The sequence below is a fragment of the Rhamphochromis sp. 'chilingali' genome (genome assembly GCF_963969265.1).
Source record: "Rhamphochromis sp. 'chilingali' genome assembly, chromosome: 11".
Lineage (NCBI taxonomy): Eukaryota > Metazoa > Chordata > Actinopteri > Cichliformes > Cichlidae > Rhamphochromis > Rhamphochromis sp. 'chilingali'.
In genome coordinates, this window is record NC_137938.1 from 24,069,419 (window position 1) to 24,206,537 (window position 137,119).

At 41.5% G+C, this 137,119-nt stretch overlaps 8 protein-coding genes across 15 annotated transcripts in view; 4 read left to right on the plus strand and 4 right to left on the minus strand.

The window, feature by feature from the left end:
* grin2db (glutamate receptor, ionotropic, N-methyl D-aspartate 2D, b) overlaps positions 1–21,155 on the plus strand; it is a 72,474-nt gene extending 51,319 nt beyond the window's left edge. The window contains exons 16-17 of one of the 3 annotated variants that reach the window (XR_013973255.1): positions 1–1,701; positions 21,032–21,155. The exon at positions 1–1,701 is cut by the window's left edge and continues 1,951 nt beyond it. Coding sequence is in view for 1 of the 3 variants with exons in the window: in XM_080895421.1 (XP_080751547.1) it covers positions 1–1,262 (1,262 nt within the window). In the remaining 2 variants the exon portion in view is untranslated. Of the gene's footprint in view, positions 11,669–21,031 lie in introns of those variants that run through there. The other 2 variants (XR_013973256.1, XM_080895421.1) reach the window with 2 other exon arrangements.
* On the plus strand, positions 11,694–38,837 carry prkcg (protein kinase C, gamma). 2 transcript variants are annotated; one of them, XM_080895422.1, is made up of 17 exons: positions 11,696–21,150; positions 22,058–22,389; positions 25,907–25,938; positions 26,045–26,127; positions 27,004–27,115; positions 27,640–27,768; positions 27,872–28,028; positions 28,264–28,465; positions 28,983–29,180; positions 31,043–31,216; positions 31,491–31,582; positions 32,035–32,097; positions 32,268–32,406; positions 34,177–34,257; positions 34,440–34,547; positions 35,241–35,381; positions 36,163–38,837. In XM_080895422.1, the coding sequence occupies exons 2-17, from the start codon at positions 22,148–22,150 to the stop codon at positions 36,322–36,324; spliced, it is 2,115 nt and encodes a 704-aa protein (XP_080751548.1). In that variant the 5' UTR covers positions 11,696–21,150; positions 22,058–22,147; the 3' UTR covers positions 36,325–38,837. The 2 variants fall into 2 exon arrangements, with proteins under 2 accessions (XP_080751549.1, XP_080751548.1); XM_080895423.1 differs by lacking the exons at positions 34,177–34,257; positions 34,440–34,547; positions 35,241–35,381 and having other exon boundaries at positions 11,694–21,150.
* A 1,184-nt stretch (positions 38,838–40,021) lies between these two features.
* Positions 40,022–54,324, plus strand: cacng7b (calcium channel, voltage-dependent, gamma subunit 7b). Its single transcript, XM_080895424.1, has 6 exons — positions 40,022–40,250; positions 45,152–45,347; positions 45,648–45,734; positions 46,657–46,797; positions 49,509–49,654; positions 52,396–54,324. Exons 2-6 carry the CDS (start codon positions 45,152–45,154, stop codon positions 52,849–52,851), a joined length of 1,026 nt encoding a protein of 341 aa, XP_080751550.1. The 5' UTR covers positions 40,022–40,250; the 3' UTR covers positions 52,852–54,324.
* Positions 54,325–58,290: 3,966 nt separating this feature from the next.
* cacng8b (calcium channel, voltage-dependent, gamma subunit 8b) lies at positions 58,291–88,225 on the plus strand. Its single transcript, XM_080897009.1, has 6 exons — positions 58,291–58,577; positions 77,649–77,938; positions 78,711–78,935; positions 81,803–81,886; positions 84,288–84,428; positions 85,760–88,225. The coding sequence occupies exons 3-6, from the start codon at positions 78,713–78,715 to the stop codon at positions 86,560–86,562; spliced, it is 1,251 nt and encodes a 416-aa protein (XP_080753135.1). The 5' UTR covers positions 58,291–58,577; positions 77,649–77,938; positions 78,711–78,712; the 3' UTR covers positions 86,563–88,225.
* A 6,147-nt stretch (positions 88,226–94,372) lies between these two features.
* On the minus strand, positions 94,373–101,600 carry cacng6b (calcium channel, voltage-dependent, gamma subunit 6b). Its single transcript, XM_080895420.1, has 5 exons — positions 101,545–101,600; positions 99,248–99,960; positions 96,677–96,751; positions 95,109–95,246; positions 94,373–94,990 (listed from the first exon to the last, which is right to left on the minus strand). The coding sequence occupies exons 2-5, from the start codon at positions 99,603–99,605 to the stop codon at positions 94,770–94,772; spliced, it is 792 nt and encodes a 263-aa protein (XP_080751546.1). The 5' UTR covers positions 99,606–99,960; positions 101,545–101,600; the 3' UTR covers positions 94,373–94,769.
* A 5,068-nt stretch (positions 101,601–106,668) lies between these two features.
* On the minus strand, positions 106,669–115,550 carry u2af2a (U2 small nuclear RNA auxiliary factor 2a). 2 transcript variants are annotated; one of them, XM_080897603.1, is made up of 12 exons: positions 114,983–115,550; positions 113,640–113,781; positions 112,229–112,264; positions 111,849–111,952; positions 111,325–111,476; positions 111,079–111,195; positions 110,818–110,974; positions 110,638–110,717; positions 110,054–110,176; positions 109,881–109,967; positions 108,893–109,141; positions 106,669–108,786 (listed from the first exon to the last, which is right to left on the minus strand). In XM_080897603.1, exons 1-12 carry the CDS (start codon positions 115,029–115,031, stop codon positions 108,652–108,654), a joined length of 1,431 nt encoding a protein of 476 aa, XP_080753729.1. In that variant the 5' UTR covers positions 115,032–115,550; the 3' UTR covers positions 106,669–108,651. The 2 variants fall into 2 exon arrangements, with proteins under 2 accessions (XP_080753729.1, XP_080753730.1); XM_080897604.1 differs by having other exon boundaries at positions 110,836–110,974; positions 114,983–115,549.
* On the minus strand, positions 115,111–121,510 carry LOC308406532 (coiled-coil domain-containing protein 106-like). 3 transcript variants are annotated; one of them, XM_080897605.1, is made up of 8 exons: positions 121,362–121,509; positions 120,851–120,943; positions 120,663–120,761; positions 120,323–120,544; positions 120,058–120,114; positions 119,666–119,944; positions 119,378–119,542; positions 115,111–118,679 (listed from the first exon to the last, which is right to left on the minus strand). In XM_080897605.1, the coding sequence occupies exons 2-8, from the start codon at positions 120,918–120,920 to the stop codon at positions 118,363–118,365; spliced, it is 1,209 nt and encodes a 402-aa protein (XP_080753731.1). In that variant the 5' UTR covers positions 120,921–120,943; positions 121,362–121,509; the 3' UTR covers positions 115,111–118,362. The 3 variants fall into 3 exon arrangements, with proteins under 3 accessions (XP_080753731.1, XP_080753732.1, XP_080753733.1); XM_080897606.1 differs by having other exon boundaries at positions 120,851–120,938; positions 121,362–121,497; XM_080897607.1 differs by lacking the exon at positions 119,378–119,542 and having other exon boundaries at positions 121,362–121,510.
* Positions 121,511–124,171: 2,661 nt separating this feature from the next.
* On the minus strand, positions 124,172–135,617 carry LOC308405096 (C-Jun-amino-terminal kinase-interacting protein 4). 2 transcript variants are annotated; one of them, XM_080895517.1, is made up of 28 exons: positions 135,486–135,617; positions 134,185–134,542; positions 133,888–134,082; positions 133,679–133,799; positions 132,545–132,615; positions 132,368–132,432; positions 131,804–131,876; positions 131,526–131,695; positions 130,952–131,211; positions 130,502–130,559; positions 130,153–130,305; positions 130,017–130,059; positions 129,796–129,923; positions 129,610–129,663; positions 129,054–129,194; positions 128,322–128,454; positions 127,965–128,051; positions 127,418–127,465; positions 127,132–127,273; positions 126,926–126,968; positions 126,711–126,791; positions 126,536–126,603; positions 126,269–126,417; positions 126,000–126,171; positions 125,215–125,328; positions 125,025–125,123; positions 124,816–124,905; positions 124,172–124,709 (listed from the first exon to the last, which is right to left on the minus strand). In XM_080895517.1, exons 2-28 carry the CDS (start codon positions 134,281–134,283, stop codon positions 124,591–124,593), a joined length of 2,976 nt encoding a protein of 991 aa, XP_080751643.1. In that variant the 5' UTR covers positions 134,284–134,542; positions 135,486–135,617; the 3' UTR covers positions 124,172–124,590. The 2 variants fall into 2 exon arrangements, with proteins under 2 accessions (XP_080751643.1, XP_080751642.1); XM_080895516.1 differs by having other exon boundaries at positions 130,502–130,555; positions 130,942–131,211.
* Between the last annotated feature and the right edge of the window lie 1,502 nt (positions 135,618–137,119).

The window sequence follows — 137,119 nt, forward strand, 5'->3', positions numbered from 1 at the left end:
TATCCCTCCATCCGCTTCTTCCGTCCTCTAAGCGGCGAAGAAGTGGGGGGATGGATAGAGATGATAGCGGCAGGCTTGGAGAACGGCGTCCTTTGTTAATGCGTTATGAAAAAGAGAAAGCACACACAAGAGAAGGGCTATCCTTCCATGAGTGGGACTCTGAAGACGACGATGATGATGATGAGGAGGAGGAGGAAGAGGAGGAGAGGGATAGAGTGAGGGAACGGGTGGAGGGCAGGGGAAGGAGGGCAGGTAGGGGGGCCGTCTCTGAGTCAGAGAGGGACAGGGCCAGGGCAGAGGACAGTTACTCAGATGAGGGCTCGTCGGGGGAGTTTGGCCGTTTTGAAAGATACTGGGAGGGAGGTTCAGGGGGAAGTGTCACTGGGATAGGGGGCATAGGAGGAGGAGGCTGGTTCTTTGGTACCTACCCCTCCAGAGAGAAAGGGGGCAGTGTCAACAGTCGAGATGATTCATTACTAGGAACTAGAGCAGAAGGCTGGATTGGAGCTGATTTCTGGGGATCGGGACCAGGTGTTGGTTGGGGTTCTGGGGGAGGGAGTGGGGGTTTGGGTTCGCAGTGGCCACCACCTCCAGCAGCCTTCCCTCCACCTCGACGATACTGGTCTATGGACAAAATTCCTGTGAAGGGTGAGAAAAAGTGGAAGAGTGGAGGAGGGAAGAACAAGGGACGATCTAGGGAAAGGGAGGAAGAAGCGCCACGGGCGACCATGTGTTCCTGTAGCCTTTACCCCCAACCCCATCCTTATCCACATCCCCACAGCCGCTCACACACCTCCCATTCCAAGAGAGGATCCACAGCACTTTCCCATAGCCAGGAAGAGCTTCTCCCCCACTGCCACAGCTTCAGCGGTGTCTCTCGTCCTAAGCCGCTGCCCTCCAAACCCGATTCCAGCCAGGCCAAATCAGGCAGCCAATCTAACCTCAGCCTTAGCACACAGCCCACAGACCATCCGCCTCAGCCCTCACCGTCACCACCACAGCAGCCGTCCATGTCTCCCACGTCCCTCCCGATGCCCATCCCACCTCCACCCTCCTCATCCTCTGTCTCGCCACCAGCAGGGGTAGGGATGGAAGGCCAGGCCCAGGCTCCGGCTTCAGCCAGTGCCAAACTCCAATATCAGAGACTGCGCTCTGTGCCACAGCCACGGAGGTTCTACTCTCCCCACCTGCCACTCAAAGCCAAGAGCCTGTGCTCACGTCGAGGGTCGGCCCACTTCTCTAGCCTGGAGAGCGAGGTATGACAGGGGGAGAGGAGAGAGGGAGACGTGAGAGCGAGCACCACTGCTGTTGAGAACCGTGGTGCCATGGCAGCTGGAGCCAGGGATGACGTCGGAGATATGGCTGCCCAGGTGACCACAGGTAATCAATTAGCAACTACCAATGCTGGAGCTGATACGGACAGTAGCTCTATTGTTAACACGAGCCAGTGTGAGAGCAACACTGCTGCCACCCGCTCCATCGTACGCGTTCTAGTGAGGGCGACAGTGAGACGCCATACCAGGGTGAGCTATGCGCGCCTGGATGGTTCCCACGATGATGATGAGAGTGAAGGCGAGGCTGCATCTCCGGGGACAGCAGCCCCAGAACTTCTTCTCTGCTCAGAAATGAGCTTTGTGATGTCATCTTCGGTTCTCCTCCCCTCCCCGAGTCACAACTGTGGATAACAGTAGTCTCCAACCTGTGAGTAATGATGTCATGTTTGTACACACACACACACACGCACGAACACACACACATACACAGATAAAATGCTCAAAACGTCTCCCTCCCTCTGGCTTTGAGAACACACCTCGGTGGGATGAGGAAAGACCCACCTTCTCCAAAAAGATGCCAGAATAGTTGTTGTGTCTGGCTTCCTCTCCTGTCTGGCTTTTGGCTTTTGAACTGGACTGGAGGACTGCTTGTCATGTGTTGGAGAGACCACTCCTTCCTCTTCCCTTTTGTAAATCAGATGATATGAAAAGCAATGCAGTCACCTCTCTCATGCACTGTCTGCCTGATCACCTTTCACTGGGCAGTGAGGACAGTGCTACTTATTTGCCCTTTGACCTCATGACACCATCAGACCCATCTAGCTCTACCCCAGGACCATCTACGTGATGTCATGTTTTACTAGAAACCCTTTTAACCAATCAGAGAGAAAAGGAACAACTTCTCCTCTTCCCTGTTGGAGCTTGTAATGCTTGAACACAGTTGAGTATCAGCATATTTGAATAACAAACTGGAGATCAAAAAGAGAAATAACAATAAGAACAAAAAAGACATGTAGCAGATTTTCTTTCACGTCTGTCTTTTCTTTTCTTATTCAGACTTTTCTCCCCATGCCCTCTTTTTTATTCTATCAATATCTGATTGTGTTAGTGTTTTAATAAAGAGGAGGCTGGATGTGGCTAGTGTTGGAAGTGGGAATGATTCAACAGCTGTGCCAAATTTAAGTGAAGAGCTTTTAAGTAAAATTGGTTTGCAAGTTATCCGTCTTCACAGATGAAATCCCATTTTTTTATTTCCACATGCAAACTGCGCATAATTCACCCTCATGGAAGTGGATCAAGAGGATGATTGGTGCAATATCTGTAATTGGCACTAGATGGCTGCATAATATTCAAATAAGCTTATGAGACAATTGTGCAGGAGGCAGGAGTTGGAAGCAGGAGTTGTAAGTACATGATACGGAGGAAGGGTTGTTTAGCTATAAACTTTATTACTTTTATGAAAGTGGCCAGTCAGGATTTATTCTGAGGAGCCGAGGAGAGTTAAAAAAAAAAAGTGCAGTGCATTGGAAAAAGCTCTCTTAGGATGTGATTTTATGTTGCTACTCTATTGTACCTTGGCAGAGTTTGTAGGTGATGGACTATAAGAAGCACAATTCCTCATTATATATTTTTTTCAAACACGTGTGCCACACTTGTGCATGCACAATCTCCAGGTACCATATTTTGTTGGTGTAACTATTCACTTAATGTTGAAGTCATGTTGCTATAACGGAGAATAAAATCCACTGTAACCAGTGTTTAAGTACCACGACACTTGTGCTGAGGAAACTGCCCGCTGTGGCTGTTTCCTTTTGGCAAATAAGACTGAACGATATATATACTGTGAACGTTTTGAGGTGCACCTACACTAGCTGACACTTCACTGAATGCAGTCAGTGATAACTCGCGTTATCAAGATTATCAGATGACTGTTTGACTCTGAGCAATATTCCCACCTCCAATGTGACATGGATGCAATAGCACATCTTTTTGCATCGGACACATTCAAGTTTTAACTCTATTTTAAAATGTAAAAAAATCAGAGGTGTTCCATTCGTTCAATTATTTTCTTATCGGTAGGACAAATTTCATCTAACCTGGTCAGATACGATTGTGATCAGGTCTGTACATCCAAAGCACCAGGCTGTAGCTGACAAGTATGACTATTTAAAAAATGTGTTTCAGAGAGGGTAGTGTTGTGTAGCATTGCACCTTCTGTGAGCTGTGCAAAAAGCCATCTACTGTGTAAACTGTGCCAATAATGCAGTGCATAGACTCTGTATTTTCATAATCCACCTCATCTCTCACGCTAAGACCAGCCACAGCCCAGCTCTTCTTCTGTCGTAGTTGAATGTAGCTTTGACATGATGTAGCAAAAGAACACCTACTTTTAGACTTTGTAGCTTTTCGTTTTGTTTTTCTTTTTTTGGATGCTGTTGATAAGGGTTAGAAGGAGGGAGGGGGTTGACCTGCTATGTCATGGGCTGTGCGTTGTGTTTGTGCATGTCGTCACAGATCGAAGGGTTAGTCGACCTTCTTGTATCCCCCTTTTTAACTCCTTTGCCTTGCAGTGAGGCCAGACTGTACCTTTTATCTGCACATGGATTGCTTTTTTTCTAAGTCTGCGTGGGGCAATTTTTAAAAACAATCTGTCGCTGTTTTTAGAGAAATGCTTTTGCCGTTTCCCATTCTTTGGAAAGCCCCGGAATCATTGCATGTTTAGCTGAATGAAACCTCAAAGATTTGTGGTGGGAGGGTTGTGTAGTTCAGTTTTAGCTAATGCTTAGGACCCAGGACAGCCACCTTTCAGTGAGATAGCAAGCTCGCTCTACTCTGCACCCCAACAGTGGAAAACACGTCAACAGTGCGACTGCTTCCTGCACACTAGAACAAGGTTCTTTCCAACCAATCAACAGGGTTTAAACCTGGTATGTCATTGAGCATTATTGATTTCTATTGAGGCGCTAATACTTAAGTCTGTGACTGCATGAACAGAAGTGACTCTTAAAAACCCTCTGGCTTATTTTGTTTTACTTATTTTATTTTATGCTGAGAAAAAAAAGAATATATTAAAAATATACTATGTTTTTGAGAATGTACCATGTTATACTGTGATTTAACTGAGATATTTTATTGTATTCAATTATCATTTGAATTCTATCATTTATCTATAAAGAAATATATATGTACAAATAAATATATACATATATATACATACAGGTATATATATATATTAGTTAAGTTTGGTATATTTGGAGGAAGTGTTAGATGAAATAGTTTTAAATGTTTTAGCTTTGTAGCGATCCTAGACACTGAAATCATTTTTGAATTTTGATTCCTCCTATATGACTGTGAAGACATTAGTGCCTGTGACAAAAAAGACAAGTAAAAGTCGAAACTCTCTATTCATCTGTATCTACTATAGCTATCAGTCTGTCACTCCTCTACAGTACTACCTAACATGACTTTTTTGGCATTCGCTGCTTTTACACATCAGTATGTTTCTCCCACACAGTCTGCTGTCTCTTTTGCTTTTTACTGCTCTCCTCTGCAGTTCCTTCTCCTGTTTTTTATTAACAAGCTATGAACACTCTCCACCTCTCCTCTTTTAAAGCCGCATCTCATGGTGATCACATCTCTTTGTTAATTAACCCATCCATTGACCTTTGTTTTTGTTTCCTTTCATCACTTTCTTGTTTTTTTTTTTTGTTAAATCAGCTCATTACTCTGTCTCTCACTTAGCAAAAAACAGAGACCAGTAGATACTGTGTTCTTGCTCCTTTTGACTGATTGTTGATGATGATGATCAATTAATTGATTGATAAAAAATAATTAATGAACAATGTTGCTATTACTGATGTGACTGAAGTGTGTATCTGACGACCACACCACTGTAGTGAGTCTGGGCTGTACCACACCACCAGGGAGCAAATGGGGCCACAGTTGCTATGGTGTTGCCATGGCATTTTCATGGCGTTGCCATGGTGTCCTCTGCACCGCCACCACCTGGTGCCTGCTGGGTAATATAGCATAATGTCCTTCACTTTCCCCAAAGTAATGGTCATAGTTCCGCTGTGCTTCCCTCTGCATAGCTTAAGACCTTAAGATATAGGACTTGGAATATTTAAAAAGGGGCAGCATGGTGGTGACATGTCTGCTGTTAATGCTGATCTAGACTGGACTGGTTTGGCTCGAAATGGCTATGAGTGTCAATACTGAGTTGATCACCTAATCTTTAAATCATCTGTGTGTGCTGCTCAGCATGTTCTCCCTTCACCTTCATATCACTTATAGCCTGAAACCAGTCGGGATCCAGATGTGGCTCCACACTGCAAGCCTCGGTGCTCAGTTTGAATTTCTTGTTCACATCTGCCATTTCTTCTTCTTTTTTTTCTTCTTTTTTTGCTTGTTTAAATTAGTTTTTGACCCCTGTATGAATAACCTGCATGGTAGAAAGAACAAATCCAAGGGCATTACAAGCAGAATGTTGCTGTAAATATAGAGACCACTGAACACAGCGATTAGAGCATCGTTAATAGGCTGATGAGCAGTGGAAGCTAGCAAATTTGTGAGCAGATGTTAACAAGGGCTAGGATGAGAAGAAAGAGACTTCTCAGTTCTGACATTTTTGATGCAGCGCCACTTCTGTAAAAAGAAGTGTGTGGAAGCTAGAAAAATGCACCATGCCAAGAAGGGGCAGGTGCTAGGTTGAAAACAGGCATACAGCAAAGGAAAAAAATCAACAGCTTGCACACTGCAGGGCTCCAGTTTTACCTATTTATTGCACCACAAAGAATGCCACATTTCCAACCACTGCTTTTCATCAGAACTCTTCAGCAGTGGTGCTTAAATGTCACATTCTTTGTGATGCAATAAATAGGTAAAAATGGAGCCCTGCCGTGTTTCTTTTCTTGCAAGTGCAGTTGAAGCCAGCAATGGTGGGATTATGAGGTGAATAGCCTCAGTGAAACAGATTTGGTCAAAAAAAAATTAAGGATATTTTTTTTTGATAAACTATATAGCAGTGTACCTCCATCCCAACACAGTGAAGTAGAAAAGTGTGTCATTTCAAATTCACTGTTCAGACTGAGTAAAAGTAAAAATCAGATTTGTATCCAATTTAGCAAAACGCGGAGTGGTCAAAATTAGAATTGAAAAGATAGGACTGCATGCAAGTTGTGCAGACACACACGCACACACGCACACGCAAGCACACACACACACATATACACAAATCCACACACAAATCAGATCTAAATCTGAGCAGAAAAACAACAAAGATCAGAACACCTTTGCCTGCAGTCTGAATGTAGCCTTTGTCTGCAATTTCATATTCCTGATTTAAAAGGTTTTTGTGTTATGGTGACATATATGCACGTGTATCATGTGCATAAATGATCAAAAGCATTATTTCGAAATTTTCCTGTTCCCGCTTCACTCAAGCAACAATCTTCATCTTCTCCTAACCCTCACTGCAAATGAATCATTGCCTCAAGTAGTCTGATGATGTCACACAGGTAGATGTCTGGCTTTGAAAACGCTCAACACACACTAACACACCCTGTAACTTATTTCTTAAAAGTGTCTTTTTTGCAAATTTAGCTACCCTGTGGAGGTTAAGTACATTCACAATGACTGTTCTGCTTGTTTTAAGCTGTCGGTCTCTTGAGTTTTCTGTATAGCCCTGCACTCTGCTTTGCTCTCTAATCCTTCAATTCTTGTGTTGAATAGCCAAGTTCAATTTGTTTTACTTGCTCTTCCTTTGATTTACCCCGCTGGCTTAATCTGCTTTGATTCATCAGATTTTCCGTTTGTTCAAAATGCATGCATTCAACAGTCCAGTCCAGCCTAGTACAGTGTGCTGTAGTGCCTGAGTTTGTAAGAGATCTTGGTGCAGCCTCAAGCTTATTCCCTCTGTCTATTGGCCCGTGACCTGGGAACTAATACGTGTGGCGCTCCAGAATTCAAACAGGGTCCTCATTGGCTGAATCGGCCATGAATTATATCACGGAAATACCGGAGTGTCACACGTTAACACTCGTCAGGTCTAGGGTCTGCATGTCGCTCTGTGAAAAGCTTATCCTACCACAGTGACAGGGCACATATACCCACAGCAGCCAGTGCGTGTGTGTGTGTGTGCATGTGTGTGTTTTCGACATTGTACAAGGCCCAGTTTTGCTCTAGTAACCTTGCCAACACTACAGGCCTACTTATGGGTTGCTAAGGCGGGTTGCTAGTTGGGTGATGTCGCTCCTAGCCCAGACTGGTCTGGTCTATGCCCTAATTTAAATGTGTTAGTTTATTTGACATTGTCTGTCTGGGGTGGGGCTGGAGGGTCAGTGCTGCACTTACTTCCTGAGAATTGCTTCATAAAATATGATTCTCTTTAATTAATGCCAGTGGTGCTGTGTTTCCTTCCAATTCTGTTGTCTCGAATGCGCTCATAAATAAGGGCCGCTGAGATTGTGTTTGTGGAGCGTGGCATGTCTGTGTGAGTGTGTTTTAGCTTGTGACAGTATTTTCCATACAAGCTATTACTCAGTCAGAACTCCTTCAAAGTAAATTTATGGAGAGCTCAAAGAGTAGTTTCTTTGGCATTCTATCAGGCTGTCCTGCCAGAGTGTGCGTGCGTGTGTTTGTATATATGTGTGTGTGTGTGTGTGTGTGTGTGTGTGTGTGTGTGTGTGTGTGTGTGTGTGTGTGTGTGTGTGTGTGTGCATGCTCTGTAGCATATTTTTCCTCAGAGTTTTCTCAGCTCCTGTCAGACTTCTGCTTTGATCTGGCCAGAGTTGACCTAACATAATCCACTTCTTTTGCCCTCAAAAAGAGGAACACACCTAACACACTGCCTTAACCCACAACTTCAGGCTACAGAGTACAAATCAGAGCCGCCTGACCAGCTCAGGACCTGCTAAAACACACAAACAAATGTGTTTTCGATGATCAGAATAGAATTTCACACACAACAGACCTTTTCCCTAATGTAAATTTCTAGGATGTCAGCTGTAGACTCTTGTAGCATGTTTGTATTGGAAGACCACTGTTTAAACTGCATGGACTGAAGTCATTATCACGAATAGTGAATATAGAAAACACAAAGTTATATGAAACTGACTTTGAAATTGTCATCATCACCATTTCTTAAAAATCTCTTATCTAGTTGCCACTGCTGAAAATATATTAAAAGATATGGCACAGCCAAGCGAGAAAAAAACATCTAAATATTACCTGACACATGATATTCGATAAGAGCATTGAGGGGGTCTTAAATATGTTTTGTTCAGCTCCCCGTGCGCCTGTGATCTCCTAATTAGCCGTGCTTTGTTAGTGTGATGGGCTAATGGCTAATTGCATTGTGAGGCCTCTGTGTGTACATGCAGTAATGACTTAACGCTCTAATAAGATTGAGTTACAGGCAGTTGGATCATTGTGTCCCCAAGCACTGATCTGAGGTCAGTGTTATGCTTTTCTCTCTAATGACTATGATGGGAGAGTAGATGGGGATAAACTGTTCCATGATCTCCCATGTGATACTTCTATCAATTGCATTGTGTCTCATCATTTATCTTAGAGTCGTGTGCAGTTGGATGCCAGCAGTGATGTAGTTTCCCACTGAGCGCTTTTGTGAATGTCAAATACGGGAATACAAATTTTATTTGATTAAGTATACATTATATTAAGTGCATGCTGCTCAACTCTGCTTTTCTCTGGAAGTTTTATAGTAAAAACAGTAGTGTGCAAAAGTCTTGAGCCACTCCTAATCTCTTTATATTTGCCTTCCAAGGAGCCAGATTTTCTTGTAATTTTTAAAAGTGCAAGGGTTCAAGTCTTTCTGGAGTTCTGTCAAAGTTTTTCTTTTGACATTGGCTGCTTTTTTTTTCTTCTTAATTTCAGTCCAGTCTTTCTGTCTGACCATTTTCATTGGAATGTTTTTTGGTTAAACCACGACACTGACCTATGAACAGTGTTGGGGAGTAACAGAATACATGCACCGGCGTTACGTATTTAAAATACAGAATATGAGTAACTGTATTCTGTTACAGTTACCGTTTAAAAAGGTGGTATTCAGAATACAGTTACTTTGTTGAAATAAATGGATTACACGGCGGTTTATTCCTGTTTCATATGTTAGGCTGTGCCCTCTCTATTTTTGGTAATTTCACGCCTTTGGAAACCCAAGTAAAACACGCACTAAGAGGCTCTAATGTCTGTGTCTCAATCTCGCGGCCCATGTCACCTCTACTTGCGGCCTGCATAATGATGTGACGAAATATTTGTAAAAATTATTATTCAAAAAATGATTTAATATGAAGGCAATAGGCAGAGTCTTACAGGCATAGCCCTAAAGAATGTAGCTTCATGGGCAGTGTAGCCCAGTTGTAAGTGAGCTATTAAGACTCGACTGTATACACTTTGTTCGTGTTTTTCTCCGAAACAGTAAATTTCGTTGGAGCAGCCTTTCAACGCCTCTCTCTGTCTCTCACTAGCAAAGTTGACCCAGACAGCAGAGCAAAGCTAGTTTTCGGCTACGAGCCCAACACCAACCCAACGTATTAGTCAGAGGTCCCTTTACTACAGTTCGGAGCCAGGGACCTGTTTTCTATACGAGATCACTGCAAAAATTGCAGCCTTACCTAATGTCCACCCTACTGTTACTCATTTTATATTAAGAATTAAAAATCTAGTTGGTATTGGTATCCGGTTGTTCAGTCTGACGTCACTAGCCGTGTCTGGACCTAAACTCCGCTGCAGGTCCATATATCAAACGATCACTATGGCATTACTGAGAGTTGAAAAACTGTCTAAAGTCTTTCATCTTTAATAAAATGATCAGCGTTCTGCTCTACCAGGTGTAACAATTGAATTTAACATCCAGGCATCCATGAAAACGGAATTTATGACATTTAACGGAGTTAGAAGTTAGCAGGGAGTTAGCTCGCTAATTTTCTATCTAAATACAATATAGCATGTCCTGACTGCTGGGTTTTGGAAACAAATTAAAACGTACAGCTCTGTTATCATTTCCAACATAAATGAAGACAGAAAACTAAACAGCAGTGACGTTTGTAGGGTTACTGAAGTTGGGCTAGCTGGTATTTAATGATGTGCTACGTGACCGCTAGCGACACAGCTATGTTAGCATAATATAAACAAGCTAACTTTTTTTCCACTCGATAAAAGTTAACGTGAGTATTCTCGGTGGTCAGGAACAAATGTAATCGCATGGCAGGATGCTGTAAAAGGACCAAACTTCAGCCAGGAGAACAACTGAGATAATCCATCCATAATACGAGGTTAGTCATTCATATACTGCTGCATGGGCTGGGCTGTAGTTACATCCTAAGATTTTAAAAACTGAGCTTAAATAAATGATTAGCGGTAATAAAAGCCGAGGGAGGTCAACAGTGATCACTGACTGTTTTAGGAGCTTTTTGAGATTAAATAAAAGAAAATACATAACATTAAACATGTTAACAACACAAAAGCCATATTAAACGCAGACTACTTTAGGCCCGGAAGTAGGATTCGTCACGTCATCACTTAACAATCGGATGGCAAGTATTCTTCAGTAATCACACAGCAATAGTACATTCATGTAGTTGTAAAAAAGTAAACCAAAATATTCAGAATACGTTACTGTCATTGAGTAACGTAAAGGAATACATTACAAAATACATTTGAGGGCATGTCTTCTGTAATCTGTAGTGGAATACATTTTAAAAGTTCCCAACACTGCGTATGAATTATTCAAGCCTGTAAAAGGCACCTAACTCAAGGATGTGTTGTGTCTACACATAAGAGACAACACCTAATTTGTTCCCATTTCTTTCGTTAAATCAATGAACACTGAAAAGATAGCAGAGTTAAACAGGCAGAAAAATAGTAATTTTGTATCAGCAAGGTGATTTCCAGAGAGAAAAAACTGAAAAAACTGAGGAAAATGTAAAAGGAAACTGAAAAGTAGAGTACAAAAGATGTGGCAGGCCTAAGACTATCTACAGTAGATGAACAGTGTCTGAACGTCATGTCTGCAAGAAAGGAAAATAATAAAGAAGTGGACTGAAAATGTGTGACAACAAGTCTTATGGAGCGATGAATCCAAATGAGAAATTTCTGGTTTCCTTATCGTCTGTATATAGGAGGTACAACTGTGAGTATCTACAGACATCTGTAAAACAGTGGTGTTGGAGATCTTGTCAAAATTGATGGGATGATGAACGCAGAAAAGTACCATCAGATTTTGATCCACCATGCAATACCATTTATAAAGCTTCTGATTGGCAGCGTCTTCATTTTTCAGTAGGACAGTGATCCTAAAGACACGGCCAATGCTTTACGAGCATAGCTGGATAGAAAAACACACAGTGGAACTATCAGTCATGGATTGGTCTCCCTAGAGCACCCCCCCCCCCCCCCCCCCCACACACACACACACACCCTTAAAATTATTGAAGCAGTGCGAAATCAATTTGACAGGGAACCAAACAAAAGGCAGCCAAGTTTCGAAGAACAGTTTTTAATTTTGTTTAAGAATCCTGGAGAACTATTCCTGAAGACTGCTTAAAGAAATTACAAGAAAGATGCCTAAGACAGTTCAGGCTGTGATGAAGAATAAAGGTAATAATTTGAAGTACTTGCTTTCAAGCTTGTTGGGCTCCATTTTTAAAAAGCATAATGTCTCCTTTCATTGCTTTGCAGATGACCTAAAGATATATTTGCCTATAAAACCAACAGCCATGTTTCTATTCAGACACTAGTAAACAGTCGCAGAGATGTACAATCCTGGTTGGAGATAAACTTCTTTAATCTGAACAAAAGAAAAACAGAAATTGTATTTGGGTAACCCGACCTCTTAGATGGATATGACAGCGCCATCGGTCTTTTAGCTTTTTTGCAAAGAAACTTGGTGTGAGTTGACAGTGCTTTAAAATTTGATGTTAAGACAAGTTTCTTTCAACTAAGGCTTCTCAGTAAGGTGAAGGTCTGCCTCCTGCCACATGACTTTGAGAGATCACACTATAATTTACTTTTTGTCTAAACTATTGTAACACTTTATATGTTGGCTCTGATATGTCCTTACTTTGTCGCCTGCAAGCTGTTCAAAATACAACAGCTGGCCTTTCGACTGGAAAGACATGGTGTGATCACATCACACGTATACTGGGCTCCTTACACTGGCTTCCAGTCCATTCCAGTTTTATTACTTGTTTTTAAGAGTCTTAATGGTTTGGAGCCACCTTACTTAACAGAACTTTTGAAATCCTACCAGAGTACCAGAGTACCAAGGTTAAACTAGCTGCTCCCAGTCTCTCAGTCATTTTAAAACTCTTTTAAAAACGTATTTGTTGCTTTCAGGTCTAGTTGAGCATAATACCCTGGCTTTGATTATCCAATCAGTCTTATTTACTTGTTTTATTTGGTTTTTTAGTTTATTTTTATTTTTAATTTAGTAACTGTTTTCTATGGTGTACGTTTTGTATATTTTGCACTTTGGTCAACGAAGGTTGTTTAAAACATGCTATATAAATAAAGTTTCTTTGACTTGACTTATAAACTCTGTTTTTGCCTTATATACTGCTTATGTTTCAATAGATAATCGGACCTATTTCACGTTTTCCTCGCAAAATATAAAGAAATGAGAAGTGGCTCAAGAATTTTGCGCAGTACTGTAGTTTGGGTTAATCTGCTGAAGAATAACTAAACCCAACCCAACCCCCAATTTTCCCATCTTCTCCTCCACACACCACCACCCTAGCGCACCCAACCTCAGGTATTCAAACACATACAGTATGATGACACACACATTGATGAAGGGTGTGCGGGAATTGAAGGAGTGTTCTGCGTCCCTGCTGAGGTGCAGCAGATTGATCCTGTACTGATCTGCCACCGGCTCCCTGGGGATTTGTAACGCATGTCTGCAGCGCAGGGCTTAACACTCGCTCGCTCTCTTTCTGTCTTTGTCGCTATCATTCTGCCTCTGTCTAGCGTTGTGTCTTGCTAAGCAGTGCAGTGGCTCCATGCTCCTACACCTCTCCAATCTCCATCTTTCTCACTATTCTGCCAGTAACAGGTTTCCTTCATCTTGTGTTTTGATCTTCTTTTGATTCTGTTTCCTCCGACTGACTCCGTCATTTCATTTATATTCTGCTTTCTCTAGTTTATCCCTTCCTTAAAATATTTCTAACCAGTGTGTTCCTGCACTATTTGATTGAATTCCTACATTGTTTCTTCTAATCTTTTATTGTCTGTTGCACATGCCATATGCATTTTTGTATAATTATACATATTGATATGTATACATTATTATATAATTTCTTATCTTCTTTCTGTCTTTATATCTATATCCATGCGTATCTCACACACTTCACTCAGACACGCAGTACAGCATATGTGGAAAGTGCTCTGTTTCTTTTTTATCATGTATGCTCCGCCACAGGGTTCTACAACTCATCAGCTTGATCTCTGAAGTTGAAAAAACATCCAAGCATCCTTTCATCTTGCTCTTTTTTTCCCCAGCTACACAGCCAATTTCTCGCTTCTTCCACACGAGCCACACCGAGCTACATCTGGGGACAAATGGGCTAACTGACCCACAGCTAAAACCAATGTTTGTTTATGTGTGTGACAGAGAGTAAGAGAGAGACAACATGTGCACAAATGTGTGTTTGTATGTTTGCACTTCCTTTATTTTGGCCATCCCAAGCAGTGTTTGTTGCAATCTGTGGCTATTTGATTAGTTTTAATGGTAATGAGCACAGAGGGTGTTTACACAATAATGCACATGCAATTTTTTATGCAAATTTTCTCATTTATTCGCATCTCTGCGGATAGTCCGTCTCAAACCATTAGAGTAAACCACAGCAACGTGTATTTTCTGTTGTTCTGCATTGTGCTCATGCTGACACAGATTACCCAAGATGATGTTTTTTGTTTGTTTTTTTTCTCAATGAAGTGCTTGTTCTAAGAATAGTCCAAAAAAACGGCCATCACAATGGCAGATTGCTGGAGGTGATGTGTTAAAAGCCTCTTTTTAGTTCAGCCTACTATCCCGAAGTTATAGATATTATATTTACATAAAGATAAAACAGAGGAGAGCAGGGTAGTACATTTGAGTAGCCTTAAGAGAATATGAGGCTTTAAAAAAAACACTGAATGAATCATCTTGTTTAAAAAAAGTAATTTTCTATGAATGAACTGAACAATTAATAGAATAATCATTTCAGCTCTAATCTGAGCGCCGGCGCTGTTCACCCTATTTAAATTGTATTTTCTTGATTCGTCTCTAAAGTCAGTGTTTCAGTGCTGACAGTCCTTAAGAGGGAGCATTCACATCAACAGCAATGCAAGTTTGCTGTCTTGTGCAGCTAGTATGTGTGCAACAACATTAACACCGCATCTAGGACACAATAATTATTCGTATTACATCCTTATTTGCCACTGCTTGTGTGTGTGTGTGTGTGTGTGTGTGTGTGTGTGTGTGTGTGTGTGTGTGTGTGTGTGTGTGTGTGTGTGTGTGCGCGCGCGTAGTGCCGCCTGCCCAAAGGGAATTCATCCTAGAAAACTGGGATGAAGATTAAGATATCCTCAGACTTTACCTTGTTCTCCACATGCCTCATTATCCAATCGCCCCTCTTACCCTGAAACCCCTGCCCTCCTGCTTTCATCCTTCCCCTTGAGCGCATTTTGTTCACAACCTTCTTTTCCTCCTTGTAGCAGTAAGGAAGGTTTTGCAGCCCAAAAGCTGAGGCTTTGAGTTCTTGTTAGTTTTTTTTTCTTTTGCACATACCCAGTGGAGACAAGGTCTGCCAATGGTGAATGTTTTATATATCAAAATTAAAAAATGGTCAAGGTAGAAAGAAGTTTAAAGTTCACAAAGTCCTTATTTTAAAGTAATGGTATAATACATAACTACAGGTATATGAAAGAAGTTCATCATACAGATGTCTGTACCGCTCAGTATTCCCAACAAAACAGCTACAAGAAAAGTGAACTTACATTTACGCGAATGCTCATGTTCCTCTGTTGCTGTTGGATGTGTAAATAAAAAACTATTAGTTAACACAATCAGACATCAGGGTCAAGCTCACTGCCTGAGTGTTTCTAAAAGTTTCTAAAACATTTGTAAATCATATGCATTTATACAATCATTCAAGTTAAGCAAGAGCCATTACATATGGTTTCCCTCTGCATATGGTAATGCACAGTTACACATCAGTGGAAAGCATTATGCTGAAGCAGCATGCTAGAATGTGCTAAAACAAAATAGGAAAGCAGTTTGTTGCGCTACAGGCATACAAAGGAAAAACAGTGGTTGGTTGGAGATTAAAAAATCTAGTTACCTTTAAAAATGGCTTCTGCAAAGATGTGGACCAGGTCGGCCACCACTCAAGTCTTCAGAAGTGATTTTAGTGCATCAGGACAGATTAAATTGGCAATGAGATTATTAACTATTTTATAAACTATGATTATAAATTAGATGGCAATTTTTTTGCAAAGCAGTGGTTGCAGTCAGTTTTGTAAATATTTAGAGACAGGTTGGATCCCATCAGGCAGCCTCTGCACACACCTTGCAATTGAGAATAATCACCCAGAAGTTAAGGGTCTTGCACGTTCAGTCTCCGGGCAACTGCTGCAAATACTTGCAAACAGTCACTGAATGTCAAAAGATTCTGTGCAATCATCAGGCAACCACATTTTTCTCAGTCATAAGGAGGTCCTGTCCCATTTTTACTCTAGTGGGCCCGAGACAATTAGTGTTGTATTTAAATCGATGGATAGATTCTTTGTATCTGAGAAATGAAGCCAGTGTGCAAAAGCCAACCTTGCATTCTTTTTAGCTTCCTAGCTGAGGACTTGTAGGTGGTCTGGATACTCCTTTGAGCATCATTTTTTGTATATGCAGTTGTAGTAGTCTGAGAGTCAGTAGGACGTACTCAGCATTTGAAATTGGTCCAGTGAGAACAGGAACAGTGCTCTGGTGGTGTCGCCTCAGTGTAACCGTGGTGACCAAGGAGCTGTCAGACAAGACTCAAACTTCTGGTTTAAGGCTGTGCAGTTGTGCCATCCACCACCCCCTTCTAACGTGGGCATAGACTGTAGGTTTTCTTTCTTCCTCACATGTAAAAAGGAAACTACAGGGAAAATGACACTAAGTGGAAATATGACTAGAAGCATTCCCTGACCACACATCAGCTTGTGATAAGATGGAAGAGAGCATGTGGTAGCAGATGGCAACTCCTGTGATTTCTAAAAAGTCTAATTGTATAGAAGTCTATGGCTCACTTGATTTAATAGGTCAGTAAACACGTTCCTATTACAGTTATGGTTTCAGATGCTAGTTTAAAGTCTTTTTTAATACACCATGAGGTTCATTTTCTAAGTTATGGCCGTATTTAGAGGAAAATAAAAAAGAAGGATTTGCTTTAGGGCAAGGCATACTTTATGAGTGTGCAGTCTTCTCAGCTCCTTGGTCATATCCACCCCACACTTGCTTATTTGGTTTCAAAACACCAAGATGGTGAACGCCTGAAATTCAATATTTCAAAATGGGATCCCACAGCTTGAGTCCATCTTTAATCAAGCTATGACAGAGACAGACTTCCTGGAACTACACCGGTTCAGCAGAGTTGTAATGAAAATCATAACTTGTAAACGACTGCACAAAGTGATGTAATATTAAAGACATTAATACCTGACACCTCTTACACGCTTAGATGTTTGATTTGCTCAAATGCCTCTGTTTAGGCGTGCGGTTTTCCACTTTGCAGCATTTCACATTGCACTGAGAGTCAGGTCAGGAGTAAAACAAATATGGAGAGCAGGCTTATTTGTTTCAGGACTGAGAGTTTTGTAGGCCATGTTGACAGACCCTAATCGCCTGCCAAATGTCTCATCTGACTGGCGTGGAGGTTTGTTGCTCTCTTTGAAAAACACAGCGGACCACACTTCATTAAAAAAGCAAATAGAAGCCAATACTGGCAAACAGAGCCAATTTGATTCTGAAGAGACAAATTTAACAGGCAGATATGATTACCTCAGACACCACTTCTCCCCTGATTCCACAAACAACAGTTAGGCAAGTCAATTTACCTTAATTTCATTGGAGAAAGCCAGCCAGCCAGCAAGGTTGAAGTCGGTGCTTGATACGACTGAGCACTCGTTAGATGATAATGGATGCATGTAATTGGTAAAGTGCTGATTGCTCCCCCCTCAAAAAGATTCTATCGGAGGAGAATTTTCTGTTTCATTAAGCCATGGTCAGAAATAATGAGATGGCCATCTGTAGACTGTGAGAGAAAAAGAGTGAGTAGGGACTAGTGGTTGGTCATAACTGAGACAGGTTTTTTGTGGTGTCTTCAGCCTTCTGTTTTTTTCCATTGTCAGATATATATTTCCTTTTGGCTTCAGTTCTTTCTGTGTCTATAGCATTTCCCTTTGCTGTTAATCATGCAGGCCGAATCAGTGTGTTTTGCACACTTCCACGTGTATATGTCTTTTTGGTTTACAGCCTTAATGCATCATTGGCTGGCTGCACACCAGCTCACTTTTATGGCCCGGGATCAAACACGCACACATGCTTCAATGGGCATGCAAAAGCACACTGATACAGACACTTTTAGAGCCATAAGTGCTTACTCATCATGCCGCATGGAGAGAACGCATTGGGAGCCATTTATGTTTTGTTTTCCAATGCATTTATTACTGAAGAGTGCATGGTCTGCTGCTTATATTTTTGTGCCCCTGTGTCTTTCTCTCACTGCGCAAGGACATCTTTCTCATTTAGTTGTGACAACAGAACAAGAACATGACTCATCTAAGATAAGACCAATGAAGACTGGGAGTCTTATGGGCCAGAAAATGAAGACAGCAAAGGCAGTTCTATAGAGAAAAAGCAAAGGAAAGCCCCCTCCCTATCATTTCCAATCAGCTGCTGGTTCTGCATGACTAATGCTGAAATGACATATATCATTGTCAGATAGGGCATGTTCACACAGCTGTTATTTTTTTTCACCAAAAATGACTGACTCTAACACACACGCACACCTTATGCACGCTAGCTCACTATTATCTTGCTGGCTGACACCATTTTGCTCTCTAACAATCTTGCTAATTATAATTGTTAATTAATTCTCTGCCAGTGTCCTCATCAGGAGACTAATAACCTACATTTCCATTAATTAGACCTTCAACCCTTCGCTCCCTCTCTCAGTCTCTCTGTCCCACTCCAATCCACCCCTCCATCCTCTGCCTCTGATCCTGCCTGCTGCTCTCTTCTCCCAGGATCATCCGTGGACCACACATGGCCTGCACACATACATGCACACATAAACTGTGATTAATTGTGTCTGTGTGCGCTTGCATTAGTAGCATTGTGATGACAAACGTTTGTTCTTGCTGTCGCTTCATGAGCTTTCAACCTGTGAAAGGGATTGTGATTTTAAAGTTAAACTAATGAATTATGAAAATGTGTTTATTTACTTCTGAGTGACAGTCAGGTGTAAAGATCATTGCAATCTCTCATGAATGACTTCTAAATATAGCCTGGCTCTTGTTGACATCTCAGCACATCCAAAGATCATAATGAGCATTGCACTGCTAACCATGGCACGTAGTCTCCAAAAACAGCGGCATCATTCTTACACTATGATTGCTGCATGAATGCTATTTACAAAGACTTGCTGAGAGCTCAGTAGTGCAGATTGGTAGCTTTTGTTACTGTCTAAGCCACAGGTGTCGAACTCCAGGCCTCAAGGGCCGGTGTCCTGGAGGTTTTAGATGTGTCCTTGATCTAACACAGCTGATTTAAATGGCTAAATTACCTCTTCAACATGTCTTGATGTTCTCCAGAGGCCTGGTAATGAACTAATCATGTGATTCAGGTGTGTTAACCCAGGGTGAGATCTAAAACCTGCAGGACACCGGCCCTCGAGGCCTGGAGTTCGACACCCCTGGTCTAAGCACAGTAAGAAGGTCCTGGGTTTAAATCCAGTCTGGGTCTTAGTCTTGATCCCTGACTTTGTGTGGGTTCTCTCTGGTTACTCTGCCCTTCTCCCACTGTCTGAGCGTGGCTGGTGGTTACCCACTGTTTTGTCTTTTTGGAAAGCTAACCAGCTCTTTGTTCCAGCTCCATATTTGCTAAACGGACATGAGATGTCATTGTTCTCATCTGGCAAGAAAGTGAAAAGGCACATTTGCAAATATCTTATATTCTAGTCTTACTTTTATAAGTAGAGGCCATTTATCTGAATTTGACGTGCTGGAGCACACCCTGGCCCTTCTGGGCTGTGGTATAGACAAATCACCCCCTCTGGTCATTTGTCTATAAATTTGTTCCCCTTCTTTTTGAGGTTATAAAGCTCTCTCAAAGGTATCAGGGGATCTACCAGGCCCATAGCAGCCACCGCCAATCCATAATGATCTCTGGCCTAGGTTGTTTATTCATTATCAAGAAATTTGTATATGAAGCTCTTGGAGGGGCAGGAGCGTGTGTGGTGCAGTGATCAGCCTAGCAAGAAAGTCCTGTGTTCAAATCTTGATTGAATGTGAGTGTGAATGGTTGTCTGTCTCTATGTGTTAGCGCGTCTACCGTTTGGCACAGGGCAAACACTCCTTTTTCCTTATGACATCTGGGATAGGCTCCAGCCCAACTGCAACCCTAAATTGGATAAGCAGAAGAAAATGGATGGATGCTTCTACTACAAATCTGGAAGCATTTAGTTCTTTGGACTCTTACCGGGTCTCAATAAATATGTGTCCCTATAGAAAAGGTAAGAAGCTACTGCTCGGCTGTGTATGCAGCAATAGGTTGCATCTGCTGTTGTAGTTTGGACTGTAAGGCTTTGTGTTTTTATGGGCCATGTGTGTCTCACTATCTGCCTGTCCTTTGAATGCCCACAAACTGTAGAGGCGGCAGACAAAAAGTCCCACTCTCATGGAGACTACTCTTCCCATCAGGCTTAGCTGACCTGGTTTCAGTGCAGAGCGGAGCAGTGTTACTATATCGCCACTCTACTCCTGATCTCAGAACGCTGATGTGAAAAGCCCGAAACTGAGCCGTAGCAGCATGGACTAACAGGGTTGTTTGTTTTGCAGGCCTGTTGATCCTTCAGTCAGCTGGATCGGCAGCAAACTTGAGTTTGTTTCCACTTTTAGCTACGCTCAGCCATTTCTCAGAAGCTCTGCGTTTTTCTTTCAGACTGAATCCTCTCTCTCCATCTGGCACAAGAGGAAGTGAGAGACAGTTGGCACTTGCTTGTCCATACTGTATTTGTGGTGCTAAAATGGCATGTTCTACCTCATCCGTCCTCCTTCCTCTACCTCCCTCACCCTCTCCTGAGAGAAGTAACCCAGATTTCAAAATGAATCGCCGCCTATTCCCCTCAATCTTTCTCCTCTCTCTCTCTCTCTCTCTCTCTCTCTCTCTCTCTCTCTCTCCGTATTTCTGTTTTTACTTCCACTCTCTCTCCTTTTCTCTTTCTCTCGTCCTCCTCCTAGTAAAAACCGAATCAATCTTGGAAAGAGAATACCACCTCTCTATCTCGTCCTCCTCCTCACCCTGCCTCTGGGTTAACGGATATATATCACTTCACTTCTCTATATTTGGTTCCTAGAAAGCTTGAGTCTCTCAAAACGCTTGTTGCTTACCCATTTTTCATTTTTACATTTTTCTTTTCATTTTTTTCTTTTTTTGGGGCTGTTTTTCCCCTGCTAGCCACTGCTTTTTCTTCCCCCTGTTCTCTTTTTCCTGAGGTGACCAGCTACAGGTGTGACACCTTAGCCTTTCATTTGAAGTGAGCCAGACAGAGAGGAGGAGGAGAACACGAGGAGAAAGACATCTTCAGCTCAAAACTTTCCTCCAAAATTGTCCCAAATTCAGGTATTAAGTCTTTATTATCTTTTCCGTGTGAGTCTGTACAACATTTATTTCTTCTTGTCATTATTCTACTCATTACTGAGCCCTGTGCCATTTTTCTTACCGTCCACTTTCACGCCTTTGATTGATTTGCTCCTGCTTCTTTGCTGAGACACAAATATTTCATCACATTTCTTTTATGGTATGGGTTTTCGCTGTGGGCTTATTTATTTATTCATTAAATCTCTGTTGGTGTTTCATTTATCATTTAGTAGCGTGCAACTCTTGCACCACAATCTCTCCAGCTAATATTGCCGTTTTGCACTTTTTCCAGCGCATCTCATTCCCTATAGACATGTACATATTATTCTGGTCCAAACTTTTCTTCAGAAATGGGACTAATTGCTAAAAAAGGCAGGCAGGAAGATGAGGAGAAACCAGACTCTAATATTGGAGCAGCTGGTGGGGGTGTTGTTGACATGGCAACAGAAGTACAGTTGACATAACGACCAGGGGGTAGGAAGGGAAGGGGGGTAGTCATAGCTGCGAGGGACATGGATATGCATGGGTAGCATGGGCAGGCAGTATGTGGGACGCAGCGAGTTGCACTAATCGTTTAGCGTCTCTTAAGAGACTCCTGTCTCAGCATGTGAATTAACCTCCCTGTCTCCTTCATTATATCTCTTCTTTCTCTTTCAATCTCTACCTGCCACTTTCCCTGTGCTCCCTCTTTCGCGCTGCACTTCCGGCCCATTCATCCCTTCTCGATCTTTCTCCTCATCGCGTCACTCTTTCACCGCTCCCTACCCTACATCCCATGTGCCATTAATACAACTTCTGACCCATTACACTTTTCATCCATCGTCCTCCTCCCGCTCCTCCTCCTTGTCCTTGCTTCCTCCTCTCCGCCCTCTCCTCTGTTCTATTCAAGGTCTTCTGCTCAAAGCAAAGCCTTCGTTACTAACACTCATCATCCAATCCCCCTTACCTTTTCATCTTTTTACCGCATCCTCCAGGCATCATGTCTACCCCAGTCTCCCCGTCCCCCTCGCTCTCCCCACTGACACTGGCCTCCCCTACATCTGCAACCTCCCCCAGTGCCTCCCCTCTGCCCTCGCCTCTCTCCCCTCCACCCAGGGTGCCCGTGTTTCAGAGGAAGGGAGCGCTCAAACACAAAAGGATTGTCGAAGTGAAAGACCACCAGTTTACAGCACGCTTCTTCAAACAGCCCACCTTCTGCAGTCATTGCACCGACTTCATATGGTAACACACGTACACACAGACTCACACACAGCTACACAGAAACCACCCCAACTGTTCAAACACCACCTCCTCAGGCATCCCACCACTCCACGTAGTGCTGACTTTCACTGCTTTTTTTTCTTTTCTCTTTCTTTCACCCTTTCCAGCTGCCTGCTGGAGAGACTGCCCACACTGACCTGCTCTGATCACATAACCTCACCTCCACACTGCCGCCCACATAATCCAGACGTTACTTTAGGAACTCACACACGCCGATGCATTGATTTATATACTGAAAAAACACACACAAACAAGAACTTAATTAGAATATGAACTTTAGCCTGACTGCATTAAAACAGACAGGCACCAACCCTGAAGTAATTTAATTTTTTAGTAATAATTAACTTTCTTTTTTTAAAGGGGTACTCTTTAGTTTCATAAATCTGAAGGACTCATAAGGGATGGACTGAAGAATCTGAGATATCCACAATAATAATGCAGGAGTAGAAAACATTCAGTCTGAAATTCAGACTGAGACTTCAAAAGGGTTAATGTTTCAGACTTCTGCAGTCTCCTCCTGAGAGGCAAAACACATCATAGGATTGTTTTCACAGAGTTAGTAGTATGCTTTTTAATGAGTAAACTAAACCAAGCAGTAAAATACAGTAAAAAGCAGTAAAATACAGTAAAAAGCAGTAAAAATTCTAAAATGCAGTCGGTTTGGCACTGATAGAGTTTTACCATGTTTACTATCTGCTGTAATTGCTCCAGATGGTGCTGGACTGCATTTGGAGATTTGAGATTAATGTTACAGAAACTCTGACATTAATCTCAGAAACACCTAAATCCCAAACTGGGATTTGGTGTAAGAATTTAAGGTTTTAAGTATCTAGAAGTACATATAAGTATTTACAGGTGACTTTAATAACTTAAAATATTAGATTACCTTTAAAAAAAACCCTGAGAGTAAAATAACATACCAGTGCTTATCATCATTTATAACATTTATGCGCGTATACATGAATTTAGAATCAGATTTGACTTCTTTATGATCAGACGACACCCTGTGAGCGCGACCACTGAAGGCGCAGTAGTCTGTGTTTATCGTTGTGAGTGTAAGGGGCTGTGTGTTTGAACATATGGTGGGAGTGTATGTTGGATGCAGGGCGCTGTACGTGCCAGCAGCCTCTGGGTATCTTTCAGGACATTTCTCCAACTGGCTGCTGTCTTGGCAGTGGTAGCAGCTCTTAGATGAGGTTGAAAACTCTCTTATTTTGCACAAGATGTCAGAGCAGACGCTTTCAATCACGGTGTTAGAGGCCCCGGGGAGATTGTTAGATTAATTAAAGACTAAGGCAAGATTGTTCTAATTTGTAAATGTAAATATCTTGTTTATTAAGTCAAGGTCTTAAAGAGGAGTGGGTTGTACCTGTTTTGGCTCCTTTGGGTAATAACTAAGCTAAACTGTCTGAAAACATTAAAAAAGTGAAATTGCTTCGTGTCACAGTCCAGTCTTAGCATACTAACAAGGATCATAGTTTTTAAAATATTTGTTATGATACTTAAACCTTTTAACATCTACCAAGCTGCTGGTCACCTGCTTACTGTTAGGGTCAGATGGTATTATCCATATACTAAACAAGTGGATTATTTAAGGAAACATTGCATATATAGTGTCATTTTGGTCCTGTGTTTATTTTTTGTTTTGTTTTTTATTCTTTTACAAGCTTTTCCACTTGTGTGTGCCAAGTGGGACAAAAAAACCCTATCTATAAATAGACTGGATCCTAACCTAATCCTTATCCTAACCAGAGCACCTGGTGGATGTTAGGAGGCTGAAGAAGGCTGAATTGTGATTTGGCATAGATGGAGATCAGATTTGCTGGTCATAACATCACCATCAAGTGTCTCAATAAGCCATAATAGTGAGCCACATCAGAATGGTCTGAAATTAAAGCATCCGTATTGTCAAGGTAGAGACAAGTCTCCAGTGTGTCACAGAGCTAACAACAGGACACACAATTTCATGCTCACATTAGCATCTGGAGCCAAATTAGAATCACCGGTTAACCTAACATGCATGTCTTTGGGCTGTGGGAGGAAGCCAGCAAACTTGGAAAGAATCCACACAGGCACATGCATCCTCACAGAAAGGCCCCAGCCAGTCATCGGGTTCAATCTCGGGCACTTCTTGCTGTGAGATAACAGTGCTAACCACTGCACCGCTGTGCCACCAACTGCAGCATCCATCCATCTAGTTATCCAATAAGGGATTGCAGTTGGGCTGGAGCCTATCCAAGCTGTCATAGGGCGGGAGTTGGGGGGGGGGGGGTACACCCTGGACAGCTCGCCAATCTATTGCCAGGCTCACACAGAGAGGCAGACAACCATTCACGCTCACAGTCACACCTATGGCCAATTTAGAATTACCAGTTAACACCTAACAAGCATGTCTTTGGACTGTGCCAGAGTACCCGAAGGGAACCCATGCGAGCACGGGGAGAACATGCAAACTCCACCCATAAAGGCCCCAGCCGGCTGATGGATTCGAATCCAGGACCTGCTCGCTGTGAGGGGACGGTGCTAATTACCATCAGAGAGAGTGTCATAGATTCTCTATCTGCAGCAGCAAAATTCATTTGTTTATTATGTGTTTGTTCTATTGTCACATGTCAAAGTGTGTTTTTTGATAAAGAGCTTTCTCAAAAAAAAGCTCCAAGAGGGGTTAGTCTGATTTTTTTATAGAAGCATTTTATTCAATTGCATGTGTTTGGTAGATTTTTTTCACATCATTAATTCAAAATGCAGTTATCCCCTACATTAAATTCTCTGTGATATCTGGCCAGAAAGCAGCTCTGTGAATCCTCACCATATCTGGTTCTCTAATGCTCTCTGCTGGTCAAAAAGCAGAACTGGTCGGATGCATTTGGTGCTGCAGACACGGACTTCTGTTGAGTGCCTATCAAGGATCAGATTACCCTCAGCAACCCTTTCTTTAATTATTACTCAGCCAGATGGTGAACTGATTGTAGATCAGTGATTATGGTCAGTTTCCTATGAACCCCTGAGCCTCTCCGGTATGACTGTAGAGGAGCTGTCGAGGTCTCTCGTTTGCCTGCCTTTCTAAGTCTTCTAATCAAAACTTGATCCACAACAGGCAAGCTGCTGAGTGGACTGTTTAGTCAATCAATGACTTAATTATTCAATTAAAGCTTTAAGGAGACCATGGAAGCTAGCCAACATTGCAGAAGCATTGTATTGGTGTGTGTGCGTGTAAGTGTTTGACCTGGTCAGCGGTGAGGCTTTGAAAGGAAAAGCACTCAAACTTCACACATAATGACTTAGTATATCAAGTTGTTGGTGTTTTTTTGTCTTTTTATGAGACAATTTGTTCTCCACTAGAGTCTGCATTCCTGTCTTTATACAGTGCAGAGTAACGCAACAGCAATATCTCATTCTCCAAAGCTAAATATTTCACCTTAAGGAGGACTGCAGAAAATTGTTTTTGTATCTTAATCCATGTGTCTTTTTCACACAGGGGCATTGGGAAACAGGGATTCCAATGTCAAGGTAGAGATAAACCTAGCATTATTGCCTTTCCTTGCAGCGTTAATCTTCTCTGATGTATTTTTTGTCCTGCAAAGCAGATTCATTCTGAGATGTTTGCTTTCTCTAGTTTGCAGTTTTGTGGTCCACAAAAGATGTCACGAGTTTGTGACCTTCACGTGCCCCGGCTCTGTGACCGCCCCCAGACCAGATGTGAGCAGACATATCTTTTCCCTTCTTATTTTCGGTTTTTGTGAAGATTTGCATCGTCATCATCATTTTTCAACATCCTTTGATGACAGTAGCATGTGTGCGTGAGTCAGCCATCAGTCCATGCATCTTTCTCATCATGCAGCCTGTTTCCATCCATGACGTCTGCACTCATGTCGTGCAGTCCTAGAAGGCATCTGAAATGCTGGGAGTGGGAGATAGGGTGTGGGGGAGACACAGGTGGAGGGCAGGATGGACTGATAAGAGTGAGAATTAGAGGGGGGAGAAAGAGAGCGAGAGCCACAGACTGCTCAGTCTTCTTCTGTGTGGCATTTTGAGGATTTCAGGGAGATTTGTCTTTCACTCACATTTTTTTTCTACCAGCTAAATAAACTGCCTGAGAATTGAGGTCAATGAGAAAATGTGTGTGTGTGTGTGTGTGTGTGTGCATGTGTGAGAGATCGAAAATGGATGAGACAGTGAAAGAACACACAGAGGGAAAGAGAAGAAACAGGGTGACAGTTTTTAAATAGCGACTCAGTGCGACAAGGGAGGGAAAACAGTTTGGGAGAAGGTGGTGTATGAAGCGTGGCGGTGGGGTGGTCTGATGAGCTGAAGAGAGATAAAAATGATTCATCCCTCTGTGCACAGTATATACACGCTCACACACACGCAGACACTGTGTGTCCTCTCCGAGTGGAGAGATCTAATTGGCTTGTCCACGAATGCCCCACTCATCTTCTCTCCGCTAATCACGCTCTGCACGTGTGTGTGTGTGTGTGTGTGTGTGTCTGTGTGTGTGTTCCACAATCATCGTATGTATGTGTGTGTGAGAGAGAACGAGTTCTCAGCGCAGATTGTTTTTCTGTTTTATTTCAGGACCTGAAGAGTCGACACACATTTAAGATCCACACGTACTCCAGCCCTACATTTTGTGACCACTGTGGCTCGTTGCTGTATGGCCTCATACACCAGGGCATGAAATGTACCAGTGAGTTTCACTCCACTCTATGAGATACATAAATCTACGTGCTTCGAGCCTTTATTAGCTATTATGCTCAGATGAATATCACTCCACATATGCACATTGCTGAAACTCACATCTGGAGAAGACTTCCAGCTACTATTATCATTAATCTTTTTTTCTTTTCTTTTTTTTTTGGCTAAGATAAAGGAATAGTTAGTCACTAAAAAAAGAAAAGAAAAAGCGCTTGTTCACTTTCTTGCTGAGAATTAGATGAAGAGTTTGGAAACTAGTGGAGAGTCCAGGAGGCTTCTATACCCCGTGAAGAATGTCTGGCACATACCAACCAATAATTTCAGAACTTGCTCACATAAATGTTCTTGTTTTTTGAAAGCTAGTGAAGCCCACAACCACTATTCCTCATCTCATCTTTTTAATTATTATGCTTAATAAAGCTAGTGGATTTAGACTGATTACAACTAATTACTCCACATGTATCCAGCGCATGTCTGTGTTCACACTTTGTCTTTTGTGCGTCTTTGTGTGGTGAGGCTGTGACATGAACGTCCATCGGCGATGCGAGACCAGCGTCCCCAGTCTGTGTGGCCAGGATCACACAGAGAAGAGAGGGAGAATCCATCTGACCATCAGAGGAGAAAAGGAGGACGTCTTTGTCACAGGTGGGAGGACCCGCTGGATTCAACCAATTTAAACAAAAAGCAGGCTTCTGCAGGAAATGTAAGGTTTCTCTTCTTTCCTTTTATTGTTTCACTGCTGTTTCAGTGCGGGAGGCTCGTAACTTGATGCCCATGGACCCAAATGGCTTGTCAGACCCGTATGTTAAACTGAAATTGATTCCAGACCCAAAGAGCCACAGCAAACAGAAGACTAAGACCATCCGCTCAACACTCAATCCCGTCTGGAATGAGAGCTTCACCTTGTGAGTCCTTGCAAACTTTAAGGTGGAAAATTTACAGGGTTCTGCCACAAACGTTGCTATATGTAAAATCGGATTACTCAGCGGCGTTAACCTTTACTTTCTTATAGGTGCATCTTTGATATCCAGGGGAAATAAGACATTTCAGCAAAGGTCACACTGAAAAGGGATGATTTCGTTCTATGCTTTGTGTTTCATCATGTATCAAATTGTCACAAGTGTGTGTTTGACTCCTCAGCTCCGTGCGTGGTCACCAGTGGGACAGGCGTCTGTCTGTGGAGATATGGGACTGGGACCGGACGTCTAGGAACGATTTCATGGGAGCGCTGTCGTTTGGCGTGAGTGAGATCTTCAGGCGTCCAATCAGTGGTTGGTTCAAACTGCTGGCCCAAGATGAGGGAGAGTACTACAACATTCCTGTGCCAGACCCGGACCTGCAGGTAGGCAGCAGGCTGCTTTATATGGACATAAAGCCATCAGATGGGCTCAAGGTGAACAAAAAGCAAGTGACGGGATATTTATACCTGTATTCACCAGGAAGTGGAGCAACCCTTTATTTTGTGCCATGCCTTTGACCATTCATCCTTAGACCTTGGCATAGCTTTTATCAGCTTATAATTACCTACATCTAACAAACAGCAGCTGCCACAGCTCATACTGGGTCAGCGTCTGTCCTGCTGAACTATCCCGTTTCCTACAGTTCTATCTAAGGAAGAAAAAAAAAACTTGGAAGATTAATGCCGGTGTTATTGCTAAATAATTAGATAATAAATTATACTGAGTGCCCTTTCTTCTCTGTTGCACTCTGCATCCACCAGGGTGCAGAATTGTGCTGCCTGACTGCAGTCCAAAACTGGGGGGTAGGAGGGAGTTTGAGGTTGGTCTTGGGTTCCTGTTTTATGGATCTGTGTGGGTGTGTGTCGTTTATCTCTCGAACATCCCATTTTATTTCTCCAGGAGCCTCAGCCAGATGCTACTACACCTTCTTTGCCTCAAGCGATGCCTTCCCCGCTGTCTGAACCATTTCCCGTGGCCCTGTCCCCGACCCTCATTCCCTCCTGTCCCCCTGTCCACACTCCGGGCCCTGGCAAAGTTAAAATGGGCATCCACGATTTCAACTTCCTCATGGTTCTTGGAAAAGGCAGCTTTGGCAAGGTAAACGAAATGCCATCTTTTCTTTTGTACACACAATCATCACCTCTTATCCAGCAACTGTGAATGATATCAAAGAGACCATTCATGCTGGAAACAACAAAGATTATTCCTGGATTTAAATCCTTTCTTCTATCGATGGACTTGACCTTCAAGTGGCATTTCATGCAGCAGCTCCCAGGCACAGGAAACCAGAATTTCTTTGAAAAAAATAATAAATTACCCTTTCTTACGAACATACTCACTGTCTTTACTTCTGCTGCCAAATGATTCATTTAACCCTTTGCTGCTTTTGTGTTGTCAGCAGTCGTGAGCTTCCCACATGCTACACAGGCAGTCATCCTGGAGGTGTTCATTTCAAGGGAGCCTTTGCTCTCCATTTTCTCTTTAATTCCCCAGTAGATGAGACATAATGAAGAGAGAGGAGTTTTGAGTCCTTCTTCCTCTTCTGAAATCCCCCTGTGCTGTTTCATAACTGTCAGAGGAGAGTCTACAGAGGACAGGAGAAATAGACTCGACTTACGTAAGATGTGAGGAGAGAGGAAAAAAAAAAAAGGACCCAAGAAAGGAGAGACAGACCCCGGGGCTGCTGAGTGAGGGAAAGTGAGAAGGAGACAGACAGAGATAGAGGGAAGAGAGAAGGATTACTGTGCTGCAGAAAGTGACAAAATGACCAAAAAGGAAATGGGATAACAAGAGCGGCAAATAGAAAAAGTACATGCTACTAAGATTTGTAATATTCTGCAGGGTGATGAGTCCTATTTTTATGTGAGTTGGTTTAAAACCATGACACAGAGCAGGAGACACGATCACAGATGGTAGGATTTCTCCTGCTGACTGGCAGTTCATCAATAGCCCTGCACACACACACACAGAGGGAGTGATCTTAGCGTAGTCGCACTGTTTTATATATATATTTTTAAAAACGGTGTAATTTTCAGTGCTATTCACCTCCACTTGAAAGTAAAATGAGATCCTTAATTTCCACTCGCCTCTATTACAGCTCAGCACTGAGGGTTGATCATTTCTAACAGTGTTGTTGTCAGCATTTTCCATATTTATTGACCATATTTATCTCAGTGAAACCTGGATCACGTGGCACTCATTGTGGAAAATTATAGCATCATTAGCACTCAGAGCTACCCACGAGCAGCCAGTTTAATAGGAGTGAGAAAATGTGTTTTTAATGTCTGATTAAAACACGAGAGCAAGCTTTTAGGGCTTTCCCTGTCCACTCGAGACATTAATGTCTCGAAACCCTCAGGCCTGTTTCAACTTTAATTAAACTTTACATTGAGTTATTTCATCATACATGTACATTACCAAACTTGCTGTTATCCATTCTGAAGTTATAACTTTTTCTTTTCCTCTTGCACTATATATGCCTTTTATTCATTTTACACGGGCGCTGGTTTATTTAAACAGTGGAACTAGTTTTCTCCTGCGACCAGTGCACCTCATCACTGCTAACACAATAACCTAAAAAACACTCAGACCTGACTGTAGTACTGCACGTCACATGCATGGCTGTCTTTGGAGCGAGAAGAGTTGCATTGGGGATTTTTTTTTAAGTCTGAGAGGACTTTATGCCAAAGTTATAGTCATTTTTTTAAAGCTGCTCCTGGTTTGCTGCTGTTGTGTTATCCGTTCAGAAATGTTCAAAGGTGACTTTGGAATTTTGGGGAAATTGTGTTTTCTCAACTCTCTAACATTTCAACCCGAAAGCCAGTCCTGTGTTTTCTGTAAACATTTTGTTTATTTATGGGTTTTGAAGACATACGGTAGCTGCTTTGCAGACTTTTGGGATTCACGCTTGTCTCCTTGTTTCTTCAGAAACTTTCTCTTCTCTTCCCGCTCCTGCACAGGTGCTGCTGGCAGAGGAGCGAGGCAGCGAGCGTCTGTTTGCCATAAAAGTGCTGAAGAAAGACGTTCTCTTCCAGGACGAGGACACGGAGAGCGCTCTAGTAGAGAGGAGGGTTCTGGCGCTCCTTTCTCGTCCTCACTTCCTCACGTCCCTCTACTGCGCCTTCCAGACTGAGGTGTGTGGGTATCTGGGTTCCCAAATGATCTATCTAAATTTCATTAAATTGGCCATAAAGCTGCCTGACACTTTGGCTGCATCGTCCTCCCAGGAGTTGTTTCGGTCCAGGTTGGGCGAATTCCGATTAATAAATGAAATAATTAGCTTGCTTTCTTTAACAAGGTCCTCGGTCCTGAAGGAGGTATTTTAACAGATTGCTTTTTAATTTGGACAAGAGGTGCTTATGCATGAGGAGCTTGCGCATGTGTGTGTGTGTGTTTTTGCTTCTGCAGGACCGACTGTATTACGTGATGGAATATGTCAACGGAGGAGACCTGATGTTTCACATTCAGATAGTTGGGAAGTTCAAAGAGCCTCACGCAGCGTATGTAGTCAAAAAGCTCCTTTAATCACCGTCCTTATCTACACAAAGTCTCATTTCCTGCCTTTTTGTTCTGTGCTCTCTTACATACACACTCGTCCCTTAGCTTTGTTCATTATACCTGGTGACTCATAAAAAGTCATCAACTCAAGTGCCAGCCCTTTTCTCTTCCCCGACTTTCTCCTCCCACTAATCTTATCGTATCATCTACATTCTCCCTCCCCCTGGCTGTTCTTCTAATCAATAATCTTTGATCAATCATCTAAAACAAATTTTTGCCCTGTTGCTCATTTCCATCTCTCTTTCTTCATTTTCCTGCCTTTCATCTCTTTGGTTGCTTCTCCCTTTCATCACCCTCTCCAGCGCCATTCCCTCTCTCCTAACCTCTTGTCATCATCCTCTTTTGAATTAGCTGATTCTCTGTCCCTCCTTCTCCTCCTCCTCTCTCCCTCCAGGTTTTATGCGGCAGAGATAGCGGTCGGCCTCTTCTTCCTCCACAGCAAAGGCATCATCTACAGGTAAAGAAGTAGGCTGCTTCATAACGTGGCCTTGTTTGCCCGTGTTCACTTCAGTCTGCGTTCGGCACAGACACGACACAGATTTATCATGTCTCTTGTAGCTAATGACTGTTATAAAGATGGTATCTATCAAAGTGATTCATACCTATGTGGCGTTTCTCCCCTCTCAGGGATCTAAAGCTGGATAATGTGCTGCTCGACAGCGAGGGCCACATAAAGATAGCAGACTTTGGGATGTGCAGGGAGGGCATGTTCGAGGGCGACACCACACATACCTTCTGCGGCACTCCTGACTACATCGCCCCTGAGGTACCGTGACCACTGCCCTCACGCTATTGTCCACAGTCACTCCTGATATTTCCCTCATTTGTTCCTTATTTTCCCTCATTTTCCCTCATTTCACCCCTCTTAGTTTGCTTGACCTGTTCTGCATTGCCGCGAGACGCCGAGTTGCTTCGCTGCAGCTCCCCCTCGTCTCTTCTGTCCTCTCTGACCTTGTCAGCAGTTTGTGAATAATTAACTTCACATGATTCAGTAAGCAGTGGTGTGTGATTGTACTATGAGAGTGTTGCATAGAAGTCACTACTGTCCTTCAGAGACATTGTTTTACGAGCATAGCGCCGCTTTCTCACAGCCGCTGACAGGTTTAACTTGCATGTAAAGTCTTTATTTAAAAATAGTTAAACAAACCACTACAATGGGTAGCTTGCCCTTGCTCATACCCGGCAGTTATAAATTTTGCCAACTTTACTTTTTAGTACATTTCCAGAAAATGTAGTGAGGTTTATTTCATGTTGTTATGGGATTTCAGCAGTCTGTAAAATTAAGTAGGTTTTTATTTAAAGTTATGGTTAATGAGTTGAAGGAAGCAAACAAAGAAGTGTTTGTGTTGAGCTGCGGTGGAGCACTTAAAAAATGATTCTTTGCCCTCATAAACATGAAAGATGAAAGGTTGTTAAGTAATGAATAATTAAGGAAAATATCCTTGGTATAAAATGAGTGTATACCAATAAAATACATTTCTTTTGACCAGATTCCATTGAAGTTAATGTTCCACATTGTACCTATGCAATAGTATTACATTGAGAATTTACATGTAATCACATTACTTCAAGTCAGCAGTTTATTTTTCTGAATGATAGGAAAAGGGTGGCAAAAAGCTCGGCTATTATCTGTATTTTTTTTTAAAGTAGAGAAATCCGTTTCATCGGTCAGTATAAATTTGTAACAAAGAAATCCTGTTTCAGTTTTCATGTGCGCCACTGTCTGTGGTTGAAGACGGAGCTGAAATTGTGTGAACATAATGAGATGAAGCACCAAAAGACTAAAAGGGATGTCACTAATGTCAGTGCAAATATCAGCCGCAGTGAAATAATGAAAAAGCAAAGGTGGTTTTGCTTGACGTTCTTTTGATATGTAAACCATAACTGTCTGCCTGTATAATGTTTACCTTACAAATTGTTGGAAATGCGTATGTGCCCCTTACCGTGTGAAGTGATCTTAAACAATTTACTTCAGAGAAGGCGTGAAGGCGCATCTCGGTCGGTGGACTCGCAGCTGAGTGATACGGGGGGGGGGAGAGAAAGTGGGGAAGCGACTGTTGTGTGCGTCTTTGATATTGTAAACCTTGCTGTGGAACCCCTGGGTATTGACTCTGTTATGTAAACACCCATTGATTCTCCTGTGTCTGCCATTTTGGAAGAGTTGCAATATATTTCCCCAGAGGCTGGGGATTGTTCCCTCGTGCCCCTCTGCACAGCACACCACCACCTCCCCCTCCTGGCATCCACACACACGCGCGCACGTATCGGGGAAACAAACAAACAAACAAACACACAAGCTTGTGAACACAAGTGCAAATCCAAATCCGTGTGTTGATTATTTCTGAGCTCATTCACACATGAACCCTCCCTTACGCCGCACTTTATCCTTTCGCTTCTCTCTGTTTTTCACCCCTGCTGTTTCTTGTAGCTGCATATCATCCAAGCAGCCAGCTGCCTCTCTCTTCCTATCGCTGCACTGCCATTCTTCCCCATTTATATCTTCTCATACATTCTCCATCCTTTTTCCCTCCCCCAGATTGTGGCCTATCAGCCCTATAATAAAGCAGTGGACTGGTGGTCTTATGGAGTGCTGCTGTATGAAATGCTGGCAGGACAGGTAACACTCAGCTTAATCCTAACAATAGCGTGCACAGACACTTTAAGCCCCCAGTACTCGTCCTTTGTAATCACTTCAAAAGACTTTCAAAGAACTTTAATTTCATTATATTCGTTATCAATTTGCCCACAGGTCTGTGCTTAAACTCTTCCGCTCTCTCCCTCACTCTCTTTTCCTTTAAGCCGCCATTTGATGGCATTGACGAGGAGGAGCTGTTTCAGTCCATCATGGAGCAGAGTGTCTCATACCCAAAAAGTCTCTCTCGGGAGGCTGTAGCTATCTGCAAGGGAGTGAGTTCAATCCTCGTTTCTCATATTAACTTTTAACACACGGGCAATTAAGATAAAAGTTCATGTACTGTAAATCAGGAAATGAAATAACTCTTTACTCGTGCAAGATTGTATTCGGTCGCCTAAAGGAATAGTTTTTGGAACTATGTTAATTTGCTTCTTTACAAAGAGCTGGACCGACACCACTTTTACAACTGCCTGTTAGATATCAGGCTGGAGGCAACCAACTTTACTCTTCAGCGCAAAACTTTTTATTTTTACACTACAGTGTTTTTATCCATGTTTTGGACAGTTGAGTTTTATTACTCACAAATAGTGAGTAAGAACTGTTTTGTTTTTTTTCCGGTTGTTTATGCATAGCTAAGTGGCTGCTGGCTGTAGCTTCATAATTGGTGTACAGATAGCAGAATCTTAATGATCTTCATCTCTCTGCAAGAAGCAAACAAGCATAATTCCCAAAAAATGTCAAGGTTTTTCAAAGTGATAGTGCAATAAAAATCCATTCGTTGGCAAGACAACAAAGGAATTGGATTACAGTACATGATTCCAAAATAAAGCAAAGCTTATCATGCACACCGACTGCTCTAACCGAGGCAGATCATAAACAGAAGTCATTTATTGTATCACATTATTATCCCAGCCTAGTCGCTTTTTCTCACATTTCTCCCCTCATTTCCTCCTCTCTTGACTCAGCTCCTGACAAAGCACCCGGCCAAGCGCCTGGGTGAAGGAGAAGATGCAGAGAGGGAGATCAGAGAGCATCCGTTCTTCCGCTGGATTGACTGGGACCGTCTGGAGAGACTGGAAATCCCGCCACCTTTCAAACCCAGAACTGTCAGTTCAGTTAAACAGATGAACCACATGTTCCTTCTTTCTTCCTCCTCCTCCTCTCTTTCTTCTCTTCTCTGCCTCTCTGAGGACACTTATAGGGAATTGGAGCTGTCACTTTCTTCCATCTGTCTCCTTTTTCTCTGACTCCCACATTGTCCCTCGTTTCCCTGCGTGTTTCCTCCACATTTGCCTTGGCCTTTTCATTCCCTCTTCCTCTCTCTGTCTCTTCCTCTCTCCCCTTCACATCCCCTCTATTTCCTCATTTATCACCTCTTTGGGTTCTTAGATAGGCTTTAAGAGCTCAGGAACAGACAGTTCAGTCATAACAGACAAGACCTTCTGACCTTGGGGTCTTGCCTACTCCTCCCATATGCAAATGTATGTCATCATTAGCCTGCCACTTGCCAAAGTGCCGGCGCACTGGCCGTTTGTGAGGTGTGCCTTGAGTGAGCCGAGTATGCTCAGGGGTTAGAGGCCAGGCCCATTAGCCAAATGAGATTCATATCATTCAGCAGAACGGCTGTCATATGCTGTTAGGCATCTGGGGAGGATATGTGATCAGCTTTCTTCCTGTGTGCTTCTGTAGTGAGATAAAAGGAGGTCTCAGTGAGGAAAAAACGTGGGGGTGGATTCTTTTTATAGTTTAACATTTTTAATAAACTATTTTTGTTCCGGGGGGAGGGATTTTGTAAAGTTTATTGTGGATGCAATATCATGCATGCATGAAGATGTGCCCCAATCTCAGTCTTGTGTGTACATACCTTCTCTTCTTCTTCATCGCCAGGGTGGGAAAAAAGGTGAGAACTTTGACAAGTTCTTCACAGCTGCTCAAACGGCGCTCACCCCCTCGGACCCGGATATACTCGCAGCCATGAACCAGGAAGACTTCGAAGGCTTCTCCTTCATCAACCCAGACTTTGCTCCGTCACCGCTCACCGCTGTTTGAAAACGGCTCCCAAATCTGCTCCAGCCGCCGTTCCAAGTCTAGCCAGATGATCCTGTTATCCTTCCGATTGTAGTTTTATAGCAGAGAATTTGAATGTGAGAGCTAGCAGCGAGTATTACACCTCTCATAACCAAATTCAGACGTTTACATGAAAATGCCAAGACACCTCGATTTTCGGGCACTCTCTTTGATGCATGTCTATTAACTCACTCATCACACAATGTGTATCAACACTGCAAACATAGTCAGTACTATGGACTGCCATCTTAGACTTTTTTTATAAGACTTAACTTGATCTAAAGGTACTGTAGTATGAACGTGAGAAAAATAATCTCTATGCATGCAGATAGTTTTTATAGCACTAGACTATCCAAGGCAGATACTTTACTTTCCTTTCCTTTAAGTAAAGTAGTCATATGTTGTGCACACGTGTAATTTACCAGTTATATTTCACCAGTCAGGGTTTCATTCATGCAGCTACAATGACCACACAGTATGTAAAAGCAGGACATCTCACCATTTTGATGCCAATTCCACCTTAGCACTTTGTATTGTCCATTGCAAGTACTCAGCATCAACAGCACTTAAATGTTTCTTTCTGACTACCTACAGTATCTCACTCTGGGGTTTTTTTGTGCTCTCTATTTTGGATAAATGACATGTTGACTATGAAGCAAATTGAGCGGGGAGCCATTTTTAGATATTTGTGTATTTTATAAGAGAGGCGTCCTGTGGAAGCGCTTAGTCAGACTCCTCTGACCTGGCTCGACCTCAAGGTTTAACGACTTCAGATGACCCACTGAGATGTTTAAACAATGCAGTTATCACAATGTGACAGTTAGGGTGGACCACAGCTCTGCTCCAACCACCCAGGCTCACACTGTGTGGTGTGTAATGTCACTGGAAGGGAGTCCTCATTTGACATTCACAGTTTATCTGCATTATTATTATTTTTTTATTCTTGAGCACGCTATGGAATATGGCCTATCTGCATTGCAACTACAAATATCCTATTACTCCAAGTAAACATTACAGTTTTATCAATAAAAGCCTCTTTTTAATGTCTTTCCCAGACGAGAGGCTTGTTAGCTTGCACAGGTACATATACTTATGATTTTAATGGTGTATGCCGTAAAGCTTTTTGCTGTGTAATGATGTGCTCACAGTATTGATTAGGAGTAATTAAAAGTGAGGCTCACTGGGACTGTTCAATACGTGGAAAAATAACAGCAGTGCTGTCATTAAGCCCTATCTGAGCAGAGCAGGTGGCTGCAAACTTGCTGTGCAAAAATCTCATCCCCGTGCTCTTATCTAATGAACCAGCTGGTCATTTTACACATAAATATGCTTTATTTCTTTGATTCTTTTTTTCATGTACAGTTTTGCTTTACATCTGTTTGCCTGTTATTTTAGATCCGATTGAGCCGAAGTCAGATGTCAGTGCACACAATCCCTCAGTACGATAATTACAATAGATGATGATCAATAGTGCAATAGATCAGTGATAGATCATGTATCTGATAGGTTTTGTTTTTATGTGCTGGAAAAAGAAAATAAAGTTGATGGGAAAAAATGATGAAACAGCACCAGTGAAGTGTCTCTTTCTGTGATGGCGTGCGAAGCTGCTGACAAACAAACACGCACGGCCTCTCGCTTTGTCTTCACTACGAGCCTGCCTCCCTGTCACGCTCCTCCCCGCACTTTCACACATACTCACGCTCAAAAGTGCAATCCCTGGCATGTGAACACACTCACGCACGGAGAAGATGCTGACCCCTCTGTTCAGTGGGCTACTGTAGCTGTTGAACCAGCAAAAACACCTCTCAGGCATCTCCCTCCGTGCCCTCCTCCTCTGAAGCAGCCCCCCCCCCCCCCCCCCCCCGGCCCCTCCAGCATCACCATGATGGGACTAATATCCCTGTGGAGATCTGAGTTATAACAAGTTGACCTTCACATTAAAATCTCATCAACTTCCCATCTCCCTGTCTACTTCCCTCCCTTCTCTATCTGCCCTTCATCTCTGTTCCCCTCTGTTTGTCTTTTCTGTCAGTTCTGCACTGTAAATGCTTTACTGCATCGTTGTACATCATTCTTCAATAATCACCTGTCCAAATTTATTGTGTTGCTTGTATCTCTTTGAAATACTCCTGTTGCTGGCTGTTGATATGTGTAGCTTGTCTTCTCCCGGCCTCTACATCAGTATTATGATCTGATTTACACTTATACAGTATTTTCTATGCTAATGGTGTTCAGGCAGTGGATATGTAGGAGTATAATTTTGAGTGGACTATATCATATAAAAGCATATTTTAATGAAAAAAAACCTTCTTGATCTTTGTGTTGATTTATTTCTTTATTTTAAAAAAAGCCATTGTTCATACTTGCTTACGTTAAAGTGACTTTAATCTGAATATACCTGAGGTAGATATGTTTGTAATGACAGATAAACCTTCTTAATTGTCTGGGATATGTTTCTAATCTGCAGTGCAGACCTGAAGAGTGTCAAACAGAAAATAAAGCACGTAATGACACTTTTCCTCATCAGCCTGTTTCTTTTACATCTAAAGCTGATTCTTAACTTCCATCACAATCTTTTCTCTAGCACTGACAGCATCAGCCTTGGTGTAACTGAACCACCAGCGCTCAGTGGTTGGAGTTGTATGTGCAGTCCATCATTCACTGTCACTCTGACACGATATCATCCCCCTCCTTCGCCACTGCCTCCTCTGCTTCTATCTCTATCCTTCGTCGCTCCTATCGCGCCTCAGTCTCTTATTCTCGCCCCCCTTAATCTCTCACTCTCGTTCTCGCTCGTGCCCTGAGGTCAGAGTGTGCTGTAGACTATTGATATCGTTGCTAAAAATATATGAATCCTCCACCAGCCAGCTAAAAATAGAGTAAGGGACACAGACCACAGGAGACAAAGAAGGAGGGGACAGGAGGAGAACGTGAAGGAGAGGTTACTACACGTTTTTCTGATATTCATCAGTACTGTGGGGTTGAATGAAAGTCCTTATTCAGTCATTAGTTATCTACTGTGCGATACTGAGGGTAGGTAATCTATCGTTTGTGTTTATTTTCAAAACTCCACACAGCAAATGTGTGAAATTTGGAGTTTTTCACCCTTTCCATCCCTAAAGATACTCACTAATGAGTCCTCAACTTTTTTCGTTCAGCTTCTCTTGGCTGGAAAACGTTATATTTATTATATAGTGATATATAATATTGTATATTACTGTTCATCGTGTGAGAAAATTATTGCAAATGTTTACCACATGGACGTTATTTATTCCCTTAAAATCATTTTAAAAGATGTGACATCAAGTAATTTATAGAAACTGTATGCTCATGGCAGCTTCTGTGAAGGTTGCTGGGACAGTTTCAAAGAGTTTTAAAGAGTGAGTACAAAAGCAAGTATTAAAAAAAAAAAGCCTATATTATTTTCTTTAAATGTGACAACACATCCAGAAAAATTGATGTTAAAAAGGATGAGTGAGTATTACTATACAACAGTTTATACAGTGAAGTGCGATATGACATCACTCCACTCCACCTCTCTCTCTCACACACACATACTCACATATACTCTCTCTCTTTCTCTCTCACTCTCTCTCCCTTCGACACTTTTACCCCCCTGCTCCCGCTACAGTATGTCTCTTTGTTAACCAAAGTAGCTTCCTGAACCGATCCACCGCAGTGCCTGGGACAGACGGAGTGAAAGAGAGAGTGAGGAATTTTAGAGGATGGGTAAGGGGGCTTAAGGGAAAACACACAGAGGAGAGAAGAAGACAGGGAGAGAGAGAGAGAGTAAGAAGGAAAGGGGAAAAAGGAGAGAAGAGAGTGAGAGGAGAGACAAAACCCCAGCAAGCCTCCCTGGTGTGAGGTTTCTTGGCTTACTGACGTGTGCGCACGACTCTCGTGGCACGGTGAGTATTTCCCCCTCTCATTGAATACCTGCATTTATGCGTCTTTTCGTAGGAATTATAATCATGACTCCCCGTTTTGTTTCGTCTTTTTAACCCGACTTAAAATGTACGTGCCTGTGTGACAGCTGTGAAAAGAGCTGAATTCATAAGTCGTGTTAGCGTAAAGATAGCCGCTCGTGCTCCAGTGAGAGCGCACGCGAGGTGGTGGTGGGGGGCAAAAAATGTTCTTACCTGACAGCTAAGTCGTTGAGCAGCTCTATTTATTTTACCCATTCCGGTTTTTCAACGTGAGTCGCTCACATGTTCCCTGCTCTGTGTTTATCATCTCAAAACTCCGCGTGTGAGTGCGTGTGACAGCTGCGGGGGTGGGGGGCTAAACAAACCCGTATAGATGCTCGTGTGACTGCCTCACTCAGTACTAGGGTGTTCTTTTGCGGGTACGTGAGAGTATAGTGGCAGTGTTTATCTATCCGCTTTGCACCGTGAAAAAAAGAGAAAGAAATGATGCGAGTGGATTGTCAGAGTGTGTCTGCGCAGAAACCACGAGCAAAACCTTCTACTGAGTCATGGTATCCACGTTTAGTTCCCGTGAAGTCTTTTATTTCCTAATGAGTGGTTTCATTGATTTCTCCAGGGCTGACAACCAGTGCACACCTTTTAATTCGGGGTACGCGCACTCCCGTCGTGCGCGTCCATGTCGAGTACTCCTTCCATTTTTTGGGCCAAGGTCTTTTCTCGTGTTAACCTATATCTTCTCGATACACTCCTTCTGTGCCTGTCTTTAAAAGATCTCTCCACACGTAGTTCGTCCCCATCTTCTCTTCTTTCTGCTGCTTTTGCTTTCGTTTTATTTAAGCTGGGTTGTTTCTTTCACATCCTCTCCTCTTTTCCATTACTGCCTCTTTCTTTCTTGGTGTCTCTTTCCTGAGAGGCTTACAGGTGATGTCAGTCTGCAGATTGTGACAGATTGGAGTGAATTAAACCTTTTGTCCCCCTTGTGGCTCCTATCTAACCAATTCAATTGGCTCATTGCTTTCAGGATGAAGGAGCTGAGGGGCTGTGTCAGAGCACTAAAATGGGATTGTTATCACAAATCTAACAGGAAACTGATTTTTTTTCTCCTTTGCTCTTTTTTTCAAACTCAAACCCAATCTTAAGTCTGAGTGCTTATTTCTTCAAAAGCCACAGCAGCCCTTTAGAAGATTTCTGGCACAATAAATCAGTGCTTTTAATTTTTAATCCCAATCTCTTACGAGCCAGCAGGTCGTATTTTTGTTGTTGTTCTTGGATTTCAGTGTGTTTCTATGACGTTGTGCTCAAAAACAGGGTGCTGTCCGTGGTGCTGAACAAGTCTGAAAACAGGGTGCTGTCCGTGGTGCTGAACAAGCCTAGGAGAGCAACTCGGGCACATCAACTCGTTTGTGCAATTTTGCAACTCCACTTTGATTCACACTCGTTTCTGACCACTCTGGCATTTCCTCCAACAAGTTGGGAAGTGTGATTATTTCTTCGTGAGCCCACTCCTCTGTGTCCTCTGATCTTATCTTTATACCTCATCGGTCTATCCCTCCAATCATGCTGTGTCATTTCACGGAGTTGTTTTTGAGTTCACGGTGACCCTGCCTTGAACTCTTTAACTTAAACTTTTCAGCACCAGTCGACTGTTACTGTGGCAGCGGGAGCTGAAATTGGCCTGCCGTGTGATTTAGACCCCCCAGTTAAAGAAGGAAAGTTAAGACCAGGGCAGCAGGAAACTCATGTGCAGCTTAAGCCCATGCAAATCCTCAGTTGTTCCCTTGTGTGGCAGATGACAGTGCCAATTTGTATCCTGCCCTTTATGTATCTTGTAAGTTTTCCTTTTAATCTCAGTGGCTTTCCATCTTTCATGTGTTTGTCTGACTGGACTTTTTGTGGTTGTGGTTCCTCACTTCTGTCTGCCCCATTAGTAATGCAATTCTTACTTCATCTGCTTCTTTCATCCTTTCAGATGCCCAAACTTGTCATTTCTCAGACTATTTCTCTAATGTGTACCCTCTACCATCACCCAGTTCTGTTCTTACACATCATTATTGTGCCTAGCGCACAAAAGAAACTCTATTCATCCCTGCTGCTGCATAGAAACTGAGGGAACTTAGTGGTCACATCTCCCACAATGGGTGTCCAGATAAGACGAGACCAGGCTTAATCTTTAAGAGTTTGTTCCCCAGTAGACTACTTTTTTTTGTAACCAGACTTCTCAAAGACTCAAAGGTTTGTCATACAAAGAGAGAGCAGAATAATAAAGTGGTTCTCATGTTTTAGTCATTATTTGACATTAAAGTTTCTGTTGTCACAGCCGTCGGAGGTGCACGATAAATGGCCCACGCTGTTAAATTAATTTGCGACCCTGAGCGTTACTTTTTTAAGTCATTATTTTATGCAGATGTATTGTCGTATGTTTAATAGGTGTGAATAATTGATTTGCAGTTTCTGTGCAGCAAAAAGGGGGTCAGGATTTACAAGGGGTGATGCAAGAAACTGTGGAGATTTTTATTAATGACCGTGAAACAGTGTAGTGTGAGTTCAAATAAGAGCTCAGAGCAGCAGTGATATGCTGAGGAAAGGCTCAAGCGCACATTTTTCAAACCTTAAAGCAACGTGTTACATCAGCTGAAGAACATGGATGATTCCACTCCCGTCCTCTACTGAAAGAACAAGAGGTTGAAGCTTGAGTTGTTGTTTAAAGAAGTTCTTTTGCTTTCTTTCCAAGCTCCTTAGATTGCCATGACCTGGATGACTGAGAACCTACCCAAATGAGTTGCTACTTGTTTACCAAAATTAGATGGTGTAAGGGTGAAAAAGGGGCAGCACGGCGGCACGGTGGTTAGCACTGTTGCCGCACCGCAAGAAGGTCCTGAGTTCAATTCCACCATCAGGCCGGGGTCTTTCTGTGTGGAGTTTGTATGTTCTCCCAGTGTCTGCGTGGGTTCCCTCCGGGTACTCCGGCTTCCTCCCACCGTCCAAAGACATGCAGCTTGTGGGGATAGGTTCATTGGATAATCCAAATTGCCACTAGGTGTGAATGGTTGTCTGTCCCTGTGTGTTGGCCCTGCGACAGACTGGCGACCTGTCAGGGTGTACCCCGCCTCTCGCCCTATGACAGCTGGGATTGGCTCCAGCACCCCCTGCGACCCTGAAAAGGATAAGCGGAAGCGAATGGATGGATGGATGGTAAGGGTGAAAAACCATCCATGGTGTGGTGAAAATCAACTCTGGTCTCAAGCAAGCTAAGGGTTATATTTTAAAGTGGCTACTTAATTCTAGAGCGCAATGGTTAGCACTGTTGCCTCACAGCAAGAAGGTACTGGGTTCAAATCCACCATCTGGGCCAGGGCCTTTCTGTGTGGAGTTCGCATGTTCTCTCTGGCTTCCTTCCACAGTTCAAAAGCATGCAGTTAGTGGGGTTGGGTTAATTAGTGATTATAAATAGGTGGAATGGTTTTCTGTGACCTGTCCAGGGTGTACCCTGCCTCTCCCACAATGGCAGCCCCACGACACTGAATTGGATAAGCAGAAGAGGATGGATGGATGGATGGATGGATTACTTATTCTACCTATAGCCCACAGTTTCGATGAACACAGCCCTGAAAAATGATGTTTCCTTAGTAAGCACTAGGACACTAAAGTAGTTTTTAGTGGCTTATGTCAGATTGCAGTGCTTATTTAATGCTTCTATTACACTGTCAGGTTTTATTTATTTCATCTTAATTGCTGCACACACTGCAAGAATGTGAAAATCACAAACTAAAAAAGTGTGCAGCTGCTGATAAATGCAAGTCATTCCAGACACATCTCCAGCATCTAAGTGATTTCAAATGTTGACAGTTGGACCTAATTAGCCGTCTAAAGCTAGAGAAACATATTTTTCTAAGGAGTGTTAAGAATGTTTAAAGATTATATGATCATACATAGGGAAATGTGTAAAGAAATGCAAACACCATGATTAGTTAGTGGGAGTGTCTGCAGGTGATCACCACACACTATGCAGCTCAAAAAACCTGTGTTAATAAGGTAAGGGAAAAACCAGGGTGAAGACCGTCTGGCAGACACTCACGTCTGCTCATTAGGCTCATTAAGCTCGTTAGGCATGTTGTGCATCATAGTACCTGAAAGCTGTTCTCTCTTCTCTTCCTTCATCTGGATTTAAAGAGATTTTTAGCAGGAAAAGCAAAGGGGGGCAAGTATAAGATTTTGAAAAGTGAAAGGAACGTCAGCCTGATGTCCTCCACTTTTGCAAACACTGCAGTGAATACAAATCAAAGGAAAATATTCAAACTCTCAGGCTGACAAGTCATCTTCATTATTGTAATAAACCTCACAATATAGCTATAACAAATTACAGTAAGCATCAGCCTTCTCTGTGTTTCGCATGCCTCCATTACTTATGAAGCTGATGACACTGAACAAGGTTCCAAATTAAGCAGAGGCTACACAGACACAGAAACTCTTGAATCTATACAGACAGCATGTTCAAGTCTTTCCCGGTCAACCAGAATTAAGTCACAGAAAGACCATGTGTGAGTCACGTAAGACCTCAACTCTCCTTCCTAATCTGTGTATCTGTTTTTCTGCTTTTTTTTTTTAGTCCTTTCATAATTTTATTTGTGAATTCATCATTCGTTTTGTTGGCTCCTCTCTAACCTTAAACAGGATTGGTTGCCAGTGAATGTGTCACTAACTCTTCTTTAGCAATAACAAGGCAGGACAGGAGGATAGCCTGTAGCTCTTTTTCCCCATGTGAGCGTGTCACATGTCTGTCTCAGAGTTTCCCGTCTCTAATGACCTCCCCTTAGTGAGCCCTTCCATATCTACCTATATTTCTGTCTGCAGTTTTGATGTGCCTCTCTCATCCTGCCTTCCAGATGAGTACGTGTAGCAGCCGTGCGTTAACCATCCTGTCCACAGTGTTCGGCGCCTGCGGACTGTTGCTGGTCGGGGTGGCTGTGTCCACGGACTATTGGCTCATAATGGTGGAGGGAATCATCCTACAGCAGAACCAGAGCCAGGAGGTGAAGATGGCGCTCCATTCAGGCCTCTGGAGAGTTTGCTTTGTGGCTGGTAGGAAGATACAGCACATGTATATATATATATGCAAAGAATGACTGAATTCATATTTGATCATCACGCAGTGACAAACACACAGAAAGAGCAACAGAGTGAGAGAGCAGAAATCAGAGAAAAGACAGTTAGCAACCTTCCGGCCTTTGGAATCATAGCTGTCACAAAACATGATCGTTACCTGTGAGCAGGACTGCAGAGACCCACATGCTCTTTTGATTTTAGTGTGTTTCTTCATGCACCACTGACTTTGATCCTTGACCAACCCCAACATTTTCCACCTTTTGTGGTTGCTCACAGGATCAGAAAATGGGAGATGTGTTGCGTCAGAGTATTTCACCGAGCCCGATATAGAGATCACCACTGAAAACACTGCGAACATCCTGAGTGAGTAAAACACAGCAGTGGCATTACACTTCATCTACTGTGTGAGAGCCTGCGGCGGTGTCCCCCTGCTGACTGTTTGAGGGTACTGATGTTTGAGTGCAGCAGTTCATCAGTGTTAAAATTCATCAGCAGGTTCTGTAAGTTGACAAGTTTGAGAAAAAGAAATCCAAAGATGTTGAATTTAGAAAAATTATTCATCCAGTGATTCAAAGGTTTTATTTTTTCATGGTAAAGACTTTGCATGAGGTATAATATGTTTTGTGTTAAACCCTTCAGATTGCAGTAGATTACCAATGAATTAGTAAATTCAGTGATTTAACTCCATAATCTATTAGATATTTCACTACAAATTTTATTTATATAGCACGTATTAAGTGTAGGACTGTGTTAATAAAAAGGTTTTGAGTCTGTTTTTGAATGTACGCACAGACAATGTATCCACACTAACTGAAAGCACCCTTTGTGGACTGAGATCTGACTCTGAAAACGTAAAACATTTGAGCCTGGTGACCTCAGTGGTCTGTCTGGGTTGTAGAGAGTGAGTGATTATATTTTGTATATCTGCAATTGCTGTAATGCCATTTATTTATATATTGTTGTCAGAAGTCAGAAAGAAGAAAATTACAAGGAATTAGAGGGGAGGAAATGACAAATTCCTGTTGTCTCCAAGTAGAAATGTTTGTGTTTTACAAGTTTTATAGGACTTTCCTCGTAGACGTGACCCCATTGTAAAAAAAAAAAAAGTTTATTCAATTCATGCTCAATTCATCTAGGATGAGACATAAGTCTTATGAAACATGCAAGACATAAAAAAATAATGTAATTTAACTCTTTTAAGGCCAAGATTATCATCTCCTCTCTCCCCAGTTTAAGGTCACATCCTAAAACGTGCATTTAACACTGTGACCTCTCCTTCCTCCAGAGATGGTGCGTACGGCCACGCCCTTCCCGATGGTGTCGCTGCTCTTTGTCTTCACTGCCTTCGTCATCAGTAACATCGGACACATCCGACCTCAGCGCACCATCCTGGCCTTTGTGTCCGGCATCTTCTTCATCCTCTCAGGTGGGACCCATTACTCATGTCCTGCTGTTACTGCTCCCTCACTCTGTGATTGATTACAGCGTCCTGGTGTGTCCTGTGTCACACATGCAGACACTCCATCACAGCTCTATTTCTGGTCTGTGATGCAGGTGTGGGGAGTGTCAATAGAAAAGGTCAATGGATTTGCTTTGAATGTTCCCGCTGGGTTTTTCATTTGACTTTGTCTCGTATAAACTTTATTAACTTGTTAATTAGGAGTAGCTCTTCCTCCATATTTTAGTGGCATATTTTTAAAAGAGTGTTAAAAAAAATTGCAAAAACCTTTGAATATTTCTTAAGCAGCTTAAGCAGGTTTTTCAGCAGCATTTTCTTCATTAGTGCAGCCGGTCTTGTTGAACAGCAGATGGCGGTAATGCTCCCGTTTCTGGTGCTCAGCCTGATCGTCAGTGGCCACATTGGAGCTTGTGTTCTCTGGCGGTTCTTTCTCCTAACACGCACTTTTGAGGAGGAAGCGTGACTGCAGAGCTCAGAGGAGTATCACGCAGAGTCTGATATGATGACTTCGACATGCCATTTCAGAGTATACGAGGTAATAAATGTTATGTAATGAAGGTTACATAATGTTTATAGCCTCTGCTGGAGTGTCACAGTGTTTTACTTTATGCCTTATTTTGATAATAGGGTGATAATAAGGTGCAAGTGTATCAAATTGCTTACATACTCTGCTGCACTAAGCCTCTCTGTGCCTTCCTCCTGCCTTCCCTACTACACACCCCTCTCAACCCTCCCTCCCCAGCCCCTCTCCTTCCTCCTATTCCTTTCCTCACCCCTTCATTCAAAGGATATTATTTCTGAGTCATTGTTGCTGCAGTGGTGTGTGCGGAAGGATGTTCCACTGGCATCTCTGACGCTGTAGTCTGGTAAATATTGTAGTTTGTATTGGCAGGCTGGGTGCAATGGCACCCTGTTCTGGTTAACATAACAGTATTCAGCGCAGGAAATAAAAAAACAGCATGGGGCCACAGATGTTTAATCTTGGTTAGAGGCTCTCCCGCTCTCTCTGTTACTCGCTTTCCCTCCCTCTCTTTTTCTGTTTATCTCTTCCCCCAACAAACACACCACAGATGAGCTGCACGCCTCCTTGCACCATTTACCTTCATGTTTGCTTCCCCTTTGTCTCACACTCAACACTTCTTCTTTTCCTGCCTCTGACTGTGCACGTGCCTGTGTGTTCCTTTGGATTTTCAGGCATTAACTCAGATAAAGATGTACTTCTGCTGCAGGATTGACAGCAGCACGGTTTCTGCATTTCCCACGCGTTTCAAATTTAAGTCAACAACGAAACCAGGCCATTCACGTAGAGGGCATAAGCACTTGACAGCCCTGTAGTGCACTTGAATGTTGCGGTGAAATATTCATATTCGCTGCTTACAGCATGATGCTGTCTTTGAATATTGATACTGTGATGTTGGCCATATGTTGCATCTCATAATTTTAACATAGCCAAAGTAAGGTGGAGGGCAGGTAAGTGTTCCTGGAAAAGAGAGGTTTAAATGTTGTATGGGATGCTTCTGGCTGATTCCAGATCATCCGTTCACGTTTGAAAGGCACTTCTGTTTCCAGTACAGTGAATATACTGAATTTTTCACTATAACATATTCAAGTTTTCACAGCATGCTGCATCAATTCTGACTGCATGACTTTAATTAGCATGCTATGTTAGAGGAGCAGAATTATTCTCTTTCTTTTGTTACATTTTAAGTGGGTTTTTTTCAGGGTTTCTTCTTCTTCTGCCTTAAGATAAATAGCAAGTAACTGTTAACTGTTTAATAAAGAGAAATATCCTTACATACACCTAATCAGAAACAGCAGTCATTATAAGAGAACCTTATAATACTTAAATTATAATTTTCCTCCCAGTAATTCATTTTCCCACCTTTCATACCCTGACATGCTGGCAGTCTGTCTTAGTGAATTAAGTTATTAATTAAGTTGTGCTAGCATAATAAGACATTTTTATAATGAAGATTTATTATTATGTATTTATTTATTTGCCTGATGAGGATATGAATGACATACAGTATGCCAGCATGTTCATTCATCCACTCATATATTAAAAAGAATGTGGCTTTCCTTGTAATGTGTTGCAATCCTCACATCATAAAAACTAAAGGATTTGAAACTTTTTTACAGGATTATGTTTGAGGTGGTTAAAGGTGTGTTAAGCACTTGGTTATAGAAACACTGGTGTTATGGTTAAACCTGGAAAAACACAAAGGTGGTGTGACAGGTTACGTTGATATATCCTGATATATCCTTTTTAAATCAAATTGTCACAAAAGTGCTTTTGAATCCTGAACCTAGTTACATGTTAACTGCATGTTAAAATCATTTGCCGCTGAAAGTAATCCACAGTGACAGTATGCTCTATTTTATTTCTTTTTATTTTATTTTTTGCAAAAAGAATCTTATTTTTTAAAAAGACTTTTTTCATTGTAAAAGGAAAAATGTTCAAAGGTCTTTGTGAATAACTGATATGAAATTTCTCGTCTGTCTCTCTGGTGTCTTTTCCATTTCTCGATCAGTGTAAGTATTTTGAAAGCTAATTAGCTGGCCTGGCCCCTCCCCATCTTTCTCTTTCACTCTGCACACATTGGTGTGGCTGTCTGGATCACTTTTGTATGTGACTTTCTTTCTTACGCTCAGTGTCATTGTTAATGTGCTGTGTGCAGGCCTCAGTCTGGTGGTGGGGCTGGTGCTCTACATCTCCAGTATTAATGACGAGGTGATGAACCGTCCCAGAGAGCCTGAGCAGTTCTTCAATTACCACTACGGCTGGTCCTTTGCCTTCGCTGCCTCTTCCTTCTTACTCAAAGAGGTCAGTCGAGGCTCTGTGTGTGCTAGTTAGCAAATTTGGGAAAGAGAGTGAGAGGCCCTTTTCAGACATGAAAACGTGAAGCTGCTTCATCTTTTTGTTAAAGCACAGCATTTTGTCATTCAGACATGGTTCGCTTATACAATATTTTCCTCACTGCTTCATTAAAATATTCCCACTGCATCAGGGGCATCTCCAGATTCCCATTCCTGTGTTAGGTGTCTGCCTCAGAGTATCAGAGTGTGCAAAAGCACTATATTGCCAAAAGTATTCACTCACCCATCCAAATCAATGAATTCAGGTGTTCTTTCCTTTGTACACCTGTGGCCACTTCCATGCCACCTTTACAAGTGCGAGCGTGAAATTTCCTCGTGGCTAACGGTCAGCTGTTAGTGGTTTTATAACAAAGTGGAAATGAGTGGGACTGACAGCATTTTAACTATGAAGTGATAAGCCACGTAAAATCACAAAGCAGGGTCAGCAGATGCTGATTCTTTTAGATTAGCTCGAGAACAGTGCATAGAGAGCTTCATGGAATGGGTTTTTATGGACACCCAGCTGCATCCAAGCCTTACATCACCAACCACAAAGTAAAGCGTCACGTGCAGCGGTGTAAAGCACGCTGTCACTGGACTATAGAGCAGTGGAGATGTGTTCTCTGGAGTGACGAATCTTCTCTTCTCCATCTGGCAATCTGATGGACGAGTCTGGGTTTGGCAGTTGCCAGGAGACCAGTAGTTTTTGAGTATAGGGGATTATGGGGGATTCTAGTGTGGGGTTGTTGTTCAGGTCTGGGCTCAGCCCCTTATTTCCAGTGATAGGAAATCTTAATGCTTCAGCATACAAAGACATTTTAGACAATTTCATGCTCCCAACATTGTGGGAACACTTTCGGAACGGTCCTGTTCCAACATGACTGAGCACCAGTGCATAAAGGAAGGTCCATAAAGACGTGGATTAGCCCTGACCTTAACCCGACAGAACATCTTTGGGATGAATTAGAAGGGAAACTTGAGCGAGGCCTTCTCATCCAACGTTAGTGTCTGATGTCACAAATGCCCTTCTGAAAGAATTGTCAAAAATTTCTGTAAACACACTCCTAAACCTTGTGGAAAGCATTCCCAGAAGAGAAGAAGCTGTTAGTGATTATTTCCAAACCTCGACCATTATCAGTTCTGTTGTTAGTAATATATTGTGTCTATATTACATATTGTGCTGGTGGTGCAGGGGTTAGGTCTGTCAGCCTCACAGCAGATGTTGGTTTGAATCTTGTGGTGGGCGGGGGACTCCCTGTGTGGAGTTTGCATGTCCTCCCTGTCTCTTCATTGGTTTCCTCATGCTACTACAGTTCTAAGATTCTGGATAAAGCAGATAAAGTGCTTAAGTTGCATTGATTAAAGCATTTTATGAACATGTGTTTAAAAGTGATTTGTACTCTAATGCACTGTAGAAATTTGGGTGGCTGTAGCTCAGGTGGTGAAGCAGGTTACCTAGTAATTGGAAGGTTGGTGGTTCAATTCCAATCTGCATGCCAACTATCGTTGGGCCAAATGCATCCATCAGAGTGTGAATGTTAGATAGAAAAATATTAAGAGCATTGAAAAAAGTGTATCAGAACACAACAGACTTGAAGATCACTTCTAACCAAATTTTCAACACAATCCTTATTTTTGAAAGACATTTATGTTTTCCCATAGTCTCTATGACTCCTTCTTATTGTGCCATTCCTCTTAAAAATATATATATCCTAGAAACACACCTACACTAATCAATTACGTTTGCTTCACATCTGTCGAAAAACATTGCCAGTATTGACTGTTGTGAAGTATAACAACACTTTTGAACACAACAATTTAAAGTGTCCTATCAACACTTTGTTGTTGTTTCCACTAGTGTAACTAAGAGCAGGATCTCTGCAGCTGAGAGAAAGCTGCGATACACCGCTGGCACACAGGCTTCAAGAGAAAGACTTTTCTTGTCTCTTGTGGATTTAGAATAGCAAAAATGCATCATGCCAAATGTCCCCATGTTAGGAGTTTAACAGCTCACAAAGTAACAGAAGACACACGTGAAGTTGTAATATTGTGCCTGCTTTCCTGTAATGTGACTGGAGGTAGTTCAAACTTGTGCTGCTTAAAAATTGACAAGCCAGCATTAAGAAAAAGTGACCATGAAGCTGATGCTGTAATATATGAGAGATGTCTGACAGGGGCTATAGTGTGTGCTTGAGTGTCTGATTGCACACGTGCAACACAGTTTGTATGGTGCAGGTACTCCCTGCTGAGTGTGATGATCTGTATTCTGAAGGTAATGTGAGGTATTAGTGGTTATGATGCAGAACAGCAGGGTTTCCGTACAGCTGTGCTCATGTGTGAATTCGTGCATGGTGCAGTTTCACGTGAGTCCTCATCTTCACATATCCCTTCCTTCTCTCCTTCCTCCTCCCCGTCCTGCAGCTTCCTCTCTCCTGTCATCAGTGGCCCTGCTCTTAATGTGCTGCAGTGGCTGATTCAGTGTAAACTAACTGTCTCCTCTGATTTTTCCCTCGTCTTTTCTTTTCTCCGGACTCCTTGTTGGCTATTGTTTTACCTTTAAATTTATTTTATACATTCTTCTTCATGTCTCCTTTTATTAGTCATTTATAATCACATCCCACACACCTACTCGTTACTGTTTCTTTGAAATGTTGTCTCTGAACAAAATGCGCACTGTCACATATAATCTAATCTCGCTCATCTCTTTAGGGGGCCGGTGTGATGTCAGTCTATCTGTTCATGAAACGTTATGCAGAAGAAGAGATGTACCGCCCCCACCCTGCGCTCTACCGCCCCCGCTTGTCTGAGAGCAGCGACTATAGCGGCCAGTTCCTCCAACCAGACTCCTCCTGGCCCCCACCAAAACGTGGACGCAGCACCTCTGAGGCCTCCAGCGACATCTCCATCCAGCTTAACCAGACTCCGCCAGCCCCATCAAAAAGCAACCTCCAAGCGGTTGGTCCAGGCAGCCCACCTTCTGGCTCTTCTTCCGCAGGAAGCTACCAGATGCCCCCACAGCCTACCGGTTATCCCTCCACACACACCCTGCCCAGGTCTCACTCCTCACATCCCCAGGGCCAGGCTCTTCCAATGGCCATGCCTCCATCACCCGTACCTCCCCCTCATTATCACACACACGTGCACATGAGCGCTTCCCCCTGTTAGGAATAAGGAGCTTCAGGAAGGAAAGTAGACTCTTCATAATCATGTACATTTATATGTGATGACAGTAAATGTTGAGCTTGAATTGCAGATCATGTCAGAGGAAGTGGAAGGAGACCAAATATATTTTCAAATGTTAGTTTTGGAGCAAATATGAACTGAGATCAAAGGCAGTTTTGGAGATTGAGCGGGAAGCTTTAACAAAAACTGTGGACTGAGAGAAACAAATAGGACAAAACATGGAAGAAGGGAGAAATAAATGGGAGGAAAAAGTGATTCCTAGAAAGACATAGCTGAGTTACAGAGGAGATACCAGCGAGGGAGAGTGAGGCAGACAGAGTGTGGGGCTGCGGTATAATACGGAGATACTGCAGTGCTGCAGGAAATTTGTATGCACTTGGAAATGTACAATGCAAAACACTCTTCACAAAGAGAGAATGCACATAGCTTTTTTTTTTAACATACATATACTATGCCGATACATGAACTATGTACATTTTTACCAAATGGCAAATGCAGTTAAATATTCTATTGTCTTCTCTGAATTTAGTAAATCATCAATTCAGTTTCACAACTCACACTGTCAAGTTAGAGTGATCAATATCATGAATTAAAAATAGTTTTAAAAAGAAGTAATGCTGAATTGAGAAAACTGTGTATGGATATCGTGTGAAAATAAAAAAAACACAGAAATTGATGATGCAATGAAACATCGTCAGGAGAAATCAACTTACTGTTTTACATCTTTGTATAAGATACAAATTTCTAACTTGCTGTATATAATTGCTCACGAGGGTGTCTGTAGTAAACTGTAAATGAAGCTTTGGCACAAATTACATCAATGAAAGGTCTGACTCATTCTGCTTTGGAGGAAGACTCTGCAACAGGCACACCACAGTCAACAACACGCCCTCAGGATGCAGGCATGCTGGTTTGAAGGAGGAACCACCCAACAATGATACAGGCGGCTGATGCCCTCTACTGGCCACTGTCCTGCACTGACCCCGGTATCAGCCATGGGTCTGGTTCACTACTTTAATGCACTCTTCCTGCTTCCCTGACCTCCACTGTGTGTCTATGGCTGGTGCAGCACAGATGACAAAGTTACACTCATGTAAGGAATGTATGACGATGATGAGACGAGTGTTTGTGAACGATACAAATCAGGAGTGACACATAACTTTAAAGAATGATTAGAAAGATTTTAAAAGCTTTGTAGCTGTAAATGTCTATCTGGAAAAAGTCACAACTAAGTATTAATTGCATTTTTACTTGCTGCTTAACGAACAGCGGCACACACCATTAAAGGCAACATTTAATTTAACATTTTATTATTGCAGCTTGTTTGGCAGGCATTTGTGACAGCATTAGTACAAAGTTTTTAGAATATCTGAAATAATGTGAAAAACTAAAAAATATAACGTTGAGCTCTTTCTGTGTGTTGATGAGTCTCTGAGTGATCCCTGTGTCTATGAAATGCCGACAAATGACGATTAAAAATTTGTTATAATTTTTCATTGCAGTTCCAGAGTTTTCAACACATTCAGCTTGCTCTCAGGCAGGGAACATAAAATCCTCACATAATGATGCAGATTTTTTTTTCAGTAATAATTAACATGATTTATAGATTTTAATAGTTGCAGATTAATTTTCTGTTAATAAACTACGGATAAACAGACTTCAGCATCTCTCTCTGGGATGGATTCCCTGTACCAGCAGACATAGGAGGCTCTTCTGTAAGATGTTTGTAGCCACACGTGATTATTTTGTGGTGGTTTTGAAATGTAGTGAGGTGCTTTCTCAGACGGTCTAGAACAGGGGTGTCCAAAATAAGGCCCGGGGGCCAGAATCTTCCCAGAAAAGAGTCCAGTTGTGAAGAAGGATACACATTTTGGATTTTTAACTGTGCTTTCATAAGTTTTACAACTTTTCCTTCCCCTTGGCTATTCATAAAACACTAATAGATAAACATTTAAGTGACAGAAAAGTTTACACTTTTCCACTTACTAAAGAAATGTCTGTTTTGTTTTTTGTTTTTTACATTGGATCCACAGTAAAAAACAACAACAACAACAACTGTTTTATAATTACAGGACAGTGGGAAATGAGCTACTAGAACTTTTTCAGTAATTTTACACATCTATTTCTGACAATTTTAGCACAAAGAGTCATGCTGACCGATTTCTTTCATTTATTGCAGCATCATTTCTTTATCACGTAGAAGAATTGAGACACGTTGTTGAAAGTGCACTTCTTTTTCTTATATCAAGATAGCGATTAAAGGCATAGTTAAACTTCTTCACACTGACAGAAAGGGGTGTTTCACTGGTCCGGCCCATGATGTACAATGAGTTTGACATCCCTGCTCTAGAAGTTGAACGCTTGTTAAATGATGCAGTATCACAAAACCCAGAGCAAGGCAAGAAGAACCTGCACATCAGAAACATAATTCTTTCCTCTATAATAGACACATTTGCTGTTTGTTTTAAGGTGCATCTCTCACAGCGAGACATCCCTATAATAATAGTGTATATGGGCTCATTATAAAGATCACTGTGATGCTGGAGATAGGGAAACACACTGATGTCCTTCACTGCATGAGTGGGATGAAAATTATAGCTCACAGCTCACAAGTATAAAGTGAGATCATTGTGATGTCATGTTTCACCTACATGCAGGGTTATACACTCCCCTGCTTTTTCTTTAAGCACTTGCACACATTGGAATTGAGATGACACCCAGTGTACCTGCAGCTGTCTTTGTTGATTGTGCTGTTGCAGTTAAGGGGTCAAGTGCCTTGCTCAGGCACACCTCAACAGTAGCTGTTAAAGTTTTTTTCTCCAGCCAGTTAAAGTGTGCTTCACTAAATGACTTTGGAGCAGCTGAAAATAACTTTCCCTTTTAATTCTCAGAAGTATTTAATAATACTTTTATAACTCCTAAACTCCTTTCATCTCTGCAACTCTTTGTTTTTCCATCTCTATCCCTAGCCTCATGATTCGTTTGCCTCATGATTATATAAAAGAGTGTAGCTGTGCTTGCTTCTGCGGAACAGCCTGATCTTCATCCACATTACCAGCTTTCTAAAATAAAAAATGGGCAAAAGAATCCTTTTTTTAGTGTTTCAAAGATACTAATGCTGTCTAATCTGGTGCTATATGATGCAGAAGAAAGTCACTGCTTTTAAAAAGTTGGTCTCTGACACTCACTTTGCTCTGCTGTACAACACTTTTGTACAAAACTTTTAATGTGGGTTGATTGTGCTCTGTTTGCACTTCTGTTGTTAGATGTTCAAAATGTTGCCATTTCATTTTAATTATTTTATATATTATAGCACTACTACTACTACTACAATATTGTAGTCATGTGATTAGACATTGTCCTGGCTTCTGGCTGCTCTCTTTGATTGAGGGAACCTGCAAGTGGATGGATGCTGTACTGCAATGAATCACTGGGTGTTAACTAGACTCCCTCCTCAGTCATAGCACGCCAGCACAGCCTGAGGGCAACAATTGATCAGAGTGTTGTATGGGTGTGTGTGTGTGTGTGTGTGTGTGTGTGTGTGTGTGTGTGTGTGTGTGTGTGTGTGTGTGTGTGTGTGTGTGTGTGTGTGTGTGTGTGTGTGTGGCTGCATTTGCTGGCATGTGTACTTGTGTTTATCACAGTGAGACTTGAAAAAAAGGATAAGAATTAACAGTGAGAGATATAAAAAAAATTTTTTTACTTATTCCTGTCTCCAAAAGCAGGGATGTCTGTGCTGAACACTGTGTCTTTTAAAAGTGTGTCACAGTAAGACAGAAATGCCAGTTTTTGGTGAAGGTCACAAAGGAAGTACAAAAAAGGAGGGCGTTGTGTAGGTGAACTAATAATACGTACAGTGCAACAGCCTCGTTGTGGTTTATGACCAAGCTGTAACTCATATCAATCTTTAGAAAAAAAATGAACACACATATTTCTGACTGAAACCATTATTAATTAAAAATGAAGCGCAAGATGCTAAACATGTGCATAGATGCATAGGAGGTGCAGCATGCCTGGTTTGACATCAGAAAGTCAAACATCCACAGTCAATACAACTAAAACAATGTGTAAACTCTGCTGTGTGATCATCTGGACTGAGGGTTTCCTGTGTGCGAGCGCCTCTCCTGATGAATGAAGCCCGACTGTAGCTGCAAACAAGTGAGATTAAACCGTGGCCTGTGCTTGTTTGGACACTTTTCTGCAATAGTGTACTTTACACCGTGAGCGTGTGTTGACTTCTGTTTTCCCCTGCCTTTTGTTTGTGTGTGTACATACAAAGTTTCATGTGTGTGTGTGTGTGTGTGTGTGTGTGTGTGTTGAGTGGATCTCTCTTTTCACCATCACCATTACTGCATGAAAGACCTGTCAGTCTGTATTAGGTTCTGCCTCTTCCCCTCTGTGTGTGCGTGCGTGCGTGCGTGCGTGCGTGCGTGCGTACGTGCGTGCGTGTGTGTGTGTGTGTGTGTGTGTGTGTGTGTGTGTGTGTGTGTGTGTGGGAGAGAGAGAGAGGGGGGGGAGGGAAAGGTTGAACTAGGCAGTAAAGCCATTTTAAAGCTATTGAAGGTCATTGTTCGCTCACTCTGTTTTATGCGCACTAAATGCTGTGTGAGGTCAGCAGCTCTGGCTTCATTTTTATAGATCTGCGCGTGAAATAATCCGATCTATACCATCAGCAGTGAGATCCCACACCAGCTGTGTAATTTCCCCAGATGATTTGATCATTTTACCACTAATATTACAGCGCTACTGCTGAATTTCCGTTTTTGCTGATATTGCTGATACACTGATATTAACCTGTGGATGTTTGATTCCGTCTTATAACCCCCCCCTCTCTCTCTCTCTTACTCCTCCCCCTCCTCCTCTCTCCCTCTCTCTGCAGGGCTGCGCTTGTGCTCCATTTCCCAGAACTACCAGCGCGGCCCTCATCATCAGCATCATCACTACAGAGGAAAAGTGTCCCACTGGCGCTCCATCAAGTCGCTCTCCAGCAAAGGAAAAAAGAAATATCGACATCAATAACGCTCGCGCACTTACGAGCTGGTCATAATAGGCTACTTACGAGCGCGCAACCATGAGCGTGTGGCACACGCTCCAATAAGCACATCCAGACCAATTCCCTCAATATAAGAGGGGGGTGAGGGGGGTCATGCCTTCGTAGTGATCTCGTAGCACAACATAGGCTACTGTGGGAGATTTCATCTTGTGTCGACGATCCAACCTCATTCACATTTAGCGTGGAGTTTTAGTGTGATGCGACAAGTTGCTCGCGCCGCGCGCAGTGTGGAAGAAATCGATGGAGGAGCAGACAGGCGGGCGAGCGCTCATCCAACCGGAGGGGAGGGGGAGACGCATTCTCCCCGAGTACACACAAGCAGCGGCCACATCCACTGTAGACAAATCCGTGTTCAGTGACGTGTTTTGTACTAGCCTTTTTTTTAATATATACACACTGAACCATTTTCCACCTCAGACTTAAATTTAACCGGGACCTGAGACTTCACTCTTTTTTTTCTTTTTGCTCCTAAATTCATGATTTTTAATCACCCCTTTCGATTTAATTATTTATTTTGTTGCCTCGATAGACCCGTTATTTAGCGCCGTCCACCTCCTCTCTCCTGTTCCCTCCATCCCCTTCTCTCTCTGGGAGTGCAAGGCGCTGCGAAGCTCGGAAATTTAAAAAAAAAAAGAGAGAGAGAGGGAGCCTGCAGGTAAGACCGCCGTAAGCTTCTTTAAAATGATTATAATTGCATTGAGACACTGTTGTTTTGACTTTGCAGCTTAATGAATGACAGTTCATCCAGGCTCATTTTCATAGCACATTGATTTGTTTCACGTTGCCTGCAACTTAACACACTACTGACAGTGTTGATATCGTAATTCCAGAAAAGAATAATAATATTTCTCAGACTTCCACCACTCCTCTCCATCTCCCTCTCTCTCTCTCTCTCTGATTAAATGCTGAATGATAATATTCCCACCTATTTTGCGCGGGCCTATAATTAGCGACCGCAACGTCTATTATGCAAATGATCATTTTAATAGCTCGTTTTTAAGCTCTGCCTGCATTCACGCCGCAGCAGTGGAGACTAAAATATCTGCTGCGTTCGCTGACATGATCGGTCGCTTCCCCGAGGATGGAGAGTTATTTCAGCGTGTGCGAATGCGAGTCTCGGTGTGTCATTCGTGTCCCAGTCCGCTGAGTTTTCTCTGTACTGGTCTCTCGATGCTAGGCGTCCATTTTCCACCGTGCAGCCTATGCAGGCAGGGTGATGTGTGTAGCGTACTCTGTTAACAAATGCACCGCAGTCCGCATCACTATAAGTCAGCTCTGCACGCTCTCGGCCCCGTGGCTCTGAGCTCGTATGTGTCTCATCAGTGTGTTATGCACCGCTTTGGAGTGCAGGGCCAGCATCTCATCTTGGCTCCATGTTGAACCTGGGCCACATCATTGCATCAGACGCGTATTTTTTTCCATTATTTTCCACAGTCTTCTCTCACTGAACAACCTGTGCAGCTTCGACAGATCCAGAGGTAAAGGGCACCGAACACCTGGCACGCGATCAGCCATTCAGTATTCATCACAGCTCACATCATGTCATTGCTAAAGGAGGACTGAAACGTCTTGAATTGGAAATTATGTAGGAGTGTGCACTGCAGTATTCAGGAGTTTCTGTGCACTGTCAGCAAACAGCACAGTGACTTATACCTGTCTTCATTGTGCCTGCAGCCCATGGCAGGTTACAGCTCTGAGTGTTTTCTCAGAAATTTTCATTATTCAATGAGAAATACGCTGTTGTGCTAGCCTACAGTGTTGATGACTGTAGCACAAGTTTATACCCACTAAGCTCAGCTTCTCACTGAGTGCTGCATCTATTCCGTTTGGGGACCAGCCTTTGGTTTTAAAAAGCCAGCATAAATGACCGTCAGCGCTCTGCTTTTACACTGTTCATTTATACCCTTGTTTTGTTTTGTTTTCTGTCACTTGATGTTACAAGTTTGCTGTTGAACTTTTCCTTTGTGATCATGCCAAATGCGATTGCCACTGGGTGGCAGCTGAACTGAAATATTTGTGCATTTCTTAAATATTATCAGCAATGAGATAATGGATGAGAGCCTAAAGTTGTTCATTTCTTAACTACACCTCAAATCATTAATTAACTGCGTGTAATTCTGCGAAAATGCATGCAGTTACTGTTTGCGCTATAACTTCAGTTGTGTGACTTAATGACAGTGCAAGTGCAAGTTTCATGTTACACACTGCACACCGAAAGGGCCTAAAAGGTTCGGTTATGTCTGATGAGAAATCAAAGGTGTCGTTTTTGTATCACGCTGCTGCCATTTGCCGCCCACCTCTTTATCAGCTATCAGTGATTCTTTCATTAAGTGATCTTGGCCCTGTCACACCCCATCAGTTCCTCCGCCTCCCACGTGCTAAACACCGTCTGTGCCGTGTGTGTGATGTACGTGTGGCCTTGATGATCGTCTCTGTGGACTTTGGATCACTTTCAAAACCCCTGAGTTGGCTCTAAGATCTGCTTTTTACACTCTAAGGTGACTCACTGCAGTCAATACTGATGCGTAGCCCAAACAGGCTGTAGGTGTGATTTAACGCTGGCCAAATTATAATCATCTAATGCTCAAGCGGTCCACAACAATCGGAAAGGATCTCTAACTTTTGACTGTTTCCACTCGTTTACCTGTCTCGCTTAAATTTCACTCCTGGTTGGTCTCTTTCTCTCTCTATATCTCGCTTTCTCCCTTTGAGGAGAAGTAATTCTGCAATGATCATCACATCTGTCATGTAGCTGTTGTTCAGAGGATCAATGCCTTTGCTGCAATTTTCTTGATGGTCTGAGATTTCACACTGTTCATTCCTCTCTTTAGTGCAGGAGGAAGCCCAGTGCTGTACAAGAGCCACAAATGCCTCAGTTTGAAATACAGCCCCTTAACAATCTAATGTTCATTCACATTACTGCATAACTTTTCATCTCTACCCTATTAGTAAAAAGAAACTCCTGCATATTTAAAGAAAAAGTCTAAACTTACACTTGTAGCAAGTCTTGCAGTATTGGGAAAGCTTACATTCAATACACAACACTGCTTATAACTCCAGTGAGCAGAGGCTTTTATCCAAAGCATTCTAAATGACTCCGTTCTCAGTGGCTATGACCCATGCATCAATTAACCCAGAGCTTTGGTGTTTTTAAGTGCTTTGTTTAAGCTTGTATAGCCTAAGAGCAGGGTTGTAAGAGCCTGTGATTGAACCGTGTTGTGTCAGTGATATGCTGTTAGCTGACCTGTCCGTGTGTGCAGGAGCATGCAGCATAAAAACACGACAGAAACCGTGTTAGCATGTCTGATAGGCCAGCACAAGGCTGTAGATACAGGTTGCAGCACCTGTAACTAAATCCCACAAACAGATTACAAAACGGTGTAGGTGTGAGTGAGAGTCTTAGTTGTTTATATTAGAATATTGAAGCTGCTCACACATGAAATAGATTATGTGACTCAGAGTAGGTGCAGACATATCACTCTACTATTAAGCCTATGAGTAAATAAATGAATGACTATCTGCTAAACATCTGTTTGAGATTAGCTGAGTGATTAACAGAGCAGACCCCAGGTCCACAAGAGTTTGCTCATTTACATTTGTCATCAACTCTTTTCCCTATTTATTTATGAAACGATCCAGAAATTATCTAGTATGCAGATCTTGAGAAAACTCTGCTCAACAGTTTCTTAAATAGGCTTATGTGTATTCTCATAAACCTAGGGATGTCACAGGAACCAAGCGTCCTAGTGTATCATTACACACTGAAGAAAAATGACACCCACAAGTGCAGGAAAAACCACACTCGGAAAAGCAAAACCTCATGATGGTGACTCGTGTAGCTGCCACGAGGCAGTAAGAGTCAGGTTTGAATGTACTTTGTGTTGTTACCCTGAATTCCTAGTTTTTTGATACAGCTGGCATTACCATTGTAATCAACTGAAAGGTTTGCAATGGGTAATGTTAAATGTACAGAGGAGGTCAGGATAAGGTACAACAGTGAGTGTCTACAGCCATGTGTAAAACATGCTGGAGACTCTGTCATGTTTGTGGCTGCACTTCAGTCATTGGTGTTGGGGATCTTGTCAGAATTGATCAAATTGGGAAGGAAGAAAAGTACCATCAGATTCTGATCCACCATGCAGTACCATCTGGAAAGCATCTGATTGATAACAGCTTCATTTCTTAGTATGACGATGATCCCAAACACACTGCCAGTGCACTAAAAACATAGCCGGATAGAAAAACCCACAGTTGAACACTGTCAGTAATGGATTGGTCTCCCTTGGAGCCAAACCATGATTGTTAGTCCAGGACTGATCCATAGTAAACTCAACATTAGTGAACCAGTCTGGGATCATCTTGACAGAGAACAGAACAAAAGGCAGCCAAAATCCGAAGAAGTGCTTTGAATGTCCTTCAAGAATCCCAGAGAACTATTTCTGAAGACTACTCAAAGAAATGACAGGAACGCTTGCTTAAGAGAGTTCAGGCAGTTGAAAAATAAAGGTGGTCATACCAAATATTGACTTTCAAAGTCGTTAGAATTGTACGAACTGTTTTTGGCTTACATGTAGGGCTGGGCGATATGACCCAAAATTCATATCTCGATATTTTTTAGCTGGATGGCGATATAAGATATATATCTCGATTTTTTTTTAAGCCATAAAGTAAGAACAAAAAGAGAGTTCTTAGTCAAAGCTGTGTCCCAGATGTCACACAGGCACTTTTATTAACATACAGCACAGATGTACATGAAAAATTACTCAAAATTAAATTATGAGCATTCATTAAATAATAATGCTCCATAAATAAAAGAAAACAAGGTTGTTTTTGTGCTAAACAAAGAGCTCACAATTGTGCAGTCAAAATGTAAACTAAAAGACGCTGAGCGTAATAACAAAGACAGACAGATTTCACAGCTGCTCTGTTCCCAAGTTTTACTGTGTGACTGACAGCCTGGAGTTTGAAATCCACTTCATAACCACGTCTCTTACAGGTGCCATTTATGGTCCTTATACACACACAATACGGTAATATTACGTTGATGCACAGTACGTATCACTCCGCGAAGCTCCTCGGTAGCCGTAATGCGCCGACAATCTATCAAGCGGTGCAGCTCCGTAGCTTACCAAAGTCGTACTCAAACATTTTTGGACAGATTGCTGAGCGCCGTGTACCACATAAAATCGGTTCGCGGCCATCAAGCACAACCAGAATTCATACATAAGGCGCGCTATCAACTTTTGAGAGAATGAAAGGATTTTAGGGTTAGCGCTGTTAGCTCGTTAGCATGTTTAGCTCGTTAGCACGTTGACGCCGTCCAGCCCCACGCATGGGGCGATGCGCAGTAACTCGTTAACGGAGATTTGCCGTGTCCGTCTTGTCGCTGCCTGCACGTGAAGCGATGGGGTAGGAGGGGGAGTTGTCTTCAGTGAAGGCGAGGCGGAGTAACGTTGCGTAGAGACAAAAGTGGACGAAAGAGAGGCAAACTTGCGGCTCCACAACTATAATTATAACGTAACATAGACTATATCGATATAAAGGATATTGTCACATCTTATATCTCGTATAAAAATATATCGATATGTTTTAAAAACTCGATATATCGCCCAGCTCTACTTACATGCTTTATTTACATTTATGTTTGCAAGTGTTTTATTAAATCGCTGCACTTCTTCCCATTTTAATTGCAAAATGTAAAGATACAATTGGTGGCTTTTTCTGGCAATAGGCGTGTTTGGAATCCCAACACAGTCAGCTGATCCAAGCAGAGGTGGACAGAGCGTAGACGAGTAAATAAATCACCAAACATAACAAATGTTCAGGAAATCAGTTTATGTTTCACATGTCTGAAAGAAAATCTGAATATCATATTTTTAAACAACTGGCCGAGATCTATCAACGACAAACGTATTAATTATAACATTTATCATTTTTTAAATCTTTCTTTGTTTTTCAGTTTATACAAAAATAAAAAACACCCATAACATCACTGCATCAACCTAAGAAATAATGAAGATGATGCGGCAAGTGTTTAACTTAGTATCTTTAGTTACATATTTAGATATGCTACATATGTTGATATTCTGTTTAGTGGGGTTGGGGACTCATTTTTACCTTCTCATTAATGAAGATTTCATGCATTTCTTACACGATGCATAAGTGGTGATAAATTCTGGATAGTACTGGAGTTTGTGTGGTTGTAATATACACATTCCCCTTTGCCATAAATCTGAGCATCCCGGACCTAACACCCTCACAGTGATGCCTTCACCTGGTGGCCTGTTTGTCAGACAGTTAAAACATCTTTAAATCACCTGCTTGGGCTTTAGGTAAGTTTGATATTTTGTTAACAGGAACCAAATCATAAAGAAAACAGGCACCACATTTGAACTACTCATTTATGGTGAAACCTATTAATTATTGTTACTTTATTTGTATTTAAGTGCATTTCTTTGAACATAAATTATAAATCAACTGGAAAAAAATGAAATAAATAATAAATAAATGTGAACTGAACTAAATATGCCACAGCATGACATTGTGTATTTAGACTTTAAGGGAGGTGCAAAAGTGAAGAGGGAGAGGGATTCAAAAACAGAATGAAGTACAATAATCAATCACTCACTCTGCAGGTGGGGGGAGAGATATAGGAGAGGTGGAGAATGAACTCAACCTGGGTGTCTATTGTCCTGTGTAGTTTGGGAGATGATTGGATGATGGGGTGGGTGCAGTTTTCTCTGGGATGGAGTCGGGTGGGCTGCCCCGGACTCTGTGGGGCTGGGCGGTGCTGCTGCTGCGGGCCCCGGTCCAGATGGGCCTGGGCCCCCTTGCCCTGGTGGGTTCCAGATTGTGAGGTTGCTTGCCCCTCCCTTTCTTCCCTCCCCATCCTCAGCTGCCTCCCTATTCCCGCTCTACCACACCCACCCACACACGCAGGGCTTGGGGTGCAGGTATGTCACCAGGGTGCAGGGGGGGCACTCCCCCTCTGTCCCCTTCTGGCCGCCTGTGCCTCAATTATATTCTGCAACCTAGACATCCACATTACTCACACTCTCACATAACACATACATATAGGGCCTTGGGGGTGGGCACGTTTTACAGCATCCAGAGGATGGTCGGTGTACTCCAACCCACCTCTGGCGCTGGTGCCCTACCCTCAATTTTAAATGCATTTAGACACTAAGGGTTTTCGGGAAGAGCCGTGCTGCTCTCTGAGAGGAAGCTAGTACCATGCTCTCCTGAGTTTTAAATGCACTTTAGAACAGCACACAGCAACACTACATATGAGCGGGCGTAGGGAGGTTTGAGGTCTTCACTCACCCCGGTTCTGTTAGCCGTCAGGGCTGGGGGGCTGGGAGGAGGTGCTGGCCGTCAGACTGGGGTCTCGGATGCGGGGCCTCCCTGCTACTGCAGATAAGGAGGTGGTCCGCTTGCCTCCACCCCAGAGAGAAGGGTTACATCTCCTGGGTCTAGGTGCGGCTTGCCCCTCTGAGGGCGGGGGTACCTGGACCTGGGATATAGAGTATGTTTGGGGAGTGCGACTGTCTGTGCAGTGTCAATTTGTGTCTGTCTACACGTTGGGTGAGTGCCGAGTATTTGGTTGTGCATATGGGGTGGGAATGCACGTCTGTGTCCGCGTGTGCCTGTTCGTCTGTGTCTATATGTCAGGTTGATGTCTGGGTACATCTCAGGCCCTCTAAAGTACGGAGGCCTATCTCCCCTCACCACACTCCCTGCCGGTGGCTGATGCCCTCAGACGTTGGTGTGTTGGTGGTCCTTGTCGTCTGGGGCTGGGCGCTCATGTATGTACCGGCTCACTCCTGGTGGCCGATTGGCAGGGCCTGGCGCCTGTGGCCCGGCTGGGCCCCTTCCGGGGGGTGGGGTGCCCTCAGGCCTCTGGGCCTGAAGCTCGGCCCTCTTTGCCACAGCTGGCTGCCGGCAGAGCCCGTGGGCACGCCACTGCAACCCCCTCTGGCCTCTGCTCCGTAGCTGCGGGGTGACCTCTCCTTTGGGGCTCTACTCAGCTCTTCCCAGGAGGGTGGCACAATATCGTTTATTATTTAGTATCTACTGTTATCTACTGTTAGCTAGTTTATTGTGATGGTGCTGTTTTTTTTATTATGTTGCTCTTTGTTGTTTGCTTTCTCTTCTGTTTTTTTTCTCCATACAGGTGATCCAGGTGTTTTGTTTTGGGTTTTTTTCTTTCTCTCCCCCCCCCCCCTTCTCACCGTCTCTTCTCCCCTTTGGTTTTCTTTCTCTCCCTCTCTTTCTTTCATTCTTTCTCCCTGTCCTATCCCCCAGTCATGTCTGTCCCGTTTGTAGCAACTGAAAATAAAATAAATTCATAATTATAATAAAGGTCAATCAAATGGACCAATATGGCAAGGCCATGATGATCCACTTGGTAAAATAAATCCGCTTGGCATCTTTCTTGGCCTAAAGACAACAATTCTGATGGCTAAAGATCCAAACGGGACACAAAAAAACAAAAAAAACCCAATAATCATTTCATCTCAATTCTCTCATTTTATTAATCATTTGAAGCCAAATGGTAATTAAAATTAAATTAACGAGACAGTCGTATAATGTATGAATCAGTAATGAAAATCTGTTGCAGGCCTAATTTAACTGCTGATCACCCATTACTGGAAGATATCTCCCTGGTTAAACTGGATAGGCACTTGTTTGAGTTTCCCAAAGTCTTGTTGACTAAACTCTGTATTAGAGCAGTAATAAAATAATTATAATCCCCAGTTTTTCTATCTTTACAACGGCCAGCTTTCTTCTTGAGTTATTTGCAAGCTTGTTTCCTGGTTAATTTGTTTCTCCCCTGCTGCACTTACATAACAGGATAACTTACTCTTTTATGTATAATAACTATAAATTTAAAGGGCAATTTTGTGTTAGAATTGCTGTCAGAAAGCGGTTTAATCTGTGAAGACTGGAATATTTAAAGTTCATGGTTGCAAGTGTCCATGTGTTTAAGCATGGATTCACGGGTTCATGAGCATCCAGTCATTCAGAGACACTTTATTTTGAGAGCCTCTTAAACCAAGGTGTTACTGCCACTGCCTCCTCAGGCACTTCTGCTCAGACAGGCAAAGCCTTGGTCACATGGAGTCAGAGGATCTTAGCAGACTCTTCACGAGGGCTTAATGGCAGTTCAGCTACACTTTAAAGTACCTTTTAAAGATGACCTATTTTATGCATTTGTTGTCATCATTTTGACAGTTGTGGGTGTTAAAGGCCGCATATGTGCTTGGTTCGTTTGCATGTGGATTTCTTCCTATTTTTCTTTTTTTTTCCTGTGCATTCACGAGTGTGTTTCTGCATGTGAGCGTGCAAAGATGTAAATGTGCGCCTGCCAGATGTGGGAGCTCAGCAATGAGCTCAGGTGTGTAGCTCTTTCTCATGATTAAGGGGAAAAATCACTGCGGCTACCAAAAGTCACTGCTCTGAATATTTGTGCATGTTTTCCTAATGTTCACTGCCGCCATCAGCACCTCAGAATAGAATACTCGGCTTGTATTTTTAGATCTGCCATCATAAGTAGGCCTAGTGCATGTTTTTGGTCAAGCACTCACTTTTGGTCAAGCACTCACTGTTAGCTTATGTCATTTTCAATAACTACAGTCCCGATTCTGGTCCTGTGGAGACCAGACATAATTCTTCTTTCCATGTGATACCCTTGTGTGTGTGTGTGTGTGTGTGTGTGTGTGTGTGTGTGTGTGTGTGTGTGTGTGTGTGTGTGTGTGTGTGTGTAGATGCTGCACTGAAAACTTCCACACTCGCCCATGCAGGACCACTGCCTTTCACATGTGTGGAAAAACTTATTACGGCTGTCATCATTTATTCAACAAGCAGTTTGGTAGCTGATTTATGCAATGAATAGCTAATGGAGCAGCTGCTACAAAATTCAAATCTCCTGTGTGATTTATGGCTGTGTTATTAGCGCCACAACTCATTGGGCATGCTTGTATTTCATACAAGCAAGGTGGCCTGCCTTGCTGGGAATGAGTCACACAGGTAGATCTGATTATATCTGAAGTTTTTTTTTTAGGCAAGTGAGAGCCTGGTTCTGTAATGGTCCCTGCAGCCGCTTGCTTCCAAAGCCTTTGTTTCTGCAGTAAGTCCAGCTACAGCTAATTGCCCCTAGCTAGCAACATACAATGAAGGCATCACTGTGAGGGTGTTAGGTCTGGGATGCTCAGATTTATGGCAAAGGGGAATGTGTATATTACATCCACACAAACTCCAGTACTATCCAGAATTTATCACCACTCCTGCAATCATTTGCTATTACGACCAGTGTGAACATTATTGCCGAGAAGAGTGGCTCTGAACCCACTATTTCATAATGTAAAAAAGGTGATGCTGCAGTGCACTCTTATGACATCGTCAGGCTTGCAACAGTTTAAAAAAGGATCAGAATTGAGCTACAGGTACTATCTTATTTATTTCTCACATTCTTCATCCTTCAACCTGGCACCTGCATTAAGCACGGTACACAATGGCCGCTGACAGTGTGTATTTGAGATTCAGGTCTGCTATGTTAGTTGTGGTTAATGTTGCTTTGATCTGCTAGCCTCAAGCAGGGGTGAGGAGAGAGTTAGAGGTCTGGCTAAGCTCACCTCTTTCATATTCAAACTCCCCCCTCCTCCTTTTTTTGTATTCCTCAGCTCAGATCAGCACTGAGTCAAGTGAAATCGCTTGTCAGATCTTGCGCAGCCCCCTTGGGAGCCACAGAGGGCATTTGTACAGATTTCTGCACATATGCAGTAGTACCCCACAGGACCTGCAAACAGAACTAAATGTGTAAAATCTTTTGTCCACATTAACGTTTGAACTAATCACTGTGACGCAACTATTGAAATAATACTGCCACTGTTAATTATCCACTATTTCCTCAGGGTGCAGTTAGAAAATCTTGGCCTTTAGAAGTCATCTACTCTTCAACCAAAAAACATATACAGACTTTCTATATATGCCACAAGGCACTTGAGTGCATTGTGGCCTAAACTTGAGTGCACTCCACCTGTGAGCCCTCCTGGCCTAAATGAATTATAAACAGACATTAAGCTTGCATTGGTGCATCATAAATCATTTTAACCTTGTTATCTTACACAGAAATGATAACAACAGACCTGTCCATATCTTAATAAAATACACAAAATCCTTCTGCCTGCCTGTCTGTCTGCGAACTTCTACCAAGTCAGAAGTTGAGCAGCCAAACTTGGCACACAGGTACATCATAGACTCCTCAAGGTTCTTCTATATCTATATCATGTGTCACTATAATTTTATTCCAATAACATTTAAGAATTTTGATCCACAAAACCTGAAGTAAACATGATATATTATGACATCAACGTGTTTTCTGCCAACCACCTAACAATGTAGTAGAATTGCAGAGCATACACTACTCCAACATGTGCTCATTACATTCCAAATCTGTATCTCTAAATATCCAGAGCAACAACACATCTGACATTTCCTATCATGATATAAATTTTACTTTTTGATGAGAGAGAATACTTTACATCCAGCTTGGTGTAGGTGGACTGCTGCTGTTGCTGACAGCTGTTGCCCACTGCAAGTATTCCAAAGAGCAATTATGGGACAAACTATATTAAAATACGTTAATTCTTGATTTACAGAACATCCTGTTACTGAAAATGTAGCCTACGGTTTTTAGAATACATACTTTGTTGGTTGTTGCCTCGTTGCCCTGTGATTGGAATGTTGTCTCTTTGATTTTTTATTTTATTTTATGAAATGCAGTCATGCGGACAGTTTGTAAAGGTTAAGTAAGTTAGACTTAGAAATCTCGTTTAGGTTGGGTAAGTTCAAAGTAGTAAAGATGCCCAGTTTGTTGCAGATGGTGTATTCTTTCGGTAACACTTTGCAATACGGCTCGTTACTACGGGTTTAATTTTCCTGCAATAAAAAGGGAGTTCGATGGATTTTATTCAAAATTACATTGTAATTATATTTACATGAAAATATATAAAGGCATTACACAAGAATAAGAGGGTAACAAGTCAAACAAACCAGAAATTATATTGCAAGTAAATGTATGTAGTGCATAAGTAATTGTAAGTACTGGATAATTTCCCAGTAATGTAGACAAAGATGTACAATAAACAAACAATATTTTCCCATCTTACATTTTGGGGCAAGGTCCATATTATGTAGTGACTTCATCTTTCCTAACTTCCAGCTATTTTGCAAGGAGAGTGACACAAATTATACTGTATGTAATTTTAAGTAATGTGTGTTTACCTTTGAGCAAATGCAATATTTTCCCATTTTATGTCGGGAATACACCATATTATGGAGTGACTTAACTTTACCTTTTACGTCTTTATTTTTTTTACATCATTATTTAATATTCATTTAGCTAATGTGCATGATGAATTTTGTGTTATGCAGCTGTCCTTTTTTACTTACACTGTTCTTAAAATTACTTCAAATACAATGTGTGTCTCCTTTCTTATAAAATACCCAGAAGTTAAGCCACTTTATAATACTGAAAAGTCTTATTCTTTCCCCATCTCGCATCGTAATTATGCTGATGTATTACCACACTTAAAATAACTTAAGCTTACAGTATAATTTGTATTTCTTTTCCTGCAAAATACCTGCATGTGTTGTTACGTATGCAGTACTTAAAATGACTTACACACTACTGAAATTTACCTACAATATAATTTTTTCTTGGTTTCCTGTAAAAAGCTGACTGAGCCCCTTAATCTAGTTTACTACCTTTAAGTTTGTCCATCTAAACATTATTACAATGTTATTTACATGGAACAGCAAAATACATGGAAATTCCATTTAATTACAGAAGAATTATGTCTTTGGTTGCAGGCTGTATTATAAAGTGTTACCGTTCTTTCTGCTGCAAAAATGGGTTAACTCTGGCATGTAACTGATGTCCCACTTGTGTCAGTAACACAGTAGATCATCGAGTGTATGGATCGGCCAATCAGCAGTCAAGAGTACAACCCCAGTGCTTGCAAGATTAACAACACTGTCAGTTGCAAATGTCTGCTGACAAAAGACTCTGCAGAGCTCAACACTGACCACTAGGGGGTGGATGCTGTAGCCTCAAAATTATATCATGATATTTGCAATAATGGTATTTATCACTAATGATAATGATATTTATGATGATATAGAAAAGCAATACTGATTACATGATATATTAATGATTGCAGTTTGCAATACAGCAATATGTATTAGTGTAAACAAAACAAAAGATATATTCCATTGATGAAAGACTGCCTAAATCAAACTGTGAATCTGTTGCTGCAAAGTTTCAGCAGCACCACCAGAGTTATAGTCAAACAGTAGCATGTAGCCAGTTCACAGAGCTCAGGTAGTGTTTTCAGTGGAGAAGTAAAAGTGTTAACATAACTGTTTAACACTTTAACAGTAACTAACCTTGTAAGGCTTCAGGAGCCGCACAATATTGTCACATAATATAACTGAAAAAAAATTTTCAGCCTGGGATGTTACATCTTGGGTCAAGGTTTTTAAAGCTGTTTAAGACCATCACCATATAATGTCATCAATATTTCCCATCCACTGTTTGCTCTTTCTGTCATTTGGAGTGCAACTAACCAGAGTTACAGAGATTAATTATTTACTCTGTGGTTTGTTAGGATCTTCTTCTCACATGCCATCATAGCCTGCTTATGCTCGACATTGTGTTTTTGCCTCAAGTGTTGAAACAAGTTTGTTGTTTCCATCTTTAACAAACAGTTTTGGGGGGAAAAGTATTGGAAAATATCTTGCAAATTGTTGAAGTAGTGCTTGGTTATGATTACTACCTTTTTAGGTAGAAATGATCATTCTGCCTAAAAAGAAAGGCTGGTGTGGTGCACAAGGGCGTGTAAATGCATGCCATCCCTATATTTAAATTATATTGTTATATGACACTTTTATTTTACGTAAAAGTTTATACCGGTATTTTTACAGACAATAGAAATTCCACTTTTATAAGTTCTCCATTTCCACAAGTGAACTTGCTGTTTGTACCTTCCTTACACTGAAAAAAGCTCTGTAAAGTTACAATATAACGTACCATTGTGTTTTTTCTGTATTTTCTAACCAGACATTGAATTTTTAAAAAAACATAATACTGGTTGTCAGTTGTATCGTGACCATAAAAAAAACATTTGGATCAAAAAAGAAGAAAAACAAAGCAAAAAAAAAAACTTTAAAGGACCGAACTTAATTATTTTAATGGTGAAGGAACTACTCCTTAAATAACCAACTGTGAGTCTCTAATTCCATAGCAGTTGAATTGACTCCTTTTCATCATCGTAGGGTTTGTGATTAATGTGATTAATAATAGTGTTGTATAATAACAGTACGTAGGTTTTTTTTGTCAATAATCAGGCCGTAAAGTAATATAGCCTGGTTATGGTACAGTGCTTCGCTCCTGAATGCAATCACCGCTCTGATGGTTTTTGAGGTTTTGTGATCAATAAGTGACATGATGCTACAGGGTTTAAACATTTCCACAGTAACAGCAACTCCCATCAGTCAGAGATTATATCAGTTTAGGATTGTAGGTAGAGTAGTTCTTTTCTGCAACATTTCAAATTAAATGCATTTTTGTCAAAGATTGTTAACATAATACAGACTTGTTGTTTCCACAGGAGCACAAAGCATTGTGGTGTCATAGCTTATAATAAGTCTACTTTGCATGGTTACAGCAGTATGGCTCATTATCAAAATGCCAAAGTGGGGTTTCATAGAGCAACAAAATCCCTGCATGGAGGAGGTTTTTGGTAGAGACAGTGTTATTGCAGTCTCTTTTTTTATTGTTTTACCTGACACAACCTAGCCTAAATCAGTATATGTTTCCCCAAAATACAAAGTCTTCTCATTTTAAACTGCAAAAGAAGCATGTCATGTTCACATACCCTTTTAACTACACCATAAAGACTTTTTTTAAAAAAAAAGCAAGACTCCTGTTAGCCTAAAGAAAAGTTACAATGCCTTCTCCCTTATCTGACCTTGAACCCCTTTAATATTTTTTGTGCAGCTCTTTAATTTTTTTTCATGGCCTCTTGTTCTTTCACGCTCTCTTGCTCTAGCTTCTGTGCCATTCTCTTCTTTCCCCTCTTTCTTAATTATTGCTGGAAAATAGAAATTACAGATAATTAAATGACAATTATGATCTCCGCCCACGCAGGGGAGTTTTTACTCGGGAGAGTAACTTTGTAGGTTATTCTTAAGGTCATTCATTACATGGAGTCAAAGACTATACACACACACACATACACGTACACACAGATTAGATACTGTATTTTTACGCCTTGGAGATAGTGTAATCCCTTCTAGAAATGTATTTTCCACAGGGAGAGGCAGCATGTTGATAGGGTTGGAAGGTCATACGGCACACTCACACACACACACACACAATCACTTTCGCTTGTTTGCTTACACATATTCAACCACAGTGTATAAATAATAAGCCACACTGTGGTGGTGTCATTTGACAGTTTACATAATAAGATGCCTGAAAGCAGAGATACAAGGCTAACTGTCTAACCAAAGGGAGCTGAGGGGAACATTGCTGGGATTCAATAAGATTGGACTAGACCCATCCTCAGAAGCACTGGAGAGGAAATGTGCACACACACACACACACCGTTTCTCCTTCCATGTCTCTTTTTCTGTCTCTGAGGCAGCTCTGTTTTGGGCCTCACAATGCAAACAGGATGTAACCTATTTTGATCACGGTGCCATATTGCATCATCAAATATTAACAGACTTGACTGCACTGCATTATGTCTGCTAAATAATGTTTGCTGAATAATGTGTGCTGCTTCATCCTACCCTCGTGTTTGTTTCAAAACCCATCATACAAAGACGCTGAGAAAAGGAAATACTTCCTGTGCCCTCGGTAACGGATGCCGTTTAGTCTTTATTCATGTGTATTTATGAGCGTGCGTGTGTGTGTGACCCAGAGCATCTGTGTTGCTGTGGTCACACATTTATCTATTGATAAAGCTTTAGCACGCTCGTCCTTCTGCCCCGGCCTCAGAGTCAACACGCCGTTAGTGTCTTGAAATATCTGCCTTATTTCTGCCTCTTTCTTTCCCATCTCTGCCCCTTTCTCCCTCTGTCTCCCCCCACCACCCCCCTCGCTCGATGCTGATCCAGACTTTGGAATTCAATGTTGCTATGGTAACAATGTCGGGTTGGTCCTCCCTGCCTCCCCCTCTTGCTCCTCTTATTCAGAGTAGATGCAGTTTCCTTGCTCTGGATTCATTCTCTCTTTAACCTTTAAAGCTGTCCCTCCTGTGACTACACTTTCTGTAAACAGTGTTAAAACACACAACAGAGCAGAGCTGAAAATGGAAAAACTAATTTGGCCATAACCCTAAGCATGGAAAATAAATCATAACTCATGTCATACACTTCACTTCCATTAATTTACAAACCGTCGACATTCCTGAATGCCACACAGGTCTGTTAGGCAGCAGTCGAGCTAAATGCTAACATCAGCATGCCTCACGGTGTAGCGATGGGATTTCCGGCTCTTTCGGCTCGGCTCACTAAAAAGAGCCGGTTCTTTCGGCTCCGAACCGGCTCTTCGGGTTATTTTGTTGCTTTAATTAATTTATTATTACCAATAATATAAAATTATGCACAAAATGAATTACTAATGTAAAAAAAAAAGTGGTTTAATTTATATATGTTTATATATAAATATATGTGGTGGCCCCTAGACCTAGAGACAAAGCACGTACAAACTCCAAAACACATTTCTAGCGTTAACTGAACTTCCAAAACAGAGCTACCTAGATCACTTAAATTACACAATTGAAGGCATATGTGTATTGTTTGTGTATTTATACACAAGCACACATATATAATCAAATAATTTAAAAAAATGTCCATTTACCTGTTACTACCACACACCAAATCCGGTCGTTGGTACTTGCTGGCTTGTGTAGCCACTAGGTAACAAAAACTCAACACTGCGCCCTAGCATCCTGGAGCACTTCTTTTGTCTTTTGTACGTGTTTTGGAGTTTTTATGTTCTTCTGAGTTTTTACGTGTTTTGGAGTTTGTACGTGCTTCAGAGTTCGTACGTGTTTTGAAGTTTGTATGGGCTTTGTCTCGAGGGGCCATCGTAGATATACTTTTATTTATTCACTCCACATAAAATGCAATAAATAAATCATATAATACAAAAAACAACTATTTATATTTCAACTTTTAATTATTTAAAATTTCAGCTTTTTCCTTTTAAACAAATTTAAAGTGAAACAACACAAAACACTGCAAACCACAACACAATTAAATATAAATTAAAATATGAAAACAAAAAGAAGATGAACATTCTCTGTCATATGGGCCTGCATGAATAAACTTTCTGAATCCTTTAGCATCTGCAACTGAAAATAGTTGTGGATGATTACTATACCTTTCTAATGTGAGGTTGTTGTCCCTGGCTCTCTTTCTCTGCCTCTCCCTCCCGCTCTGTTCCTGTGCTACTGCAAGTGTAACTACTGCCCCTCTCCCTCTTCCCAGCGCAAAGCACAAGGCTCACGTGCGGAGTGAAGCGGAAAAAAGTGCGAGAGAGGGTGAGAGAAAGAAAAAAAAACACCACAGCTCGCGATAAGGAGCCGGCTCGCGTCATTCACGTCAAAGATCCGGCTCTAAGAGCCATTTCGTTTGCAACGACACATCACTATCACGGTGACAGTGTGCCGATTTCAAGTACATAAAATGTTGTTTCACCATTTTTAATTTCAGATTCAATAACCAAGGTTGGAGTGCTAATTTATCCATGAATGCTAACAAGTAAATGGCCTGTATTTGTATAGTCCCTAAGGACCCAAAGCGCTTTACACTACATTCAGTCATTCACACACACTGGTGATGGCAAGCTACATTGTAGCCACAGCTACCCTTGGGAGCACTGACAGAGGCGAGGCTGCAGGACACTAGCACCACCGGGCCCTCTGACCACCACCAGTAGGCAACAGGTGAGGTGTCTTGCCCAAGGACACAACGACCAAGACTGTCGGAGCTGGGGCTCGAACTGGCAACCTTCCGAATACAGGACAAACTGCCAACTGTTGAGCCATGATCGCCCCAAGCTTAGCTAGCTGAGTGCATATCACATACACCTGCTAACTGTGATGTGTAATTAAATAAACATAAGACATTCAATCACCAAAGGGGATGCACAGAATTTTTGGGAGGTCCATTAGTACAATTAAATATATAAAAGGCCAAACTGTAAAGAGGTCAAGCTCAGTGAATTAAAAACAAATTGGTGAATCCCAGCAGAAGACGCTAGCAGTTAGCATTGGCTAGTTAAGGCAGCCATGGCGCTAATAAATAAACTTTAAGCCTGAATAGACTGAATAAACAGGTGAGCTGAATACTTTGTTGATGTTAGAGGTCAGAATAGAATGGCCAGACCACTTCAGGATAATAGGAAGGCAGCCAAAGTTCAAACTGTTGCCTTCCACTTGTTACAAGCACGGTATACAGAAGAGCATTTCTGATAACACAACATCTCAAACCTTCAAGAAAATGTGCTACAACAGCTGAAGACCACACCAAGTGCCATTCATGTCAGCTAAGAACATGAAACTGAGGCTACAAATCCCACAGGCTCATCAAAATTAGACAGTAGAAGATTAGAAAAACATTGCTGCAACATTCAGAAGGTAAGGTGAGAATTTGACATTAGCAGTGTGAAAGTATAAATAGTAAATTAAGTGGTTCTTGTAGACCACCCTTCTGTTCTACTCAAAGTGCTTTATACAACATGGCACATTCACTCATTCATACAAGTATTGTTTGCTACACATAAGTGCGTTCTATCTAACATACTCCATGGAAGACATGGGAGAGCCACTTGGGGTTCAGTATCTTTCCCAAGGATACTGAGACATGCAGACTGGAGACCAGAGGAGCCAGGGATCGAAACACCAACCTTCCGATTGGCCTCCTGAGCTACAGCCACCCACTGATAAATTATTAAGTATTAATGGTTCAGGCTGCTGCTGGTGGTGGGATAATGTTGTGGGGGATATTTTCTTGGCACACACCAGCTTTAAGAAGGTCCAACCCATTACTCTCGAGATGGACCTTACAAATAGGCTGGTGAATGTATAACGTTGTTGTAGAGCTGTGCATTTGAGGAACTGCATGTTTCTATTTCAATCCACAGAGGTTGCGACTTGGTTCCAAGCAAATATTGAGCATATTATAAATCTTACTTGGGATAACTTAAATTAATTCATAATAACTTAAAGAATTTTATGGAAGTCTTCCCAAATGACCACATGCCAACAGAAATATCATTTTCCTCAAATATAAGGATACGAAGGATACCCTAGCCCTAACCCTACTGTTGAGCTGGCAAAATGAAATTTTAATTTAAGGAAAGTAATGTAATGTGCCACATTTACTTTTTTCATAATATGTCGTTGACCCAAAAATCACAGCAACAATAAGAGTCCATTTACTAATTTAGTCCTAATTTATACAGCTCTTTGTTATCCATGATACCAGCTAAAAAGTCTTATAGATGCACATGTGAAAAGAAGTTAAATACAACAATGGCTCATGTCAACCGTTACATAATAGCCCTCATCTGCAGAGTCATGACTTAATATTTACTGCTGTACATAAATTTAATACAGTGCAATATATTTCTGTCTTTGTTCATGTGCAGCATCAGAGCAGTGACCATGGACTTCTATCTGCAAGTTTCCTGCTAACAGCAGACGAGCAGAGGGCGGGACAACCGTCCACAACTTCCACCAGCACCAACTTTCCAGTGAGTCGAAAAGAAAGAGAGAGAAAGAGACAGAGGCAAGAGAGAGGACAAGAGCAAGAAGGAGAGAGGAGAGCGGGTGAACACAGTCGATGGATGCTGTCCGGATCGAGGGGACAGCACGTTCTTCACTGACGAGGAAAAGAAAGATTTCAAAATTGAGTCGAAGGATAGAAACTCGCCGTCAGGTAGGTCTCACTTTGTCACTCTCTGCACCGTCAGGTTTAGCACATTTGTGTCTGTGAAAAGGAAACTTTTAACACAACAGAAATATCTGTGGAGGTAACTCTGCGATACTGAGACAACTTTCTGTCTTTCACACTTGTAAAGGCTGTAAGTGAATTATGTAATGTGTGAGTGTATACATGGATGTTTGTATGTAAGAGGTTCACCAACATTGCCTCTGTAATAGAAGTAGGTGCAAGTCGATCCCATGTTTCATCTGCTGTGTGTGTGTGTGTGTGTGTGTGTGTGTGTGTGTGTGTGTGTGTGTGTGTGTGTGTGTGTGTGTGTGTGTGTGTGTGTGTGTGCATCGAGCCCTGCTGATACCGAGGGGGAGAACATTGTCAGGGTCATGAATATGGAGTAGACTGAGTTTGGGAGGGTGAGATCTGTTGTGCTTCACATCAATTCTGTCTTGTTAAGCAGAGTCAGCAGAGTCATCAAACTCTCCTCCAAGGACACATCATAGAGCCACTTATGCACCTCCCACATCCGCCTACACCTCGCGCTCATCTTTTCTCATCGCCTCCCTCTCTCCCTCCCACCGGTGCCCCTCGCCTCCTCCTGCTCCTCATCATCTCACCTTCTTTGTTTGCTGTCTTTTTTAATAAACTGCACTTTGTTAAGTTCTTCCTTGTTCTCCTACTCTTCGATAAATGCTTTTTATTTGCACTCCTGATGCCCACTCTCTCCAACTTCTCACTCACCTCTTCCTCCACTTTCTGGTTTCCCTTAAAGGCATGGTGTGTGAGAAGGGGATCCAGATCCTTCTCACCACCGTGGGGGCATTCGCTGCCTTCGGCCTGATGACGGTGGCAATAGGCACGGACTACTGGCTGTACTCCCGTGCCCTCATCTGCAACAGCACAGCCAACGTGACCCAGGATGACCCTCATAATAAGGACAAGAAGGACCCTGGTGCTCTCACCCACTCCGGTCTATGGAGAATATGCTGCTTGGAAGGTAACAAAAGAGCTTTCATCGACAGGAATCTGTGTGCGGGATTTGGACTTAAGTAGACGCATGTTTGAAAAAGTTTGAAGTTTATAGCTACTTTCTGGATCTTTAGGTTCATATTCAACTGAGAGATATAATAGAGTTGCAGGGTGGAAGGGCACTCACAGTATTGTGTGACTTTAAGTTATGGTCGTGGTGGTTTCAGACTGGATGCTGTGCAGGCAGCAGATGAATTGAACCACTGTTTAAATCACATTAATCACTGCACGCAGTAATTTTGATACTCTGTTTATTATACTGTATTTATTGGCTCTTTTTTTAATTTTCTATATTCAAATATTTAACCTTCAAGCTGGTGGCCTGAAACCCGCTCCTGAGGTCCAACGAGACAATCGTATCTCATTGAAATGTTAAAGCTTATAAATGGGAGTACATTTCCCATTATTCAGTCACATATTTTTAATAGTATGCATTGTTCTTCTGTTAAATGGGATCAGAGTCTAACAGCAAGAACCTCTCACTTGACTTTAGAAAAACTTTGTTCAGGAGGGCGCAGCACTGCAGCAGCACCAACATACACATTTCATTTGTATTTGGTCGACCGTGCCACAGGGCCAAAAAAAACAATTTTGCATAATTGCAATATAATTACGTGATACTGAAGCGTAACCCTCATCCAAAATAATCCATTAATCATTGTCTGTGATTCAGGATGCATTCATTCAAGTCAATTGCTGAAACAAAAGCCTCTGTTCACCCATCGGCTTCTCATTTCAAGTGGCGGAAGATACAGAATCTGGCAGCAACCATCTCTCAATCTTCACTTCTTGTGTCACTGCAACACAAGCTGCTAATTCATTATACATTACACTGCCTGCCTGACACTCTACAGTAAAAGCTGGGATGGAGTTAACAGTGAAGAAGCAAAGGGGTGGTGTGAGTTTGCGATCTGTGCCTTTGCTCACATGCAGACTGAGGTAAAAGCTTTTTTTTGTCTCCGGGAAAACCGCTTGGCTCTCTTTATAAAGCATCCCTGGCCCATCCTGGGCTTGGTCATTGTACAAAGCTAATTTGTCCTCATCTCTAAGCTTCCTGATAGCAAAGCAGCCAATTAGAGATAAGCTCTAGCCCTTGCAGCTCTGCTGCAGTGCACCCCCACCCACTCTTTCCCTCACCGCTCTCTCTCTCAGTTTTTTCCACTTGCTATCCCTCTGCCTTCCTCCCCCAAACATTTTTACATTTCATCTTTTACTGGTTTGTCCTCATCTTTGCCTCCTTGTAGTTTCCTCTCGTTTTCAGCCTTTTCTGCTGCAGTAAAGCTGACAGAGTCTTGGCGTGGCTTAGAGGTCAAGTATCCTTGATGTCTGTGGAGTATTCAGCCAAGATAGATGCTCAGTAGTTGTGCAGTGATGCAGTGAGGTGTAGAAGGGGTGGAAATGCAGGACATGCTAGCTCCAAAAGATTTATGCCTGCAGGTGGGTGGCACATTGTGCTGTGGATATAGACGTGTCCTGTCCTCTTCTCCCCTCTGCAGACTCATTCAAGGTGGGGTTGCACTGACTTACCAGTCAATGAAGATTTTATCTGTCTGTGTGACTTTTTGTTAGATAATTCCACAAATGTGTGAGCCCGATACTGAACATGTCAGCTGCCAGAGTCACTTAGCACAGCTGTGTTTGAGGTCATGTAGTGAGATAATATTGGAAGCACGTTCACATACACTCATTGAATACTTTATTCAGTTGCCCCTTTTGTCTTCAGAGCTACCTTAATTATTTCCTGGCACAAATTCAACAAGGTGCTGGAAATGTTCCTCTGAAATGTTGCTCCATATTGGAATGACAGCGTCACACAGCTGATGGGAATCCATGAAATGAATTGAGAGATGTATATATTGGTTGTAATGAGGTTTATTACACGAAGCAGTCCTCTGTCCTCTCATATCAATGAAGCATTTTCACCTAAAGAACTGCTGCACATTGGATGTTTTCTGTTTTTAAGACAATTCTCTGTAAATCCTAGAGATGATTGTGTAGGAAAATCCCAGCAGATCAGCAGTTTCTGAAATACTGACTAGCCTATTTGGCTACTGAAACGTTTTATTCACTCTCTCTGCCTCTTAGGGCAGCAGACCACATGAACCAGTGTTTCTAAAACTAACTCTTACATTTATATAAGACTATAGATATAGAATACTCTAAGAACGTGTGTGCATAAGGTGGTATTTTCACAGTCCTGGATTTGTGGTTTAATAAAGGACGATGGAAAATGCCAACATAGACTAATGCAGGGTTTCAAAAATGCCTGATCCATGTGGCTCATCCAGTATTTCCCTCCCATTGTACCACCATCTGTTTCTTTACAGACCTACCTGTGGAAATGTAGGAGCACTGAGAGACCATCTCACCCCACATCTGTTCGTCTCTCCCTCAGTCTGTGTCTCTTAATTTCATCACTCCACCTTTCTCAAAATCCATCCACCAACAACAGTGGTGGGCTGTCATCATCGTTCCGTGCGTCCCTCCGTTCGTCTGTCTGTCTACATTCAAGACCCCGCCGGGTAGTTATCGGTCTGCCTGTGTGTCTGCTTGTATGTATTTACGTTGTGCCTGTGCGTTCACTGTGTTTGTGACATTACTAACATAAGCTGTAATTACAACGAGAGTCATTAACCTCGATGATGTTCCTAAACAATATACCCAAATTTACCATTCAGCGCATTTGCTTGGATTCATTTTCAAATCACGGTACAACATTTTCCAGGTCAATCAGTCTTTTCATCAAGAGGATAGAATCTGTTCTCATAAGGCTTCAGCTTTGAGTTGTTGCCTTTTGTTGAGTCTGGTCACCATTTTTCTTCTTGTCTGTCTCAGGAGTGAAGAGAGGAGTGTGCTCTCAGATTAACCACTTCCCAGAGGATGCAGACTTTGACCATGATGGGGCAGAGTACGTCCTACGTAAGTTATTACCTGAAGTGCCAGATGTGGGTGATGTAGAGGGGGAACAAAAAAACAACCTGAAAACAAATTAAGAGCAAAGTATAAAATGATGCCTTGATGCTTTAAACTTGGCGTTTTATTGCTCATTCTCTCAATCACATTAAGAAATAAACACGTGACAAGGTTTTCAAAGCCATGAGAGAAGGGGTGCCCTAGTTCATGCTCAATGCCCTGCAGACATGTCTTTCTGCACTGATATGATGCATGTGTGCCCGTGCATACGTAAAGAAAAGCTTGTGCTCTGTTTACAATGTTGCAGAGGCATTTTGCTGGCATTTAGGTGGCATTTTCTCTCCTGTGGCCTAGTTGTCCTAGATGAGAGAGGCGTGTTAATGTGTGTGTGTGTGTGTGTGTGTGTGTGTGTGTGTGTGTGTGTGTGTGTGTGTGTGGTTGGCAGACCTCCTGAAAGGACCGGGGGCCACATGGGAAGGGTTTGATTCAGTTGGGTGCCTAGAACTGAGTAATTAATTTCCTCAAAAAAGTATTCTGTGTATTTTATTTAAAGCAAATTTCAACATATTTAATTATTTCATAGCATTTTTACCCATTTTTCTCACATTTTCTAAGCCTTGGTTAACAAGGACATAGAATGTTTTTCTCCACCTGTCACTACAGTAGGAGCACAGAAACAGGTTGGCTATAATTTCTTCCTTGTAATCCTTATAGGGAAATATGCTTCTTACAGTTTCAATGTTAGATGATCATATTAAGCATAGCGAAAGAAATCCCAGTGAGCCAAAAGGTCAGGGGTCAGACAGCACTAAACGCTTGGTTTCCAATGGGTTTTCTACTCTTGTGTCGAGTTGATGTCAGCTCAGAACGATTTTCCTTATATTTCTTATTTTAACATGGCTTAGGTTACCATGCCATACCACTTTATTTATAAAGCACTACAGTGCTGATCAAAGTGCTGCACAATAACAGCAAACATAAAAGACCAAAGGGTAAAAGTTAGAGAACACACTGGGTCAAAGGCCATGGCGTAAAAATGTGTCTGTAAACAAGAGTTAAAAACAGCAAGTGAAGGAGACTGCCTGAAGTGCGATGGCAAATTGTTCCACATACATGGAGCCGCAGCTGTGAAAGCTCTATCGTCTTTGAGTTTGTGTTGCATCTTTGTAACAAGCGAAGTCGTCTGGTCTGCTAACCTGAGAGAACAAGACGGGATGTAAGGATGTAACAGCGCACACAGCTGAAACGGGGGAAACAACCACTTAGAGAATTAAAAACAAATAAAAGGATTTTAAAGTGGATTTGTAAAGGCTCTGGAAGCCAGTGTAGAGAAACTAAAATTGGAGTGTTATTGGTTGCACCAGATAAAAATCTAGTGTTCTGCACCAGTTGTAGGAGGTGCAAAGGAGCGTGAAGTCAAGCTAATTCCTATGAAAAGTGCATTGCAGTAATCGAGATGAGACGTAATAAAAGCATGTATTAATGTTTCAAGGTTTGCATATGGACAGGAGAGGCTTGATTTGTGACAGCAGCCTCAAGTGGAAAAGGCAGGAATTAGACACTGTGTTCCCATGAGGATCGAACTATAGAGAATGATTCATTTTCACACCTAAATTAGTGATAATGAATTTCTTATATAAGGTCAAGAAGAAAATGTGACACAGGAGGTGCATTTGGTGCCACTGGAACAACATAACTTCTGTCTTGCTCTCATTAAAATTTGGAAAATTTAATCAATAAGCCAGTTAAGGAAAGGCTGGACAGGACATGCACCAATGTGTTTCACTATAAAAATAAACTTGACAGTCATAACAGTTAAAGCAAATATTATGTGTCTGGAAAATAGTGCCAAGTGGGTACAAAGAGAAAGATGGAGGTCCAAAAATGGAGCCTTGTGGTACTTTTTTCAGACAGAGAATAAATGTTTTCTTTAAATGTGAAAGTGCTACAAATGAGCATAAAAGATTTAGTCCTAGTTGTCGTAGTGCCAGGATGCACAATAAACACTCTCTGAGCACCTACTTTGTCAAAAACACATCAGAAGAGCAATTTGTAAATTTGCCTGCAGCACAGGCACAACAATTGCATGCTGATTTAATGAAGAAGCCAATCACAGTTGCAACAATGATCTTATTTTTTGTATAGGGTTTTTCTAACAGACCTATTTCAGAATAAAATGCTTGTGATACTCTGTTAGAAAACCTATGACATAATTGACTGTTCTGTCCTGTATACAAGAGCTAAATAACTTGTGCTTATTTAGGTAATTTGATTATATTACACAAACTTTATCAAAAGCAAGTTTTGATCTGGTGAAAATCTTCTATTCATTAAGTTTCTTGATGTCATGTTGCACAGTAATAGCTTTTTGCTTGTTTCATTTACTCTTCATCTTCCATTCTTTTAGGGGTAGTCAGGGCTTCCAACATCTTCCCCATCCTTAGTGCCATCCTTCTGCTGATGGGAGGAGTTTGCATTGCTGCTAGTCGTTTCTATAAAAGCAAAAGGAATATTATCCTGGGGGCAGGGATCCTCTTCGTGGCTGCAGGTAAGTGAGGACTGTTTTACGTAACTCTGTATGTAGCTCAGTATCTGTGCTTGTGTGCACATGTCTTCATGTATTTATCTACACTGCTATAAAAAAATTACAGGAACACATTTTTATAGTAGTGCCAAGTCAGTTACACCTCTGGGATATTGATCTGGTCGGTTAAGTAGCAGAGGGGGTTGTTAATCAGTTTCATCTCTTTTGGAGTTAATGAAATTAACACGGATGCACTAGAGGGACAACAGTGAGACAATCCCCTAGAGAGGAAATGACATTTTTCCCTCCTTATTTTTCCTGACTGTTTTTTCACTAGTTTTGCATTTTGCTAGGGTCAAAAATTACCTACAGCAGGCCTCTAGTGTGAATGTGCCTGACCAAATAATCAAAAACAGGCTTCGTGAGGGTGGCCTCGGGGCCTGACATTGTCTAGTGGGCCCTGTCCTCACTGTTCAGCGCTGTGGAGCCCGATTTGGTTAGCATTTGACATAGAATACTAGAATTTGCAGGTCCATCATGGGCACCATGTGCTTTTCATAGATCAGACCAGATTCACCCTAAACACATGAGAGATGTGAAAGGGTCTGGAGAAGAACGTTATGCTGCCTGTAATAGCATTCAGCATGACTGTTTTGGTGGTGGATCAGTGATGGTCTGGGGAGGCGTATCCATGGAGGGATGCAAGGACCTCTACAAGCTAGGCAACAGCACCCTGACTGCCATTGGGTATCAGGATATAGTCCTTGGGTCCACTGTCAGGCCATATGCTGGTGCAGTGGGTCCTGGGATCGTCCTGGTACATGACAATGCTCATCTGCTGAGAGCATGGAGGCAGTTCCTGGAGGATGAAGGAATTGATACCATTAACTGGCTCCCACCATCACTTGATCTAAATCCGGTAGATTTAATGTGTGTGACATTCTGTTTCAGTCCTGCATCATTTTTTCACTTTGGTTTTGCAGTGTCTTTGAATTCAGCTCTCTGTAGGATGACAATTTTCTTTTCCTTGAAATGATGTAGGATCCGTTTGTACCTATTGCATTACCCAGTCCATATCAGTGTAGATATCCTGCATTTTTTTCCATTGAGATCTGATTGTTTTTAAATGGTTGTTATACCTTTTTTTAGCAGGGTAGATGTGTGAACAGTGTTCTGGAGAATATCATGTGGCACAACAGTTTCTATGCTTTGTTTGGGGGTGCCTGTCGCTGCCAAATTAATGGCTACCTGTTGTTTTTATTAACAAATGTCAGAAAAATTTATGTATTAGCACTGTATGCAGGCCCATGTTTGTGTACATCTTTTATAAATATCGTATTTCTGTGCTGTCGCAGGTCTGAGCAACATAATTGGTGTGATTGTCTACATCTCGGCTGCGCTGGGGGACATTTCTCCGAAGAAGGATGAAGATAAGAAATGGCAGTACTCCTATGGTTGGTCCTTTTACTTTGGAGGCCTTTCCTTCATTATGGCTGAAATGGTGGGGGTGCTGGCTGTCAACATCTACATCGAGAAGAACAAGGAGCTCCGCTGCCGTTCTCGCACCGACATTTTCAAAAGTACCACGCACGCCATGCTCCGCCTGCCCAGCTACCGCTTCCGCCGCCGCTCTCGCTCCTCATCCCGTTCGACTGACCCTTCCCGCTCCCGAGACCCCTCGCCTGTGGGGGGAGGTGGAGGAAAGAACTTCGGGCTGCCCCCCTCTGCACTACTTTCCCAGGGCCCCATTTCAGTGTCCACTCTACCCAACCCGCACTCTCGCTCCCACACAGCCCTGGCTGGAGGAGACATCTCCCTGTACACGTTGTCCCGTGACCCCAAGTTGGGAGGGTTGCCGCCCATGTATGGAACGGTGGACAGGGCCACGCTCTACCAGCTCCACAACTGCTTTCCAAAGGATGGAGGCGTAGGGGGAGGGGGGGTGATGATGAGCGGCACTCTCCCATCACTCAAGTCCCACAACCCTTCCAATTCTTCCAACTCCAATCCACCAATTCCCAACTCTGTGGGCTCTGGCCCTCCGCCCTTCACCTCATCCACAGTCGACAGGGAGCGAGGGATGGGGACTCTGGACAGGCTGAAGGGAGACAGGGAGAGCAACTCTAACACCCTCAATAGAAAAACAACACCTGTTTAGAGGAAGGGTATTAGAGGGGTAGGTGAGGAGGGAGGAGGATGGGTAGTAAAGAAAGAGGGAAGCCAGAAAGGAGCACTGCAGGCTCAACAGGAGGTAGAAACACAGGCAGAAACACAGGAGGTAGAAACACAGGTAAAACGCTACATCTCTCCCTCCATGTTCACTGTTATTTAGTCTACTCAATCTCACTGAGGATAAAAAGAAGAGTAATAACAGAGCGATAATAACAACAACAATGAACTTTCACAATAAAACTATTTTGATATTTTAATGTGCTAGAAATGATTTATTTTGTTAATGATCAAACGCAATTAACCTTGGGCTATTATGAAAATGTTTCACATAATTTTTGTGCAATATTACCGCTAATTTAACCAGGCCATCATTGATGTAAAATTGTTGTTGTGATTATTCTTAGAGTTATTACAGGCTAGCTGTATGTGCAAACACTATAATTTAGAATGAAATTTTAATTTTCACATTTTCTTTTCCTTTATGACTTTTACTGTGAATCTCTTCCATGCAGAGCCACTGGGACTAACAGTGAGCTGTAATATGTCAGTGTCCAGCATGAGTGTGCACAATAACGTGGGAGAATGAGAGCCTGTATAATTATTTTTTCTTTTTTAACCCAAATGTTGTATGATTTTCATTTATATGATGAAGTCAGATGTGAATACTGTAAATTGTCTTCCAATATTGATACTGAAAGAAATGCAACAATAATGTGAGTGACTGCGACAGCTCACCAACTTCATTGTTATTATGAGTCTGAGTTTTCTATGGGCCTCTGTTAGTCTTATTTCCATTCTAATCAGTGTGAACAGTAGTAATTGTAGCTCTAGTCGTGTTGAAGATGTTTGTTCTTGGGCATTAACAGAACCTCTGCTCAGACGTAGCAGGAAAAAAAAAAGAGACATAGAATTACACATTTGTACAGAATCAGGTGAAGGTTGCTGCCTGAGGAGAAAAACAAAACAAAAAAAAGCAGATTTTTTTCTATGAAAAGTCCCAAAGTGACACATGCAAATCATCATTTTCAGTGGCAAAAAAGAAAAACACTCTGTATATGTGGGTTAAAGGGTTTAAAAAAGATACCTGTACATTGTAATTATGCATACATATATTTGTAACGTCTATAGACATGTTTCTCGGGACCACTGTTCAAAATGGGTATGCATTTTGGAACGAGCCGGTTTGGCTTAAGTGTTTTGCTCCCAGTGCCGTCCCTGGACTCTTGTCGGGTGGTTTCAACCGCCAACCCTGGCCCGCCATATCTGCCCATTTACGGCCACACGATCAGTGTTTTCCCTACTTTATCACCAATGGCGGCTTCACCACAGACAACCCCTTAAGCTCCCCAAAGATTCCTTTCACTGTGCTTCCCCAGTAACTCCTGAGTCTGAACTCTGCGCTGTTTATGTGGATGAGAATGTAGACACATGTAACACCCAGCCATCCCACCCTCTTCCAAACTGTCCCGAGTGACTGCAGATCTAGGTGGAAACTGTGGATTCACCTGCTACGTGGTATAATGAAGAAACAAAAACAATGACCAGATGCTTCCAGATTATTTTCATTTCGTTGATTTCATTTCAGAAAAAGAAAAAAATGTGATTAAAAATGCACACAGATAGCATTTATGTGGGCAATATGAATAGTATGTAGTTGAGAATAGATATATCTAGATAAATGATTATGGTTTATCTAAATGTGTGATAAACTTAAAACACTGTATTGCACGAAGTTTATAAAAAAAACAATAACAGAAATATTTACAGAGTGCTGTCCTTTTTTTCCTTTTTTTGTTGTTCAGTAGAACCTCCAAATTGACTGAAAAAAAAAGGTGGAATATTCTGGTTTTTTACCCGAGTAAATGAAGCAATACAATATTTTACAAATGCTGCACTAAAAAAAAGTCCTGCAGTTAATTTGTGTTTCATGTTCTTTCTCCTGTTGTTGCGCTACAGTAGAAGGCTGTGAAAAAACACAGTTGAATCATAAAGATTCAGATTTAATTCCGTTCATATTCAGTGCATATTCATATATAAAATTATTTAGTTTATTTTAATTTGTTATGGTGGTTGACAAAAACAAGTTAATTAGGCATTAACTTGATAGACACTTTATTATGTTGTCAACTCAAGTATCTAATCAGCCAGTCACATGGCAGAAATTCAGTGCATTTAGGCATACAGATATCAGCGAGACAACCTGCTGAAGTTCAAATCGAGCTTCAGAATGGGGAAGAAAGGCAATTTAAGTAACTTTGAAAGTGGCATGGTTGCTGTTGTCAGTCTGTTTCAGAAAATGCTGATCTACTGGGATTTTCCCACACAACCACCTCTAGGGTTTACAGAGAATGGTCTGCAGGTATGCAGGTGAAAGGTATGCAGAGGAGCATCTCTGAACATGCATCATGCCAAACCTTGAAGCAGATGGGCAACAGTAGCTAAACACAGCACTGAGTATGACTCCTGTCAGTTAAGACTCTCCAGTCCATATAAGTGGATCAAAAAGTTATAAAAACAACAACAACAAGAGTTCCCTATAGACAACTTACACCGTGACCTGCAATTTGGCAGAGGTCATGGACCTTATACCTGAGAGCAATCATCAACTTCTGTTTCAGACTCACCTAAATATTGTGCGGAGGATAACTGCTGATTATGAAAGCTGGGGTGCTGGGTGAGACCAAGTGGTTTTCAGTTGTTCTGAGTTGAGTCTGCAGATTTCAAGATTAGTAGTGAGACTATGTTCATCTTTTCTTTTTCTTTTCCTTTTCTTGGGCTCACCATTGTGAATTCAGCCCCCAGGGACAGGCTGTAAAGATGGAGTTCTGCTGTAACGTCTTAGGGAGAATATTCCACCTTCTTAACTGTAGGGCATACGAGTGTGACACCTCGTGCTGGCTCAGAGTGCACTAAAAAGCGCAAAATTTCTTGGCTAGACAAACACAACCTTTTTTATTTTTTTATTTATTTTATTCTTCTTGCCTGTCCCGTTTGGCTCTTTTGCCATCAGAATTATTGTCTAAAGGCAAAGAAAGATGCCCAACGGATTTACTTTACCAAATTGACCATCCCAGCCTTGCCATAATGGTCCATTTGATTCACCTTTTATTGTTTATTTTATTTTCACTTGCTGAATACGGGACAGACTTGACTGGCGGAAAGAAGGGGGAGAAAGAAAGAGGGAAAGAGAAACAGCTGAGAAGAGGGACGGGGAAGAAGGGCAAAAAACAAAAACCAACAGAATGGGCAGAAAAAAATGCATATATCAATCACCTGGATCACCTGCTGAGAAAGAAAAAAGAAAACAAGCAGAAGAGAACAAGAGTAATAGAATAAACAACATCACAATGATATATGGGAATATGACAGTAAATACTAAATATTAAACATTATTGTGCAGCACATAAGATCAACAGAACACAGTGTGTTTTGAGGTAGGAGCCAAAAAGGGTGTAGTTTGTGGGTGTGATCACCCGTGTGTACACCTGTGAGCATGGATGCGCTTGTTTTTTTAAAAGGTTCCTTCATGTAATGATCTGCTAGAGGGTGTGGGGGGGCCACAGCCCCGTCCTCCAGGGCATGAAGCAGGTATGGAGGAGATCAAGACTCCAGACATCCAGAGGCCCCCAGAACACAAGAGACCAAGGAAGACCAACAGAGGGGCAGCCGTGCCACTGTCCCACTCAGAGTGCACTAAAAAGCGCAAAATTTCTTGGCTAGACAAACACAACCTTTGCTCACCACCAGATTTGGCTCCTTGCAACTTCATCCACTTCCCAAAAAGGAAAATCAAGTTGAAGGATCCCCATTTTGACACATTGGAAGAAATCCAGCACCCACTGCAGAGAAACAAGTGCCAAGAGACACAGTGGTACTTGTAAGGAACAATCTAAAAACAGAATGCTGCTGAAAACCACCCAGAAGTGCACCAAACTATGACCTTGAAAGTGAGATCTGCAAGTCTAGTTCATGACTGAGAATGGACTTCTCAGTTAACTAGAAGATCCTTTTTTGCACTTAATACTTTGAAATAAGCGAATATTTGCATAATTTTAAAAAAAAAAAATTTTCAATTACAGCTAAGGAGAGCAATTGATTTTTCTGCTCACTCTGCAAGTGACAAAATGGTAAAATGCCAAAGCTTGGCCAGTTACATTGTTGCAGAGTTGAAGTTAGTACTTCACCGTATCATTAGAGAGCTAAAAAATTAAGGAGAACCCAGCTTTCATCTCTACACCATCATGACTGTCACCGAGCTCCAAGTGTTGTGCGACAGTTTGGCACGTTACATCACATGCCTCCACTGAACGTGTCTTGAAGCCAGTAGTCTGAACACGATGTGAGCATATTCAACTGTTTGGTCAAGAGACCATTTCACAAACTCTGATCCATATCAAAGTAATCTAAAAAAAAGTGCCATGAGATAAGGTATTTACAACAAAATTTACTTAAAGCATCAAAACTAAAGGTACTCATGATGGCCTCTGTCACTTTTATGTTATGAAATAGTTGGATTATTATCATACTGCGATTGTGATGGACATTCTGACAGATGAGGTCAGACAGGAGTCTCTGAGGACTGTGATGTTTGCAGATGACAAAGTGATTTGAAGTAGGAGTAGGGACCAGGTGGAAGAGAACCTGGTGACGCGGAGGTATGCTCAAGAGAGAAGAAGAATGAAATTTAGTAGAAGTAAGACTACATGTGTGTGAATGAGAGCTAGACAGAAAAGGTAAAGTTGCAAGGAGATGTAGTGAAGGTGGAGGTGAGTTTAAATACCATGCAAAGCAGCATATAGAGCACAAAAAAAAGGTGAAGAAGAGGGTGTAAGCAGGGTGGAGTGGATGGAAACGGGTGTCAGGGTGGTTAGTGGCAGAATTATAGCAGCAAGAGTGAAAGTTTATAAAACAGTATTAAGACCTGCTATGATCTATGTTTTGAAGACAGTGGCACTGACCAAAAGACAGGAAACTCGAGGTGGCAGATTTGAAGATGTTAAGATTTTCACTAAGCGTGACCAGAATGGCCAGGATTAGAAATGAGAAAATCAGAGGGAGCAGTTAGGTTGAGTAGTTGACAAGTTAGACACGCAAAGTTAGGATGGTTTGGAAATGTTCACATAAGGAATAGTGGATAAATTGGACAAAAGATGTTTAAGATAGAGCTTCTAGGCAGGAAGAAAACAGGAAGACCACAGAGAAGATTTATGGATGTGTTGTGAAGGATATGAAGAGTGTTGGTATGACAGGGGAGGATGCTAGGGATAGGCTGAGATGGAGGCAGGTGAGACCCCTCAAGCGAGCAGCCGAAAGACGAAGAAGAAGGATTATTATCGTCATCCTTTAACTAACATACAGGCGCAATTTTAATGCTGCAGTTTAATCTGCTAAAGCCAGATTTAACTGTTTGACGTATTGGAGCAATCGTTGCATTATTTTCCATAAATATTTGGTAGAGTAGAATTTTAAAGTGAGTGCAGTACATTACAGCAACTGTGATATTTCACCACTTGTCAATAACACACACAGTTTGTCATAAACACTGCTCTTAGTAGTTACTGTGGCTCAAGGACTCTTAGCTAATGTTTTGTTTGCTGTGATCCTAAAACGATTTCAACCTTCCCTGTCAGTCTTGAGGCTCCTAATATTTGCAAATATATGGATAGTGCCAGATGGGTGGTACTTGCCAGAGAAGATAATGAGAAGAGCAACTGAAAGTTAATTCACTGAGCCCTACCTCCAAATAACTTTTTTCCGCCTCATGGCCATCTGGTACCTCATGCACGTTTTTTGCATGAACGATTACAAAATACTGTAAAGGTGTGCTTCGGTCACTACTCTCCTCAGAGGGATGCAGAGGAGTGGCAGCTCAAAGACTCCCATTACTGACAAGAGATGATACTCCAGATGCATTAGAGCAGGAGGAAGCAGTGACATCCTTGACAAGGGGCCTGAGAATCCTAGAAGTGCTCCAGCACCCTGAGGATTAGTGAGTGTCTTTCCCTGCATATTATCATACTTACTGCAACGTAGCTGCAGTCACAATAAGGATGACTGTGATGAAACATTTAAGGAGAGGGACTGCCAAAGCAAACAAATCTACTGCACAAGCACCATTAACAGTTTATCATATATATCATATAGATACATATATATTTATATATACAATCAATAATGACAGCCCTTCATCATTTCATGCTCTTTTACTTGTCACATTCAGTCTACAGGTCCATCATAAAGAATTCCAGGAAGCATTTCTCCATTTACAAACACGTAACAAGTGCCTACGAACCACTTTTCATGCAGTCTCAGTAGAACTATTAAACAGCTATATATACAACCCGGATAGTGTGTCATGTGGATTCAGTTTCTGCCCACTGGGGAGGTAAAAACATGTGAGTCTACATGCACACATGCATGCATGGGAATGTATGTGACTGCCAGGATGTCAAGTAGTCTCTAGAGAGATGAGTGTGAAGATTTGTTATTTCTGAGATAATCAGTCGGTTTTTGGATGGAGCAAAAAACTCGGGTGGCATGCTGGCGGTGACGCAGTGAGGTCGGGGTGGCAGAACGAGACGGGGAGGCCGCATAGGTATGAGGATAGGGGTACATAGTTAAAATTCAAGTATTAAGTTTCCCAACCTCTGCAGTGAAATGCATTGCGATGAGCTCTGGCCTAATTATAGAGGAGTGGAGTCTGGGGGAGGGGGGTGTTTGGCAGAGGGGTTAAGAGTCACTCTGCAAAGGGGTGAAAATGGGTGAATGTCAAATTGGAGGGCAGACATGGTGTCGTGCCAGCAGAACAAAGGAAGGCAGCTATTTTATGTCAAATCGTTTTAATAATAACCAATAGTGGTGCCATATACTGAGCACAGTTTACATACTGTAAACCAATGTTTCCTGTTTGAGACGTTAGCATCCTATGACAAAAATAAATTGTATTTACTGCACTGCACATAGAGTGATTAGAGACAACACCACAAGCATTGACCATTCATAAAGCACAAAACAAATCCTTTTATATACAGAGGACGCATGCCCACATACTTCTCTGATATCAACATAGTGTTTCATCTGTTTCATTCAACTTACATTCATCTGCTACACTGAAGCAGCATTTACACAAGTGTAAAACACAGGTAATAAAATAAATAGTAATACATAAAATATTAAGATTTAAAAAGCTTAACAGAATTTCCTGCATGTACATGTAATCATATAACATGTACATGATATAATTACTAGCGCTATCAAAACAAAGCATTTGCTACTGTTTAATGTTGATATATGTCAATTTAAGCATGATATAAATAGAAATAAAAAATAACAATATTAAGCAGCCTGATTCCAAAGTTTTCACTTGTTTATTTATAATTCGAACAGATTAAAGTCCAAATTTGGTTTTGCTATTGCATTATTTTGTGTCACATTCTTCCAAGAACAGCAAGCGGAGATTAGAAAGTCAGTTGACATTAGTAGGCATGAGAAATGAGTGAGTGTGTAGATCAACAAAACATTTTCCCCTTATCTTAAATTATTGTTATACCAATCTAGGTCATGTAAACGTTCTAACTTGTGTCATGATCTAACCTAACTGTGCCCTCATCAAACTTAAACTATGGTGTAATGTAATGAATTCTTCAAATGCACAGCTAAATATTGTAATTTTGCCAATAGTCACATCAGAAAACATTAGTATGAGAAGAGTTTCTCCAGGGCATGGACTACACTGTATATTCTAATTTAACTGTGTTTTTAGGGAGAGGTGAGCTTTCATACAAAGCAGACAAACCTCAAAAAAAAAGTCTTAGCAATTAAAAAGAAAAGCATCTGCACGACTTATCCCAGTATAAAGGTTGGGTTTATATGTTTGTACAGCTACAGGCGGACTAACAAACCTATTTGTGACGCAGGTTTGAGTAAATACTAAAAAAGTCAGCAGTAGCCCCGTCAGTCATTCGATTTTATGCTAAAATGAACAAAAGCACTTCGTTGCAAAATCTACCTCTGCAGGCCATGCTGTGTTGTGTATGTGTTGTTGACTCCCTTTCATAAATTTAAGACCAAGTTAGTATGGCTTCTCTGGCAAAACCAATGCCAAGAGCAAGCTTGACATCACAGCTGTCAGAAATCAATTTCTCCTTCCTCATAAGCAAAGACGTCGTGAATACTGTGTGCAGCATCGGAGGGCTAGGTGTCGCTGTTCTTGTGTGGAAAACATTTCTGCCATGGGCTGAAAGGAAGAGCGAGAATGATGAAGAGGACGCCTCCAAAAATAAGAATGCCTCCCGCTGAGCCCACGCAGGCCACAGACCAGGACAGTTCATGGTGTAAAGGTATGGAGTGGTCACTGGACAGTAAGGCCAGCACAGACTGGTGGAATATGAGGACAGAGAGCAGGACCAGTACACCTGCATGAGAAGATAAAAAAGTAACAGTAACATTTAAAAGTTCAATCAGCAGTTACAATCCTTAAAATACTCATGAAAATATTGTCCTAGCATGACTAAAAAAAGAGTCACATCCCACCTGATAGGATGAAGCAGAAGGAGGCTGGCTTAAGAAAGAATTGCACTCCTTTGCTGAGCGACATGGCGATGCATATGGAGCCCATCACCATCATGGTCAGACTCAAAAGGGCCAAGACAGCTGCTGCTAGATTCAGACCTGTGAGGGAGAGCAGCGAGAAATAACAAAATATAAAGCGCAGATGTTCAGAAGTGCATGCAGAAAGAAATCTGCAGCACAAAAGATGGAGGAATTATTGTGAGGTCTGGAAACTAGTTATGTTACACCACCTCACACATGTTTGATTCCTCTGGGATTTTGGTTAAATCTGGATTTTTGTTAAAGAACAAAAATGATGTCATCTGTGCTCCTTCCTGTACTGGCTCTGCTTAAAACAGATTTTCCTGGCATTCCAAACCTGAACAGGTGCGACCCCAAAAAATAGCCTGTGCCAATTGTGCTGTTTTTGTTTTGTTTTTTTGATTCTCCAACACGTGGATATTATTTCATTAATAAAAGCATTGCAGATAACAGGAATGGTCATAGTTGGTCAATTCCTTCCGTCAGAGTAACGAGTAACATCACAGACTAGCCACCTCTTATTATCATTTTTTATTCTCTTTTTAAACAAATAAATAAAATCATATAAATATGTAACTCTACATACTTGTGAGTAATTTCAACAGAATTTCTGTTATTACTGTAGCCCAGTTGCAGTACTTTCGTAGCCCACCCCAGTCAACACTTTAGGAATCTATGCTTTGAAAAATTGCCACAAAGTTAGCATAAACCGTAAACACAGTACAAAATAGATATGCTAGCTTCCCGGTAGCTCAGAACCTAAAATGTACTTTTCTGTAATAACCAGCAGGGGGCGACTCGACTCTTCTGGATGCAAGAAGATTTGTGGTTGTGCCTATGGGTAAATGACCATCAGCTTCCTTTCCTATTTGACCTCTGTAAAAAAATTACTGAAACGTTTATGGGCTCACTCACTAGTTTCGGGTCATATTGAGTAAAAACTAAGTACATTTTGTAAATTAAGGTCACTGTTAAAGTCAGAAAGGGTTAGATGGGATATGCTCATTGGCTAATGACTTATGATTGAGAAGTGGTATACCCTTACTTATTTTTCACAGGACTGTGCATATCTGTTGGTGTGATTATGTCAAGTCTACTGTGCAGCCACTGACAGCAAATCTTTCCCACAGCTCATATGTCAAATGCCGCCTTCTCTTTAACCATATCAGCAAGCAAATTTTCAAAACAGCCTCTGCTCACAACTTATGACCAAAAGATAAAAATGACTGATGTTTGCTGTGATGTAAGTAGCCTATTAATTCTCATCCAGCTTATCTCCAAACTACACTGAAACCAGTGGCTCCCTGGGCAGCACAGCAAACACATTAATCAGTCTGATAGCTTATGGCTTGCTTTGGAAAAGGGGTGGCAGTGGAAGTTAATGGTCTAAAACATGCAAAAACCACCAGTACGGTCCTGTGAGCACCGCAGTGAGCATCTTTATTGAAAGAAGAAGCTGCTGGTGTAACTGCTAATGTGTATGTCCAGGGGAAGGTGTAACATCTCACTCTTCTTAGTTGTCTTCTTGAATATGACTGCATTCTCCCCAGAGGTGAAGAATTTGAAGTAAGTACAGTTGGATTCTGTGGGCATAAAGAAGAGATCAGACAAAGAAACACACGTGCACCCACGCGCTCGCACACGCACTTACACACTCACTCTCCTATGGACGACTTCTTGTCTTCTCTGATGTGCCTACTATGCATCCATGCACTCTGTCCTTCCAGGCATCATTCCTATTTATATCGAGCATTAGCTGGAATACCCAGAGACACACACCTCTTCGCACACAAACACACACACATACGCACACTCCAGCACTGCACATATGGTGCCGCCAAAGAGGGTGAGAGACAGCAAAACACTAAGGGTGGATGGCAGAGGGGAGAAATAGTGGTAGACAGAGAGAAGGGGCAGATGGAGGCTAATGAAGGGACATGGCTACAGAAGACGGGAAGAGGATGTGCCGGGTGAAAAAGAAGGAGGAAGATGCGAGAAATATGGATACAGGCTCAGAGGATGAGAGCGGTGAAAAGGAGGAGTGAGTTGCTGGCAGATGGAAGGGTGGTGAGTGAAGGGAAAGAGAGAGGGTAGCCGCAGATGGAGAAGGAGGTGAGACGAGCGAGCAGGAGATGTCAAGAGGGGGGGGAAACACAGGGGGGTTAGTTAATACTGCATTAGTTATACACTCTCACTCGGTCCCTGCCTGTCCCCCCTCGTTTCCCCTTCTCTATATTTAGACAAAAACTGTGAAGTAGTCAGATTCCGTTTGGCTTCACAAGTGCATAGTGATGACTTTCACCCACTGAAAATTATGTGCTCCAAGATGACCACGTGCATGTGCACACACACACACACACACACACACACACACACACACACACACACACACACACACACACACATATTCTGACATCCTTCCTCACCACACAAATATAGCTGTGGCTGAGGGCATTTGCAAACATTTTTTAATGAAGCAGACCATCCATTTGTCAACCATACTGATTTTGTAACACATTATGCTATCACAGTCAACTGGTTTTGCTCCCACTACCCCCGCTGAGACTGTAATTATTGAGCCGCCATGTTTCTCTCCAGCAGGCAGCGAAGATGGATCGCTGGTGTCGGGATGACAGACACGGCATCGTCAGGCCGCACTTTGAGCGGGACGGGAGCCAGAGGCATGTAAACAGGGATGTGAAATGGGGAACCATAGATGGCAAAAACATTTGTTTTCCTGCAAACATGATGAGCCCACGGCCATCTGTGACAGGCGGCGTGGGCCAACAGTGTTGGGACGTGTGATGAAGATTGTCAGAAGCATACTGGCTTCTCTCAAACACCAACAGAGCATCTTGGAATCATATCTGCCAGCTCGAAGCAGTCAAAAAGGCACAAAAGATAAATTAGCAAAGGATAGATAAATAATCCTTGAAAACTGGATCATTAAGTTGTGTCTCTGAAATTTAAAGAGACTTTGTGATTTCTTCAGACCGCTGCTGGGTCCTGGCAGAATCCACGAGACATGTGTGATTCCAGGAGCAAGTCTTTCTCCTCCAGTACCTGCCTCTTTCCATCTCCAGACTCACTTTTCAGACAGAAATAGGTCATTGTGCAGATAATCGGCGCACTCCGGAGAACATAACCATGGTCAAGTTGAATAAAGTGCTTTTAGAAAGAACCTGTCACTACTCTAAACATGAATGTCCGTCAGCACAATAAACCTCTGGTTTGCCCCTTTATCACCTGTCTGCACTCTTGGTAAAACAGGAGATGATTCGATGCTTAGTCAGGAGAAAATCTTAATATTAATAATGCCCTGTTACACAGATCATGTTATGACTGCCAACAAATATGCTGTATATTGTATCTGCATGCTGCTGTGTGTTGGTCCAGCAGGATCCAAACTGATAAAGCACCACTGTGTTTATGCACTTGAATGCATTTTCACGCTTTATACTTTTTAATGATTCAATTTGCACATTATCTGTAGGATGACCTAGATACATACTGTATCTACACAAGCGGCTTCAGATACCCAACTCTCATTATTCCTTTGCAAATCCACACAAGTGTACATACACACAAGGAATACATTTATTTTTAAATCTATATCAAAACTCAGAAAAATGTTGCTCAGAAAAATGAAGACTGTTCGCGTTGGATGCAAATGACTTTTTTAAACAAAGTGGCAACAGAGCTTTTTTCAGCCTCTTATGAGTTCAGATACAAAGACCTACAAATGTATTCCCAGGGGGCATACATTATGTCAGCTATGACAGCTCACTCTTATTTTACAACATTTGTCATGGCACAGAAAACCTACAGTGATTAAGGGTGATGTCAGCAACTTCTTTCCACAAACAGTCTCTGACCCCTTGCTGTTAATCCACTTTGATACCGATACACATACTGTAACATGGTGGCAGCTTCAATTCAGACTTGCAAGGAAAGCAGACAGGGAGTTAAACACAAAATAGTCCCTGCAGAAACTCACCAGCTCATCTTGTGCAGATCAAACAGATTTACACAAATTCACACAGACACACACACACACACACACCACTCTGAGGTCTCACCTCCAGGTAGATCAGCAGGACCACAGCTTGTCCTCTCTGGGTCTATTTCATCCACCCGTAGGGTGCGGATGCAGCCCTTCCAAAGGCCGTAATGGGCCAGCTGGCAGGTCTGGTTGCCGCTGAAATTCTTTGGTTGGGCCAGCTCCACCCAAAACTCTGTCCCCATGCCGAGCACCGTGAGGGTCACACCGACGATAGAGACAAAGAAAGCCAGCTTGATCTTTCCCTCCTGGCTGTCGCTCAACTTGTGGATCCGCCTCTGTCCTCTACCACCTTTCATTCCAGCCAAACCTCCACTCTGTCCTGCCACCCCTGTGCGACCCTCCTCATCCTGTTGTACAAAGAAGTTGGACCACATACTGATCTAAAGTGGCCAGAACCGAAGAAGTACAGGGGATGGGACGGGACACCTCAAATGAAGATTAGAGAAGCAGATAATAGATGAAAAGTGTTTTAATTAGAATCAAATAATGAGATGTTTTAGGTTCGGAAGGCGAAAGTTTGCAAGAGAGCTATCAGTTGTCCTGTGATGGACGGGAAAATTGAGCAAAAGCAGTGAGAAGATCAAGTAAAAATAAATGGGCTGGACATAAGAGATATGAATAGAACTACTGTGAAGTGGAGAGGGGGGCAGATGAAGTGAGGTAATGACAAAATGGGATAGATGGAGGCAAGGACCAGGAGAGCTGTCTGTCTGTTTTCCGTCCAGGCTTCTGAAAAAGAGAGATGAAACAGGAAGATGAAAGAGTAGCCAGCATATGCTTCACCAGAGCAAAATCCTTTCATCACCAGCGTAATATTTAATTTCCAACAGCTTTATCAGCATCTACAGTATTCCCTCCCTAAAAGCCATATGAAATGCTCTCAGCCAACAATAGATAAGCCATATGGCAGATTTTGCAGGAGATGTAGAAACAATTCGACTGGAAGAGCTACTGGAGTAGGTTTGTGCAAGGTCAAGGTGAGAGATAACACCGTAGTGTCACACCGGACCACCCAGCTTCCAATTTCCCAGATGAGTTGACAACCCATCGTCTCTCTGAGCAGGTACACTATCTCTGGCTTAGACACAGATCCCCTTTGATCTGAGGGGATAATGGATTGCCACAAATACCTCTCAGGCTGCATTACTTATACCAGGAAAACTGGGAATATGTAGCAGCGGCTGTGCACTTGCACATGTGTGCTTCAGCACGAGTTTGGTCCCAGCTTACAGAGACTTTCAACTGTGAGCGAGGGACCTTTGGAGCGATTTAAACAAAGTGAGTGACGGGGCACAACGGTGTCGATGGTCTGCACGAGAGGTGATAATTCAATCCTGAACCCTCTGACAGAGAGAGGGGGCTATAGTAATTAACTCTGCTGTGAGGTCCAACAGGTCACAGAGTGGAGGCGAGAGGCCTGGCCAGTTAGGAAAGCAGCACCAGCAGGCCACGCACAGTTGGCGAATCACCTAATTCAGAGCTTTGGGCTGACAGCATCAGAGGTTTTATTTAGGCAACATGTGCAAAGTCTCACCGCAAAGCCTTTGTCTTTGATACTTTGTAGTATGTGAGGAGACATAATAATAAACATAATAAACATGTAACAAAAAACATTTCATTGTCATTTAGTCGTGCTGCGTGCCGTCTGCCCCGCAATAATCACAATAATAACAATTCAGTAAGAGCAGACAGCATTTACACAGAGCATGAGAAGATGGTTCTGCAATGTCAATAAACAATAATATCAGCTTATCAACAAGCACTAAGTGACAGTTGGGGTAAAAATCATTTTATAGCTAACAAAAGGCAGATACATACGTGTGACTAGTGAACCAAAGGTATGGAATAGCAACCGTGCATTAAAATAACCCTCCAACATTAACTGTAATAAAGGACATCAATACTGCAGCTGCTGACAGCCAAATTAGTGGTCATAGAATTACAAACCTTGATCACATTACATTCATATTAACCACAGTGTGATCAGACGGCTCAGAGGAGCCAAGCTGCTCTCAGGGTGGGCGACACAAACAAGTGCTTACTTTGCAGTAAGTGAAGGATTATCCTTAGCAGGGTATATAGAGCATGTATACAAAGTTATATACTATAATGCAACGAAAACTTTGGTGCAGTAGCCTAAATTCTAAAGCGTCTGAACACAGGATATAACTTCATGCTGCATTTTCTGTCGTGAAAATTAGAAATTCTCTCTACTGCTTGACCGGTGACAGCCACCGCCACCTGTGTGACACGTGGGCGTAAGAAAGCAACAGCTGGCTAATGCACTTGATTGAAAAGAAGAATAAATCTGACCTGTGTCGTGTGTGTTGTTCAGCTCGAGAGGAAGAGAAGCATGAAACTTAATAGAGGGGGGAGAGCAGTGATGTGAGAGTGAGTGTGAGAGAGAGAGAGTGAGAGAGAGAGAGAGAGAGAGAGAGAGAGAGAGAGAGAGAGGAAAGGGGTGGGAGAGAGGAACGTAAGAGTTATGGAAAGTGAGTGTAAAGGAGTAGAGGTGGGGGATGTGAAGGGGGTTGGAGTCTGGTTGGTTAATGCTGTTGCCCATTAAATGCATGTGCATCTGTGTGTGTGTGTGGGTGGGTGTGTGTCTGGTGTTTGGCCCCCAGACTGTGCTTACACCTCACGTTTAATCTCAACAGCATCCAGCTCATGCTCCATAAATGTTTCAAATTTTAAATCAGCAAGGAAAGTTGCTGCAGGGTGGTCCGCTCACATGATGACGAGCCTGCCAGCATGATAAAAAACATCTCTGTATCTGCGACAGCCTTGCTGTTTGTGTGTGTGTGTGCGTCTATTTCGGACAGCCACCTGTTAATGACATTAAGTAAGAGTGAAGGAGGAGTCTGTGTTTATATGAGAGGGACCAGAACAGCATTTTACAGCAACACAATACACTGTGAAGAGGTGAAAATCTAACAGAGAGACAGATTGAAAGTGTACTCGGGGTTTAAAAAGAGCCACAGCATGCAGGGACGCATATAGAAGGGGAAAAAAAGACGTATGAGAACAGGAGATAAAAGGGGAGTAAAAACTGTAAGGGAATGCTGAAGTCTGAGGTAGCTGCCGAAATGGACAACACTGGCTGAAATGAAGCGGTACAGAGAGGAAAATGAGAATGTGCAGCCCCCATTTCATTCCTCACTGAACAAGGTCCAGGGAGACTTCAGAGGCTCAGGCTGATCTTGTGGAAAGCTTTTCTCGTGGCCCATCCCTGCTTGGCCGTTCCACAGTTTAGGTTACATACGTGGCACAGCGAGAGAGAGAGAGAGGGAGGGAGGCCAAACCCTGCAGCCAGCAACACTAAGGGAGGGCGGGGATGGGTGGGGGATGCAAACCGAGAGTGAGTCGGGGACAGAAACACATAACAGGAGACAATTGCAGAAAAGGGACAAAGTAGGCCGCAGGCTGTGACAGGGAAATAAACACCTGGAATGTCCAAAAAAGTCAAACTCTGCTTCTCTTTTCCTTTTTTCAGTCTGCAGACGGCCTCTTCAGACAGAGGTCACATGCTAAATGCGTGACATCCATGATAGATTAATTAATGTGGAGGACAGCTATCTGTTTTAAGGCACACATGTGTGCCAATTCTTTAAAATCGCTTCCTCTAATTACACACACCACCACTGCTCATCCATCATATAAGATAGATCCAAAGTGTCCACAGGCAGTTGGAGGCCATCAATATTCTACATTATGCTGATATGAACAGTCTTGTTCATATGTCTTGTAGTGCCCCTGTCAGCAGTGCTGATTTATGCTTGTACTGTACGCTCATGTATGCACTCATGCGCATGCCGTTCACACTTATGATTCTTAGTTTCATGCTGCTAAGTAGTACTGACTAAGAGTATTTGCCCACTTGAAGCATCTGATGATTTTCCTACTACGAACAATCCTGCAAAAAGCTTTAAAACTCAATAATGAACTTGATAAAACAAAAAAAGGGACTGCAGAAGTATCCTGAGTATCCGGTAAGGGAAAGGGGGGACTTTTATATCTGTTCACCTGCTGGTTAACACAAATATATAATCAACCAATCACATGGCCAGTGAGCGGTAGTTCTCTGGGTGTCTCTGCGTTGTTGATGCCAGAGGTCAGAGGAGAACTGCCAGACTGTTTCGACCTGACAGGAAGGCAACAGTAAGTCAGATAAGTTCCCGTTACAATCAACGTATGCAGAAAAGCATTTCTGATGGAACAACAGATCGGACCTTGAAGCAAATTCAATGTACCACTGTGTCACATAAAGAGATACAGGTTCCTTCTATTAGGTAGTAAATTGTTGTTAATCAATCTAATTTTTGAACAGATCAACGAGTAACTGATCTGATACGATGCTCTATGATATCTTCCTGGAGAAAAAGACACATTTTTATTAACAGCAGCTGTCAAGGCAGATGCCACTGAGACAGCAAAAGATAAACTGACCTTTTGGTATACGCCTGGAGATCACTGAGAGCGATGTGGACAGTTAGGAAAAAACCCTCAATCTTTTCAGGGGTAAGACTTAATAACTAGATTAAAGTAAAAAATTAATGTTCAGTCATACTGCTGGATGGCTTTTATTAAGATATATTAATGTATGTGTCTTGGTACACATTAACAGCTATACACCAAATCTATATGTGCACTTAAACTTTTAATAAGTGGTGCTGAAAGGTCTCGAGAGCCTTTTAACACCACAAGGGCAGGGTAGTTTCTCTTTTCCAGCATGCAAAGGATTTGTTTGACGTCACTCTTTCGACTGACCAATGCTGGGAACAATGGGAAAGTGCAAGAAAGTCAATGAAGTTATAAGAAGGAGAACTGCAGATTTAGAGAAGTTGTGAAGGTCTCTTGAAGCTATTTCCAAAAAAACATTCCAAGATCATCCATTATTTTAAACATGTAAATGTAAGTACAAGTAATTCAGGTATATCAGCACATTTCCACGGTCCAAATTCTTCATCTTCACCTCGAATCAACAGCAAGATGGCTGAAACTTGGACACTGTTGGGTCAATAATCAAAAGCATGTTCAGGAACAACCCGAACAAAAGCAAACCAAAAGTGGTTTTGAAAAGCAGGCTAACATTAGCTAATGCTAAACTAAGCCATGCTAATGGACTTACCAAAGCCCTGAACTCAACCCTATTGTATATTTGTGTATTTATGCTTAAAAGGTGTCTGTGCCAGGAAACCAACCAATTTTAATGAACTCTACCAATTCTGCCAAGTAGAGTAGTAAAATATCCAACCACAAAATGCGAGAAGCTTGTTGATGGATGTTGATGGAATTTACTAATAGACCAAATATTAATATGATGGATGTATATATCTGATGCCGTATATTCCCACCCGGGAAAAAGAACAGTTCAAAGTGGTCATTAAAAGCCCATAATTACCATAACATTGATGAATGAATGTATGTAAACTACAACTATAAATTCCCAAATTTCATCACCACCATTACCTTATACATTAATTCATGCATCCTGGGATAAGCTGCCTGCAGTCTTTGTGCAGTTTACATGTTCTGTTTAGTAACAGTTATGTTACTCTGTAGATTCATATTTTAAAGTTCCAGTTTCCTGCCCATTGACCCTTTTCTAAATGATAAACACTACAAATATGGCTTGTCTGCATTGCATTAATGTTTGATCTCTTCTATTGCAAATCATTGACATTTTTACACAGGTGGAAGAACATCAACAGGACACATTTCTACTAATGTTTTTGACATGTACGTATTATTAAGTTCTTTCTTGTGAGGTGTTTACTTCGTCTAACCTCCTGTGGATTAAATACAAACTGGATCATGTACTCAATGTGTCCATTCTATTCCACTGTTGCACTCTCCCACTGCTGCAGTGTTCTATCTTTTTGAATGAAGATCAATGGGGATGCACTGCCTAGAATGACAATGACCATCACCAGAGTCTTGCATCCGCCACTAGAGGGAGATAATGTATTAACAAGCCTTTACTGCAGCGTTAGGCCTGGGGAGGGCATACAATGCACTTGAGAGAGGGCTGCCAATAACATTCAGCGGCTTTCATGACAGACAGCCATCTCTAAAAGACTCAGGGTCAGCTCTCCATTTTTGCTCCAGTGGACATGGTTTCAACTGCATGAGAGAGCTGCTGATTTACCTTTGACCTGAGGGAACTACTGGGTAGTGAGTGTTGCATCAGAGGCCCTGCTGCTGCTGGGTTTTGTGCAGTGAGGTGCAGCGATGCAGATAGAGATGGGTAGTATAGAGCTGACACAGGACATTATTGCATGACAGAGTGTAGTTGCTTTCCTGTAACCATTTTACATGAAATCCAGGCTGAATAAGACAATCCAGCTTTTGCTCTGCCTTACTCTTTGTACCTTGTGAGATGTAGAAAAATAAATGGGTTAATTGGAAGAACATAAATGACTTGGCTCAAAATAAGCCTGAATCTATCATCAAGATTGACATGATTCAGTTGGATTTTTTATATATATGAAAACTATATGCTCACGGTCACTTTATTAAGTACACCTGTTCTAATCACTCATGGCAGCAACTCAATGCATTTAAAGCTTGAGAACGTGGTCAGGATGACCTGCTGAAGTTGAAGCTGAGCATCAGAGGAATGGGAAGACAGGCAATCAGTCACTTGTTACAAGCGAGCTATGCAGAAGAGCATTTGTCAATGCAAAACACACAGAACGATGAAGCAGAAGAGCTATAGCAGCCGAAGAGCATGCTCCTCTCTGTTAGCTAAAAACAGGAAAATGAGGCTACAATTTACACCTAGATTGAACAATAGAAGACTGGAAAAACATTGTCTCGTCTGGATTTCTACTTCAACATTCGTTTGGTAGGATCAGAATTGGGCTTAAACATAAAAAAGATCCGGTCTTGTACAAGAGGTTCAGGCTGTCTGGGTGTGGTGTAATAGTGTGGGGATATTTTCTTGGCATACTTTGGACCCCTTACAAGCAACTGAGCTTCAATTAAATGCCACAGTATTCCCAAATATTGTTGTCCATCCCTTTATATCTATTCACTTTTGATGACTTCTTCCAGCAGGTTGACACACCATGTCACAAAGCTCAAATCATCACAAACTGGCTGCTTGAACGCAACTATCAGGTCAGTATGAATCAAAATCTCTGAAGAATGCTTCAAGCATCTTGTTGAATCTATACCATGAAGAACTGAGGCAGTTGTGGCCCCTGTGTGTGACCAATGTTTATACTACTCTTACGTAAAAGTCAGTCTAGTGACTGTGAAATAGCACCATCATTTGGACATTACCAATAACTACAGTTTGATTAATTATGCTATCAGGTCAGTAAAGCTGACTGTAGCTCCAGTCTACTCCATCTCCATTATTAACTGTGCTACGGTGTGGTGAATGGATGTGGGCGTGCACAGGAAAAGGAAGCACAAAGGGAAGAAAAGCAGTCATGTAAATTCATGTTTTAATCAACATTTGAAAACAAACTGGACAAATGAAAGACTGCTTCTGCTTTTATAAACTATGTGTGGCTTTTAGGTTTTAAATCATTTAAGAAATCACATTTTTTTTCCAGAGAAAAAGAAACTAAAAGACACTTAAAAAAAGAAAGAAAAGAAAAGCAGATTTTCAGAAAGTAAGGAGTAACATCTCTAAAGTGTTATCACTGACACAGTCTCTCTTTCAGCGCTGTAAAGCAAACCAAAGGATCAAATGAAAGCACAGTCTCAAGCCCATACAGTTTGAACATGTGGTCCTCAGAGGATACAGGGCAGAAGATGAGGGAGATGAGCGATAAGCAGATTGTGTCTACGTACACAGGGACTGTTTTCTATCAACCCAACAGCTGACCTCAGATTTAGTGAAATTACCAAATAGTTCAACAGCAGAAAAATGACTAACAGTGAACACTAAAATTTAAAAATCAGGTTACTTTATTTGTTTTCCCTAAATAATCTCCTCAAAGCCCCCAAATTTCTGAAGGAGATTGTAGTATTAGTTTTACTTTTAACTCTGATTTTAATTTTTTGAAAGACAAATCTGGCATTTTGTGATTTTAGTTTCACTCTGCAGTACAACATGAGTCGTGGGTATTAGTCTCATGTTTATTTGGTCTTGTCAGAGGTGAGACGCTGCACAAACAAACAACTGGGTCCAACACATCTTACATCCCAAATCTGCTGGGAAACAAGGAAAAATGTGAGCTGGCTGAAGGACAAGACAGTAACATACATGAATATATAGACATCATTGGTAGAGGGGTAAGCCATATTTCTTTCAATAGCAAATTGACATGTAATAACATTAAGGCTTGTTGGTAAGGAAGAAATATATATCCCCCCATGAAATCCCCTCCCAATCTGTCTTTATTGTCTCTTAAACTAAATCAGGGCTGAACTGCTGAGACGAAACAATCTCACCTTTAAAATGCTGTTCACAAAAGATGGACGTGACAAAAGTTGCAAAAATTTGAACAAAAACAAGAAAGCGCATAATTAAAAAAAAAAAAAATTCTCTTTTTTTTTTGCAGTTTGTGTTATTCTAAGGGACTGAATGCAGGGTGATATTACAGCTGAAATCAGTGAAGCTACACACAGTATCAGAACAATTACAGTTGACATTCAGATAGAGTCCAATCAGACAACAGATTTTCTAGAGATCATCCTGAAGGGTGGGGGGCAGCAGTCTGATGAAAATGAAGGAACATAAGGAAAGGACAGAGTCCAGACAGGGGGTGGAGGAAAAAAATAATAATAAGAGTGTTCTTTCGCCTTTCTAATGATGACAGAAAAGCTGAAGTGGATGTTACAACTACTGTGTATCTACACTGGATGGTCAAATGAAAATGCCCTCCCATCTTCCTCTCCATCTCCCCAAAACCTCCCTGTCACATTTTTTTTTTTTTTTTTTTTTTACCCCCCAACCAGAATCTTCCAGTAAGTGCCCTACCGCGGCTCCTTCCTAATGTACTTAAAACAGGCTAACTCCATTTAAATACAAACCTTAAAGTGTGGCACCCCCCCTCCCACCCAGAAATGACATCCCTGTCTCACAAAGTATAAAAAATGTTCGCCCAACCCCTGGACCTATTATTACACACTTTTTTTTTCTCAAAAATCTTTAACTTGCCCACCCACCCAGCTACACCACTAGCAACCAAACCTAGCCCCCTTTTATTATGTACTGAAAACAAACCCCATAAATTCTCCTCCTCCATTTCCAATTCTGTCTTAACTGCTGAATATTTCGTGAAGATCTCCAATGATAATCTGGATATCACCACTGCCAAACAAATAATACTCCCAGATCGACCTGCAACGTTGCGCTACACACACACACACAAAAAAAAAAAAAAAAAAATCACTTTGGGGGCTGATTTGGAAACTGGCAGTGCACACCCTCCCCATTCCCCTCTTCTCGTCATGCGCCCTCTACCAGAAATCCCGGCGGTGATAGGCGTCTGGATCGCAGTATTTGGTCACCACCACCCTGTTGGCAAACTTCCTGCCTGTCAGCCCCTGCATGGCCTTCTGGGAGTCAAAAACTGATGTGAACTCCACAAAGATCTGAAATTTTTTTAAAAAGATTAAAAAAAAAAAAAAAAAAAAGCAGTGAGGGCTTGTAACATCTCACAGCATTGTTTACCACAAGTCAAATGTAAACGGCTCCTACCTTGCCGGTTCCAGGCACTTCCAGGCCATCGACAGGTCGAGGTATCTCAATGCTTTTAACTTGGCCGTACTTGCTGCACTCATCCCTGACGTCCTCCACAATCTCCTCGTACTCTTCGTCATCCAACAGCTCTTCAGGGGCCACCATGTTCATCAGGCACAACACCTCCGTGGGCAGACCGCCCATCTGAGTCACGGAGCTGTTCAGACCTGGCACCTGCAGCGTCACTGGAGTCTGGTTTATACTCGACTGGAAGGAGACACACAAAGGTTAGATGAGGCATTTTATAGCACAGCTTTCTCTACATTTTACAGTAAACTGTATAAAGCCAACAATTTAATATTCTTTACATCCATTTTCACAGCTAAAAAAACAAAACAAAACAAAACAAAAAACAAAACAAAAAAAAACAAAAACTACTGGCCACTGCCACCCACCAGACAAACAATCTCAGTCCAGCTTAAACTCAGTTTGGTCTCCAATCACCGTTTTCGTAAGTGTGGTTGCAGCTTTAACCCTAGGTAGTGTCGGCTGCTGGTTCATAAAATATTGAGAAAATGTGTTTTCGGGTGAACACGTTTTAACTGATTTCATGCAGAGCTTCAGTCAGCAGTATTTCATTGGCCATAGCCGATTAGTAATAAATACGATCTGTTTCATATTTTATTATTATTGTACCGTATCCAATTGAATCCGAATGGATGTACTACACAGAGATTAGTTCAGGCAGTGATAAGGAAAGTGCTGCTACATGCATTTTTCCTGCTTTTATTATAAAATAATAATTATAAAATAATAATAAAAGCAGGGGGAGGCAACTAAAAATGTACTACATTTAGATGTGCACTTGTAAATGGTTAAATTTAAGAGTAACTTCATGAATTGCTGGAGAAGAGTGGCCAAACAATCTTTATGCATTTTACACTCTCTAAAAGAGCATCGATCCTCCCACCACCCGCTGTCATCTGTCCAGCTCCTGGACACTTACCAGAGTTGCGTTCTTCGATCCCACACTGGCTCTTTGCACCAGAAGCTTCTTGTCTCCCAGCTGCATGCCGTTCAGTCCAGCAATAGCCTATAATGACATAACAACGTTGAAAACCATGCCTTCAAAAACTCATACTACAGAGATAGCATTGTATATTCTGTTGGACTGGTTACCTGGTCATTAAGGTTGACATCAACATATTCACAAAAGGCATATCCTTTGGATAGGCCTGTGGCGCTGTCCTTCACCAGGTTAAAAGCCTTCAGAGGGCCAAATGACGTCAACAGCTCTTTCACCTAGCACACATGATGCATAAAGGTCACTGCAAGGCATTTCCAATGGTTTCCAACAGGTCTCATGAACACCAGACACTCCCAACATGACACCACTGTTCAAGATGTGTTACTGGGTAACATGACAGCAAACATAAAAAGAATAACACAATGCTCCTTCTCTTTCGCTTCTTCCAACAGTAAGTATAGTGTCTCTATGTTTCAATACTAGTGGAAATTATATGCCGATGTATGCACTTTTTTTTTTCAGAAAAGCACAAGAAAGAACAGAGTACACTCTGGGGTTCTTTAACCTTTAGTCATGTGAGAAATACAGGACTCAAAGTATAACAGAATGCAATGTAGTGTTGTTTGGGCCATTTTGCAAGGTGAGTGTGTAAGTGTATTGTGCAGAACAATTGATACTGAACAAGCTGTACTGCACTTATAAGAAAATATGAGCTGTTTAAGGCACAAACACTGACCTGGTCATCATTCAGGTAGTTAGGCAAGCCACCAATGAAGAGCTTGTGAGCAGAGTCTGGGACTACTGTGGACACCACACCTGCAGGAGCAGCAACAGACAGAAACATTAATGGAGAAATTGAGTTCACACAGATTACAATTTGCTGAGAATTGTGCCAGAAGTAATTAGAGTTAAAAACCATTAATTGTCTGTATACCAGGCACATAGACACTGGGGTTCTCGCTCATGCCGGGCAGGGGCTGGTAATCGTGGGGACGGCGAATCTTAAGACTCTGGCCTTGAAAGATGATGCCATCAAAGGCCATTGCCTGTGTTGTTTCATCCACAGAACGGAACTACACAAGACAAAAGATGGCTGACTTCAAAACTGCGTATTTTAATAAGGTTTTAGTATTATACCAAGAGAGAACAATCAGTGTTCATGGGAAAATTGACTCACCTCAAGGAAGGCAAAGTTCTTATCCTGATTGATCTGTACTGCAAGAACGGGATTGCCGGGGGCCTGAGTAAGACCACCCAAACGCATCTGGGCATTAAAGAAGTCCATCATTGACTCCTAAACATAAGGGAGGGGAAAAAATAATAGATTGTGTTAATTTGCACAATAACAACCAAACACAAGTATAAATTACTGCAGGATGTTTATAGGGCAGGAGCCAAAGTCAAATGCTGTCCTGTTACTCACCTCTGTGATACCAAAGGGGATATTGCCCACATAGAGCCGACGAGCCTGTCGGGTCATCTGGCTACCCACTACAGGTACTGGGGTTGGAGTAACAGCCAGGCCATCTGGAGTCATGGTCGGCAGGAGGGCTGTAGCTGGGATCTGGCCTGCAGCTGGAGCGTGAAGACAGGAAATATTTAACAACCTCATTCTGTTGTTTCAATAAAGCCATGTGGCAGATTAATACGCACATAAACGTGGAACTATTATGCTCATTTCTATTCTTCATATTTTGCATTTTTGGACTCCATTAATCATTTTTCATCTTAAGCTGGGCCTTGGTATAGCCCCTTAGTTCTACTATGTTTCTGTTAAGGGTGAAAACGAGTAATTTTACACACACTGACTATGTTTAAAATATGATGGGAAAATAAGGAAGAGCATAATAGATCCACTTTAAAGGTGTCTTTCATTCAAGTAAGGCAGAATCAAATATTGTAGTAAACATATAAATAGATGAGACGAGAAGGAAAATGGATGGTTACCTTGCATGGCTTTGTACTGCATGGGAGTGATGTGTTCAAAACCAGGTGGAGGGACATCCCAGTACTTCTTCACCTTCTTCTTCTTCTCACGGTGGGGAGAACGGCTGTTTGAGGAACACACAATCATCATGTAACATATCTCTCATTAGCTCACACTGGACTACTACAGGAAACGATGGTTTGATTTCAGAAATGAACAAAACAGACTACATTTCAATCACAACACTGTAAAACTCATGTTAAAGATGATAAAAGGGATAGAAAACCCTCATCCAGGCAGTTATTTACATACTAAACGGTAGACAGAATCTAAGAAGATAATTAAAATCCAGTTGCTGCAGTAATGCACAAACCAGCTTTGTGTTAGTTTGCTGTATTACCTTCCAGCATTGTCCTGGGGGAAGCTGGATGGTGAGCTGAAATGACATCGGAAGGGTTTCACATTTCTCTCAAATAATAAACACATTAACCAACATTTCCACTTGACAAAATTAGAGCTTCCATTTTGAATACAAGTCAGTCACTAAGTGAGCCTCACAGCTGGCACGAATTCAAACTATTAATGAGGCAATGAAAGCATAAATTACATCGTTAAAAATTGAGGAGCCAGATATTACATCTTTTTAACTACTCACACTGCATATCTGCAAGTAACGCGTTTTATACTGGTACCGAGAAAGAAAAGAGTCAAGCAGCAGTCAAGCAAAGAGGTCACATTCACAGCCAATAAGAAGCAGGAAACTGGAAAACTTTGCAGAAGTCCGCAAGAGAGTGAACATAATGAAGCAGTCACAAAGGAGATGTGTGACTTCAAATGAGAAGTTATTGTATATAAATGCAATCCAAAGGTGAAAGTGAAGGAAAGACTGGCTAATCGTGAGCATAAACACATACGGTTATGTGTTGCCCCGTCAACAGGCAAGCTTTCATCTCTTTGGTATCAAAGATGATGTTCTTAGAAGAACGGACAATTTTCCCACAGCAAGAAGCTTAACGAGATTTGATCAAAGACTGCAGATCAGGCTTGTCACGAGAAAAAGTGGGAGCACATTTCAGAGACACCCGATATTATGCAACTTCAGAGTGAATATGCAAATAATCTACGTTTCAGAAAAGATTCTTTCTGGAGTTTTATTAATAGACCTGAAATTCTTTTTAAAAAACAGTTTTGACTCTTGATATTCTGCATGATGAGTTCCACAGTCGACAGGAAGTGGCAGAAGCTCATTGCCTAAGCTAGTTTTTAGTTCTGATTAATGTGTTTAAGTGCATTTGTTGTCCTGAACAGCAACACAATATGCTATTAAGACAGAAAAACCAAACAAACAAACAAAAGAAAAAGAACAGATGACAGCAAAAGCCAGGAAGGAGAGGGCTGCATTTTGCAAACATAACAAATTTTTATAGTGTCAGTTTTTTGTGCGCATGTGCTTGAGTTTGGAATTTGCAGCCACCTACTGTGCGGCACGATGTCAGTGCAAAGTCGAGGGTGTTTAGACAAGCTGGTGTTTCAACACATTTGTATTGCATATATATAGGGCAATTTAAAACTTCAAAAATTTAGTGTTTACATGTTTGTGAGATCCAAGTTTACTTGGACTCACAAGTAGCTTTCATCATTGTACTAAGAAGGTGTCCAGAGGTTAATATAATCTGATCTATTCTTTGCAGATGCTTTATTTTCGGCCAGTGTGATGACTATACAATGTACACTACATTCCAGTATAGTGGGGCGATTCTTGATGCAACACAGTAGCTTTGACTGCTTGTTGGCCCAGATGTGGTACTAACCTGCGTCTGTGTCTCCGCTCCTTACTGTCTCCACGGCGGTCTCTGCTGCGTCTGTCCCTGTCTCTGCTCCTCCTCTTCCTCTCTCTGCTGCGACTGCGGGACGAGGACCGACGGTGGTGGCGGTTCTCTTTGTCCCTTTCAGCTGTAGGAATTAAATATTAAGTGTTTAATAACTTGCATGACTGCACATAAATGGGATACATAGCTAGCTGGGGATATACACCAATTAGCCACAGCATTAAAACCAGTGAGAGGTGACACTTAACACTGATCATCTTGTGGATGTTTAATTGAAATGTACAATCCACATCCAACTACACCTCGTTCCCACTGCCTTGCACTCCTAGATAGCAAAAGAAAAAAAAAACTGCAAGGGCCATGAAGAATGGCTCAAAGGATTAACACAGCCTCAAAACTGCATCATAACAATTTGAAAGAGTATTTGTAGGATCCATTCAGACAAGCTGGATACAGAATATCCACTCACAACCTACAGGACCCAAAAAGATCCACTGCTCCCTGTCTATGGTTGAACAAAAAGCCCATGTCCATAGGCCACAAGGTATTTCTGAAGCCCTATGGAGACCACACAATATTAGTCCTGTGTACCGTATGGGTGTACACATAGCTTAATTTACAGATTGGTAAAATAAACCAAATAAACTTTACATAGACATAAGACCATAAGCCTTGTAGTGCTATACAGCAGGATATTTGAAATTATAAGGAAATGCTAAAGTGGTTACGTTAGCATTTTATAAATAAATACTGGTTATGGTAGCATTTTAAAAACAAGACCACAGCTTTTATAGATTAATAACGTGAATAACAGCTCGTAGAATTTAATAAACCCCATCCACTACACGGATGCAGCTCATATACAAATCTACCTTGAAAACAGTCTGTGTCGGATAAGTTTTTTTTTAACTGGTACAGTTACTGGTTGTGTGTCGAAAAGTTAGAGGCAATAATCTAGTAGTAATAGTAATCTGGATTAGAAACGTTCAGTGCACGCAACAGCTGCAAAGAATGAATGCTAGCTGCACCAATTATTCAGTCAGCTGGTCTTGACTCATGATATAAACTTACAATGCTTTAAAGAAACAGTAACCTTTATTTAGTTTGTATTTGGTTACCGGTAAACTTACAGAAAAGTCGGAAAAATGCTCATCCAACAGAATAAAATGACGAGCAATATTCCCGTAAAACTGTAGGCTAGTAATTTGCTAATACTGTTCCAGTAAATAGACATGGCCACAGTAGGATACACTGATGGCGGCCTGTACAAACAAAGGCACCATTGGCGTTTCTAAATGCTGATGCAAAAAGAAAAAGTGATTTACCTTGTTTGTTTTCAGATAACTGTCTTTCGAATTCGTCGAAGTCCGACATCTCTCTGCTGAAGCCTGCTACGCTTTCGGAGATTGCGTTGCTCAGTTGGCGGTGGCTAGCTTAAGCTAGCAACAAAGTGAACAACACTTTTAAAAACAAGTGTCTTGCAGATGCAGCTCCGGAAAGTTAGCCTCGACTAGTAGCTTACCTAACGACAGATTTATCGAAAATGTTTAACTAGAACATATATTAGCGGCAAAGTATTTGTTTACAACGTAACAGCAGAATCATTGATAAAGAAAACGTGTTCGCATGGGTTAGCCTGCTAACGTTAGCTAACTAGCTTGTAGCAAAGTCCAGAAGAATAGTGGGCCCGTGGCTCCTAGCTAGCTACCAACGCCGAATGAATGAGCTTCTTTTCGGACCCCAAAGCGGATCCGGGGAGTTAATGATCCACGGGAGCCAGTTGTTCGGCTTTACAAGACAAATATATGCGCTTTCAAATATTTCGAAGCTAGAGAAAACAATTAAGACTTCGGTATGCCCGCTTTTTTTGCTCCGTCTCCCTGGAGCTCCGTGACACAGGAAGTTGATGAATGCCTTGTTTCCGGTGAGTGAGAAAGAAGAGACGCTCCGGTGTCCGTTTTCGCTTGTTTTTTATTCTTTTCCCATCAGAGTTAATTTATCTGCTAAGGACATGCTGAGTCCCAAAGTGTCAAAGTTTTATTTTGTAGTTCAAGTGAAGATGAAACCTTTAACTTCAGTCTTAAACTGCTTTTTTTTTTTTTTTACTTCTTCCTTAGGGGTCGCCACAGGCCTCCATATCACTCTCTCTTCTTACCTTCAACATCAGCCCAACACTTGAAATAATCCCACCCACACTCTGAACCCATCTGTCACTCCTACTGCAAACCTGACTGCTGTCTTGTCTTCTGGCTCAGGACCTGGACAACTTGCTGTAATTACTGAAATCATGAATTCTACCAAAAAATCCTGAAGCAAAACATTCTGTCCATAAGTTTGTGCCCTGAGGCTTACTTGGGTTATGGAGCAGGGCAATGATCTGAAACACACCAGTAAGTCCACCTCTAAAAAAGTTTTGGAGTGGCCTATTTAAAGTCTGGATTTAAATGTGATTGAGATGCTTTGGTATGACCTTAAACAAGTCATTTCTGCTGCAAAACTTTCCAAGGTGGCTGAATTAAAACAATTTGGCAAACAACAGTGGGCCAAAATTCCTCCACAGCGATGTGAATGAGTCAGTGCCAGTTATTGCAAACACTTGATTGCAGTTCTTTTTCCCCCTTAATAAATGAAATATTGTATTTACTTGGGTTGTCTTTGGCTAGTATTAAAACATTTTTAATGATCTAAAACACGCAAGTCTGACAAATGTGCAAAAAACTAAGAACCGAAGAAGAGGGAAACACTTTTTCACAGCACTGTGAGCTTTGACAATCACACTCACCCGTTTTCACCCATTTAAACATCAATTTGGAACTTTTTGGACTGACATGTTGGACAGTATCAAAGCAGTAAAAATGAGGAAATATCTTTGGAAAAATTATCCTCCATCCCTTCAGTCGAATCTCTGAGACATAGAAGCTGGTCTGGTATCTGGTGGTACCACAATAACTTACTAAGACATTTTATCACCTATTTATTGTAACCTGACGTCTCCTCACATCTTACCCAGCACCAGCAATGCAACAAATCCATTAAAGTAGAAATAAAATTAGAAGTTCGCACTACTTATCAGAAATGAAATCTTTTAATTAGTATTATGTTTTAACAGTAGAGTTCATGAGTCATAAACAGTGGAGCTGTGCAATTTTACAGACAAATAAATCTACATTTTCGTATGAAATCTATGCTGTAATGAATTCTGAGTCTTACTATACATTAGGTGAATAATACGTTACATTATATAAACACTGCACACTGGTATGACCTTTAAAAGGCTCTGCAGCAGATTCACTGTCTGCTCTTTAGCTCCACAACCAAACACTAAAATGGCTTGAGTTCCACAAATTGGAGTACTTATCACTGTTAGGAAAACAGGTTATTGAGATATGAGGTCACAGTATTCCACTGTAACTTAGTCTGTTTTATTCTAACAGAACTTACTGTCTCACTTCACTGGAACACACACTATACATTACTGTACATTATAGTCAATGTGTGTGCCACTTTGAAATGTAAAAGATCCCTATAAACTACAGCTCACTGAAGATCTCTTTAACATGCACTTGCAGCGGCATCGAGAAAGCATTGAGAAGGAATAAAACATCTTTTGTCATCATGAGAAAGCTGCTTTTGCTAAAGTTGTAAGTGACACTGTAAAAATGTTTCACAATTTTTCACAAGGAACCAAAAGTTACACAATGTTACAGAAAACCAGTATAGTAATAATCATTTTAAAGGCTCCAAAACCGTATTTTACAAAAATGTGTTAGTGTCACAATGCATTACAGAAGCCTCGGTATCAGAAGCATAAGAAATGACATCTACTGTAATTTAGTGCAGGTCATGTACAAAAAAGGATTAGTGCACTCCTCAGTGAAACAACAGAGTAATGCAGACACAAGAGCAGCTGGAAGTCATATTACTATTATTACTAACCCTTAAGCAACCAAGATATTTTAATGACTAACATGACAGAGTGGTCATTTATGACCCTATTATTGATGTTTACCATACCTAAGCGGTTTAGATATTCTAATTTGTTCCAAGGTCAGATCCACCAAAGCTTTATGCCATAGTTGGCTGGTTTAGAAGGAATGCATTGCCTGAAACTCCACCTGCCTCTGAAATCTACCAAGTGTTCATTCATGCTGCAAAATGATCTTGACAGTAAAACACTGAACCCGTAACCTCTAGCTGATTCAGATTTTGTAAACAGAAAAGGAAACAACAGTGCAGCTCTGCACAATAAAGGCTGAGCCCTAAATGAGGTAAGCTAAAGACGCTCATTTAAGTACTGAAAAAAGCAGTCTCCTCTATAATCCTGGTAAAGACACATTGTTTTTCACCAAATCTGGATCACACAGACATACCCTCCTGGCCTCAACAACAGAAGCGTGTTTTTTTTCTTTCTGTCTGCAGCAGGCACCCCACATCCTCAATACCCACTGCAGTGAAGATTTGTCGAAGGACAAACAACAAACGTGTAGGATGTTTGTAAAAGTAACACGTGAAGGGTTTGTCCCAGGTTACATGGCCACAACCAGATTGCTGAGATAGCAAAATAATAATAAATAATAACAATAAAATGATCTTAATATTGTTTCTTGGGAGTGAGCTAGCCAGCAGAACCTAACTGCCTTTCCTTTTACTACTCAAACCACAGTTGTTGTTTAGAGAGATCTCCCATTATTCTCTCTTTCTTTCCTTAGTGTCTGAACCTGTAGGAGATGGGCAGAAGCAGGTTATTCTTCTTCAGGGCTTGGACTCTGTTAAGTGTCTCTTCATCCAGGGCAGTGTAGCAGCGCCGGGCATAATCCAGCAGCTTCTCCTTGGATGGATCGAACTCCCCCACCTCTGCCACCTTCTCTGGGGCGACTAGCAGCAGCTCAGCAATGGGCGTGGTAGACGCCACTGTGTTGCGGTCAACGCCATGAATTTGGAAGGCTTTGGACATATTTTTTAGTCGCTGGTATGTAAGTAGGATCTTCTTGTAACGGAAAAGCACTCCAGCAGCATCTTTCACTGAAGAAGAAAAACACACAGGTGAGTCAGCTACAATCTCATGAGCATTGTGGTAACTCATGACCATAGTATGTAAAAGACAGATTAAACAGCCAGGATGTAACACAGCGGTTTGTGAAATACTATTTTTAACCATTAACTTGACATTTTTGTGGCCAGATGTCACAAATCTGACTGAGAAAGAGAGGGCAGTGCACACTCACACCACAGGTAGCGACTTGTACGTCAAAAGGCATCCACACACTAAATCATAACTACATTTTATCATCTATTGTATTTTAAATGGGACCACATTTTACAGAATTAACCTAATGCTGTATTAAACAAGATTAGAAACTAACGATTGAAACTATCAGCTCATCAGGAATCAAGTGTATTCTTTTTATGGGTTAAATTTTTTCAACCAGGAGTTGCAGCCTGCTGGTCATTAGAAAGAACACAGGTTTAAGACACCCAGTATCGTAGTCCCTCGGTCTTGGACCCAAGGCTTTTGTGATTTGCTATCAGTTTTGTGATTTGTTGCACTTCATGTTGTGTGTTTTGTTGTTTTAATCACCTCTTGGTTTCAGTTAGTTTGCTCCTGCTCTGCTCTGTCTTTATGTTTTGTTAATCAGTCAACAACACCCAAAAGCCATGTCCAGCTTTTATATACAGTCAGTATTAAGGACACTGCAATGTTGAGATTTTCCCTTCCTCACCTCTTTGTCGCTCTCTTGGAGGTCTGAAGACCCGCCTTCTTTTTAACTGTCTGTTGCTGTTAATGGCGTCTGACATCACATCTTCCCCTGATATCATTTCCTCCTCCTCAATGTAGCTATCCTGCTCAAGATACTCATCTGATTCTCCCAATAGTGAAAGGGAATCTGACGAGACAAAAATGTTCTATTTAACTAAACCCAATAGTTAAAAGACAACATGTATAAAGCACTGATTGCATTCAGTTAATTACGGTGATTCAAAGCTTTATGCCGTGTCATGTATATTACCTGGACCTACGTTGCTATGCCCACTCATTTCATTCATGGATGACCTTGCAGCACTGCTACTGTTGCCACTGCTGCCACTGGCTGTACTGGAAGTACTATGGCTATGGCCTTGCAGAATGGCTTGGGATTGTGTGGAGTTGAAGAGAGCATTCATAGATGCAAGCTGATTGGTCAATGGACTGGACACGTGGTTTTTCGAAGTCACCATAGTTGGAGGACCAGGCCTTCGCTGCATAAAGTGACGTGAGGGGAAATGCTGAGAGTCGGTCTTCTGTTGTTCTACAAAAAGAAGGAAACCTGAGAATCTGCAAGCTAAGCCCAAATATATGAAATAAAGTATAACATTAACAGGCTGTTTGGGTATGTCTAATTATGACTTTTCAAATTTTTACCAGCAGGACGATCTTCCTCTCTTCTTGCCCTCCAGTTAAATCGTCTTGATTCATATCCTTAAGAGAAAAAAATAACAAGAGATAAAAAATTATTTTTGATTCTAATAGACTTGCTAAAAAATCAGTTTCTCGTTGACCAACTAACATTAATGAACCCATCTTCTCCCCCAGTGACAGATAGGATAGCTGCCAGTCCCCTACATGGATTAACCACGGGTAAAACTGTTGGATGTGTTATTAACTCACACCTGCCCCCTGTCCTCACCATTACTGTATTGGCTCTGACTCTGCTCCTGTCCATGGCTCTTTGTGGAAAAGATGAAGCGGTCCAGCTGGCAACGGAGAAAGTCCCTCTCCTCTTCCAAGTCCTCAATTCTTTTCTGAAGCCAAGAGTTTTTCTCTAGAGAGATCTGCAGCTGGGTCCGCAGGTTGGTGATCACCATGTAGGAATTGTTGACTGGAGATGGTCCAGCAGATGACGGTGACTCTGAAGAGTATCGATGGATAGTTAGTCTGGCCAATAACTAATAATGCACATCAACAGATTGTGTGTATGGAATTAAGTTATTGTAGAGTAGATTTAAAGTATTGATGCGGATGTTCACCATCAAAATTTTGATCACTCTGGTTAAAAAATCCCTGCTGCTCAAAGTTGCCCTCCTCATAGGGGATGGAAATTTCATAGGCGTCCTCATTTTTTGGCGCTGAGAAGAGACAACGTAAACAAATTAATTATCATGCTTGACCCAAAGACAGGACGGCCATATGTGCTGGGACCACTTCGAAATCTTACTCTGCAGGTGGAGTGAGCCTGCGTGGCTCTTGGATGTGGACGCAGCATCATTCCTGTTTCCGTCCTCCATCTCACACCACAGACAAACCTTTGCTTGGTGCACAGTTTAAAAGGTGTCTTCAGTGACTTTGTTACATTTAGCGATGATGTGCTCACATTTATCTAAACAGCTACAGCTCACCGGAAACCTTTCACAACGTGGGGGTGTTGTGCTTTATGCATACGCAGTGAGCCTACAAAGCATAGCTAATTTTATCACACAGCTCTCGCCCATGCAATTAGAAATTAAAACAGTGAAACTGATTGTATTACTCAAACATAAGTTTGTAGCGCCCTGCTACGGCGCTCAGAAGAGAGCCCTATGTTAGCGTCCTGTAATATTAGCACAAAAAATTAGCTACAATATAAAATTACAATCCATTTCTTTCTGCACCCTCAAGTTTAATGATTTCACTCTCACATTGTTAAAATCCCCGAGTTACGAATATCATCTGCAGAAACTGTTACATACCACTTTATGTTTGTAATAACTTAGTCTTGCACATGTAATAAGACGTTATAACTCCGTCATATCTCCATTTCACCAGTTCGTCGGCTAGCTAACAAGCTAACAATAACAATTATCGGGGGTTTTTTTTTCTACCGAGACTCTGACGTCACTTCCGGATGACCGCCCGCTGCAGATACTTTTATTTTAGGAAAAGTGTTGGGGTTTTTTGAACGACGGTATTTAATGCGTGTGTATAGTTAAATATATACGTTTAGGTATATTTATATAAAATGTATATATTATTTGAAGATATTTGGGAAACCTTTTACTTTTAAACTCATGTTTCTTGATAAAATGTTACTTGTAAAAAAACAAAAATAAAATACCGTAACTTCCACTCACTTGTTTCGAAACATTTCATTGTTTTTCCTCTGGTGTAGGAAAACTACAGGACAGGTTGAACAGGTGACGAGGTGTCAGGTTTCAGCTTTGTCTACTGGTCGCTTCTGACAAACTGTATGCGGAAGGACAACAAAAGCGTAGAAACATTTGACTTTTAAGTACTCAACAACGTAGAAGGGGGTAAGTGTTCTGTTTTGAGTTTGTGTGTTTTTTGTTTGGTAAAATGTTTTTTTTTAGCTCATGTAAACAGTAAAATCTGTTTGTAAAAGGCGTTAAAGGCGCATCCACAGGTGTTATAAGTGTGGCATGGCCGGTGTAAACAGTGCTATCAACATTACTCCCATTTTTACACACACACATATATATATATATATATATATATACACACACATTTTTTATATTGTTAGCTTCTTTTAAAATTCTTTTTAGGTAGAGATGTGTGAAAATCAATAATATTAATGGATTGGATTTATATAGCGCTTTTCAAGGCATCCAAAGCGCTTTACAATGCCACTATTCATTCACTCTCACATTCACACACTGGTGGAGGCAGCTACGGTTGTAGCCACAGCTGCCCTGGGGCAGACTGACAGAAGCGAGGCTGCCATATCGCGCCATCGGCCCCTCTGGCCAACACCAGTAGGGTAAAGTGTCTTGCCCAAGGACACAACGACCAGGACAAAGAGCCCGGGCATCGAACCGGCGATCTTCCGGTTACAGATACGCTTCCCAACCCCCTGAGCCACGGTCGCCCCAATAATATGTTGTAAATATGACTTTGTTTAAATATTTTATGTATCTATTTTTAACAATGGAGTCAAAAGATATAAAAGCTGATATGTTAAAAGAACAAGCTTCCCTCCCTCTCTCTTTCAGTGCAGTAATGGCACCGAAGTATGATGGGTTGTCCCACTGTAAGCTGGCTCTGGTGTTTGCTGTGCTGATGGACCTGCTCGGTGTGATATCCCTGCTGCTGGGGGTCTTTGCCCCACTGGAGATCAAAGGTCAAGACTTTGGGGATCTGCTGGTGTACTCGGGAGCTCTGCTGGTGCTGTTTTCCCTAGCAGGCTGGGTCATGTGGTACAGTGGAAACATTGAGGGTCTAACCTCCAAAATAGAGCTTGGTGGAGTTGTGGGTGGAGCTGTGGACAGACTTGCCCGCAACCTGAGTCGCAGGATACGGCTGCCCAGGACCCAAAGCAGTCCATCGTAGGTAGAGAAGCCTCACTGGACCAAAGACTAACTGACTTGGGCTGTCCTTATTTAGGCAGCAGGCCAGACTGCCTGAGGCAAAGGAGTGTCATTACTGTTTGACTCTTTACAAATACTTCCTTTGCTGACACCACCTCATTTACTTAAAAACGATCTGTTGTGCTATTTTCTATAAGGAAAACTATGTTTGTTTCATCTTTACCTAATATATAAAAGGAATAATTTATAGAGGTTGAAGACATGAATCTGCAACATTGTCTCACAGTGCTAATTGAAAATTATTCATTCATTTACTTGTGTCATATTGCTGGACCAGATTATGGCAGCAGAATCACTCAAAGCTAAGGATTGTACATTATTGTTATTAAAATGCCTTCAGCTGTTAATCATATTTGCACAAGGTTGAGTCAAAACATAATTTCAAAGAAGGATACAGAGCCGCTTGGCTACGACATCAACATGTGTGCACAAACTGCATATAAATACTGCAAAGGACATTTGAAAGATTTTATCTCCCTTATTTTACAAGGAAAACAAGAACAGAAATCCAAACATAACTGAAATTAAAAGAATTGCATAACATCCAAAGGAAGACGTCAAGCAAACAGCCAATTGAGAAAATAAAACATTTTTAACAACAGCTTCTGAAGTTGTTCCTTTAAGCGAGGGGATATCGGATATATTTTCAATACAGACACCTCAAGCACTGTGAACAGGTAGAAATTGAGTTAACACTCATGGCAGGAATACCCAAAAAATATACATCACAAAAGATGGAGCTTTAATAAGACAATAAAATGTCTGATTGTGTTTATGGTGCGAGACCAAAAATCTGTCTCCAGTTCACAATTAACAACAAAGTATGTACACAGCAGCTACGAGAGAAGCCACATCACCAGCTTATATGTTTTTGATGCATGCACGACTCCTCTCTACATTTTTTTTCCCCACCAAGCAAAGGAAAAATGTATAATTCAGTTGACAGTCAGCAATACTGCATTGATTTTTAGGGCAAAGGTATTGATCTATTAACCACCAGGGAGCTGAATTACTGACCAGTTATACAGCAGTGATATAAAATGAGATGAAGGCACACGGGAAGGTTTCACCATCCATTAGGATAATTAGATATCAAAAGATATATATATATATATATATATATATATATATATATATATATATATATATATATATATATATATATATATATATATATATATATATATATATAAATGAGGTAAACAAGTATGATTCATATCTTTAAATGGTATTTTATTGCTACCACACTAAGATGTTGGTTCATTCAGTTCCACGAAAGACCCGTTTCAATGCTTTGTTGAGTCTGCTCCATCTTCATCATAGGTGAGAAGCATGGAACAGTTACCTCCTTTCCATCAATGCAGTGCTGGTGCTGAGGGAACAAGAGAGCTGCCAGAATTCCAGCAGGTTTAAACCTGGGATAAGTTGGGATAAACTGAGTCAGAAGAATTTCTTGCATTAGTCCCTCTCACACTCTCACACAGCTGCTGACATCAGTGGTTCAAACTTCAGGTACAGAAATATATTTAGTTGGTGTTGCTTCTAGATTGGGTACCAGCACTGCGCTGAAGGAAAAGGACGTGTGAGATGAAAAAGCTCAGAGTGCAGGGTTAGGCACAGGTGGTGTGGGAGTCTGCCAGATGATCATGTGACTACGTTCAGATCGCTGTGGCGTGGCTTGGGACACCTCTTCCGAGTCATCGCTTGCATCATCTCCTGGAAACAAAGAGGACTTTGTCAGCCTTTAAATAGACCAAGTAGTGCACAAATGATGCAATGGATGAGACAGACTTAAGTACAGTTTTATTATTCTTCAGCTTACCAATTCGAAAGTTGATGTAGCCCTCTCCTCCACTGAGGATAAGCTGAGCAGTAGTGACATGGCTGCTGCCAGGATTGGTGATCAAACAACCTGACAGGCACAAACATTTTTTTGTGGTCACTCAAACACAAAAAATAACATGCATGTGCAATCTGAAGCGTCTCACTTAATTGTTAAGAAGTTACATGTAATGCCTATCTAACTCTTACCGGGTGCAGCAATGATGAATCTGACAACTTGTCTATGTCCATGGTAACACAGCTGGGCAGATGCAGTGGAGCAATAAGGGATGGAAACATCCTCTGAAGCTGCAGAGAGTTCGTAATATGGTTAATAGTACATAGAGACCATTTATGGCCAAATAACTTTAAGTTCCAGGCATTCTTAAGCTAAACATACTTATGGACAAAGGGATGGAGAAAATGGCACCACCTCCTGTGCCCACCCACAAACGGCCACAGATAACAGTGAGAGAGGAGATCTGGAGAGGTGAGAGTGTCAGGAAGGGCTGGCCTGTGGAGAGAGAGAGAAAACTGGTTAGCAAAGCTGTGAGATTAAAGTTAAAGTGGTCGGTTACAAAACAAAATGTATGTAAAACAAAAATAATGAATAAAATATACACACAGTACTCTGCATCCCTTATTGCTTTATATTTTCTTCAGAAAATGGGGAAAAGGGGCATCAATCTATTGAAACGTACATACATGGAAATATTGTACATAAGGCAAAAAAGTGTACAAGCTTCAAAGTCAATATTTGGTGTGACCACCTTATATGGCGACAAATTACAAGAAAGCTTCTAAGAGAGTTCATTACTACATAGGACCTGTTGCCACTGACTTTCAGTTCAGTTTATGTGTAATTTGGCACATTTAGCCTTTCAAATAGCCAATGTCAAAAGAGAAATATCTTCAGAAAGCCTTCAGAAAAACTATTGCTCAAGACTGATTAAAAAAGTACAACAAAGTCTGGCTCTTTGGAAGCAAAATTTAAAGAGATGTATTACTTTTTTTTCCCAGTTACCAAATAAGAAATGATAGTAATAAATGTTCCCATTACTGTAGTCCATCAAATGATTTTTTTGCTCTAGTAGCTGCTCAGTAACAACACTTAAGTCATACATACAGGTATATGTATTGTAAGAAAAACAAAAAAAAACAAACAAACAAAAACGGTTCAACTACCTAATGTTTTAGTGACCAAAGCTGCAAAGTCAACTTCCTGTAGTGGCCGTCCTGTGGACCAGTCAAACAGCCTGAGGATTGGGTCCAGTCGGCAGGAAGTCCAAACCCCACTTCCACCAGCGCACAGAAAGCGAACCTGCTGTTCACTGCGCTCAGAGACTGAGAATGTTTGCTATAAAGTAGGATAAGGAATAAAGAGAGTGAGTTAAAGATATGGTAAGAATGAGACACAATAAACAATAATAGGTATCATTTCCTCTGTTTCTTACCTCCACCTTCTTGCTTTCAGTGTCTACCACGTAGATTTTGTTCCAGTATCCCACCCACAAGCGGCCGCCTTTTGCAAGGCAACAACGAATGGGCTGCACAGGATTTGATCCAAGAGGCATCAAAGAGTGTGACTGCAGATTCCAGCCATCTATTAATCACATGACTCATTGCATCATTATTCATTTCACTCACTTATGCAAATCAAACAAAATGAAGAAATTAATTAGCCGAGACAGCTGGATGTAAGTTTGAAACAAATCCATTACCTGTACTGTGTGAGAAAAAAGCCAAAGTCCCATCACCTAAACCAGCAATGACCTGACCCTGTGAATACCTGTGAGAGCGAGTCAACACAAAGTAGATCGTTTTCAATTCTGCTTAGAGACTTCAAGGTAACTCATCTCGTGTTACAACATCCAAATGCAAATGGACAGAACTCACGTGAGAGAATGAACACTCTCAGAGAGGGATACAGACCGCAGACAGAGGCTTCTGCCAGCAGAGGCCAAATGCACCAGTATACTGTGAGAGAAGGACAATGGGAGAAAGGAGCCAAGGGAAGAAGAGGCAGTCTGTGATAAACTAACAGACAAAAAAGTCTTTTAATTGTTTAGATGATATTTACTGTCGTAAACTGCTTATTCAGCTGGCACTACCTTCCTTCCTGAGTTCCAATCCACACAGTTCCTGCAGTGTTACCTTAAATAACAAGACAGACAGGCCCTGTCAGAGCTAAGTAAGCAATGTTGATTTCCAAGCGTTTCCAGTAAAACAGCACGGTAACAGGGGATAATAGAAGTACAGAATACACTCGACAAGTCATCTGTGGGCAGCTGCTGCAGCCCATTGTACCAGCACTGACCTATGGGAGGCACAGCACAGATGCAGAGGGCAGGAGCTGTGGGAGGGAGGCTGAACTGATCCAGAACTGTGTTGGAGCGTGCTGGATCAATCACTGTAATATCACTGCAGGAGGCAGGGCCAGAAACTACCCACACAGAACACTGGCAGAAAAGGGGTGGATATGAAGTTTGAAAAGATGAATGGCATGAACCAATTTGTGCCTCGACAAGTGTTAGTCATGGTTGGGTGATCATAATTAGAGGATGACTGTAGCTGCTTCTTAACTAGGATTATGACAAACTTACTGTGGCTTCGCCAGAGATCTCAGATGGGACTGCGACTGCACACTTAAGCTGAAGGGAACAGAAGTAGCTTTGAATTCATGGTTAAAAACAAAAAACATCTTGTGCATTAAACAGTGCTGTGCAAAAGTTTTGAGCCACCCTTAATTTCTTTACATTTTGCAAGGAAACTGGGTAGTAGTCTTCAGGAATAGTTCTCCAGGCATATTGAAGGACCTTCAAGGCTCTTCTTTAGATGACAGCTGCCTTTTCTTCTGTTCTCTGTCAAGATGATCCCATGCACCCCTTCAATAATGTTGTGGCCCGGGCTCTGGTGAGGCCAATGTGTATGTTTGGGACCATGGTCATGTTGAAAAATGAAGGTATTGCCAATTAGACACTTTCCAGATCGTATGACATGGTGGATCAAAATCTTGTGGTACTTTTCTGGGTTCATATTTCCATCCATTTTTTAAAAAAAAAAAAAGGTCCCCGAAACCACTGAGTGACATCCAGTGGGGTAGTTCAAGACTTCTGCACAGAAAATAAGCCTCCTTTGAGTGACATTTACCTTGGCAGTCGATTCTTTGTGATCCAGCAGTCTGAGCTGCATTAGAACAGGCACGTCTTTAGGCTCTGGTACTGGTTCACTGGAGTCCTACAGTAATTAACAATATTTTTACCGGAGTATTGCTTGTATAGTGATCTGCACAGTAAATATCCATATTGTGCAAAAAAAGTCTTGAATGAAAGCCAGACATTATTTTATTTTATTTTTTTTATTGGTATAGTTACTATTTTCATTGTTTTAGTATTTTAACTATATAGACTCAATAACAGCAACAGGAAGCTTTTTATTCCACTGTTTCCTATTTATTCTCTATAGCACGTCACTATTTATTTGTATATAGAAATGTGGTTCTACTACCTGTGTGTTTGCTAGTGGCAGGCTCCAGCCATGTAACTGCCGCTTTCCCAGAGTTCCCCAAATCTGGGAGCGAATTTCTCTGTAGATTTCCCTCTTCCTGACACGTGGTGAAAGAGCAGCAGGAGAAGCAGACCTAGACAAAATGATTCTGGCATTTATCAGCTTCACATTAAATATGTTTTATTTTTTTAAGTGAAATACATAGAGCCACGGTAGGACAAAGAGCCTTCACTGTTAGTATCTTGCATTTCATTTGCTTAATAATTTGGAAAGTGGAAAGAAGTACCCGAGGCCGGTGCAAGAGTTTGGACACTCCTGTTTCAGTACTTAGTGACCTCTCCTGTGGCCGAGGCAAACACTTGTTGTATATAAATAGAAAGTGTCTATTTATGATTTTCATCCAATGTTTCCAGCTTATCGCTTAAAATTCTGAGATATTCTTAGGCTGTCTTGTGAAGCGTGCTTATGAATTTCCCACAGATATAAAGGGAACGGATAATTTTTCATGTCTGATTCTTATTTCACTTGCATTAGCAAGTAGCTGAACCCCAACCGTGAATGAAAAATATTTATTGACAATGAGGTAATCAGCTAGGCCAGACTCTGTAGTTCAGAGAAGACCTCACTCAGATCCAATCTCTATTTTTCTCACTTGCATTTTGTCTAAATCTTTGCACACAACTGCTGAAAAACACATAAGCAGGAGTAACTTATTAAGAGACAGATGCTTACTCAGCCTGAGTTCGACTGATGGTTGGTGGTTGTGGAGAGCCCAGAGCAGTGCGAGTGAGTGATGGGGAAGGTCGCAGAGCTGATATGGAAGCAGGAGGTGAAACTAATGGTTCCTTGGACCGGCCAAAGAAGCGGTTGAATCTTTAATTGAAGAAAAAATGAACAATTCTAAGTATTTTAACCATGAACAAATATACACTTCTTAATTTCAGCCCACCTAATGCCAGGTGCATTTAGTAACACCACAACACCAAAACATTTGTCCCTCTCCTGCATTTTAACTGACGCCTTTTCACTTTTATGTAATGGTTCTCATCTCGTGTTGTTTTCTGCACTTCTTGGCAACTGCTAGCTGAATGCTCAGCCAATGTGACTGCACAGCTGCAATGATGATCCTGGACTAACACTGTTATGAAGATGTCAGCTCAGATATCAGATCATGCGGCTTGCACCACCCACCTCTGTTTGGGTTATAAGAGCTTCAACATCATCTTAAGGTACAGGAGGATGGGTGTGTAACAAGTCGTAAATTATTTTCAAAGACAGATTTACTTACTTTCTCCAAACACTTGACCTTCTTTCTTCTGAAAATCTCTCCTCCTTTGTTGCTCTAAAGAAAAAGTAATAGATGAGGTTGGAGGCAAAGATTTGAGCCACTGATGTTACACGAGTTGTTGTAATCACACAACAGATTCTCAAATGTAACAATTTTTTAAATCTTCAAGAAAGGCACAAAAGTTACCTGAGTGTCTGACTGCGTCTAACCGCCTCCTGCAGTTCAAACAGACGCTGCTTATACTGGTTCTTCTCCATGACCACGCGAGCCATTTCAGAACGGGAAAAGTTACGCATGGATGCTGGCTGAGACACCTGAAGGGGAAAATAAATTAATCCATCAAACCATCTATGAGCAGCTAGAAAGGCAGTGAAGACTACACCTACAGATAGTACATCACAGCTTACATCAGAATCCTCAGACTGACAAGTTTCCAGTTCTTTCCGAAGTCTGTAAAATAAAGGGCGAGATTATTGTCAGAACGTGTATGTAATAACAACAATGAACAGGTTATTTATTGAACAGCTGAATGATCCTCTTCACCTCTTAGTTTCCTCCTCCTTCTCCTTCACCCGCCCCTCCAATCGGGAGAGTGTTTCCCGAAGAGTTTCCACTTCCAGTTTAAGAGCTGACCGCTCATCTGTCAGCTCCACTACCCGAGATATCAAAGTCTTACGAGCAGTTTCAACCAATTCACTGAGAAAAAGGAAGTATAGCATCAGATATAAAACTCAGAATTATGGTGGAAAAGAAAAACAGTGGTTAATCATATTAGATAATACAAAGCTTTCTGTTGGTATTTGGCGAAGTAAGAAATCCAAGTGTTTGGAAACTCCCCATGTCCTCAACAAATCACAATAGACTAGTCATAGAAAATAAACTGAGGACTCACTGGGTGACTTTCAGTTCCTCATACTGAGAAAGAATCTCCTCAGACTGGTCTACGCTGCCTAAAAACACACACAAAAAAATTAAACTGCGTGAATGCACATGCAAACAGACAAGTACTGAAATTAATACATTTCTAACCTGTATTAAGGACTATTTAACCTGCATTCATGTTTAAGAAGAAATCAGGACATGAGATTTTGTAGAATAGGAAAAGGGGAAGTAAAACTTTGTAAAACACATACTTGAACTTAATATAAGTAGAGTATAAATAGTCTCCCAACAGAGCCTGATTATTTTTGGATACCAACTTTCTGTCACTTCTTTTGCCTCGGATCACTTTGTGTTTCAAAGAAGCAGCAAAGATTCTATGTTTGTGACATTTATTTCTTTAAAACTCAAAAAAGCAACTCAGGAATGCAGATCTTAACAAAAAAAACAAACTTGCATTTACCTCTGACACTGGCCCCTCGGTCTACACTCTCCACATAATCGCGGCTCAGCTCAGACAGTTCAGAGAATACAGAGTCAGTGTTGCGGAGCTCCCACTCTATACTATCCTCGTCCTCTACCTCCTCTCCCTCATCCTTTTTGTCCGCCTCTTCTCCTTTTTCTTCTTCTACTTTGCTCTGCCCCAACTCATTCATCTCGTCCTTGAAGCTGGTCTCCAGCTCACCTTTTAAAGGTTCTTCAGTGTCAGGTTTAACTGGGGTGCTGAAAAATTTGGAGGTGGTTGATACAATATGTGTGCAAGCAGATGAATTCAAGTAAATGTTGGCTTAGTTAATTCAATTCAATTCAATCTTTATTGGCAGACTACATGTCCATAAAAACAAGACAAGAAACACACACACACACACACACAACTCCCCCCCCCCCCCCCCCCCCCTACACACACACACACACACAACTCCCCCCCACACACACACACACAACACAAGGTATACCATTAAATATATATATGTATATAAATAAGCTTTAATAAATATAAAGCTGAAATAAATCAGTTAATGCTTTCAGGTTAGTACCTTGCATTTACACAGCCATTAAAATGTGCCAACTCAGGAGTGGAGTTTATGATGTCAATGACAAACTGATTTGTGGAAGGCTTTGCAGCTCTATCGACCTGTTTTTCTTTCTTGGCCATGAGATCTTCCAAACAGGGGGGACCAGACTTTGAATGTGGTCTTTTAATCATCTGTAAAAGAAAAAAAACAAAACAAAACAGAACACGTAAGCTACATCTTTGGCAAAATCTCGAATTAGAAATTTGGAAGATGGTCATTTTAGGTGCAAAGCCATTTACCTTTTCAGTAACACTGGGTTCTGGCAAGACCTGATGTGACGGAAAGTCAGCATTCCTGGAACGCACATGATTCCTAAACGCAACAACTCAGTTTATGCTTTTTTAAATCCTCTTATTTTTCACCATGTTCTTGCAACGGTGTTTCTAAAATATATCCTGTGACTTTAAAAAAAAAAAAAAATTTCTAGTTAATAATCTTTTACTAATCACTTTCCACAAATATTGCATTTAACAACAATAAAGGTAGAGAATTTGCGAGTATCTTGCCAAATGCAACTAAAAAGCTGAAGTTAACGCTACAAAGTAGCTTCAGGTTTTCATTTTCAGTCACATGTGGTATACACTGTACTTGATATCCCTTTCAAACAAAGAAATACCACCAACCTGCTGTCAGAAATGCCAGAAGCATTCAACATTTAGTTTAATATTACAACAGGCTGAGAGTTTTTCATTTTGCGCATGGCTACAACACGATTCACAATAAGGCTGCTGCTACTTAAAGTCTTCCTGTGTGATACTTTATGCAGAATAGCAAATGTGTTTTAGCATAATGTTGAAAAGAACCTTAAAGGAGAATCTCTTTCAGACTCCTTCCCCTTTTCCAAAAGTTCCCGATATGTCAGGGCCAACTAAAAAAAAAGAAAAGAAAAGAACATCAGCTACATGTAAGAAACCTGACGACTTAAGAATAAGACAGTGGTTACTGAGCATACGCATGGAGGTTAACCAAAAATATCTGACCTTGTTGTGGGTATTTCTCAGTGCGCTCAGTTCTCTACTGAGATTTGCCTTCTGTTCCTCCAAGGCCACCACTGCAAGAAAACAGAAGGCATGTAAGAACAGAATACAGTCTAGACACCTAAAACTAGACTTGAGTTGCTCTTTGGCATTTATTCCTGATACACACCAGTAAGCCACAACTTTTAAACCACTGACATTTGAAGTGAAAATTGTGCTCTGTGGGAAAACTTTGCACCTTCACATTTATTTTTGTGTAATGTGATTTATTTCAGGGCAATGTCCTCTACTAAAGAAATTGTCTCGAAATGGCTAGAGAAACACAGAAAGAAGGGACTGATGTGGCCTTTAAACCTCCCAAATCCTGAATACAAGCCTATTCCATTGTGCAAACCATATTCAAATGTCCATCAATCCACCTTCTTTAGTTTATCCAATTCAGAGTCATAAGGGGGAGGGGGTGCAGCCTATTCCTTCTGTCATGGGGTGAGAGGCAAGATAAACCCTGTATAAGTCACCAGTCTGTCACAGGGGTCACATATAGAGACAAACAACTATTCAAACACCTACGGGCAATTTCAAATCAGCATTTAAGCTAACATGCGTATCTTTGGACTGTGGGAGGAACCCAGAACACCTGGAGAGAATCCACAGAGTCACAGGAAGAACTTGCAGGCTGCACCACCATGTCACCCCTGGATGGCAAACCCACACAATCTGCTGCCAACCTCATTGTGCGTGACTCTTTGTACACAGCAAAGACAGGATAAACTCAAAAGAAAAAACAAAAATGAAACCAAACAACTAAACGTCCTGGAGAAAACTGTGCATGAGAGCCCCACAAACCCGATTAACATGTTAAAATTATAACCCCCGAGTAGTCATTACTGCATTGTTACTGCATGAATCTAAGACTTTATTTTGATCTCAATACGCCTGTACAGTTGTGCTGCTGTCATGTTGACAGTATCTGTCCACAGACATATGAACACCAGCTAAAAATCCTCAAATTGCCTTTGCAGTAGCTTCTACTGCAGTAGAGGTTTCCAGAAACATATTTTATCAACAGAGACCGACGTACAGGGTCAAAACAATACCAGTGACATTACTGTTGCTGGTAAATATTCAAATACGCACACTGATCAGCTTGTTGTCTTGCTTTCTTCTCTAGATCTCTCTCTCGCCGTTCTCGCTCCTTTTCCCTGCCCCTCATGGCTCTCCTCTCCTGTTCAATTTGGTCATCCAACTCAAGATACCTCTTAAGAAAAGAAAAAGACTTGAACAGTGAAATGCCTGCTTTTACAATAAAACCTGCAATAGCACACCTTCACAGTATCATGACTCACCTCTTGACTTTCTTTCCTCAGTGTTTTCTCTGCATGATATCGCTCGAGCAGCTCTTCTCGTTCAGCTTTCTCCCTCTCAGCCTCTTCCTCCCTGTCTCTCAGCTGTGCTTTGCAGCTGGCCAGGCCCTCCAGTACCCACACAAATATGGGTACCAGAGACTCCACCACGCTTTCACCATGGATCTCAATAACAGTCTGTGATAGAGTAAAGCAGCAGAGAGAGAAAACAGGTATCTGTGACCACATGTAAATAATATTTCCACCCAGATCAACATAACATATTGTTCTCATTCTTACCTGTAATTCTGAATACAGCTTTCCTGCCTCTTCACTCACAATGTTTGGGTCCGGCTCCACCTCCCCGGTCCCACAAAGCACTCTCTCACTGTACTCCATCAGCCAAAGATTTTTTTCTTTTTTTTCGCTACCTCTGCTGCAACACAGTTGCCAAAAGCTCAAAACCAAAAGCAAACAGATCTGTGAGTCGATGGTGTGTTACAGTTTCTCACTAACAACTCGTTTGTCTAGGTTCTTAACCTTTCTCCCAACACTAGCACCTCCCATTCTCCACATGTTCATTCATACAGCAGCATCCTCGAAGACTTCACTTTCTATAGAGGTTTATCTGATGTCTGGAGGTGTTTTAGAGTCCATCCTGCAGAAAAAAGGAAGGAAAAGGTCATGTCACTTTCTTTAGAGATGATTTAACTGGAAGTGCACTGTCAGCTGTTTTGGCCATTTTCCCTTTTCAGCATTACTATAACCTTGGAAGTGACACAACACAATCATTTGGTTTTCTTGTATTCCGGTATGATTCTTTGAACTTTTTTGAGACCATGAAGCAGGCTATTAGGTTTTGATCAATTAAATATTAAAAGAAATAAGAAAAGGAAGCTATTTCCTGGTTTTGGTGTATTTTCTATTTTTAAACGCTTTGTTTTGCACTTTTACTCAGCTAAAACGTCTGCTTTCACACCAAATAAATTGATCTTAATCTATAATAGTTTCCCCAGTAGTTCAACCTTGGGATCAATAATAATTAAAAAAAAAAACCCCTTATAAATCACAACTAAACTATAGATACCTAATGTGATGTTGTCCGTTTCCTTGGTTTTCCAGGCTATAGCACAAGACACAACTATGTTCTGTGAACTAGCAAATAGAGCGAAGAATCACATACTTCATATTTGACTTTAAAGTCGAGTTGTGTGCTTCAAACTGCTGACATTTCACCTCAGTACGGTGAGGCTTTCTGTTAATTATTTATATGGATCTAATGAGGATAATACCATAGCATGCAGACCAAGTGACCTCCTGTGTGTGTGTTTTTAAAAGCTCCACAAATAGCACCAACTAAGCAAACATGACAGACTATGACAGCGATAGGTTTTATTATTCGACTCCTTACTCTAATTATTAATACTCTCGGTAAGCATTACTAGACCTAACAGACTCGAATCGGCATACTGTATAAATAAGTAAGAAGCCTGACAGTGGACACCTTGAGAGTTCGTTAGCAGTAGGTTCACAAAGTCGAAATCTAGCCAAAAATAAAGCCGTGTTTCTTCAGTTGTTCGGCTGCCGTTTTACAAACTTACCTTAGCGCCTGACTTCCTCACAACTTTCATTTTACTGCCCCAAAATAAGGAAACTCCAGCCGTCTTTTTCTTCGGGACGATATCAATTACACATAAACGAGTTTAAAGAAGGGGGTGTTGCTCGAATTTGACGTGCGCAGACATGTCCTCAGATTGACCAATGCGAGCGCTGTAACTGTTTGCTCTAACCAATGGACGGTTAAATGGGCGGGACATTGTTAGTTTTGTTTTCGAGAGGAGGAAAAAAAACGGTTTCCTGAAACTTGAGCGACGACACGTGACCAAGGAGTTTGCAGCGGACTGTCAGGTGATCTGAGGAAAGCACGTTCGAATCCGAAACCTGTCGAAATACCTTACATTCCTGAGAACAGCTCAATCTCTTTTCCCATGTTGCCACAAGTGGTTGGAACAGTTTACCGCAATGTTTGTGAGCGAATCATTAAAATAAAAACATTACAGATGTGATGTCAAATTAAAAAGTCGAAAGAGATGAAGTGTCTTTAAGGGATATTTGTGCAGGGATCTCTTTCCTAGTGAGATGGGGAAAAACAATCATGCAAACGTGTTTAATATTACACCGACGAAACTAAAGTAAAACTACTGCAAACTTGCAAAAGCTAGAATTGTCTTAGGATAAAGTACAGTTAGTTTTCCTTCCACTAGATGGCGATATTCTAAAAAAAAAGACAAAAAAAGAATAATAATTCAAATACTTAATATTTAAGGAAAATGTGCTTAACCTGAATGTATATCAATCGGGTACAGTTAATTGGACTCGATTTTATTAAATGTAACTTTAAACATTGTTCTTGTGTAACAAAACTAAAGGGAAAATGAAGGTAAATCAGTTAAGTCAGTATTTTGGGCAGTATTGGTCCCTCAGTACATTTCATGTTCATTGTATGTGGTTAGAGCTTTGTTATGTTTGTTTGTTTTGCTGTTTTTGTTTTCTCACAACTTTTTTACATTTGCTTTTACAAGCATAAAAGAACATTACACTTCCTCAGTGTCAATGAAAATAAGCTACGGAAACAAAAACAAAGCCTTTCGGAGTTTTGTCCTTCCTTTTTTTTATTTTTGTAAAGTATTATACTATACCTGGATGATCATGAATCCTATCTGCAGGATGTCCATCATGCAGCTACCTTCACTTTAAAATGCCTGCTCCATGAACCTTAACAGGTAAATGATATTTTACAAGGTAAATTCAGCAAAAAATTAACAATACATTTAAACTCTCACGTTAGACAGTCACAGAAACCTAATATCCGAAGTCCTGTCCCTCTTTTTGTCAGAAGATAGTCAGAGTGTTACTATACAAACATTTTTAATTGTGCTAGCCTCCTAGCTAGCTCTACAGGATTAAAATAATTAGTTGAATAATTCATCAAATTGCAAATTTTAGAGTTGACTAAAACAAAATGACTATGTGACTTTGTGTTCCATGAAATTCCCACGATATGGTCATTTTCTTTGACTAAATAAAATATTGATAAAAACAACCTGAATTGCATTGTTGGATATCAAGTATTTCATTGCTTTTGTTTATTTTTTAATGTTATTTGTGATATTAAATTAATTTTCTAAACTTTGTTTTGCACTTTATTAAGTTAGCTTAACTGTCCCTGTCTAGC

Coding starts and splice junctions, on each gene's coding strand:
- prkcg (XM_080895422.1), top strand. CDS start 22,148: ATGTCTACCCCAGTCTCCCCGTCCCCCTCGCTCTCCCCACTGACACTG. Junction 22,390..25,906: donor CATTGCACCGACTTCATATG/GTAACACACGTA, acceptor TTTTTCACACAG/GGGCATTGGGAAACAGGGAT. Junction 25,939..26,044: donor ACAGGGATTCCAATGTCAAG/GTAGAGATAAAC, acceptor TGCTTTCTCTAG/TTTGCAGTTTTGTGGTCCAC.
- cacng7b (XM_080895424.1), top strand. CDS start 45,152: ATGAGTACGTGTAGCAGCCGTGCGTTAACCATCCTGTCCACAGTGTTC. Junction 45,348..45,647: donor GAGAGTTTGCTTTGTGGCTG/GTAGGAAGATAC, acceptor GGTTGCTCACAG/GATCAGAAAATGGGAGATGT. Junction 49,655..52,395: donor CTTCCTTCTTACTCAAAGAG/GTCAGTCGAGGC, acceptor TCATCTCTTTAG/GGGGCCGGTGTGATGTCAGT.
- cacng8b (XM_080897009.1), top strand. CDS start 78,713: ATGGTGTGTGAGAAGGGGATCCAGATCCTTCTCACCACCGTGGGGGCA. Junction 78,936..81,802: donor GAGAATATGCTGCTTGGAAG/GTAACAAAAGAG, acceptor TGTCTGTCTCAG/GAGTGAAGAGAGGAGTGTGC. Junction 84,429..85,759: donor GATCCTCTTCGTGGCTGCAG/GTAAGTGAGGAC, acceptor GTGCTGTCGCAG/GTCTGAGCAACATAATTGGT.
- cacng6b (XM_080895420.1), bottom strand. CDS start 99,605: ATGTGGTCCAACTTCTTTGTACAACAGGATGAGGAGGGTCGCACAGGG. Junction 95,247..96,676: donor CAAGAAGACAACTAAGAAGA/GTGAGATGTTAC, acceptor TCTCCCTCACAG/GTCTGAATCTAGCAGCAGCT. Junction 94,991..95,108: donor CTTCTGCTTCATCCTATCAG/GTGGGATGTGAC, acceptor CTTCTCATGCAG/GTGTACTGGTCCTGCTCTCT.
- u2af2a (XM_080897603.1), bottom strand. CDS start 115,031: ATGTCGGACTTCGACGAATTCGAAAGACAGTTATCTGAAAACAAACAA. Junction 111,196..111,324: donor TCCCCTTTGGTATCACAGAG/GTGAGTAACAGG, acceptor CCTTATGTTTAG/GAGTCAATGATGGACTTCTT. Junction 108,787..108,892: donor AAGTGCCTGGAACCGGCAAG/GTAGGAGCCGTT, acceptor AAAAAATTTCAG/ATCTTTGTGGAGTTCACATC.
- LOC308406532 (XM_080897605.1), bottom strand. CDS start 120,920: ATGGAGGACGGAAACAGGAATGATGCTGCGTCCACATCCAAGAGCCAC. Junction 120,545..120,662: donor GAGTGATCAAAATTTTGATG/GTGAACATCCGC, acceptor GATACTCTTCAG/AGTCACCGTCATCTGCTGGA. Junction 119,945..120,057: donor AGAGGAAGATCGTCCTGCTG/GTAAAAATTTGA, acceptor TTCTTTTTGTAG/AACAACAGAAGACCGACTCT.
- LOC308405096 (XM_080895516.1), bottom strand. CDS start 134,283: ATGGAGTACAGTGAGAGAGTGCTTTGTGGGACCGGGGAGGTGGAGCCG. Junction 131,877..132,367: donor GAAAGAGATTCTCCTTTAAG/GTTCTTTTCAAC, acceptor TGTTGCGTTTAG/GAATCATGTGCGTTCCAGGA. Junction 131,696..131,803: donor AACCCAGTGTTACTGAAAAG/GTAAATGGCTTT, acceptor TTTCTTTTACAG/ATGATTAAAAGACCACATTC.